Genomic DNA, 118668 nt, shown 5'->3' with positions numbered 1-118668 from the left:
TAAAGCTCAATGAGGTTAATTCAAACCTCAGTGTGAAAGATCGCTACAAAACAATAAAATGACTTGCGCTTTTAAAGTTCTTAAAGTGTTTTGAAGAAGTAGGCCAGATTTTCAATTTCTGTGCCCAATGATAGCTAGTAGGAGCTCATGTACAAAAGTAACTAGGTTTGAAATAAAATAACAAAAAATTTGCATCTCTGCTCAGATTGCTCACAATATAAACGATTCTTTCTTGAAAAAACTTGTTGATTTCTTTTTGCTGTATGTTTGAGGGGACCATCTGAGCTGAACCTCACAAAACGCTTCATTGAAAGGAAAAAACTTAAGTCAAGTCAAAACAATGGCCAAGTGCCATAGATAAGCCACTCCTAACGATTAAGCTTCTTCAATAGCCTTGAGATTCCACTTAACTAATGACGGTCTACGTCAGAATGCCGCAAAAACTACACTTCTCAAAATAAAAATTACACCAACGAAAGAAATTAAATCATAAGAAAAATAAAAACTTCTGAAATGATATGACTACAGTCACGCCTATCCAGGTTTCAAATTGTGGTATGCTGTGTCGCATTCTCGCTGAAAGGTTTCACAATCAAAGACATTAGTTAAACAAAACAGTGTCCAGTTGAAATTGTCTTTGAAATACTTTCGTGATGAAGGAAATGGTGTGATGAGAAATAAGTAGAAATCTTATAAATCTAATCCTTTAGTTTATTTTGCCAGGCTTGTTGTTTCTCCGAAACTAATAACCAATGTCAACACGCAGTTAGCAAACGTCCTGTTGTAACGATAGGGAAATTCTCCTGCCATCTCTTGTAACAAATCGCTTAAAGTTTTAATTTTGCAGAAACTATCGCAGCGCAGCAATAAGCATTTTTGTACGTGCCAAACGCATGAACGGCATTTGAAGATTTGAACGGAATGGACAACAACACGAGTTAATGGTTACGTCTATTTTTATGCATGTCTGTAACTGTCTTTCAGAACCGGTGCTTTGAGCGGGAGTTGAACTAGCGTCCTTTCGAATGCCGTCATAACCACACACGAGATATACCCCAATCAGTACAATGAAGCGATGGAAGATGGAATAACTCAGTGGAATTAATTTTCATTTGTTCTTTGATTTTTCTTACTGATTGAGTTTGAAATCGATTTTTATATACAGTATAGACACCCTTATTTGGCATTTTGGAAATCTACAGGAAAAGAAAATGCACCGAAAAATAATGTTTCTCTCATTACCGCGATATTTCGTGGACGTAAAGTGTTTCGTACAAACTACGGAAATGCGAAACAAATTGCAATACTAAAAAAAAAATTATTTAAAAACTATATTTTCAAAGTATCTGAGAAGCAACGGCCAGGCAATCTATTCGCTATTGTTGTTTCATACAACAAAACCACAAAACTAAGCATTGATCAACATCATGCTAAAAGTGTATTTACAAAATTCTATTAGAAACACACATACAGTGACATCACAATAGCGTTAGACATCAGAATATCTTCAATTCATCATTGTGCATGGTGTCGTTTCGCAGTTGTCTATATAGCCTACGTTCAGGATTTCAAACACCCCCTCATTCAAACCGTTTGGACTCCAACAAATTGCAGTAAAAAGTATATTTTTTCTGCCAGAAGAAAAAAACTACCCAGACAGCTAATCAATCGCTTTTTTACATTGATTCAATTCAATTACATTGATTCTGCAGACGTTGAATCAATGTAAAAAACGGTTGATTTACTGTTTGGGTATGTACTAGACTTGCAACCAACTCAATTTTTCGGGATGAATTCAGAGTTTTCGTACGACTGCGCACACTTTACTAAATACTTTGTGAACTAAATCATACTTCGGAGGGAGGGGGAGAGTTTGTTGCTAAAAAATTGTAAGGTGTACTGTTTTGAAAGGCGCTTGACATTGGCTACAGATAACTCAGTCAGCTCTATGACATACTTCAAAAATCTGAAGTGAATGTGTCATGGCATTTATTAATATAACACCATTATGAATATTTCGGAATGTCGGCTGCATAGCCTAGTGGTGAGAACCCTGGAACGGCAATCGAAAGGGCGTCGGTTCGACACCGCTCAAGAGCATGCGGCTGTGTCTTTGGTAGGACACTTAAACACATGCTTGTAGGTGGACATGAAGATTGGCTTCCTTGCCTTCCAGTCCGCTTAATCTAAATCTTCAACCACAGGGTGTAAACCTGGATACGACAAACAAAACATTATGAATATAGTCAAGCTTGAAAGACTTAAAAAGTAGAAGATCGTATCTTTTACAACCAATGTACATTTATCATTTTCCGTTGTTAATTATGATCGTTATGCCCACTGTCTCATTTCATGTTTAACTGCTTTGATATTGCACAAAATAAACCAATCAATCAATCTATCAATCATAAATATGCAGTAAAATGTTAAAGTAGGAAACTGTTGTTATATTTTTTACATTGAGTTAACGCAAAAACATTCAGTAACATTCGCTTTACTCAATGTACAAATTAAAAGCTCATGTTTAGACGGAACTATAAGATGTTATCCATAAGCTGCATCAAAAGCCGCTTTATATTTCATAAAGCCAGAAAAAGTGTATTTTATTAGTCAAAAATTACATTTTTCTCTGATTAGCTTCTTCATACAGACATTCCAGTACGCTAAAACAAAAATACTTTGATATAACCAAAATATACTACAACAGTATACGATGTCACTACACTCACATAAAATAATTGAAAATAAATAATTTATTTACAAAAAACATACGACAGAAAACAACAAGGCTGATATTGCTACAGACTTACACTGAACAGAGAAACAACGTTTGGCAAAAACACACAAAGGCAGAACATAATTCAAAACTCAATCAGAAACTGGTTTTAGTTGGAGCAAAAAGCATTCTTTCTCATGGCACTAGCCAAGACTAAACATTGTTATTGACTGATATTTTCGCCACATCATAAATAAATATCATTTTAACAAATAGTGACAGCCATAAATGTTTTCTTGAAAAAACAAAAAAAATAACTTGTTCACAACTTAAATCTTTATTAATATCGTGTTTCCTGCTCACATGTGGATTTATGGCTCGTTCGATAAATTGATGTGGCAAAAGTGAAGTCTTTCTGCCCACAGACACACATCTAAGAAACATATCTTGACACAAAAACAAAATTATCTTCATTGAAACAGCCAATTTTAAAGATCTGCCATTTTGCAGAAAGATGCACATACACCGTTACATTTTGACAAGTCAAAAGTCTGGTCTAACAGTTGATCATTTTGACAATGGGCAAAAGAGGTTGAGAGCAATGTCAACTGTAAGGATGTCTGTGGGTTGTGGGGTCGATAGAGCTGAACGAGAAACCGTAATAAAGCAGCACATCACGCATCAGGAACAGCTGGTGTAGGAATGGGGAGGGGGTTGTTGGTCAGACTCCATTTCTTACCGGTGTTTCTCATTTTAGGCATTTTTTGACGCATTCGATTCTTTGGTCTCATCGTGTGAAAGGTGAATCTGTCTTTCATCCGGGAACCTTCTGATTTCTCTTTACTCGGAATATCAGAATCGTCATAAAAACGAGGAGATCCCGATTCCAAATTAACGTGACCATCTTTGGGAACACCAGATGAATAATCAATCTCTTCCCACCCTTCCACTACTGGAACAATTGGATCTTCATCGTATGACGGACTCACAAAGTTTTCATCATTCTGCATCAATTGTTGCAACTTTTTATCTTTTTTACTTTTCTTTGATGATCGAAAGAGTCGAAGGGATTTCTTCTTTGACTTTGCGTCTTCATCCGTAGTAGTAAATCCATCTCCAGGAGTCTGAGCACTTCTATCTTCATTCTCCAGTTCATACTCGTCTTCAGAAGAGCGACAAAATTCTGGGCTTTGGTAGGATATTTCGTCATAGTCATTCAAGCAGTCAGCAGTCTTCTGACTAAATCTTTTAGGAAGAGATGAGCTTCCACTGGATGGCGTCGTATCATCAAATACCTCGTCGTAAATATTTTCTCCATCATCTAATTTCCTTTCCAAATCTTCAAGCTTCTTCTTTTTGCTCTTGCTCCTTTTCATACTTGGAGATGCTAGAGTCGTCTGAGCCGAGAGGATGCCTTTAGCAACAATGCAAGCTTTTCGATTCGCCGCAGAAGCATCTTTGAAGCTGGATCGAGGTGAAGAACTTACAAATCCACTGCTGGAGGAGTCACCAGATGCGGAAGAAGGAAGATCTGTTGGTGATTGTTTTAATGCTCCCGGGATAGTTCTTTTATCTTCAGGTTTAATTCTTGGTGGAGGAAGCTTATCTTTTCCTGGTGGGGAAGGAAATTGTCTTGGAGGAGCAGAAAAAGATTCTAGCTTCACGTGCTCTTTTGATGGGGAGAGCACGCATTCTGGAGGAGGAGGAAATTTCAAATCAAAGCTGCAGCTGTTTTCCGGCATTAGTTTTCTTCTTTCTCCAGGAGACACAACAACCGGAGTGAATGTTTTCATTACAGGATCCTGTAGGATTGCATCCGCGACGTTTGTTCCTCCTGCATTTCGTTGGATGCACGGAGTCACAGGTAGATAGTTTGGATTTGTCATGATCCTAGATGGGGTAGGATGAGTTTGGTTTGGCTTATTGGTGGCTTGGATGGATCCATAGTTTTCCATTCCACTTTTTGAACCTAGTTTCACTTTGGAAGCACCGTGGGTGACAAACGTTGGTTTCACAATTTGTAGCCTCTGATTTGATTTGTGACTGATTGGATGCGCAACGCCAACCACTCGATTCTTCCCATCCAATTGTGATGACTCTGCATCGCCACCTGTGGGATGATCATAAGTTCCAATCCGGGTCGCTAGGTGTAAGTCAGATGCTGATCTATCCGAATCAAAAAAGTCTTCGCTCCATGTGGATTCTTCTCCGCTATTATGGTCCTGGTTTTCGTGCAAAATGTTCTGCACCACCAAAACTTTTCCACGTTCTCCTAAATGTGAGCTCGGGTTCACATTTGTATTGTTGACGGGAATTGGGTTACCGATTTCCGGCCGATTTCGAATCAAAGGCTCTGTCGATGATTTCACCCGTGCTGTGACGCGAGAAGCATCCTCTCCATAATTGCGCACAAAGAACTGACTATGCCTGGATTGGAGTTCGTTTTGACGAGAACTTTTCCGATTTCCGCCACCCTTGAATGATAACAATAGAAAAAGAACACATTAAACAAATACAATACAATAATTTTGAAAACAATGCATTGGAATACATAGCTCGGTAACTGTTGATTTCCGTCACAATAAAATGTTTTATGGAGTAAACAATTACAGGTGAGGCTACGACTAAATTGGGCTAAAAGGCTACATTTACAGCGAGTGAATATAAGCAAAACAAAATCTTTATTTTCAACTATCAAAGTTTGCAAGCCCGACACAAACAACTCTCACAAAATGATTGTTTGTTGATCATTGCTTGATCAATTGATCAATGCAAGGATAGTTAAGCAAGCAAAAGTTGAAATTTTCAGTTGTTACACGTTGTCACAATGTAAAACGACAACTTTTGATTTTTTTGTAATTCTTTTAACTTTAGCAACTTTTTGCAACAATTTTTGCAACTTTTTTTCTCATACCTCCAAGAGCTTGGTGCCAATAGAGAAAGAACAGCAACCTCCCGGTGACGACCTTGAAACAAAGCACGATAAGCAGTTGTTGGACTACACTTTATTGTTTCAAGTAAATTTAATATGCTTCGTTAGAGAAAAAATCAGTTTGCCAATGATGGGTGTACTTTAATAGGTTTATGGAATGAAATTTTTACCAAACTTTCATATAATGGCTCGAAAGGTTAAACTTTTAAAAAGCTCCAAGTGTACGGTCGTTGTTTTACTTTAGAGGAAAAATAGTTGTTGTGCTTTCAAGCTTCTTGGTTACAGGTACATTACAATAGTCAACTTATTGATTACAACAAATGAGATATAATTATTTAAAGATAAAGGAAAAGCTTTATCATGTCCTCCACCGCCAGATAGGTCTCATTCACCTGGTTTTGCAGCAGATTATCATCAGAAACAAAAACAACACAGCTGAGAAAGTTGACATCAGACCGAGTAGAAGAGGCAAAACAATCCCGATCGGCGCGTTGGCTTCTTGGTTGACGGTGTTGACGAGCTGTGGCTCCTCTGGAGAGATCGTGAAGTTGGACTCTGAAACAACAAAGCTGTTAAAAATTTAAGGAAATCTCCGGGGTGGTGAAAAGATAAACCTTCGGCCTCGGAAAACGAAGAAAGAAGCCAGAAGTCCCAGCATCCTCCAGCATCTCAAATCAAATACTGATCAACTTCAGGTCAACTTCCCATAGAACCTCATGGCAAGATAAAGAGGAGAGTGTATGTTTTCTTGCTAAGAACACTTGCAAATTATTATTCTACAGTGTGGGCGTTGACCCCCTGTATTGGAAACTCTGAGAAAAAAGTTGATTTGTTGACGTGTGGGCATTGACGTAATGATTACGTGGTTCCCACGTAAAACTAAAACAACATTTACAACTATTTTAGTATGAAGATGCACGAAGAGAGCAATTAAAAAAGTAAATAATTAACATTTTGGTCGATTTGACTTTTACAGAACTTTCACAGAAAATTTCACAGAAAATTTTACAGAAGAAAACTTTCACAGAAAATTGACTGTAATTAGATATTTTCAGCTTGGAAAAGAATCCTGAGGTTTATTGACCTAATTTGCTTGAAAAGAGTCAAATGTGATTGCCACCTGGATCTATGACGTCGATTTTCTAAATACGAACGTGTTTAAAGAGTTACTTTCAACCTCATACTCTTCATATACTCTTCATATTCTTCTAAAATATAGTTAGTTAGAAACATTGTCTTAATTTTACGTGGTATCACGTCATCATTACGTCACGTGTCACCAATTTAAGTTTTGTTATCCAAGGTTACTAGTTAGAGTCCACCGCATGCCTTGACTTTCAAGTTTTATCGCTTCTACCATTTCCAAGCCCATGCTATATTATGGAAATAACATCCTATGCTTCAATGGTCGGAAATGAAGCATACATCTGAACTAAACCGAAGCTTCGGAATATTCATTCGTAAATGTTGGAAACAGACACCACTTTTACAAGCTGTAACTGTTCACCTTCGTATGAGCAATCAGTTGTTGACTTTTCTTTCTTGAAGAGTTCTTGTTGTATCTTTAAATGATTGCTTGAGGAAAGTGGAGCGCAGTATCCGTTGTACCATCCGCAATAAGGATTTCCAGATTGAATGCAAGAACTGATCAACAATTAATAAAGATCATGATCAACGCTTTCAATTTTCGACAGGATTCGTTTCGATGGAAAATTGGTTTGTTCCAATTCAATTTGGTTTTGTTTCAAATTGAAAGTAATTTCATGTTGTTTTCAACTCGAAACGAAAACGAAACGCACAGGAATGTCCGAAAGCAAAAGTAAGCAAAAGCGACAATTTAAAAACATCCTTAATTTTGGTAACGCCTAAAACATCACACAACTAAGGCGAAAGAGCCATGTCCATTGAGTCCTGTCTTTGTCATGAGTTACCAAGAGGGGTGGGGAAGACTTGTATACCTGGGACTGGTATATAAGTCCCCCCAGCCCCCTTGGTAACTCATGACAAAGACAGGACTCAATTCAATTTTTTCTTTCGCCTTAATTGTGTGATGTTCTAGGCGTTACCTTAATTTTCTAAGTTTTCCGTTTTAAAACTTAAACATTTATTCTCGATAACCACTTTTCGAAAGCGATCAGTTTGATACTAAAACTTCAAAACTTTTCGATACGAGACTTGACGGGATTACGTAACAAAAACGTTTTAACTACGTCATACATACAACCGATCCTTAAAAAGTTAGTGTACACACTGTACAGCTATGTCTTGGCAAGACGCTTTATAGTATAAAGTTTATACCCTGCTTGAAAGAGAGCACAGAGATTGACATTTTTTTCCAGCCAGCAAATCTGTCATGTTTATGCATTGATTCAACGTCTGTAGACGTGAAAAGAAGTAAACGAACGTATAGAAGGACTAATTTTCTGGCTGGGTTGTCTTTCCGTCCGCTCAATTACTTAATAACTTATTTCGGTTTCAAACACTTTTTATCGTTCGCGTTTTGTCGCTTCTACCTTTTTCTAGACGTTTGCTGTGATGACGAAGAAACAACTGAGTTAAACTAAATCGAAAGCCAAAGGCGTGATCCAAACAAGTCACTTACTTTTTGCATTTGTGGTGAAAGCACGCTTGCTTTGGAAGGCTGATGATGCAATGCTGAAACGTCACCAGAACGACGTCAGAATTTGGAAGAAGCGTAACATTACGTACGCGCATCTCTTCCTCTTTGACGTTTACGCCATCACTTTCGTGATTAACATCTGATGACTGTGAACGTCTTGACGTTGGGGAATCCTCCCTGGAACAAACTCCCGGGTGGAAGACGTTCCACTCTTCACTGAACGTTGCTTTTCGTTGTAATCCAGGGGGATGCTGGCTGGTTGTAACTTTCAACAACTTCCCTTTGTTTGTTCCTGAAATGATATGTTCCTTAAAAACTAAAAAAAATACGTAGGCTACTGCAGTAATATCATGTTATTGGAATCCTGTACGACAGTACAGGAGCTGCAAAGACAATTGAAACGGGCTGCATTACTAGCCGAAAACGTTAGCTTATTGTTCTTTTTGTTTTTATAATGTTAAATGTAGTGTTGTTGCTGAGTTATGTCTGTTTATAATTATAACATTAGCAGTTTGTTTACATTACTTCCGGGACATGATCCCTGTAAAAAAGAGAGGTTTTATTATAGAAAGTTAACGTTATTTTTGAAATGTGTACAACTATAATCTTTGAGAAACTAGTTGATTTTTAATTTTTCCACCGACAGTATTTTTCCTTGATCTGAGTCTTTTTTTTAAATTTTATCTTTGCCAAAACTTCATACACGTTATACGTCCTTCAACGCTCACAGTATAACCGCTTGCTTTGGTTAGGTGTCGAACCGTCATACTTGCCATCCGGCCATGCTAACTTATAGTTTTGATGACACATCTGCCGATGTAAAGGTCCTTGCTACTTTAAACTCACCAATATACATCACAGTAACTTTGTCTCCATTTGCTGCAACAATGTCTGCTTCGACATCGATTGCTGTGAATTGGATTCTGCTTCGTGTGGACACAAACAAAGGCTTCCCATCAACAGGCTGCACAGAACTTGACATCAAGGAATGTCTTTTGATGAACTGCAATCTTTCGTCATCTAAACCTATCAAGAAATGCAGAGATTGTGTCATGTAAATACTTTTATAATTTTTCAAAAATAATGGCCTCAAGTCAGAAAACCTGCCAACAGAAAAATGGCACTGAATCTAATTCTTGCTTGGCACGGAGCAATGGAATGGATTCGTGTAATAATGTACTCAGTTGCGTCTCTATACGGCTACATGGACACTGTCTGCTTTGTAAAGCGCTATGAGGAGCAACGCATTCTGCGGTGGATACAGCGCTATATAAAAACAAGCTTTTTATTAACTTGCGCAATTACACCAGATTCCAAAACGGAAGACTTGGAATCAAAAAATTGAAGATGAAGATTAAGAGTTTGAAGGATTTTGACGTCCCTTGACTAGGGTTTGATCCTTTGTATTGCAGTCAAAGTAGCTTGCTTTTAGTCATAGCCCTGTCAGTCATAGCCCTAGCCCATATCAATGCGTAGCATATGTCTATACAGCGGGCAGTAGAGTATTTTGGACTAAGAACAGCATTTTATATGAGAATAATTAGTCCTGAAGAGGCAACGTTCTCTAGTAAAGTACCCAAGCCAGCATATGAATCCTTGTTCACATTGTTTCAACGTTTGCAATGAGAGAAAAGAAGACTGATTTGTTGGCTGATATGACGTACTTTGAGAGTTAGATGTGCAGATAGTTGGTGAAGGGTTAGGATAGTTTGGTATTCTTCTCTTCCAGCACATTGACATCGGGTCTTGCTCTTTATAGTTACCCGCCATCACTCGCTCAATCTCGTACATGGTGAAAGCGCATACAGCTGAACCTATGATGCTGTTTCTGTTGTCATAAAGAAAGTAAAACTGAATATTTTCTATCGGCAATGATGTAATTAATTTGCTTTTGTTAATAAAGGGGACACCAGGATTAAATAGAACCACTATTCATATTTGTGATACAATGGTCGTATTTAGCAGCAAACTATAATAAAGAGACTCACTTTTCACCACCCCCCCCTTTCATTTACACTCCCTGGCTTGGGGTTTGACTCCCTAATAGGGGGTTGAGAGACAACCTGCTGGACATGTCGTTCTTGAATATTTCGTCTACAAAGCGCCAAATGAAATGCACGGTAACTTCTAGCAGCACTGGACGAAGCTTATCTGACTAATATGAATCACAATAATAGCATGGCCTCTCTCATACGGAAAAAAGATTTACGTTTCTAACAAAGGAGGTAGGGGACACCCTTGGATCGGCGATTTTGTGGTTATGAAAGTTAATAACTTACTCTGGTGTTGTCATGGTAACAAAAACCATTTTAGTTCCGTTTGAAATAACTGGTCCAGAGATATGCTGGATCTCATTAAAGTAGAATGGACGGTTGCCGGGAATGGAGCAATTCAGCCTGAGAAAAACATCAGAAAATATTCCGTTGACGTATTTGTACCAAGCTCGCTTAATCAGTCCACACTTAAGCATCAGTTCATTCGCTTAATCGGACCAAGTTGGAGTAGTTCTGATGTGAGTTGGCTACTCAAGGTTAAATTTTGATTTCATAGTTCGTGAAGTGTTTCTAGGATGAGTGCAATTACTTTAAAAAATATCTCATTGCGAACATTGCTTGTGTTATACAAATTTCCACATTTAAATCAAATATAGTTATTACTATCTGAAGCCTTTACAAATTTTTATAGTTTTCATTGTTTTAATTTCCACATTTATATTCTTGAGCTATTATTGATCAGCTTAGCTGCGTCTAAAAGTGAGATGAAATTCATTCGTTTCCGATGAATTATTCATAGTTCAGGTTTCAAAATAAATCAACTAATTTTAACACAATCCTCACGAGCTTGAAGCAGTCCCAGTAATATTGAGGGGCGCTACTAGTGGTCCGTGGAACATACGAGGGTTACGTACCACGTTTCGATAAAAATGACCCATTTTGTGGCAACATACAATATAAAAATAGACTTTGATAAGAATAGGTTACAAGCCTACAGCACTATTAAAAGCTGAATATACAATACATCCTATAGCCTATTTTTTGCGAGGTCCATTTTGGTAAGCTATTTTGAGTCAATTCCAAAGGTTTTGAAGACATAGATTCTCAGCATTTTTTCATCAATTTACTTTTCTGGTCTTCGCAATTACAAGGCTAACAAAATTGAAACCTTTAATGCTTCACGCAAGCTGTCTGCATTTGTTCATGACAAAAAAAAAGGTTTAGTTTTGCGATGGGCGAAACGTTCGGAAAATTTGAAATCGACCACGAGAAAAGGCCTTGCTCGTGCCCCCTCATCACAGTGTCACATAAGCTACAGGTAAAAGGCAGGTCCTAATAGCTCACAAAAGTCAACAATCAAAGCGTTTGCAGTTTCTTACTCATTTTGCTTTTCAAATACCTTCCCTGAAATTATGACATTAATATTTCATTACGATTACATTATACCTCGCTTTGAAGAAGGAAGTCCATTTCCCTTTTAACACATTAGCGCTTCCTCCTCTGTCTTGTTTGCAAACTCTTGCCACACGTGAATGCACGACCTTAAAAATAAGCTCAGAGATTAACAGAATTGGAATCAGGGCTGCTTTGAGTTCAAGTTCGCAGTATTGATTGGGATTACGCCATATACATGAATACATGTGTGTGAGTGTGTGTGTGTGTGTGTGTGTGTGTGTGTGTGTGTGTGTGTGTGTGTGTGTGTGTGTGTGTGTGAAGCTTGAAAGAAAGATAAGACTTCTTTTCTAAATTAAAATTAAAACACTAAAAACGTATTGAAATTAAAACATTTGGTATTGGAGATATTTTGACATTGTGTTAAATATTGAGATGGCATTGAACTAAGCTGCATGCAAACCACGAAATGGTAAACAATGAAATCTTTTGAGTTATTTTGTATCTTTCTGCAAGTTCGCTAAATTATTATGAAACAGACTGCTTTTATTTATAAAAGAGAAATAACCGACAGTTTTTGAACTGGAACACTGGAATTAACTGGAACAAACATTTCAGCGAGCTTATTTTCACGGTGTAATAAAAATTGTAAAGAAATGATGTTCTTACTTTTTCAGTCAAGTCCGAAGCGTCTGCTGCTTCTTCTTTGAAGAAAACATAAACCTTCTCTGGTGAATCAACCATCCCAACAAACTGAGGATCATTCATCCAGGGGGGAGATGCAGCTTCATCTGTTGTCAAAGTCTCCTCAATCTTTTCTCTGACAAAACTTTGAAGATATCCAGTGTCTTCAGCAGATGCATCACTTCTAGTGATGGCTTGGTAGGGCTTAACTGTGCCCCATGTGGAAGCAGAATACAAGTATCCGTCTGTCAAATAACCCTGATGTTAAATTAATCATAGTACAAAAAGAGTTTTAAAACTAATAATAATAACAATATACTGATTAGTTCCGTTTAATTATGTAATATTGCCACAGTAATATTGCCAACATTAACATACGGAGCAAAAAAATGGTTACTCACAAAACAACAAACAAGAAAACTAGCAGCAGCGCAAAGGAACATAGAAAGAATAATATTAAACATAAATAGAAAAGACAAGATTAGAAATGAAGTCATCAGAAACAAAACTTGTATCAAATATGTGATGGAAACAGCAACAAACTTGAAGTGGCAATGGGCGGGACATGTAGCAAAAATGAAAGACAACAGATGGGCCAAGATAACCACAGAATGGACACCAAGACATGCAAGAAGAACTAGAGGGAGTCCAAAAAGAAGATGGCGAGATGACACAGAAGAAAAGATTGGCATCACCTAGATGAGAACAGCAAAACACAGAACGGTGTGGAAGCATATGTGGAGGCCATCTGCCAGCAATGGCATGACCAACTGATGATGATGATGATGATGTATCACTGCAGGAGTTATAGTGAATATTAAATACATCAAAAAGAAGATATCAGAGCAAGGAAAAGGTAAAAGTGACAAAACACAAACTTTATGTTGTACTAAAAATGTTTATTAAGACAATACCAACAACTATGATGCTAAAGACGATGTGAGTGTTTCATTATTCTTCACAGAGCTACTGTCATGGATACTGAATAGCAAGCCGTTTAGTCATCTTCTTGATAACACTCTAATGAATTTTCACAGCATAGTTTATGTAGTTTGACTCTTGTGAGTTTACTGGACAAATATATATAAATGGCTGGCGCTTAACACTAACTTTCTTATATGACAAATATCTCTCACCTGTGTACTGGTAAGCCAATGTTGCTACGTCGTCGTGAGGTAAGTTTAATGCTCCGGTGATGTTAGAATAGCCGTCTGTTGCAGTGAATTGTGAACGCTTCCACTGAAAACAAGTAAGGTAAAAGTGAAGTAAAACACGGCAAACGAGCGATGGCGTGTGAACTGCAGTGGTTTAATTTACCCCAGTTAACTTTGGTTAATGTTAAACTCTAAATGAACTTCAACGTTGGAAAACGTTAAATTTTAGCTTTTAACTGAACAAGGTGCAACTTAAAGCACTGGGTGAGACAGAGACGCTACAAACATTTGCCATTTGCAAAGTTTCATGAGAACCGTATCTTCTTATTCCCGATGCTTGGTATCAAGTAAGGCTTTTATTTGTTGGGAAGGCCGTATCATGGTGAAGCAGTTGATGATTGACTGCGTTGCAGGCTGTCGGCTGCATAGCCGAGTGGTGAGAACCCAGGAACGGCAATCGAAAGGGCGCCGGTTCAACACTCCTCAAGAGCATGTGGCTGTGTCTCTTGCAGGATACTTAAATGCATGCCTGAAGGTGGCTGAAATCTTCAACCACCGGGTGTAAACCTGGATACGACAAACAACAGTTGATGATTCTTATATTTTACTCCTCTGCCAATTTCAAGTAGAGTTGATATTTTATGATAAACAACAAAAGAAAGGATCGATGGCATATTCAAATTGAAACCTTTCCTTCCGGTTACCTTGTACTCGCGGCAGGAAGGTGAACCTGCGTTTGTACCACACAATAATATCGTGTCCGACCTCACACGGGCGATCACGCGAACGTAATTGTGGCAGGTATGCTTTGATGAAGACTTCTTTTCGCACTGTCGGATGTCTTTTGACGGTTTCCATGACAACATCTTAAAAGTGACAATATGATGTTACAGCGTTACAGTTGATGGAAAAATGTTGCGAGAGTTCGAGAGTTATAGAGAAGGATGAATCGCAGAGAGGCCAGAGTCCAAATCGACAACGAAAAAAAAAAAAAATGTTACAATATGATGATATAGACTTAAAACTAAAAAGACTGTTAAATAATATTGACTTCGAAATCGACTACAATCTATATGAGCTCAGGCTGCAGAAGAACGATTTGATTGTTGCTATTGGATGATTCACATATTTGATGTGACACGTCAGCAGACTTTGGACAACAAATTCATAAAATTCGAAATGAAAACATTTTCAAAATGCGTGAGAGTGGATTTTATTGAGTGTGTATGAAGTTCTCATATCTCAGTAGAAATGTCTACGTAAAGTTATGACCTCATGACGTACTGCAGTTTTTAAACGACGCACCGAGGCGTCGCGGCGTCTTATTTGGAGGCCCTGAGCAAACTTATTTGAAAAAATGATTTGGTCTAAAATGGCTGCAATGATGAAGCTGAAACGATCGACTTACCTGGTCGTATTCTATGTGTCCAGTTGCTTGGGAGAATGAAGATGCTGAGATCACGTAGACTGCATTTCTGTGAGATATTAACAAAACAATAAAAATAAGGTTTTCAGTTTGAGAAGAAAAAAATTCAACACAAATGCATGTATTGTTAAACAAAGTAGAGTTTTTCACCCACGTTGTATTTTGTGGCCTCTGCAACTGTTGCAACGTGAGACTTTTTAAATGAAAAGTATTTCGAAATTTCCAATATTGTTTTGATTTTAATGTAAAATTCTTTGTAAAGAATTTATCTTCATTTTGGCCAAAAAATCAAAACAGATCTGATTGCACAGTTTGCTTGTTTCTGAGATAGCCTTTGTTCAACCCATGCCAAGTTTTGTTCCTAAAAAATCAATAATTTTAACAACAAAAAAAAACAACGAAAATAATGCAACAGACTTTTAAGTACCGTACTTCACTGAGTCAAACTTTTTTAATTTTGCTTTTAAATGAAAAAATTGTGAAGCAGTTAGAATTTCACAGTAGGTGAAATGGGTTACGCAAACATGTTTCAACAGTGGATAGCAAGGTTTGTTTTAGAGTTGCATTTTCAGGATGTGTTTGTTTCTAACTGCAGACCATCTCGTGCAACTGCCCCCGTCAGTGACGTCACTCATAGCATCGATCCGATTGAAAGTTTTAAAAGTAAATAAAATTCCGAAAATTACGTCAACCACATTTTTGTGAGTGATTGAAAAAGAATTCGTGTCATTTCATTAAAGATTGAAGGCAGAAGAAATTTGAAGCAGAGTTGGCTGACGTTTTTGCAACCATACGAGAGACACACAGATAAAAAAAAGGATTGTTGGTCTATTTTAGACAGTTATCTATATAAAACGCTTAAAAAATATTCAATTAAAACATAAAAACAAACCCTAACTTTTAAACTAAGTGATTCAAGTAGCAGAAATTTTGTATTTCAAAAGGCAAAACTGTTTTCGAAAACTGAAAACTGTTTTTCCGAAACTGTTTTCTTTCCAGTCGACATATGGTGTGTTGAGGACTTTATTTTCCACTACAAGACAACGCATGCATTTTGCATCGATTTTATCCTCGTGTAATCGGCTGCTGTCTCCATAAACAGCTTAGGTGAAATTTAAATTACGTTGTAAATAGTTGCATTAACGTCAAAAAACGCTATTAAGATGACAGATTGACTGCACAAAAGGTTATGATCGATCCCAGTTGCAAACTGGAACCCAGACAGCAAATCAACCGTCTTCTTTTCATATTGATTCTGCACACCTTGAATCAATGTTAAAAACAGTTGATTTGCTGTCTGGGATAGCACTTTCATAAAAACAAAACATTAAGAGCTTCATCCAGAAAAAAGAGTGTTCTGGATTCAGCGCGCTACGTTTTCCACAATCACAATATAAAAAAAAAACTTAGTTGTGACGTCACGGTGTTGGTTGTAAATCTATTTATGCAAAAATTTCGAAAAAGGAACATACTGAAGAATAAAAAAGTGCAACATGAAAAAATAAAAAAATGCAACATGATAAAATGTTTTCTTCTCTTGATAAAGTTTTTGTACTTACCTAGATCCTATTAGAATCGTGTTGTCAATCACTTTAAGCTCTTGAATGTCCGTTAATCTTTCTCCTCCTCCAGAAGAAGTTGCTCCATTAAAAACAGGTAACTTCATTGTAGCTGGAACAGCAGGACATGATGAAACAATACCAAATAAATATGAATCAACCATGGCATCAACATAAGAAGACAATAAAACAGTATGAAATGGTGATGAAATTACGCGAGATACCAACGAAACAAACGAAGGTGATGCTGAAACTACAGAATTAGAATGTTGAAGCAAAAACACATAATGATGGTTTAATTAAAAGATAACTTGAATAGAAATGACCCAAACAACGGGATACATAACATAAAACTAGTTTTCTAGCCTAAGTGTATGAAGAGACTTCCTTAATCAAGCATCGTTGTATTTACCTTTGTCGTCTGCACGCAAACTTGGCTGCATATCCTCTGGAAACCCACAGCATGGTTTTGAAATAATTATAATCGATAAAATGACTACTGGAAAATACTTGATGGTCATTTTCTGAAGCAAACTGGTCAATACTCCAGCCGAGTTAATAAAAACCATTTGATCAAACACTTCTGAAAACAGAAAATCTTTCATGGCATGTTTTGTTCATTATGGAAAGTAAAATTTCTTCAAGCATAAATTATAGCTGATACCTGCAATGGATTAGTAATACAAGTAATGAAGTACCCTCTTCATTTATTAAAATAAATTGCAGGCTACAGTGCTCAAAGACACGATGGAAAGTTTATAAATTGTTTCAAAGCAAAACTTAGGCGACATGTTCTAAGAACACACGAAAACAGCTTAGTGAAGTTATTTTCACACGCTCGAAAGTTAAGGTTAAGGTTAAGCATCAGAAAAGGCTTTCTCAGTTCGAGGATAAAGATTTTCAAAATTTACCAATGCATGAAGACAATTTAAGAAGCTGAATGTCTTTGATGTGGATTTTTTAAAGTAGAATTATAATATCCTGTACAATGGCCAAGTATAGGTTGTAAAATATCTTTTTCCAGGATTATTGGCATCTGTTGCTCCACATCAGAACTAGAAGTAGGCTATAGCTGATGTCAGGCCTGGGGACAACCGCTTCTCAGGAAAGCTAAATGTAAAAACTTACTACTTATGCTTTGCATCATAAAAAGTATTTGCACCTATGTTAGACTCGGTCTTTGTAATATCTGCTTTTCTGGCATGAACCTCTTACGTCACAGCTGACTTGGTTACTGATATAGTCTTTCACTGCTTCCTGTATGTTGTGATATCTAGATTGCTATGGTGATGGTGCTATTTTATTCGTATTGTTTATAGTTGTACGTGCTATTTTCACAACAGACGAAATAAAAGTTCTCTCTGTCTCTCACAGATCAATCTCAGTTATCTATTTTAAGAAACACTACGTAAGATCACAATGTCAACTACATCTTACTCCTCAGCAAAGCCATTATTTTTCAAAAAAAGTACTAGAAACCTACCAAAGATATGTTTGTGGCTTAGCTTAAGTATTGACAATGAGATGACCATGTTGTAGTTGTGGAGTCCTGCTCCATGATGACACTGGAATTTATCTTCATCAGGACACCGCAGCGATGCACTCCGTTTGTCTTGTGACTTGTAGAGCAGTTTGGAACAAAGATATTTCGAGAATATTCTATCTCGTTCAGGGGCATTTTTCTTTATTTGGTTTAATTTTGTTTTAACTTAATCTTTTTAGTCAAAAACTTTGTTTACAGTTTGTACCAAAAAATGTTTTGAACACCTCTGATGTAAATAAATCCACTAATGTAAAAAAATCTACAGATGTAAACCATTCTATTCCGTCTGATACCATCACAAGTAGACCTGTCCAGTGTCCACACCATGCAAGTCTGTTTCAATAAGGTTGAGAACGATCCTGGCTGGCAATGCTGAGTCGCGCTTTCAAAAGACGTTGTGTCTCATTAAGTATTCTCATCGCTTCTTGTCGAAAGCTGAAAGCAAGAAGCGCAGTTTATCAATGAGTCTCAGGCGAAAATCGCAACGCCAGATGTTGCTTAGCGACAAAAATCAATTATTCAACAAGATGACGCAGTGAAACTCTTGTTTCCTACACAGCAAAATCCGTCATTTTTACATTGATTCAACGTCTGTATACGGAGTATCAATATAAAAATGCCGCATTTTGCTGTCAGGGTTGCTGGCCGTATAGTTTTCAATTTGTTTTGGAGTGGGCAAATTGTTTTACGCAAAACTAACTACTCTGAGATCTTTTAGGGATTGTACTCATTTACGCGGTGAGATGGCGCAGTGGATGAGGCGTTCGCTTTCCAATCATGCATTCCTGGTTCGGCTCCCCGCTTATGCTGGTTGTTGAAAAACACCGCTCACCTCTTGCTGAAGTAAAGGCGGCCGAGAGAAAGGCACTGACCACCCTACTTTCCTTAGTGCCAAAGGCTTAGTATAATGAGAGCCTTATCTTCTCATCCCCCGATGCTTGGATCCAAGTATGGGACCCACCTTTACCTTTTTTACTCGTTTCAATGGGCATCATATTTACGATGCGATCACATCATTGTTCGACATCCTCCATGCTTTGGACTTTGTTTTGCCCAACCTGGGATCGAATCCAGAAAAGTGGAACGCAGTCTTTTCTACTAATTTGAAACTAGAAACTTTTTCATGGTGTGATCACTTCGTTGAATTCGTCACTTGAATTCTATCACTTCGTCACGTCCGCAGACGTTGAATCAATGTGAAAAACGGTTAATTTTGTGGCTGGAAATGCATTGAAGGTATTGCGTCATGTAATTTTGCATTCATCGAATGCTGGCACTTGCACAACAATATAACCTCTTCGCATAATTTATTTAGAATCAATTGCGCTGTACTAACAGCATCTTCAGCTGATGCTGACAGAATAATGGGTGTAAGTTTACAGATTTTGTTTAAAATATTACAGAGAACACAAGTTTTAAAAAGGAAATATTCTCATTTCGGTTTTAGACACAGGCCTGGATTTAAATGGGGGCAGAGGGTGTATGTGCCCCTGGCTCTCCTTTTGAAGGGCTCCCCGACGTGGAAAAAAATGTGATTTTGTGTTATTATTATTTGTTCTTTCAGCCTTTGAAGTTTCTGCAAAATTCTGTGCGGTGCTGGATTAATGCTACTGTAGACGTAGAGGTGGTTTTTGCACGGGGCCCCCGACCTAAAAGTGCCTTGGGTCCTCCATCAGCTAAATTCGGCCCTGGTTAGACAAGAATCACAGTGTAATTGCGTAACGTTACGTGATAATTGCCCAACAAGCAAACGCTGGTCTCGTACATTCTTTCAACGTTTGATTTGGTTTTGAATCATAATCCTCGGACTTACGAAAAATGATTTTTTGCCTAAGTCATGCTTTCTGTACAATTACAGGTTTTAACATGGTAATAATGTATCTCTAAAAAAATTAAATTGAAAGAATTTTCTGAAACAGTGTCGGACATCATTATTGCTCAACAAATTTCATAAACAAATATAAAGCGTTTCTGTAAGAAAATTTGGATGACGTATGGTGTTGACTTGACGCATCTTGTTCAACAGGGCCTTGAGCAACCCGAACAAACTTTGGTGGGCCAATACTTTTGATGATATTGATGTTGCAAAGAAGAAACGTTGCCTTTCGTGGGCCCTACAAACAGGGCCTCCGAGAGAAATCAGCACTGGTCGGGAAACAATACGAAAAATGGGCCCCATAATATTTTTTAGCAAATATTGCGTTGCATGTTCGTGTTAAGCTGAAATTAGCCTACTTTCCTCAGCATGAAAAGAACTTCGCTCAATGTAAAAATTATCAATAATAATAACTGAATTACACTTGCAGCAAAAATGCCATTGATTGAGGCTAAATATTTTGTCTAGAAAGCTTTGTAAATACACAATAGGCCTACAGGCAACAAAAATAGTTCAACCAAGTATTTAATTCAGGAGTGTCCAAACTTTTTCCTACGCGAGCCAGATTTGATAATAAGTGTTCGCGGGCCAACAGCCACAATAATTTTTCTGAAAACTGCAAGTTGAATTTATATGATTTTTGTGTGTCTGCAGGCCAAAAATAACACATTGTACAACAACAGGCGCGAGCCATACAAAAACGTCTCGTGGGCCGGAGTTGGCCCGCGGGCCGGACTTTGGACATCCCTGATTTAATTCAAACTTACTTTGGACATCCCTGATTTAATTCAACACTTTCTGGCTTTTTTGCAATGCAAAGTTACGGATCACAGCATCAAATGATAAAATTTTGCGACGCCTGAATTGATGCACAGCGTGTATAGTTTGGCTTTTCAATCGATTTTGAGTCATAGGCCTACTGGAGCGCAAACAATTCTTTACAAATTTCAGTAATTGCTAAAACCACGTTCTCAAAGCGCAACCGTTGGAGGTAGCTACCGGAACACAAAAAAAATCATAACAAAACTATTTGGAAAAACCTTTCGAAAGTAGCAATCAATGATTCCTTGTGTAGAGATGATGGGGTGGTTCGTTCTGGTTTGCAGCTGAAATTTGCTGTGTGGCTTTTTGTCAAAAGTACCAACTCATCCAAAATGTCTTGAAAAATGTTATTGTTGTAGCCTACAAATGGTTTAAATTTGTCCCACTTGCCCGCAACCGCACAACAGACATACGATAAAATTTTCATGGAACTTCAAACTCATCGACGATAAGGTTGAGTTTGTTGATACATTTGTCAATTCCAACAACTATTGAATCCTTTGCAATGTACGGTAGAATACATTTCCTTCAAATGATTCAGCTAGTTAAGTGGAGTTATAAAAGCGTTCTGTCCTCAGAAAAAGAAAATCATTTTCTTTTAAATTTATAATTGCCACTGCAACTTTAGCTTGCGAGTAGTAGCCTACTCTTCTCAGCTTTCTCTTACTTAGATTACATCTTCCTTTAATTTCATTAAATTCATCAGTGAATCTTGTTTAGGACCGTAATCCACATAATGAAAAGCAGTCACAAATTTAAAACTGCTAGTTGTAGGCTACTTTAGCATTGACTCAGCTTCCGATCAAGCTCTTGTTGGTTCCAACTTGATGCATTTAAGAAACGTCTTTAGAGCTTCAGTTGCAAAAGGGTAATGTAAAGCATTGGGTTTGACTGCACCACGCCTTGATTACATTCTCGAAGTCAATTTTCTTTGCAAGATGATAGGACAGCTTTCTTTAGATTTTTCAGAATTTTTCCTCTGACTGGGCTATAACTTTAAAGATGCCACTAGCTTACAGATAATCAATTACTCCAAAAATGATAAGACATTTGAACAACGCTGTCTGTAGGCAACATTATGAATTCCAACTAGATTTAAGCAACAACATCCATAAGCAAAAAACTCACTAGGCCTACCTTCCAAAATCACATCATGAGAAGCATGACCAACAAAAGGCTACTTGACCATACGAAAACAGAAGATCTTTTAACTATGACAAAATTAGGCTACATCCAATTGCAGCAATAAGTTAATAAAATCAAAAGTTTTAAAACTGTTCGGCCACACTAAAGGATCACAATTCGGAATCAGCAAAATTTGCGCAGAAGGAAAAAGAAAACGTGGCAGACAACCAAAACGATGGCAAGACAACATCCAATCATGGACCGGACTCAACTTGGCGACACTGGGCGAGCTGGCTCAAAATCGCCACTCTTAGAAGCAAATAACTCATGTTGATGCGCAATCAGCTGCAGGCAGAGATGATGACTGATGATGATCCATAAACAAAAAATCAGGGAGTCGAACCGAACCCGATTTTTGTAAACCGGTTTTGGTGCGATTTTGTCTGAACCTTAACCGGAACTGAACCGAAAATTTGAGTTAGCTTAAACCCTAACCGAACCCGAACCGGTTGAAAAAAGCGGTTCACTCCAGCATTACGTCATTGTTCGCATTGTGGTAAGTGAAGTTGTACGTAGCATGTTGTTATCTTGGAGGCCACATTGTACGGATGAATTATAGCCTATTCCGTAACACACGATCCACTATCATCGATGCTTTGGAGAGGAATTTTTTGAGGTAAACAACTTCTGTTCTGTGACATCATAGACAATAAGTTTGATTGTAACTTGTGCAACAAACAACAAAGGCAAGTTAATTGAGCAAAGCAGTGTTGAGAACAGTGTTGCCAACCTTGCGGTTTTCACGCCCAATTGGGCTAGTTAGTAGTTGGGCAATAGTAGGCCTAGGCCTAATTTTATCGGACCCGAACTGGAACTTATAAAACCGGTTTTAAGTTTCTTCGAACCTGAACCGGAACTGAACCAAATTTTGAAACAATCTTTGAACCAGAACCGGACCCGAACCGGAAAAATCAAACGGTTCGACTCCCTGCAAAAAATATAGCCTACAGGATTTACTTTCTTTAATCGTGCTTGGATTGATACCTTTAACTTTCACAGATAACTTATGTTACATACAACATCCTATGCATGGCCAAGGCAGATTTTGAAGTTAAGGTTCAATTACCAAGCAAAAATAGTTCCCGCTCAGCTAAAACAGCACCAGTTTTCAAGTTGACACTATCAATACAATCGAAACCGTTCAGTGATACAGAAATCATTTCAGCTTCAGATTTTCCGTCTTGAAGCTATTCAACATCGCCCACCTTAACACGAAAATGATTTGTTCTTGATGAGAAGCATCGAGAGTGACATTTACAATGATTGAGAAATACTTGGAACTACACACTTTTTAAGAATTTGTTGATTATTTAGTTAGTACATTTTTACTTTGGTACTAAAAATGGCCCCCCCCTCAAAAGTGCAAAAACAAAAAACTACTCGTTTTTCCTTTACAATGTTTTGCTATAGGGGGGAAACTGGCCCGACTTCCCCCCCCCTCTCGGAGCCACTGCCTACAAATAACATTATGCAAGTATTAATGTCATAGAAGTCGCCAACAGAAACAGTAAATGGATTTGAGAAATAACGCAACGATACATCAGGGCAACGTAAACGACGGTGATTTGTACTGAGCCAGCATACCCTGAGGCAAAATATATTTTGACCAGTTTTCAACTCCAAGTAAATTACACCCAGTTGTGGTTAGCAATGACAAAGTATGGTAAATAAAACCGGCAGAGCTATTCAAAACTTTATAGAAAATAAAACAAGAGCTAACAATAATGGAAGTAATTGGATTTCTTTTTCTACTTGCTTGTAGCCAACTTAATCTCATACAATTTGCAAAGGTAACTGACTAATAGTAGTTTAAGTTATTCTTGGTCGGTTTGATTATAAGTGCTCTGTAGTTTAGTTTGTTTTGAGCAGGTTGCCAGTGAGCTGCAGGAGACAGCGTTTATTGGAGATGTTTTGAATTAATTATTTTTTCGCCAATGGACCCTTAAAATTTATCACTTTGTGTAGATTTATACATAATCATTAAAGTCATATTTTTTTCTATGCATCACTAAGTCGTGAAATCAATTTTAACGCAAAAACCGCATCCCTATGAGGTATACTAAGAAAGTTATGAAGTCATATAAAGTCATATTTTCCTGGTTAGGTCATATATCAGCTTTTTAAGTTAAATAGTCATATTTTTGAGTTATAAAGTCATACCGTTGTATACTTTAAATAAAAAATACCAATTTAAGCGGTGAAGCAATTAAGCACTAAAGAAAGTAAGGCAATTGCTGATTGAACGAAGGCAAACTGTAAGATTAGCCTACATATGTAACACTTACAGTCACAGACCTACATTTTATGAGGTCACACATTGAGGTCAACTTAATACTCAAAATGGAAAGTTGTACGTACACCATCAAAGATGCCCATGCTGATCTAAATGCCCTTGATTTCGGAAAAGATCCGCTTGAGCTCAAAAATTACATTAAGAAGCGATTGGACAAAAACGATGTGAAACAAATTATGGAGCTACAAAGACAAGACATTTCCCCAGCGCTTTATGCAAAACTGCAGAAGTGTCAACCCACATCAGCGTCTGTGGAGCGCTCATTTTCCTTACTAAAGTCATTTTTAAGTCCAAATCGTAACTTTAAAGACTCTAACATTCCACACTACATGAAACTGTACTACAACAGTGGTTTAAAATAAAAATGGATGCGTATTACTGTTATGTTGCGTATGTTTTACTCTTTAGTTCCGTGAGTGACGTTGTTCGTATGTAAAAATAAACGATTTTCACATAAAGTCATGTAAAGTCATATTTTCCAAAAAATAAAGTCATATAATTGATTTTTTAAGGTCATATAAAAATGGCCCTAATAATAACACTTCAAAGGTAGCCTCTGTCGTATTCGAAAGTAAAGCTTGCACAGCAAAGAAAAATGAGTAGGTTACAGTATTTTTGATTTAATTGTTCAAAGTGCTCAACAGTGGCGCTATTCTGCTTGACACGATCAACAATGACGGTAGGCTACAAGGACGTACAGAGACGGTAGGGAAGACTTGCCTCATGGGGAAAGCGTGGCTAAAAAGAAACATTGGTTTTAGACTACGTTTGGTGCAAATCCAGCAGCCTATTTTTCATACAACAGAGTCCTAAATAGTCCAGTGTCAGAATTTAGCTTGCCAAAGGGGCAAGGTGACTTTTATCGATGCCCTCCGATAGCCACACCCACACATCACGCAATGATTGCACAAAGCATATATCACACTAGCAAGTAACACAGTAGGCCTAATAGCTAACTGTTTGCTTGGATTTAAATTATAGAAGAACCAACTAAGCTACTCAAAAAAGTTTCATAAAAAACATGCTAAAGTTCTCTTATATTTCAGGCAACTGAATCTAAAACTGAGAAGTCACCGAAATTTGGAAGCAAACAAGTTCCAGCAAGTATCCCTCCCTTCCCACCGGAGTTTTGGTCAGGTAGGAAGTTCAGAAAATCATTTAATCGTTACAAATGCTAAGCCATGGTTACGTTCAACCAAAGCCAGCTATTATTACAATCAAGCACAACTCAGGAATTATTTGGGAAAGATTGTAGTAGCCTACCACTTCAGCTTTTATAGGAACTGTTTTAATGTTTTTAAACGCCATCTTGTTGTATAATAAGATTTCGTTGCAGCATCAATTTTACTGAAAGAATCGTACATCAGTCTCCAATAGCAAAAGTAGAACTACGGTGTACTACAAATACAATATTGTCAGATAACTGATAGCAACTTGATCAGATTGAATTGCAAAATTCAAAAACAATACATAAAATAAAATATAACTACATAAATTCAAACGTTTTCGGCAAACTTTCTGCCCTCGTCAGGAAAATAACTAATTCATCTATACAAAAACAACAGATATTCGTAAAATGTTAATAATAAATGACTGAAATTCCAATCTGCACTGCTATGTATAAACACAACTAAGGAACAAACACAAAAGGTGTTGACGATCTGTTACAAACTATATGGGAGTGTGGACACAAGACAAGATAGCGAGGGGTACAAGCGGCGTTGCTTTGAATTATGCAATTCAATCCCATCAAGTTGCTATCAATTATTATCTGACTATGATATTTAAAAATTATCCTCTACCAAATGCAACATTGAATTCAAAAGCACTAACAAGGAAGACAGTTTAGTTTTCGAAACGTGAGTTTACTTCCTACCTTATGAACTCTTATTTTTGATCAAATTGATACTGCAGCCCCTGTCAAACTGTAACCAGACCTTCAAATGATGTGGTGGTGTGATGATCAAATGGTGCGATCCGATTAGGCATCGAACCCAGATATATCGATAGTAATGGCAGAAACATTACAGACCGCAGATGTGGCTTGACACAACATTCAAACAATTAAATTCGTTTTAATGAAACGTCTTTTTCCCCCCATTGTTTAGCCAACCCAGGAGAGTGTGCCAACAATCCATCTTACGATGAAGACTGCGTGGTCTGGGCAGAAAAAGGATATTGCTTCGATAAAACAAAAGGAAATCATTACCCGAAATGGATGGCGCGAAACTGCATGAGAAGTTGTAAAATATGCGAACCTGCATTCCAGTGGTGGCAAGTTGGGTTCAAAGCTGGGACAGCTATTTTAGGCGTTGGCTGGGTTTTTGGGTTGCTTCCGTTTTCTCGCGGACAGTCACGGTCAAAAAGATTGATGGCTTTTCGTCTCATAGCTTTCACGATAATTTTTGGATTAATATATTATCACGTATAACCGGTTTTAAGAAACAGTTTCCTTCCAATAGTAGGCCATCTGGCTGCAAAATCGACAAAGTAGGCTACCTATCGGAAAAGGCGACTCGAAGGGCGCATTTTCGAACTAATTATCAAATTTCCTGTTTGAACTCATTAGCTCAATCATTGCCGTTAATACTAGTGGAGTAGTGGTCATGTTCAGACTCAATACCTGGTGGCAAAGATAGTCCAAATAATAATTGGTGTATTGTAAAAAGTGGTCAAAGTTTCTGCCAAGTGTCGAAGCAGACTGTCTTTATTAGAATTGAGGCCATTTTTGTTGTTTTGAGAGTGATTGGTTTATTTTGTTGTGCAATATTATAACAGCAAAATCATTAAATGATGCAGCACGCTTAACGAACACAATTGAAACAAAGAAAAATAACAAATGTACACTGCATCGTTGATAAGTAAATCACAACGGGGGGCTTCGACTCCCCAACACTTTCTCAGAAATCCAATTCGAGTCACATTTTACCTAAAAAAGTGGTTTGGTAGAGATAATTTAACTTTTGTGGTTGCGTGGGAAATAACTTCTTTACCGGACCGCTAAAATATTCAACTTGTCAAACTGGACCTTTGTTAACGTTAGTTGAGTAACCCTGCTCTACAAGTATGCGAAACTACTAGGAATATTGGAATAACCTATCAAGGCTTTGTCTGTCCGAGGACAAAGATTTAAAACCAACCAACCAACAGCAGTTTTCAATCTGCTTGGAAAAAATAAACAACGTTGACCCATAGTGACCTTTGCTTAAAAAGTCATGTCGGTTACGTCATAATGCTTTCGCTCTGTACGTTTGCAATCTATACAGCTCAGTCACTGTTTGACTTTAGTGACGTTCTTATTCTAAAATTAATCTTTTCTTCACGACACCTTTATCTCACTGTAAGGCAGACTCCACCTTTTAAGTCGAAAAGCAGTGTCTTGAAATAATTCGACCACGACAGATTCCATATTTATTGAAAACATCGACATTATGAAATAGCATTGATGGAAAGCACCTGTAATAGGCACACACAGAGAAGGATTGTTGGAAGAATGATTATGACACGATTCATATATAAACCCAAATGAACACCCAGAAACAATAAAAACACAATTTGAACTTTCACGCAACATAAAATAAAAGGTCACATAAGAAAATTAATCAACTCGTTTTAAAAGAGCAATGTTTTGAATTTTGACGCGCTGATGTAAACATGAAAAGGTCTACATTGCTCTGAAGGCAACTTGAATTGTTTGTTCGTATCTGCCCACCGTAATGTGCTCAGGGTAGTACAAAGCAAAGGCCGGCCCAGATAGCAATGTAAAAATGACAAATTTTGCTGTCTGGGATGCAAAATAAAGTGAAAAAATATCCTTAATGCATTCTGTCGATTTCAAACTAACATTGTATAGAGTTGCTGCTAATTGCGAATATAACTAGATTGTCACAATGATCGTAACATTGCTCCGTGAATGACTAAGCAAGTTTGGCACAAAAGGTAACTTGTTCACAAACCACTACTTTACGCCCACCACCCCATGCCACGAAATTAGCCACTTACTTAGTGTGCAGATAGCTTTTAAATCGTTAAAAAAAAACGGAGCAAGAATTCAAGCTGTTTAATTTGAATAAGATGTCTTGAGATGAGATTGTTCCATACAATCATCCACTTATGTGAAAGAAAAGTCAATTTTTTCTAGCAAATATACTGAAACGACATATACAACCAAGACTAAAAACTTCTTCAAGCGAGGGACTTCTTCAAACCGCTCTCTATCGCCTCCAAGAAATCGGTGGTGATGACGTAATGTTCGTTCAGTTTCACGCTGAAATACAACAAACACACGCAAGATGAAAGTGAACGTTTGATTCAAATTGAATGATTTTGCGCAGAACGCTCGATTTTTAGATGATTCCCAGCGTCATTTCTTTATGCAAACGTTTAATTTTCTGTGATATCAGTAAAGTGCTGGACAATAAATAAAATATTTTTATTATTGTCCCAAAATGTTCGAATATCAGACTTTCCGGGATTACCTGGCAACCCTGTTGCTGATAATCCCACAAAAAAATTTAAAGACTTACTTTTTCAAGCCATGAATACAACCAGCCAGATCCTTGGTCATGACTCCATTGTCTACAGTGTCCACGCAAACCTTCTCCAAGGTGTGGCAGAACTTAATGAGGTCCTGGTTACCGTCCAGTTTGCCGCGGTGCTCCAGACCCCGTGTCCACGCGAAGATGGAAGCAATTGGGTTGGTGCTGGTTGGGTTGCCCTGGAATATCACAATTCTGCAAGATGAGAATTACAAACCTCGAATCCCGATGCTGAGGCAGAAAGGGGAATACGTGGTCTTGCAAGGTCAGCGTTTTTTTTGGAGATATTCAACACATGAAGTGACATGCTAGCAATGTGTGTGGTGGCGCAGGAATGTGGAAATGACAGCAGAATGTTTTTAGAAAAGTATAAGGTTTGAAGGTGGATCGAACTTGGACGTCGGAAAAAAAACATGACAAGAACAGGCAAAGAATAAAGTAGACCAGTTGGAGTGGAGAAGGAAGATGCGATGCACAGAATGAAATAGATGAAAGGGGTGAACGCATTCGCTGCAACGAAAAAATCAGTCACTTCCACTAGTAGCGACCAAACCGAAGTGTTAAAAACAAGGCAGTGGCTATTTGACCGGCGCCGGTCTTTGAATCTGAAACACTATTTGACCGTCATTACGTCATTGTCCAGTCACTTTTTTTCTTTTTCTCTTTCAAAGCAAAAGATGAGAAGCGCGCATATAAGTTCTGAATCCAACCATTTTATTCAACTCGTTATGTGGCGCGTGTGGTACGTCGTCGCTTCCTATTCTAGAGGGACTGAGTTCGATACTACCCAGAAGCGTTCTTTTTTTTTAACTAAATTTTGACCCAAAGTGCATTTTGTTGAGAGCAAAAATGTATTGCTTCGTTCGGCAAACACGGTCACATCAATCTACAAAAATCGATACATATAGACCTCCCAGCACGTTAATGAACGGGAAGACGTGGCAAAACCTTGAAAAGTTTAAAACGTGCCTGAATTGAAAAATTATGTAGGCTATATACCGTATCAGTAGTTAGCACGGCCACAATCGGAAAATTACCCAGAGAAATTCTCAAATTCCAGCAAATTAAAAAAACTCTAACTTTATTACTCACATTTGAAAAGACATAAAAAATAATTAAAAACTGACTACAAAAATGCACTTCGTGTCAAAATTTAGTTAAAAAAAAATAAATAAAAAAAAAGAACGCTTCGGGGTAGTATCGAACTCAGTCCCTCTAGAGTCGGAGGCGGCGACGTATCGCATGCGCCACGTTACGAGTTGAGTGAAATGGCTGGATTTAGAACTTATATGAGCTTCTCGTCTTTTGCTTTGAAAGAGAAAAAGAAAAAAGTGACTGTATAGTGACGTCATGACCGGTCAAATAGTGTTTCAGATTCAAAGACCGGCGCCGGTCAAATAGCCACTGCCTAAAAACAATTGAACATGCAATGCATTGGTTGCTGAATGGCCAAGATTCTTAATCGGCTACCCTCTCTGACCTTTGACCTTGTTAATATAAATTGTTGCTCTTCACATGGACAAGCGACTTATTTACAATCTAAGGCAAGGATACCTTTTGGTGCTCCCTGTAATGTCTGGTCACCGTTCCATGGGCAGCCTCCGACTCCACGGTCTTACCATCCGGACACATCAGAACGCTGGTCATGAGACCAAGCGAACCATAACCTGGAGATGGAAGATTGTTGAGGAGACAAGTTTAGGGCAAATTTTGTTTTGATTAATTGTTTGAATCGTCATTGCCGAACCGAGAAAGCTTCTTTGAGAGCTTAATTTTGGTAGTTTCGCATACTTGCAAAGGCTTTGAACCACCAGCGGAAGTTTGGTCACCGAGTTTGACAGATTGAAGTTTCCTATTGTTGAAGTATTGTAAACGCTTCTGCTGTTTTGTAAATTTGACAGCAATGAGCATGTGTTTCATGCATCAAACTGGCATCATCAATTAATGATATTACTTCGTGTATAAAGGGCTAAAGTTCTCCCATTAAATAGAGTTTTAAAGCGTTCCAAAACCTTAAAATAACCATCCAACCTAATCGAACAAAACCGTACTAGAGTGAACATAGCCCTGACAGTGATCTTATATTCGTTGGCGCAAAAGGAATTACATCAATGACAAGCTAGATGGCTTAGTTGGTCCTGTTACCAGCACCATTCTCTCTATCTTATCATAAAAGGTGTGTTGTATTTGTAGTCAATGGGGTGTGGCATTGAAAACTAAAAGTATTTTAATTTGTACGTTATTCGCTGTTACGAACGTATTTATTACTTTATTCGCCCTGAGGATACGCATTGTCATAGTACGCGAAACGTCAGTGAAGCAATAAAATAACTTGCATATTTCTGCTTTTATTTTTAAATTCATCAGATGAACGTTGCAACTATTGCTAGAAAACATGAATTTGAAAGGCCACTAACCTTGAGCAAGGATATCAGATTGTACATCGCCGTCGTAGTTCTTACAAGCCCACACGAATGCGCCAGAGGACTTGAGCACCTGAGCGACCATGTCATCGATGAGTCTATGTTCATACCACATCCCGTTTGCATCGAAGTCTTTCTTGTAATGTCTGTAGTGGAAAATATAAACTATTGCTATCGGTCCCAGATCGCTTATTGAAAGACCCAGTAATGAGCGGACTAAACTTCTGTCTGAACTGCAACCAACAGGTCAATGGAAGCGCTCAATTTTGTGCAACAATCTTCTGTTAATGGCAATAAAAACAAAACAAGATTTTAAAAATATTGATCAAAAAACTTGCCGCTGGAAACTTCGGAGGGGAAATTAGATATTCTGTTGCAATAGTTCAGTTCATATGAGCACATCTTGCAGCCAATGAATAATTTAATGCTACACGATGAACGGTAATAATAATAATGCAAGCACAGCTTCTGTCATACACTTTTCGATTATATAGTTTCGAGAGAGAGTTTACTTTTTTGTACCAAAGACAGGCAAGACACAACAATACCACAGGGTTGAGCATTACAACACTACATTCTACATTAATATACCAATATTAATATACTGTTGTAATGCTCAACCCTGTGTTGTGTCTTGCCTGTCTTTGGTACTTTTCGATTAGTATTAAGTCACTAATTGACAACTATAGCAAGTAAACAGAGTCATAGGGTAAAGTGGTGGTGATATTATCAAAGTGCACCAAACTCGGGCGATCAAACTTCTTACAGAAAGTTATCAGCAGAACAGTAAGACGTTGACACACACACGATGGACTACAGAAGTCGTTTATTGCACATCGCCACAAAACTGGGCTTAAGTTAAGACGATATCTTCTGACTGTTCAAGATAAGACCTTAAACATTCAATTTTCGAACTCGAATGAATAACAACTTGCTTAAACAACTTACTTTTGGAATATTTCCTCAAAAATGTCCTTGAATCTTCCATCGTACTTCTTCATAATCGTGTTCTTGGTGCTCATGTAAAGTGGCCACTTCTTTTGTAATGCAACTTGCATACAACTGTGCGCAAAATCGGAGATGGACTGAAATAAAACGTGATAATGATGTTGTCAGATGTAACGCCATGAGCGAGATCCTACAGTGATAAAAGAAGTACGTAGATTCTACGAAGCTGAAATTAAAAAACGAAAAGTTTTAGCAACATATTCTTCCATATACAATAACACGATTGGGCTTCATAAGTATATTCCTGCTGATCCCTCAGTGTGGCATAAATATTTTGTTGGAAACCTCTATAAACCACAACTCAATGACACGTTGTTATATCCCCTTCCGCATAATGCCAAGAAATGACGTTTGCAAGTGGAATACTGTGATTTGGAGGTCGGAACATAAGAAACAAAGTCCAATGACTTGTTTGGTTTGTAAGATATTTTAAAGCCAACAGCTCAGGCCTGTTCCTCTGCATTTCCGGGTTGGTGCGACAAACTTCCTGCTCTGTTGGAGACAAACAATCTGCTTACAGTCACTGACAGAGCAACAAATAGCTTCCAGATTTTAACCCTGATACGAATACCTACACGAACCGTACAGCATCACTTGTAGTTCAGTGTCATTTTTGCAGGCTTTGATACGTCGAACAGAAGAGGAAATCTACGACTTCGCAACAATGAAGTTATTTTGTATTTCACAACTTTTCAAGCAACGCAATTCTGCAGGCGGATGTATTTCCGCAAAGTGGTATGACAGCGTAAAGCGGAATAATCTATATGAATGTACAGTAGTAAAGAGTGAAAATATAGTTAAAATGCAGTGCACAACATATGTACTGAAGGATTGGGAAAATATTTTTTGGTTTAACATAGTATGAAACCTATTCTTCTTAAACTTTATTGAATGAAGTTATCTGCAACTCTGGTAAGTAAAATACAGTACAAAGCACGTTTGCTGGCCATAGCTGACCAGCACCGAACATAAAAATTCAACCAAAATTACAAACACAGAAATATCGCTATCCAGTGCAGTGTGCATTTCCTGCTTTTCAATATTTGTAAAGTGAAGGCTGCATCCAGATCAACTGCAGTGAGTGACACCAGCTACAGATAAAATATTCGCTAAACTCATAAATAGATAAAACCAAGCAACCACACGGCATTTAACATGATACAATTAGAGTGAACATAAAACTATAAAATACGAACGTTTTCGGCCATACTCAAGTTAGCCCTTCTCAAGTAACGAAAATAACTGATTTTACAATAACATCTACATTGAAAATAACTGATCTACAAAATAAATTAAAAACGAAATGCACAAGAATGAAACTGCAAAGCAGAGGAGAAAGGCACATCACATGGCGGTTAATTACGCGAGGCAAAAAAGTGCATCACACAACAAACTATGAAAAAACGTTTAGGAGATAAGATAGGACGTGCGGCAAACAACTGCGTATTGAAACTCATAAATAACACGAATGGAAATGTGGGTCAGCTGCTTTAAAAACTACTTAAACTTCAAGCGTTGTCTTATCTAGTAAAATCCGTTCTTTTTACATTTATTCAACGTTTACGGTCATTGAATCAATGTAAAAAGAACGAATTTGGCTTTCTGAGGTTAGTGGATCACCTGGTCAGTGTTGTACATGGCCATTCCAACGCCACCGCCATCTTTGAAATCATAGACTTCCATATGAATCGGATCGCCATTGCTTGGAGTGTACACCAACTCTAACTTACCATTCCCTGGCGCCACAAAGTCAGTTGCTTTGTACTGCAACATAATATTCAGTAATGAGAAGGGGATATTGGATAAACGATCGACAGGCAATCCAAGACAGCAAATCAGTCGCTTTTACATTGATTCAACGTCTGCAGACGTTGAATCAATGTAAAAAGCGACTGATTTGCTGTCTGGGATGTGATGACAATGAATAAAAACAAACGAGATAAAATTGCTCTTGCAAGAAACGAGTTTAGTGCAAGAATAAAAACACATTCATACTCATCAAATTGATTTTAATAAGTTTCAACAAAACTGTTCAAAAGCACATTTTAGCATAGCACAGGTAAAATCCGCATGTTTGTTGCAAATTTCCACGAATGAAGAACCAGGTTTAAAAAAAGGGGTCTGCTACTATTCGGTGAGAGCCTTTTTCGGTGAAAGCCCTATTCGGTGATTTTTTGAAATTTTTTTTGAAAATCATTGGGTACCGTAGCCTAATTATCATTGCCGCTTTTACATCGTTTTAACGTCGCTAAACTTTGAAATAAGACCCTAACCAGTAAACCCTATACTCAACCCTACCCCTTACCCCCTAACCCTATAACGGCAATGATAATTAGGCTAGGGTACCCAACAATTTAAAAAAAAATCACCGAATAGGGCTCTCACCGAAAAAGGCTCACATCGAATAGGGAACTCACCAAATCGGACTCACCGAAACGAGCCATTCCGTAAAAATAGAGGCACAAAATTTCGAGATAGCTTGGCCACACAGCATATTTTAACATCATAAAAGTATATGAAGAGCTTGTTTCCAAAACCGCTTACATCCACTTTCGTGATTTCGAGAAAACCACGAAACACGTGATGGCGCGTAAGTGGTTTTGGTAGAAAATGCAATTCTTACAACAACGATTTTATAACATTACTGACAATGTGAAACCTGAGACATTTCCGCACTCAGCTTCATCAAAGGTCACATTTGGCAAAAATCCATAGGCAATTATTGGAATTTTTAACTGACAAATTTGTAAGCATCACTGCAGTATATCAGCATTTAGTTTACTTCAATACTTGGCCTGAAATTGAACGTATGCAGGTCACCTGATCACCATGGGCATGGCGGCCGATCACGATTGGGTCAGTCCACCCTGGCACCAGCCTAGGCACTACTTTGCACAGGATAGGTTCCCGGAACACTGTGCCACCAAGAATGTTACGAATAGTTCCATTTGGACTTTTCCACATTTGTTTGAGATTAAATTCTGAGGCAGAATGAAATAAGTCAAGGAATTAACTGGTTTGAAGAAAACACATCTATAATCCCAAAAATACTCCTTGTAAAAAAAGTGGATCAAAACATTGATTTTATAATTCATTCTTATATGAATATAACTTTGAAAAACGTAAGTATATGTCAAGCATGTGATTACAGCATTTATTCTTGCAGGAAGCAGCCACATGATATGATTTGGCAAGACAACAAGCTCAACTATCAGAACAATAATTTGTTACTAACATTCTCTTATTTCTAAGCACCACCTTTCAATCAAACAACTGTAAGAAGGTTATATATAATAAATATTAACATTAATCAAAATACCTACCTACTACTCTGTCCTCATCAGGAGTGATTGTTGCGCATTTCACAGCAACATTATACTTTAAAGTGGCAAGTGCCGAGTCAATGGTAACTTGATCATCTGTTTTATCGCGATATTCCATGCCAAGATCATAATACTTCAGATCAACGTTGAGGTAAGGTAAAATTAACTGTAAATAGTGCAAAATGTTGTCAAAAAGATAACAACAAAACATAAATATTTATTCATATAAAATATTGATCCTCCTGTTGAAGCTCAAAACTGGCAGTGACATATCGTGCATTATACTGTGCAAAGTGCATTATACGTCAAGTAATAAGCTTTGAATGGTGACTTCTGCATGGTGAACTATAAATAATGACTTTACCTTGAAGATATGGGGTGAGGCTATCCTAGAAAGATGATATAATAGAGCACTAGACATGAAAGCAATGTAGAAAAGCAAATTGATGGTTGGGACTGAGGTTGTCAAAAAGCTGCCTTGTAACTACAACTACAAAAATTGTTAACAGAGAGAAGAAACAACAGTGGCTTAATGATACCATATAAAATATAGGCAATTGTAACTTCATTTGATATAAAGTGACCGAAGCGCAGCTAACAAGAACAAAAGTTTTTTCAAACAATACAAAAAAGCTCCAAATTAAGTTAGAACAAGAAAAGTTAAACTTTGCATAACATGCCTTTTGCTTAATCATATCCCAAATAATTCTTGTCATTTCATCTCCATCCATTTCAACAACGGGATTTGCAACTTGAATACGCCGATCGCTTGAATCTGAAAAAGTTATGGTACACCATACTGTGGTTACATCAGCAGAAACGAAACTCAAACAAAATTAGCAGTGCAACATTGCTTTGTGAAAGACCAAAGAAACATCGAAAGTATGTTGAAGAATAACAGTTTACTGATCTTGCCTTATTGTATGTGTGAGCGACTGAGACCGAGTTGAAACAGTGCAAAAACAAAAGTATGGCATTGCTTTATAAACAGTTCAGTTTGTTTGTATGTATGTCAAGTTTAACATGCATTGCAAGTTTGCAACCAACGTTATTCTTTAAATATTGATTGTACTGGATTCCAAATGCAAAAGTCCTCAAGGTAAAAAAATTAAATTTATATATAGACAAACGCAATAGTATATCCATTTAAAAGGTTTAGATAAACAATTTGTTTGTATAGATTAGATTATAATGTCTGCATGAAAGGATTAAGCATATCCTGGAAATTTCCGAAGCTTAAATAAAGTCATTTGAAACAAACATTGATGATCAAGCTCAGTGGAGAACAGATAACACATGACGATACACTAAACACTCCTACTGTAAATTCAGTAGCCTATATCGTCTCTAATAAGCTGAACTATCGTAAGTCCAAATTTTTCAAAATTGCGTTTTTGATTGATTTGGTATCTTTATAGACTACAGTATAGTTTGTTAAAGCATCGTAACTCTATCTACTTTAGTTTTGATGATACAGAACGATGAACTATTGTAAATGAATGTACAGCAAACACAGCGTGAACTTTAAAATTCAATTTTCTCAACACTGCATTTTTGGAGTTACGATAGTCGATAGTTCAGCTTATTAGAGACGATATATATAATTTAACTTACAATTTAGTCTGAAATTTACATTAGTCTGAAATTTACATAAATTACATAGTCTGAAATTTACAATTACGCTGGAATCCATTGGTTCCACAAATAGCGGCAACATTAACCGACTTCCTTAACGATTGCAAAAGATTTGGGCTTTTTGAAAGTGCCATCACAGGTTGGTATTAATTAAAACAAGAAAAACACTAAAAAGTATTCTATAAATTAGCTGCAAATAAATAATTTATTAAAAATGGTTTTACAGCTGACAATAATCTAATGCAGAGAGACATACAGCATAACGGTACCTTTAACATGCAAGCAACAATCTATAAAAACATTTCAGTATAACTTTATAGGTACATCATATATGGTCGATGTGATTGCTGATTGCTGAAAGTAACATATGATTTATGAAAGACAGCAAAATTAAAGGCCATTTATGGCTATTATTCCAATGTCTTTATAGCTAAGGCTATAACATTAGCTATGGTATAAACTACCTCCATTTATTGCATAAAATACTTAGTCACTTCTAGATATTTTTGTATTACTCAAATTGTGCACACTTATGAAATGGAAATTATCAGAGTTACATACTGTTTGAGGTGGACGGCAGTGGCGTACCGTGACCACTTTGACAGGGTGTTCAGTGACGGCAAAGCAACAGCGGGGGGTCTGGGGGACCTCCCCCAGAAAATTTTTAAAATAGCATTGAATTTGGTGCGTTCAGAGAGCATTTTTAGCACAAATTCTGAACATGAACAGAACTGACAAAAATAATGTTGTCGGAATGGAGAAGATTACAAAATAGATATTTAGTTGACAGCGCATTGAATGAAAGACGTAATAATGTCAAACATTAAGTTGCATTTCTAAAGTCACATACTTCAGTTCACTTTTTATTTCCGACCATCAAAACGAACAATATTACTTGCCATAACACAGCAGGAGTCTGAAAAAACGCGAAAGTTAAAGCGTGCTCGAGATGGAAATGATTTACTTCATGCAAGGATTAGGCACGGTCGCAACACCTTGAGAAATGTAGGCTACAAGCGAATTAAAAACAAACAGGTGAAAGTTAAAACAAAAAACAATAGCAAAGCAACTCGATAATAAACAAAAAAAGAAAGTCGATTGCTATGTTGGTCGGCTGTACTTTTATCCGCCGTACTAGCCTACTTAGTAAAAACGAAAATGTTTAACACCTCGACTACAGAAGGAAAATTCATCTATAGCATAATTCGATTCTTCTTGTTTGTGCAATAAATTTTTGAATTACATCGTCGTAGAAAGCTTGCTGTTGCTTCAGTTCTAGCAAAAGTTGTTTCCAACGCTGATCACCTCAAACTCTAATCCAACAAGCTAAAACTTGCTATTGCCTGGGATTCCCCCAATGACGCGCCAAGGTGTGCAGATCAGCGAGTGCACAGCCTGGCTGACCTAAAACCATTGCTGTTTTTGCTGCCTTGTGACGTCATTTTTCTTAATTGTTTATTTTAAATAGCACTCGCCAAGTTGTCAGTGCACACCCAGCTTAAAGGTAAAGACCGAAAAAAATTAAAGGCAATGACCTCAAACGTTGGAGTATTAAAATTAGAAGGGGACGAGTTTTGCAATTGAAAAGAAAGTAATCAGCATGCAGCAAGATGTTAGAATATCATGAAAGTAAAGAACATCGACAACCGATGGAAATTTTCTTTTTTTCTGGATTTCTTGGGGTGTGCAGTGCACACCTTGAACACCCTGAATATACGCCACTGGTGGACGGTTTGATAACTTTGACTGATCACATTTAGACTACTGCGATGCTAATCGCTAGGTTGTAATCTGACTTTCCACTCTACCTTATCATTTTCCATCAATGCCCAGGACTAAAACGATAGTATTAGCCACAAGAAGTTACATACAGTACCAGGCCAAGTAAAGTGATAAACAGAAAAACAGTGTCCGCCTCAATAGCTTGGCGCGTGACTTCATGAAGAAGCTCCAAGATCAAGCGGTGTTGATTCGACTTTCAGGGTGTGCGCTTGAGCAACCTATTCTAAGGACTGCTCTTCATTCAGCACCATCTAATGGATGGGATAATTCCCTGGCAACAACAGTTCAACAATCAGAAACTTCACTTTATCAATCTTGCGTCAAAAGCCTCTACAAGAATGCGAAACTACCAAGAATAACCTATCAAGGTTTTTTCAGTCCGAGGATAAAGATTCAAAACCAAACTATACCATGGAAAGGTTTCTAAACATACCTGAGGGAGGTTTGTTCTACGCTAGCTAACAGAATCATAAATGTTTGTTTTTATCTTTATCCTGCATTGCGGGAAAGCGGACTTGAGCGCTATGCATCGGTGTACGCCTTCCGACATACACCTGACCCACGCTGCAGCCAACGGCAATGTCTGCTTCTGGTTGTCTACTCTAGTTATGACTTAAATTTGGTACTACCCATTACTCGAAATCGATCACTGGGTAGAGGCAATTATCGTAAAGTTTCTTGCCTAGAGAAACAACAGCAAGTGCGGGTAGCTGGAGTCGAACATGCAGGCTTTCGACTGTGAGCCCAACGTGCTAACCACTCGGCCAATCCATTCCACAATCTGTTGACAATTCTTAAATCATATCTAATTTCAAATAAAACCTTAAATTGTTGAAAGAACCAACACATCAAAGACACACTTACCCACAAGACAAAGTCACTGAGTGACATTGAATTAAAAGGCATACCGGCGTATGACATTGCTTAGCTGTCAAGGTTTTTGCCTTCGTTCCAGTTCAGTTGATTTGTATCACACAACCGCACATTCCACACCAGTGCTTCCATCTGTGAATGTGATTTATTTTCAACAGTTGCAGACATGAATCTCTAATTTTCTAACCAATTCAATTCAATTCAATTTATTTTTCTTTGTCAGAACGCAAAAAGAAATGATATTGTAAAAAAGAAATACAGTAACAAAACCAACAAAAGGAAAAGGTGGCAAAACCTTAATGGTTTAAGACGTGCATAAAAAGATCTAATATTGCGGTATTTGCATCGATAAGTATAGTTAAGCACGGCCACCAAACCTGATACTGTAAAACAAGTAGCCTAGATGAATTAGTTAAGAATTAGTTAACCCTAACTAATTATCCAAAGTAATTGCGTAGCCAAACGAAAAATGTTCCGAAGAAAAAGCATTTCAGACAAGCAAAACAAACTAACCTTAGCGGGTTTAACATAATGTATTGAGGTGGCTGCTGACTAGATGACCGCTTGAACTTTTCGCAGTCTCCTCGTCATATGACAGTGACACACAACAGATTATTGCACATTTTGTATTCTTTTTATGTTAATATGAAACCAAGGAACTTTCAGAAATAATTAATTAAACTACCATTCAACGTTTTATAGGCAGAGAAAATTTTTTCTCGAAATTTTCTACGGTTCGAGAAAAAGTTTTCTTTGCCTATAAAACGTTGAATGGTAGTTTAATTAATTATTTCTTTTTATGTTTGTAACAAATATATAAACTGATTGATTGATTATTACATACAAAACAAAATATCTAACATAATGACTCAAACGTTTTCGACACCTAGGGGAGACTGGGGTTAGTCGGAAAGTTTTTTTTATTCAAAGTGGAATTTAAAACAATCGTTGCGTAACCTGACAGCTTAAAGCGGCTTAAATTATCACTTGTGGTGCAATCTACTATATAAGCAAAAATAAGCATTCAGTCAATTTAACTTTTAATGCAAATTTAAAATAAACAAACCTACAATTGATTTTCCAACTAACTCCATGAAAACATAAAACTTCCCCATTATTACAATATTGTTTGCGACCAATTAAGTGGGTTGCACCACTAAGTTTGATGAAAAGGTTCTGATAAATTCAGTTTTTAACACCGGCAAAGAGCAAGCCATTACATACGCAATTTTTATTGAAACTCGGCAACATTGTTGCTTAAGCGGCGCGTTGAATCATAGATGCCGATGGTTGAACTGTGAGTAGGAGTAGGCCTATATAATTGGCAGTGGCTATTTGACCGGCGCCGGTCTTTGAATCTGAAACACTATTTAACCGGTCATGACGCCACTATTTAGGCACTTTTTTTCTTTTTCTCTTTCAAAGCAAAAGACGAGAAGCGCCTATATAGGTTCTAAATTCGACAGCTTTATTCAACTCGATCCGTGGCGCGTATGATATTTCTCCGGTTTCTATTCCAGAGGGAATGAGTTCGATACTACCTGGAAGCGTTTCTTTTGTTTTGGTTTTTAACTAAATTTTGACCTGAAGTGACTCAATCGTTAGGCTGCTGCATTTTTGTGGTCAATTTTAAATTTCAGAAGCCTACAGCCCAATTTCTTATGTCTTCAACTATGAGTAATAAAGTTAGAGTTTTTTAATTTTCTTGAATTTGAGAATTTCTCTGGATAATTTTCCGTTTGTCGTAAGAGGATGTGACCGTGTTTGCCGAACGACGCAAAAATGTAATGAGTCATTCGGCAAACACGGTCACATCAATCAATCATTTTATTTTTTGTCATTAACGCGTTTGGAACGAAAAAGATACTAGACTACAAAAATCGATATAATCCTACCAGCACGTTATCGAACGGGAAAAGGTGGCAAAACCTTGAAAGGTTTAAAACGTTTAACAAAACATCCTCTTATGACGAACGGAAAATTACCCAGAGAAATTCTCAAACTCCAGAAAATTAAAAACTCTAACTTTATTGAAACTCATAGTTGAAAAGACATAAAAAATTGGGCTGTAGGCTACTCAAATTAAAAATTGACCACAAAAATGCAGCAACGTAACGATTGAGTCATTCGGGTCAAAATTTAGTTAAATATTAAAAAAAAACACTTCCGCGTAGTACCGGTATCGAACTCATCCCCTCTGGAAGACCAGTCCGAGACGTATCCTACACGCCACCGAATCAGTTGAACATAATTGTCGAATTTAGAACTTATATATGCACTCTTCTCGTCTTTTGCTTTGAAAGAGAAAAAGAAAGAAGTGCCTATATAGTGATGTCATGACCGGTCAAATAGTGTTTCAGATTCAAAGACCGGCGCCGGTCAAATAGCCACTGCCTATATAATTAGTAAAGTAGAGACTAGAGAAATCCTTGGCAATGGTCAATAAATCTGTGTAAAAGAGTGGTAGATTTTTATAGCTTGTGATATAACTTTGCTTTTCTGGTTAGGGCTGCATTTTCTATGGAAGTGTTTAGTTAGCATCGTGTTGTCATAAGCGGAAATTTTTTGCCTTAATTGAAAATAAAACATTCTGAAAAGTTTAGCCACATATTGCATATTACTGTATTCCTAATTGTGATCATGGATAAATCTGATTGCAACATGAAGTTTTGTGATAGGCCTGATGTTATAAAGATAAAAGACTTTTTGAAGTATTGTTTTGAATTTTTCGATCAGTATCAATTTCTCACAGAGACGTATATCATTGTAAGTATTTTAAATATGTTTTTTTGTGTTATATGCCAGCTGATGCCCTGTAGTTGAATATTTTAATTAGGTGGATAAGAAGGCAAGGAAGCCAATATTCATGCGATCATCAGGCATGTCTTCAAGTGTCTCTTCAAAAACACAATCACATGGTTTTCAGTATAGTGCTAATCCACCATCTTTTTATCCGCCAAACAAGGGCTCTTACTTATGCAGCGGACTTGTAATGTTACTGTACTTGTTGCAATTAAATATGTAGTCTAAAAAACTGCTACTTTTGTTCATTGCTTTATTTTTTGTAATGTTGCTTTAGTCAGCATAAGTTCAGTTCTGTTTATTCTTTTGCTGGTGATAACAAACAAAAGTACATACAAATTGAGTGTCTATCAGCACAACAGGATGGCAATGAAAGACCTGTACGGTCATCTGTGTCAGCTGCCACCAATGTTTCAGTTAGTTTAGCTTATAAGAATGTTAGAATACAGTTGACTGGTATAAGTTGTGGTTCACAACTTTATTGCAGTATGGGTATTGAGTATGATATTTACTAATAAAGCCTCATAAAAATGAATTTTTTTGTTGTTCTTGCCACAGGACACAGATATCAAAATTATAAAAATACATGACACCAGAAGAAAGTCAAATTATTCTATTGTTTGTAATGATATTTGTATTTTTTATTATTTTGATATTTTTCACTGATTAACATTACATTTACAACTATATCTAGAGCAGGGGTTCTTAACCTTTTTTCCCTTATTACCCATTTCTGTCCAGATCAAAGTCCCATTACCCAAAATCTAATTTTATCTATTTTGCCGTATTAAAGATATAGAACAGCGTTATTCAACAAAAATAACATTTAATGCAAAGAACAACATCAATAGTGTCAGTGAGACATTTGTTCTTGTTTTTTGTGTACAATCGATGCAATATTGGGTGCGATTTTGGATACTGCACAACTCAAATCTGACTCCAGATCTAACAGCTTGTTTCGGGATTTTGATTTCAAAGCAACAACACTTGAAATTGCTGATTCACAGAGATAAGTAGAATATATATAGGTTACATAGTCAATAATGTTAGTGATTTTTGCGCAACTTTTGGATATGCTTTCCCCAGAATTTTCCCAAGCTTTCATCTTCAAAAGAATAGGCCTATAGCTCGCTCGTCTCAACACTAACTCTAAATGTAGCCTACACTTGGCTATACTACTTCAAACAGCAACGCAGCCATCAAGCTTGCTCATAAAACAACTGTAAATGAACTGATTAGACAAGAAAAATCTTATCATTATGTCACAAAAATAAAATACATAAAACTGGCGACAAAAATGATGAGAAAATAAATTACTATGACGAAACAATTTTAAAAATGATAAAATATCACTGTGCTTGTTTGGTTGTTTTGAAGGGACTCAAAACATCCAAAAAAGAGTAAGTAATAAAGCAACTTTACCACTTACAGCTGTGACATTGTTTGTTACATCTATAATTCTACATATTCTGGTTCAGCTGATTACCCACCTGCTATCTTCAAATTACCCACATGTGGGTAATTACCCATAGGTTAAGAACCACTGATCTAGAGTTAACCTACAGTAAATTGTAGCCAAATATTAGTTGCCACGTACATAGAAACATTTGTATTGATTATCGTATTGTACATATTTTTAGGAATTTTTCACAAACAACCATTGGGAGAAGTTGCCAAAGTCTTGGCAGGTATTGCTGGAAGATTTTGAACCATCAGATGTTGCTGAAAGTTTCTTAAATTTCAACACGCAGAAGTGTCGGTAGGTGGAACAAGTTTGGTTTGTGTTCATTAATCTTTGAAAAACATCTGATTATTTCTTTATATATATATTTCTTATTTTATTTTAAGTAGAAATTTATCAAAATGTGAATGTCTATATGCGTTTTGCAGATACAGGACAGTGTGGCCATTATCTTTACTAGCTTTCAAGAAAACAGCCCAAACATTATCTCTACCAAGATCAAGTATGCGTGAACTGTTTTGAGTTGAGTTTCCTACTTGTTCCATGTCTTATATCACTCGTATGATCAGTCAGTTAAAAGCAATCAGCAGAATTTGTACTGCAATACTGATGTATATTCGTATATATATACTGTATATTATTCATACTGAAGCACTGTATTTGTAATTATTTTTATTTTTAGTAGTTTCCTCATAAATAGTTGATATAAGACAGGTTTTGAAAGGTAGAGTAATTGACATGCCCATGTCACCTGTAGTGTTTCATGAAATGTTTCATGAAAACTTTTGATTTAATAATACTTTCGTGATATATATATGCACCAAATCAACTACCGTACTGATTTATCCTACTGTTACCGTAACCTATTTATAGCTATGTTGTTTTGGTATCAGATTACAAAGAACCAGAAGAAGAAAGATCATTGCTCCTTCAAGTGATCTGTGAAAGGAATGTCAAAGCGAAGAAGCAACATGAAATTCAAAGTCTATCAAAAGTATGTATCACAAGATACTTTGTTTAATGTTTATTCTGTGGAGCTTGTCACTCATAATTTTACCTTTCACAAACGTTTATTTTTCAGATCATTGTAAAAACGTTTTTCGAAGCCAGCTGCACAAAAATTATAGTAAGTGCTGTATTTGTGCTTAATACCAGGGTGTTACGTATTTTTTGTCATTGTAGTTATGGTAGTGCCAAACATGTGATGCACGGAATTTTCAGGTGACTTAAGTATGGGGTAACCAATAACCATTTTAAGCAATGCACGTGGCCTATTGATTGGCTGTGGCTGATCTTGTGGGTCTGCTACTATTCGGTGAGTTCCCTATTCGGAGAGTTCCCTATTCGGTGATTTTTTGAAAATTATCGGGTACCGTAGCCTAATTATCATTGCCGCTTTTACATCGTTTTAACGTCGCTAAACGTTGAAATAAGACTCTAACCCCTAACCCTAAAACGGAAATGATTAGGCTACGGTACCCGATAATTTACCAAATCGGACTCACCGAAACGGGCTCTCACCGAATAGGGAACTCACCAAATCGGACTCACCGAAACGGGCCATTCCGTGATTTTGTACAGGCAAAATGTCTTCCCCAAAAGTGCGCTGAAATTGCAGTGAAAAGAAACTTCCTCTGACTTGATTTGTTTTCCATATTTTTAGAGAGGGACTGCTTCATCTAACTATTTCGGAAAACGTTCAGTCTTAATCTATTTCATATCTTTGTTTTCACAGGATGTCGGCTCAGGGCAAGGCCACTTGTCTCGCGCCATAAGCATCGGTTACGACCTCCCCGTTGTTGCAATAGAGCATGAATCTACGTTTTTGAATATGGCAACCCTCTTTGATGACAAGGCATTACAACGTGTAAAAGAAAGTGTCGACAAAGTGAGTTTGTATAGGGGTTTTGGCGTTAGTGGTCATGAAGAAAGTTTAAGGTATCATAATAACTAAGATGCTTTTAAAGCATTGTGTAGCCTATTTGGTTTAAACCAAGTTATCGCATTCATTTGCTTATAAAGATTCTTGCACATGATACGGAATTTTGATAAGTTGTCAGCAGATGGTCGAAAACCAGATCAGGATTGCTTTGTACATTGCACTGAGTGGAAGTCGAATATTTTAAATTTACTAAGTACTGAAACTTTGGCTTACTACATTGCTTTTAAAGCTATCATTAAGTTTTAGTGGAACATTTCGTTTATGATTTTACAGGACTTTCACCACCAGCTGCCACGTCACGTTCGATACACGGTGTTCCCAGATGTAAACAACCAGGATTTTGTTTCTCACATAAACAACAACAGTGAGTATCTGACAAGTGATTCAACTTCATTATTTTGCCCTCATGTTTGTACTTTCACCCCTAAAAAGATCAGAGATCGTTTACGGGCTAGTTTTAGCCTGTGTGTGTGCTTACATTTTCTACCTTGTTCCACTTTCTAAGAAGTGGATTTATTGAGTTAAAAGTTTGATCGTAAGCATTTGAGCTTTTTTCTCGACTGTATACGAAAAATTAAACTTTTTTGTATGCTAAAGTTCGTAATGCTGGTGAGCGCACGTTATTTTAAGATTTCGTAAATAGCCACAGAGACTCCATTCATGCGTTGCTGTTAGCATTTATCATAGAAGAAAATGCACCAATGTTGGCCAGTCAACAATCTTCGCTCGATTCCATCAATACCAAAAGGGGTTTTAAACTTTTAATGTATCGAGTCTTGATTGCCGAAGGAGGACGTTTGAAAGACACATTCACCGTAAACTGTTGTCTGAGATCCCACGTGAAATGTAACCGCGTTTTCAATTTGAGACCTTTCGATTGAGGATTCCTGTTTGTTATTTTTACGAAAGTCAATTTGTTAATGCTAAATTTTTGGGACAAAACTTCGTTTATCTGAAGGTGCCGCTTACCAACAACAGCGCTACCTACTGACGGGATTACATGCTTGCGGTGACCTGAGTGCCACCATGATAAGAATATTCAAGGAAAATCCAAACATAGAAGCAATTGTGTCAGTGGCGTGTTGCTACATGAAGCTCACCACCGACCAACAAGAAGATGAAAAGGTTTTCTCAAAGGCGCCGTCTAGCGAAGGACACTATTGTTACCCGATGAGCGATTACGTGAAAGGACTTGCTCGTCACGAACTGCCCTACAGGTCACGCAAGGTAGCTTGTGATGCCGTGGAAGGTCACATGAAAAGGTTGCAAAAAGGTAAGTTGTCATCGCAAGACGCAACTTGTGATACTAGAACATCATACAAGATGACGCCGCCCCTCTAACGCAAAATGGTGTTGAGTAGCGCCTCTTGTAATGGGCATTTAGAATATTTGGCAACTGAAAGTCGTCATGTATATTTCATCCACGTGCAATCGCACATACCCCTGGGGATAACCTAGTGGTAGCTATTTGCTTGTTTTACATCACATCAAACCCAATGTGTTTTAAAAACGGTTAAAGCCACCAAAGTTGCCTAACACAATCGTGGTCAAGTTCAAGTGCTATATCGAGCAAAAAGTGTCCATAGCCGATGAATACTGCAACCAGACCAGCAAACTGAACCTTTTTGATTCTTTGAAACGAATCTTTTCTGCAGATGGTGGTTTAGAGATGAAAGTGCACTGTCACCGTGCTGTGTTGGAATATCTGTTGCGCATATTGCATCCTGAGATGATACGACCTGGTGTGCAGACTATTAAGAAAGCTCATTTACTTCCCTTTTCTGAGTAAGTGACTTGTTTCTTTCCGCATGTATTGTCTTCAGTGGTCAAGAGTTGACTTTCCAGTCAGCAAATGTCCTTTTTTTACATTGGTTCAAAGTTGGCAGATGGTGGCGCTGATTGCACAATCCCATGTAGCCTACTGTTTAAAACAACGTATTTATTTTTACCGTAGGACTACAATCAGGAAATACTTTTCAGATTACTGGATTTTCGTTTTCACTGAAGGATTTTAAAATATAATGATTTTTATCCTGTTAGTTTACGCCCCTATTCTCTGCAGGAAGTAACTCTTAACTTTTCATGTTGTTAAGGTATGTGAAGCTGGCCTTTCAGAAGCTAAACTTGCCACCTCCCAATGAAAAGGAGTTGAATGATTTCAAGATAGCCTCAATGTTGAAGCAATGGCGCAAAGTAGTCACGTTTTTCACCTTATCATTGATGGTTGGGCCAGTGATTGAGTCCATCATCCTATTGGATCGTTGGATGCATCTGTTTGAAAATGGTCAGTATTGGAATCGATGGTAATGCCTTATCTCAGGTCAAGGTTGTAAGCTACAGCATTTACTGACGTGACAAATGTAGACCATGAGACGCACCTTTATTTAACTAATGATATCAGTAGGTGGAATAGCTATGGGTTTTATGGCTTATCAACAATGTGCCGGTTTGGTACTCTTAATTGAATCAATGCAAAAAGTAATTCATTTTCTTTCTGGGTTAACAGCCCTAACAGGATTACACAACCAACTTTCACCTTACGTTTCTTTCACTTTTTTTTATTAAAGAAATATATGAGACTTTATGTTGCATATTGAAAACACTATCATCATCATCATAATCCATCGTCGGTTTGTTCCCCACTAGTGGGGGTGGCCGATTCATCACAAAATTCAAGTAGCATTCTTCCTTCCATGTTTCTCTCCCCAAAACCATACCCTCCATGAATGCCCTCGAACCCATTTGCTTGTTTTCCAACATGTCCATTAAAATCTTCTAATCCAAACACCAACTCTTTTGAACTCCGTAAATCCCATTCCTCTGCCAAAACATCATAAAAACTTTCCTTTTCTAAGTAATCCCTACCACTTTGAGGTGCATATGCACAGATTAGCCTCACTACCTCCTCTTCAAAAGCAAGTACCATTGTCATCACTCTGTCACTCCTTCTTCTAACTTCTATTACTTTCTCACATAATTCCTCTTTTACCAAGAAACCAACACCACCGATTCCTGTGTTATTTCCTGACCACCATAACTATATCTCCTCCCATTGGCACCTAAAAACCGCGCTGACTGTCCCCTCCATCTTACTTCCTCTAGGCAAGATATATCCACCCTTCTTTTTCTTAGTTCTTTACATATTTCAGTTCCTTTACCACACAAACTTCCCACATTCCAGCATCCGATTCTAACACCATAATCTTTTTTCAATGTTTTTTGTTTTCTTGGAACCCAGAGATTCTTCGCACCCCTTGCCCATCTAAGGGCTGCTGGGGACTAGGGGCCATTTTTAGCTTTTGCTGCATTTAAATAATATTTTGGAGCATAGATTTTCCAGCCGGATGCCCTTCCTGACGCTAACCACAGTAATTGGCAGTGGGCCTAGCCTTTACTTAAAAAGTATTTCCTGCAAGGCAGCAGGATTTCTAACAAGTTTTAGCCAACCAGTCGAGGTTGTTGCCCATGAGGTGGGACGTGGACCCACTTGTTAGTTTGGTGTGTGATCAAGACCAGTGTTCCCCGAGACCCATAGTGTAACAATCCATGGCGACTGCCCAGGGTTCAAAGGTGCTACTTGTACCCCCACACTACCTCCACTATATGTATCGGTAAATGAAACCCTATTGTGTTCTTACGTTTGCCTGTCTGGCGTTACAATTCAATAATCTATTTTGTGTTAGTGTGATCACTAATAATTTCTAATGCAACTTCAAATTCCGTTTAGGTCTCAGCAGCGAGATCATTCCTGTGTTCGACCCAATTCTGTCGCCGCGATGTTTTGCTATTGTCTCTAGGAAATGATCTGGAATGCCAAGACAGGCCACTCATGATTTTCCTTGGGGAGCCACGTTTAAGCAGATTCAGGGTTCCAGCCTCATGTTTAGTTGGAAATATTTGGGAAGGAAGAGAAACAGAATAAGAATGCCACTTTTGCGTCCACCTTCACAGCTTCGTGCAGTCAACTTCCCATACAGAAAAATTCGTCACTTTTACATTGATTCAACGTCTGTAGGCCGTAGGGTCGCCGGACCACTTGGCATGCGACATTCCAGCTACTGCCAAGTTAGCAAATGAGATTGATGTGCTCACGTTGGACTTGCTTGGTCATCGCTTGCTAAACTGAATTTGTACGTCGCACTGAGGCCAACTGAATTTGTACGTCGCAACTGGTTAACTTTTTATTGTAGTGATGTAGACCTGTTTTGCCAACAACTGAAACTGCTCATCGCGACAAAGAATCACACAGTATGAAATTTATTGCGTTATTTCTGCACAGTGAAACTTTCGATGCTAAACAATGAGCAGCCGAGTGCATGCTCATTCCAGTGTTGCAACTGTGATTTGCAGTGTACACTATTTTCAAAGGGCGTAAAATATAATAATGATGAGGTATGTGTTGTCAGCGGCGTTGACATTTCGTCGAGCTGTGGCTCCACGACAAGTTGTACTACCGATGTTTCTTGGCAATTATAGCAAAGCACCTAGGGGAGAAGGTGGGCTTGAAGATGGACATCAATTGGCATGGTATGTCTGCGATGAAAAAGTATTAACCTGTTATCAATTGCAAGTATAGTTGATATAAGCTTAATGCGAAGGCATGCCCAGGGGGGTCTGCTACTATTCGGCGAGTCCGATTCGGTGAGGTCCTAACCTCTAACCCTAAAACGGCAATGATAATTAGGCTACGGTACCTGATAATTAAAAAAAAAAAATTGAAAAAATCACCAAATAGGGATCGGACTCACCGAAACGGGCCATTCCGTGCCCAGGGTGAGGTTAGAGATACCGTCCTGGTAAATATAAAGTGTCGCATCATACCGTGTTCACATAAATACATGATCCTGTCCAGCAGTATAGCGCTCTCCACGGCAGGGGCTACCATCAGAGCTAGTGAGAAGTAGACGACTACTTTCGACCATTCCTTCAGCATCGTGTCGATTTTATCGTCGGCTATGATCGGTGTTGGCAGTTTGAGTTTACGAAACGCTCTATCGGCGTATCTGAAAGCAAGTTTGATTATTATAAATAAATTTTAGTGTCAAAAAAGTGACATTCGGTTATTTTCTTAAATGTGGCATAGCCTGCCAGATTATTATCGAGACGCGTTTGTGAATGCCAGGAATGTGATTTTAGTGTTTAAAGAATGACTTTTGTTTCAACTTTATATTATATCTGAAAGATCCATATTAAAGGCAAAGATAGATTATGAAAAGAAAACGCCCTTTCTTCAGTTGCAATTTGCCATCTTGTTCTTCAGCTGGTGCCACACTTGTGGATGTTTGAATCAACATTGAAACATAAACTGAATCGAATACTGTATATGCTGCAAACCAAAGTGAGCAATGACTACTGCGGGTTCGTTTATTAATCTTTTGCCATCCATCGTCTTGGTTCTTCCTGATATAACCGCTAACCAGGCTTGTTACTGGACGTCTATTGAATGTAGGAGAATCTTGGCATGTACGCATAACGCATGCCACAACTCCAACTTAGACGTTCAGTTCGAAAGCAGAAATTTTTTAAAACTCACTTCAAAACATACTTTAATTTTTAGGTGATTCTATGGCCAACGTATCAATTGACCAGCAACACAGCTTACTCGGCAAATGGCAAGAGATAAGCTTTCTTAATAGTTTGCACACCAGGTCGCTTCATCTTAGGGTGAGTCCTGCGCAACACACGTTCCAACAACGCCCTGTAACAATGCATCCTCAAGTGTGGACCGTTTTCTGTAAAAAAAAAAAAGCAAATACTGTACGTATTTTGTTATCACCCACATAACAAAACCTTGTGGTTAGGTTTAACGAACTAAGAATCTGAAAAAAAAAACAAACATAGCAAATCAATATGTAGTTAATACAACTCTAACATCAGCCACTTTGTTTCTCGGCAGCCGATTTGTAGCAAGAATTGACAGCGACAGACACGTGTTTCGCCCATGAGGCTGGGCTCGTCAGTATCGCACCGTATTCTGCCACAAATTTATTCGACCACCGCTTTACCAGTCAGTTTAACTCTTATCTTTGTGGAAACAAAGAAAGAGCCAACAAAACCAGCAGGCGCCAGGGCAGAGGACATTGTGAAGAAAGGGGCGTTCTTCCCGGCTATCAGCACAAGGCTGAGCACTCACTAGTACAGCGAGCAGCTGCGATTCGCCAACCATAACGGTGATAAGAGTTAAACTGACTGGTAAAGCGGTGGTCGAATAAATTTGTGGCAGAATACGGTGCGATACTGACGAGCCCAGCCTCATGGGCGAAACACGTGTCTGTCGCTGTCAATTCTTGCTACAAATCGGCTGCCGAGAAACATATTGTTGATTGGATGGTCTGAATGGCTTAGCGTGGAAGCTACACCGTTATGGTTGGCGAATCGCAGCTGCTCGCTGTACTAGTGAGTGCTCAGCCTTGTGCTGATAGCCGGGAAGAACGCCCCTTTCTTCACAATGTCCTCTGCCCTGGCGCCTGCTGGTTTTGTTGGCTCTTTCTTTGTTTCCACAAAGATAAGAGTTAAACTGACTGGTAAAGCGGTGGTCGAATAAATTTGTGGCAGAATACGGTGCGATACTGACGAGCCCAGCCTCATGGGCGAAACACGTGTCTGTCGCTGTCAATTCTTGCTACAAATCGGCTGCCGAGAAACATATTGTTGATTGGATGGTCTGAATGGCTTAGCGTGGAAGCTACACCGTTATGGTTGGCGAATCGCAGCTGCTCGCTGTACTAGTGAGTGCTCAGCCTTGTGCTGATAGCCGGGAAGAACGCCCCTTTCTTCACAATGTCCTCTGCCCTGGCGCCTGCTGGTTTTGTTGGCTCTTTCTTTGTTTCCACAAAGATAAGAGTTAAACTGACTGGTAAAGCGGTGGTCGAATAAATTTGTGGCAGAATACGGTGCGATACTGACGAGCCCAGCCTCATGGGCGAAACACGTGTCTGTCGCTGTCAATTCTTGCTACAAATCGGCTGCCGAGAAACATATTGTTGATTGGATGGTCTGAATGGCTTAGCGTGGAAGCTACACCGTTATGGTTGGCGAATCGCAGCTGCTCGCTGTACTAGTGAGTGCTCAGCCTTGTGCTGATAGCCGGGAAGAACGCCCCTTTCTTCACAATGTTCTCTGCCCTGGCGCCTGCTGGTTTTGTTGGCTCTTTCTTTGTTTCCACAAAGATAAGAGTTAAACTGACTGGTAAAGCGGTGGTCGAATAAATTTGTGGCAGAATACGGTGCGATACTGACGAGCCCAGCCTCATGGGCGAAACACGTGTCTGTCGCTGTCAATTCTTGCTACAAATCGGCTGCCGAGAAACATATTGTTGATTGGATGGTCTGAATGGCTTAGCGTGGAAGCTACACCGTTATGGTTGGCGAATCGCAGCTGCTCGCTGTACTAGTGAGTGCTCAGCCTTGTGCTGATAGCCGGGAAGAACGCCCCTTTCTTCACAATCAGCCACTTTCTTCAACTATGCAGTGTAAAATAACTTAAGACACAAATAAGCGTTTGCATTGCGCCAAGACCAGAGAGGACGCGTTAGAGTTGGATGTGAAGGCGATTACGGCACTTGGAGGTGAATCCGGTCACCAGGGCCTGATTAAGGCTCACGGGGGCCCGAGGCACAGCTAAGTTTAGGGGCCCCTGTTGGCAATCGCTTTCAATGCAATACCATGTAGTCTCTGCGAATGATGAAATATGGGCTAACAAATAGTTCAAGCAAAACTATAACTTCATAAGTATTAATTTAGCCAATTTACCTACAACTTTCTAACAGTATGCTTGAGCAGCAGTGGCCGAGTGGTTAGCGCGTTGGGCTCGCAGTCGAGAGCCTGCATGTTCGACTCCAGCCACCCGCACTTGCTATTGTTTCTCTGGGCAAGAAACTTTATGATAATTGTCTCTACCCAGTCATCGATTTCGAGTAATGGGTAGTACCAAATTTAAGACATAAGTAGCCTAGAGTAGACAACCGGAAACAGACATTGTAGTCGGCTGCAGCGTGGGTCAGGTGTATGTCGGAAGGCGTACACCGATGCATAGCGCTCAAGTCCGCTTTCCCGCAATGCAGGATAAAGATAATAAAACAAAACAAAAGTATGAACACTCTTATACTTGTTACAAAAATTATTGGATGAAAAATCTCTCTAACAGATTGGAAATTGAGCTCATTTCAATTTCATACTGGAAACACTAGCAAAATATATGCTACATTTGAACTTGAACTAGCAGAGTTTATTAATTGATCCTTGAACCAGTGCTGTGTTAAACCCTTTGTGGGCCCCGGGGCCAGAATAATTTTGGGCCCTCTATCGTCAAGCAGACCTATAATATTGTGTATACTTTCACTGCACCGACATGGAAATGTGGTTCATTTCAATAGACTTTTTTACCAGTTTAGAAAACAACACAAGTGTAAGTAACCGCAAACACTGGTCTATCATTTCTTAGCTACACCTTTGCTCGGAATGAAAGCCAAAAGTGTTAACAATTTCTAATAAAAAAAATACTGGCAATGGAACATATCAATCATATCGGTCACGACGCGGTAATACTATCGTACAAAATTTTGACTGTTTGAACTTTGCCGCCCGGTACCGCGCAGATAAAACCAAAACTGTAGAAATTATTAATTTCCATTCAGTTTTGGTCATCTGGTAACATTATTGTTTTTCCCAATTTTTATTTTTTATCTGGCAACATTACTTGTTCTGTCAACCAAGGTAAAAACATTGTAATTGTAAACAAAAGCAGTGTAAAGCGTTTTGAGGATCAGGTGTTCAATTATTTTTATTCAACATTATTTCATTCCAAGGCAAAGCTTTCATAATTTTATGCAGGCATTCAAGTCTAATTAAAGTTTTTAGGGTATGGTAGCCTAGGTTAGTGGCAAGAATAAACAAGTCCTTGTGTTAAGAATGATTTTTGTTTTGTACCGTACAACATGTGATATGCCAGGCTTATAAGGTATTTGAAGATAAGAGCAATTTCATGTGCATATATTCAGAAAAAGTAAATACAGAAGAACGTTTCTGCTAAAAGTACAGGACAGGTTTTTCCTGCTCGCAACATCACTAGTCAAGGATATTTATAATTATGGTATTGTAAATGTTAAAAATGAAATGATAATTAAACGATCTGAAATGCTATTTTGCTTACACCTAACAATTTTTTAAAACAAAACACTTTTATTGGTGAAAATAAATTGAATCTGTGAATTCACAAAAGGCCTAACCCCATTTTTTTTATTTTACTTTTTGTGCTTTCCGATTTCTTTCAATGAAAAGAAATTGAATACGTGAATTCAAAAAGGGCCCTCCAGTTTTTTTTTTTTTATTTCACTATTTGTGCCTTCCGATTTCTTTCAATGTCTTCTAAACTAAATGATACTTAAAAAAACAGCCAAACTTTCAAACGTATCGGTAAACACATAAACAATACCCTATCATTTTTACATTGATTTTGAAATGGGCCCAGCTACAGCAATTGCACTTCAACTTCTTTATAGTTTCTCCACAGAATCCTCACTGAGTGAACTTTTTAGGTATGATGCTTCTTACCAGTATGTTTAAGCATATAATCATTATCGAAGTTTCACCACAAATGTAAATGACCAAAATAATCAAAACAGTTGTGCCAAAAACACTTTGTGGCAATTGGGCCCTTTTTGAATTCATATATTCAATTGCATCAAACCTGTTATATGTTAAATACATTTCTGCAGATCATGTTACTAACGTTATCGCATTTTAACTTTGTTTTTAGAGATGTTTCATTGTAGTTAGGGCCCAAATTTGTATAATAGGGCCCAAATTTGAGATGTTTTAGTATAATAAGGGCCTAAATCATCTTCTTAATGGACAAGTACGTGCAGTGAACTTTAGCAACTCAAAAAACACTTTACTGAAACGCAAAAATATATTATTTGTGGGCCCCTGAGATGGTGGGCCCGAGGTCCGGGCCCCCTTTACACGGCACTGCTTGAAACCTATAAAAGTATTGACGCCTACGGTACTAAGGTAAAAAAAATTGGGGGCCCCCAAAGCCAGGGGGCCTGAGGCCTGTGCCTCGTGTGCCTCATGGTTAATCGGGCCCTGCCGGTCACCCTCGGTAACGGAGACATCACCGGATTAAAACTGGACTACTACTACATTGCGCCGCTGCCTGAGGTATCAGGCCGGTGGGACGGGTGTCGGCATTGGGGATGAACGAATGGAGTCTGGTGGTGCTTGACTTCCGTCGAGAGTTCCATGTATGGTCCACCCAATTAGCCGCAAAGAAGTTTTGTCTATCAGCTTCGTTGATCAGAAGTTTAGCGCCTGGAACGAATGGGTGTCTTGATTTCAGTCGATGGGGGTGCTCTCTTGGGGGAGCAGAGCTTAGAATGAAGATGGTTGGGCTCCAATGCTCGACCGAGAGACAGAGTGGCTTCTTCACGACAAAGCTCAGCAGGTTGGATGCCAGCAAGAATGGGAAGATTGTCCAATGATGTGGGACGCAGGCACCCGGTCACTGTGCGCAGACAGCTGACGGCAGTGTCGATGTTGTGGCAGAGAGCACTGCAGCACCAAACAGGTGCACAGTACTCTGCTGAGTATAGACAAGGGCGAGGGCTGCCATATGCAAGGTGCCAGCCCTAGCTGGAGCCTGCCAAGCGCTTGAGCAGCGCGAGATGAGAGTTTCTTGCGCAGTGACACCAAATGGTGGCGGCACGTGAGCTATCTGTCTAATGTCACCTCGGGGATAGTTTGGTTCGGGGCAGAGGAACAGTGATTTTCCGTTGTTCAGGACATTCAGCTCACAATCAACTTGCAGGTTACGTAGATGGAAAGCTGCTGCCACAATTTTGGTTTCGCTAAGTTTCAGTCGCCATTTCTGGAGATTTAGAAGCTAAGAGAGTTTTTATGTCGTGGCTCAGGGTGTCTTCAAGGTTTTCCCACTACTTTGTGGAGTAGAGAATTGCGAGGTCGTCCGCGTATGCATATTTTGCGGAGACCGTGCTTGGCATGGGTGTAGATGTTACAGAAAAGTAGAGCCAGAACCTGATCCCTGTGGGACGCCATTTTTCAGGCGTGCGGTGAAGTTGCCTGCGGTGAAGGTAAAGCTTCGATTTCTGAAAGGTTCCATTAGGGACAGTGGAATACCTCCATGATCAATGTCAGTCTGGAAGCAGCTTGTACCACTGCGGTGCCACACGCGTGGCAGCTGTAAGATATAAAAAGACAGCGCTTGCCTTCTTTTTTGCCTCAAAACAATCCTCGATGTCTTCGGTCAAAAGTATGACCTGATCTGCAATGAATTTTCCATGCCGGAACCCAGCTTGCTTTTTTGGGAGGAGCGGAGCGATGATTGGATCGACGCAGGCATGGATCAGCCTTTCCAGGATTTTCAAAGGAACACAGAGGAGAGAGACATCCGACGAAGGTTCCGTGGGTTGGTGGCTAGTGAGGCTTAGGATTGCGTCTACTAAAGCTCTTCTCCAGATTTTTGGGATTGTGAGGTGGTCCAAGCAGGAAGAAAGGAATGTTACGTGCGATCAGCATAGACTCACGTTGGGTTCAAATGCTGAATTGATATAAAATGTTTGTGACACTCAGACCTTTTGGGTAAACATTTGAATTAAATGGACGGAAAGACAAGAAAGTCAATCTTTTCTCCAAGGACATCATTAGTTGTTCGGCACTGTTGCATTAGTTGTTGTTCTACTAATACGTAGCAGTATGCTGTTGAAGCGGAGTCGAACTGGTGTCCTTTTGAGTGTAACACCGGCGCTCTCACCACTTCGCCAAGTAGCCGATAATTTTCGACGAATCTTTTTTTATTCAATTAGAACTAAATTTCGATCGCAAGAACAAAGAATGTAATCAGCGGAACAAAGCGAGTAGATCTACATAACTTCAATTGGTTTGGTTGGTTGATTTTGAATCTTTATCCATGGACTGACAAAGCCTTATTTGGTTATTCCTGGTAGTTTCGCATACTTGTAGAGGCTCTTGACACAGGGCCGGTTACCGAGATTGGCAGAGTGAAGTTTTCCGATTGATGAAGTGTTGTTGTCGGGGAATTATTCCATTCACCAGGTGCCGCTGAATGGAGAGCAGTCCTGAAATGCGTTGCTCAAGCGCACACCACGAGAGTCGGACTTGCGTTGCGTGATTTTGAACCGGGCGCGTAACCACTGAACTCCTCCCCGGGCGGACTTGAGCAGCGAATAGCCACAAAACGTTTCTTGCAGTTGTTGAAAGGGTTTTACACCACAATTACTACTTTAAACTTGGCGATTTGATCCAGAGCTTTTCTCAAGTAATTACCTTGCAGTCTCTGAATGTAATCCTCAATAGCGTGGCAGGCTAGTTCTCTTGATTTGTAAGGTAGCTCACGATGCTCAAGTCCTTTCACGTAATCGCTCATCGGGTAACAATAGTGTCCTTCGCTAGACGGCGCCTTTGAGAAAACCTTTTCATCTTCTTGTTGGTCGGTGGTGAGCTTCATATAGCAACACGCCACTGACACAATTGCTTCTATGTTTGAATTTTCCTTGAAGATTCTTATCATGGTGGCACTCAGGTCACCACAAGCATGTAATCCCGTTAGTAGGTAGCGCTGTTCGAGGTCTTCGTAAAAAAATACGGTAATTATATTCTTACGTGAAGACGCTGTAAATCGATAAAATAGTCTGCTGCTGTATATTCCGCTTCAATGTTATATCACAGAAAGAAACTCGTGCGGGGATATGTAACCACGCCTATGGTAAAAGTTTTTAATTGCTGTGTCCTTACGATAGAGAGAGATGGAGGAGTCGCTGCAGACAATCGGTCGACCTTGAAGTTTCGGGATGAAGACCAGGATTCTTTGAAGCAAAATGAATGATGGTGTCCTTGCAACAGATTTCTGAAGCACTATGTAAACATTTTCACCCAGTTATATAAACCCAAAACGCTAAGAAATTCACTTCGGACCATATAAAGCCAAGAATAAAAACAGTTCATACTTGGAGAGTCTTCATCTCGGACAATGCTAGATATGTCTTGATGGTTGATGTCAGGAGAGATGTTGCATTGGACATGGTGGGGAGGGCGAGGTGGGATCCAAGTGTCTTCTTGGCTGGATCTTTGATTCTTCAATGAATCATTTTTCTGCAAACAGTCAGGTCTTTCATTCAATTGCAGTCAGTTGCAAAATATAATGCGATTTTAGGTCTATAGAACGCGATTTTTCTGAACTCTGATTTATATTTGTCCAAATTTTAAAAGAACAAATATGCCAGATATTATGGACTAGGAGGAATTACGTTGATACTATAAGTATTTTATAACGTTTCGTGCAGCCAATTTACTAGTCTTCTTCTTTCATTGTCGTGCTTGATTCCAAGCATTGGCTGCCTCGTGTATTGTGCACTAGTACAATGTAGTCTACTAGTACACATTCAAAAAACAAAGTTACAATTGAACTCCCCAGGATCTTAAAATAAACACACAACTTTATGACCACAACGGTAAGTTTTAAGGAATGAATCCTTTTCTCGGTTCAAAGTATCGGCTTCTATCAACTGAAATAATTGTTTTCATTGCATCACTAAGTGTACCTGGTTCGTTTTTCTTTCCTTCTGTTTGTGGAGCATAGCATCGCGGTCAAACTTCTTCGCCATTGTCAACAACTTAGCTTCACGTTCGACAGCGGTAACAGGAAGATTGTAGCCCATGCTTAGTAGCCGAGACAAATGTCCCTGACCGGCTCCAACATCCTTGGCACAAGTCAAAACACAATTCAAAGCGCAAATTCTACACTACTTCCTCCAATTCAAGCGTTACAGAACAGATTTGTTCGATCGTGTCTATTTTTGCCAAGATCAGCAAGCACAACTATTCTTTGTCATAAATTTAATGTGCTCAGAATTAAAGATATTATTAAATTAGAGACTGCAAAGTTAATATACAAATATTAATATATAATACAGTCAACCCCGCTTAATCGGCCCACGTTTAATAGGACCACCCGCTTATTCGGACCATTTTGCACTGGTCCCGAATCCAAATCCATTTTTCTGTACAATTTTCCCCGCTTAAACGGACCACCACCCCGCTTAAACTGACCACCCTCCTCCCTAAAATAGGCCTTTATGGTTAACGTTTTTTACTTTTTGTACATTTTTCTGCGAGGTGACGCGTCAAGAGTTGTTGATGGGCAACGTGCTACGTTTTCGCTAAGCCATTTTAAAGTGAAGTAGGCTACAGATAAACAAACGCTTGTTGTCACGTCATAAGGTCAATTGTCATCTTGGCAAGAATATCGTGGCAAGGCATCGCGAAATTGATGATGAAGAAGAAGGCAACGACCAAGAAGACGAAGATGATGAGGCCGAACCTTTGCCTAAGGTTACCCATCGTGAAGCCAAGCATTGCGTTGCAATAACCCAAAAATATTTTGTCGAACAAGGAGCCGAGCAAGACCTCCACAAGCATTTGGATGCTTGTGTGACACAGACAGTCCGAAAAATTGCTGATAAAGCCAAAAGACAGACGACCCTTGATGCATTTTTCCAGTGACTACTGTACAGTACTGTATTTTGTTTTGATTGTTGATGGTGTTTTGGTTGTGTTTATAGCCGCAATTGTAGAATGCTTAAACTATTTTCAAAAACGATGAAAAAAATAACGAAATTCGTTCTCCCCGTTTAATGGGACCACCCGCTTAATCGGACCAATTTGGCTTGGTCCCGATGTGGTCCGATTAAGCGGGGTTGACTGTATACACAAAATGCTGCCACAAGCCTTTGCTGGCTGCTTTGCTTATGTAAATGAAATTTACCAGTACAGCGTCCGCAAAACAAAAATAATGATTTTTAAATGCTATCTATGAAATCAACCTTTTGTTAGAAGATGCTATGTTTCAATAAAGTGTTCTTATGAAATATGATATCAAATACCAAAAGAACTATAAGAAACATCCTTACAATACGTTTAGATTTAAATACTGTATAAATGTTTCTTTAAAAAAATTGTAGAGTAATCACTACTAAAACATATCATCCGCTTATCTCCGTGCACATAGTCTTTATGTTACTTTGTTTTTATTATTTCACTGTATTATGTTAAATACCGGTATTATGTTCTTTAATTTTTGTGTTATACTTATACAGTATGCTCGGGTGGCAGCTGACTTTGGTGACCATTTGGTCTTTCGCTGCCATCCTTGCTGTGCGATTTATTTTTGTTTATTGTGTTGTGTATATTTTTCTTTATTCGCCAGCAGAAAAATTTAATTGAACTTAGCTCACTGTTCATAATCATGAGAGAAAGCAAGAGCTATATTCAAAGGGGCAGCAGTCCGCAATTGACGACATGCTTTCAGGTGTCTTGCTAAAGACACGCAGCCACTGCCACATGCTCTTAAGCGGTGTCGAACCAGTGCCCTATCAATTGTCGAACTATGTCTCTCACCACTTTTCTGTGCAGTAGCTAGCTATATAGCTTCAATAAAATCGATAACCAAAATGCACAATATGCAATCACACCACTTAAAAGATATTATCTGAGCAAGTTCGGAACATAGCTGCAATTTCAAAGCATCTCTAATTTATAAACACTCACAATCACTGATGAACATTCCGTTTCTTCAAAGATTCTCTTAATAACCTGCAATAAGAAAAGGGCTGGTTTATTTCAATATATTTGAACTTTTTGAGAAAATACAAACTACTTATACACTCGGCAGAAGGAATAATGTGCGCGACAAGATTGGCAGCTCAAGACAAAAATGGTCAACAAAGTTATCTGCCACTGAAACACCTAAATAATTGAACATTGAAAACACTGAAACACGCTACCACTGAACATTGGAATGTTCAAACAGAAAGAGAACAAAATATATCAGGCACATTAAATGCGGGAGCAAGTCTTTTAGGCGCAGACAGTTAGGCGCCGGTCAAATAGGCGAGCACAGTGTGGCGTCAGGATATTTAGGTGCGGAGCACTGTGGCGCCCCTTTATTTAGGTGCTATTCCAAGCAAAGTCTGCAGATTGTATCAGCTTGGCAGGTAGGGCAATTCTTGCGAGTACGTGTGAGACAACGCTCTACCACATGAATACATTTCTATATAGCGCATATGAACTCTGGCTACAAGTTGCAAGCATAATGGTGCGACTTTGCTGCTCGTTATTAAACCTAGTCGGGGTTTTGACGGAAAACTAAGTTACTTTTCACTCAAGCCTACCACCTGCTTGAATATAGGCTACAGTATATTTTTTTTACTGATATTTGTTATCTAACTTTTTACTGTGTAGTTGTTATTTAACTAAAAGTGAACTCAGTCATGTTCGGAAACTTGAATAATTTGTTGATAAAGCTTTCGCCGACGCAAACCTTGACTAACAACAAATAAATGCCGAACACGCGCATTAAAAAACAATATATTTTTCTGTTCAATATAGGCTAACGTTTTGTGTGAAAAGCAACTTCACGCACGCAAGCCATGACATATTTTTCTGTTCAATATAGCATTTTGTATGAATAGCATTGCCGGTTTAAGCAGCTTCACTCACCGAAGCTATGAAATATTTTTCTGTTCACTATAACATTTTGTGTGAAAAGCATTGCCAGATAAAGCAGCTTCACTCACTGAAGCCATGACTAACAACAAATAAATGCACGTGCATTAACAAAACAACATATTTTTTTGTTCAATATGACAGTTTGTGTGAAAAGCATTGTCCTACCCTTCCAAGCTGATACAATCTGCAGACTTTACTAGGAATAGCACCTAAATGAACGGGCGCCACAGTGCTCCGCACCTAAATATCCTAACGCCACAGTGTGCGCGCCTATTTGACCGGCGCCACACCCTTAAATGCAAGGTATCAAACAAATAAAATTAAAAAAAGACAAATGCAGAAATAGACCTAGAAAAAATATTTGAATGATATAACAATAAATAACTATGCAACCCAGTTTTATGCAAGAAAGAGATACGCAAAAGTGAATGGGGGAAATTAAAAAAATTTTTGCACAAAACTACATTAAACAATTTATGATAGAACATCACATCATTAATATAGCCTAAGGCCTAAGCTTTTAATGTTTCTCATGAAGTTTTTCTGATGATGACAATGTGTTTGAGATTGCTGCCACAGCAGTGAGTATCAACAATCGTCAATGGCTGTTTACTCAAATTTTTATTGTACTGCAAAGCTTTGCTTGTCACTACTCACTACAGCCACTACTTGCTCTACGACAATCGAATTCAAGTCACTGAACAAGTAAAACTTGATTTTTCCAAACCTTTGATAAAACACATATTTCATATTGCTTTTTGGGGTTCACATGTTTTCTGAAGATATGATCAAGAGACTTGTCTTGGCCGGACCATTCTGGCGTTGCTTGACCTGAATGTTGCACAAATGGTTTTTCCTTCTAATAAATATGTAGATATCTCACAAACATCTGAAAATATTTTATATCTTTGCTCACTTACTTGATCTAGGAACAGTTAATATGTGGGAAACCCTCTTGAAAGCAAGCAATGACAAAGGCCAAACAGTTTGGGGTCTGAAATGTTGGGTTACATGTCATAAATCCATTGAATGACAGTTACGTATTTATTCTTATGTTACCATAAATCTTAGAAACTCACACATTTAATGTTAAGCGCCTTAACTAATATCACTATGAAAACAAGTAAGCATCACATTATCCCTCAAGTCAGACTCTCAAAACCGATGCTACATGACCTTTTCTCTATACACACAGTACACACATTACACAATCTTGGGTTTGTTTGCAATTGTATGTGCCAGTGTGCCAAATACATATTTAATGCACCTCAAAAGTATGATACAAACACTGAGCAGTAGTTACTTTGCAGCTGTAGGTCTTAAAAGTTTATCTGCCAGATCTTGAGGTTTAAAGCTTTGCAATAACTCTTGCCATGAACGCGGTAGCTTCTGCCAATGATTTTCTGTGAAGTATTCCTGTTTTAAAAATCAAATAAAAGAACAAAGATTAATTTAGTTTAAATATTATATATACCATCTAAAAATACAGTATTAATATATACCAATATGCATATTTCAATATCCAATTTTTACTACCATTTTTGGTGATATACTCTCACACAAACTTATTTATATATATATTTTATCAATAATAATATATTGAGTTTCGCTTTTAGCAGCATGATGGTTGCTTACTTCACAATGTAGATATTAACGACCTGTTTTAGCCTGGTGCTGTGAGTTTGCTGTGGTAAAAGCGAATTGCACTAGCTTTTGGAACACAGCTTCCTAGTCATGTGCTGTGATGAATGGTGTTGAAGCAATACGACTCTTTTGTTTAGCTTGAGGCTGCTGTCTGTTGAGTTTTTGTGTTGTTAGGCGTTATTGCTGTGAAATTTTATTGAATCAGTTGATTAATAGATTTGGTGACGTAGTTCTTCTCTTTTAGCACGGTTGTTGATCTTTGAACTCCAAAAATTGCTTCTTTCAATCTTTGAAGCGCAATTGCACCGCATCATTTTCTCTGGCAATGATTGTATAGTTAAAGTTGGCGAGGCACTGTTGTTGATGATCAAAGACCGAACTTTTATCTGAGCTAAGGTGCTCTTTCAGACGAGAGTGGAGTTGGCGGATCATGCTGCCAATGTAGCTTTCCCTGCATTTCTTGTATATGATCTTGTCAACACAATTCTTGGTGGTACACATGTCGTCGTTCCCTAGTGGGAGGTCTTGTAATCAGACAAGGTTCGAATTTTTGGCATTTTTGGTTTATATATATATTATTTCTGTTGTTTTTGATTGTTATTTTATTTTTGATTTTGATTTTTGATCATTATTTTTGTCGTTTTTGATTATTTATTCATTACTGCACATGATTAGGAAACCGTATTTCAAACGCTAGTGTAATTCACTATTACCACAGTGAACTCAAACGGTAGCATCAGGCTAAAACAGGTTGTTAATAAATATCTACACAAATATATTAGATGTTGTAAGCACCGAGGTGCTTTTTCATCTTTCTGATGTACAATTTATTATATTTATTGTAGTGTATTTAATTGTACATAGTAAATTATTGCATTTTTATTGCAATTACAGTAAACTAATGCAAGCATATGAAAATATTTCAAGTATGGTAGCCTATGCATTAAAAATGTTTTTGCACTCTGTAATGTTATACTATTAGTTAAAAGTTGTTTTAATACACAGCCTGTAAATATCAAAGTTGCTTGGTTATGTAGTGTACCTACAATAAATTTTGAAAAAACAAACCAAAAATGATTGAAAATGAAAAAAGAAAATGTGCTATTTTATACAAAAAATAACAAGTTGCACATTAAAAGTCATAAAACCAGTCTAATACAACAACATACTTACTATTATGTAAGCTTCTGTTAAGTACTTATACTCATTTAGAAACGAGAAGTAAAGTTTCAATATCTTCTTGAGTTCTGAGCAGCTGCACACCATGTTATTTATGACACAATTTGCCATTCTGCAATGCCAGCAATGAATACCTTTGATCAATTAGTTTACCTATATTGAAACAATCAATTAATAGGAAGTGGCTATTTTTCCACACTTAATGCCATGGTTACAATCATGTGTTGCCAGAGTTAGGATTAAAGTTAGGAAGGGCTAAGGAAAGGGTTAAAGTTAGGAATAAGATTAGGGTTTTGATTTTTGCACAGGACTAAAAAAAATTTCCAAAATACAAGTTTTTGTTTTCAACAGCTTTAAAGTTAGTGCAGAATTCCTTATCTGGAAACACTATTGAGGCTACCGTATTTTACGGACCATAAGGCGCACCGGACTATAAGGCGCACTGTCAATAAATTGCTTTGATTAGTTTTTTGTTCATACATAAGGCGCACCGGACTATAAGGCGCACCGGACCATAAGGCGCACCGGACCATATATAATAGCATATCGGTACTGGTTTTGAGTGTAGGCAATAAAGCACTACCGCACGGGTGCAACCTAGTTCGTACCTTGAACAGTTTGGACCCTCAGTTCGTACCCTGAAAAGATCGAGAGAAAAAATTAAAAAAAGCCGAAGTCGCTGATCGCAGTTTAATAGCACAAAGCCGAAGTCGCTGACCGGAGTTTCCCCAAACAAACTCGAGGGTTAGGGTTAGCGGAAACTGCGGAAAAATATTTGCGGAAACTGCGATCAGCGCAGGTTAGGGTTAGAGAGCATAGATTACTCGATGGTTAGAGTTAGGGTAAGCCGGAACTGCGATTAGCAAAAACTGCGGAAAAATGTTTGCGTAAACTGCAATCAGCGAGGGTTAGAGTAAGAGCATAGATTGTTCTATAGTTAGGGTTAGGATAAAGCTTAGCGGAAACTGCGGAAAAATGTTTTAAAAGGAAACTGCGATCAGCGAGGGTTAGAGCATCGATTACTCTATGGTTAGGGTAAAGGTAGGTAAAGGTTAGCGGAAACTGCGGAAAAATGTTTAAGGAAACTGCGATCAGCGAGGGTTAGGGTTAGAGCATAGATTAGTCTATGGTTAGAGACTAGAGTTAGGGTAAAGGTTAGCGGAAACTGCGGAAAAATGTTTGCAGAATCTGCGATCAGCGAAGGTTAGGGTTAGAGCATAGATTAGTCTATGGTTAGAGTTAGGGTTAACAGAAACTGCGATCCGCAACTTCGGCTTTGTGCTATCTTTCTCTCGATCTTTTCAGGGGGAAAATTTTAATATGTTTGCGGAAACTGCGATCAGCGACTTCCGCTTTTTTTAATTTTTTTTCTCGATCTTTTCAGGGTACGAACTGAGGGTCCGAACTGTTCAGGGTACGAACTAGGTTGCATCCCTACCGCACTTGATCCATACATAAGGCGCATCGGACCATAAGGCGCACGATCAATTTATGAGGAAAAAAAGAATTTAAAGTGCGCCTTATGGTCCGTAAAATACGGTATTATTACACTATATAGACAGTGTAAATATAGCCACAGCCCAATTAATAACTGATTAACAACGTTAAAACCAGGAAAAAAGATCAGGCATAAACAGTTTGGTGTTAGAATTTCATAGTCGAGGCCTAGTAATAAAAAAAGGAAAGGAGAAACATGCACATGTCTAACGTACTCATGAGATTAATTAAAAGGAAGTGGCTGCGTTTACGGCGCCGTAAATACAGACGTTCCATGCCTTTTTTCTAGTCTTTACGTCGCTTTTAGTGCGCATGCGCGCTGTTGCTGAAAAAAGCTGGATATGTAACTAAATTCAACTGTTTTCACCAAGTGATGCAGTGGCGCATGCGGTTTGCGTCTGATTCTTACTCACAAGGATATGAGTTCGATACCTCCAAGAGGTGTGCTTTTTTTTAAGCTAAATTCTCACCTGAAGTGACTCAATCGTTAGGCTGCGCATTTTTGTGGCCGTTTAGTTTGTTTTTAATTCTGAACATAACAACGAAAAAACAGTATATGACAAACATAGCAGCGATCTAGAAAAAGGTAGAAGAGACAAAACGCGGACGTTATACCGTGCATGATACCAGATAGGGATAGCCGAGAACGTCTGCGCGGCGTTCGAAAGAACGCGGCTGTGTCTCGGTAACGACACTTAATGGCAAGCCAAAATAAGGGGAACAGCTGACTCGAAGACTAAATGTCACTTCGCTGCTTCCTGTTGTATTGCATCTGTGATCGCAGTGTAGGCTACTGTATGTTATCACAATGGGCGCAAATAAAAACACGATTATTATTATAAAGCAGGACAATCAGTTTAAAATATGACGTCGTCGTCGTGTGAGCCTCTGGGGCCGAGTGTCTATCCTTTTACCACCCCAGATTCACGATGTTCTTCAGGTGAGAATTTAGCTTAAAAAAAAGCACACCTCTTGGAAGTATCGAACTCATATCCTTGGGAGTACGAATCTGACGCAGACCGCATGCGCCACTGAATCACTTGGTGAAAACAGTTGAATTTAGTTATATATCCAGCTTTTTTCAGCAACAGCGCGCATGCGCACTAAAAGCGACGTAAAGACTAGAAAAAAGGCATGGAACGTCTGTATTTACGGCGCCGTAAACGCAGCCACTTCCTAATTAAAAATTAAAAAAAACACGTGTTGAATTGGACAGCTCACCTTCTTAGAAACTCACATCCAGTTGACACTAGATTGTGTTCCCAACGTGAACCAATCACCACACTCGATAATAGTTTTGGCCAGTTAATAGAAACTGTGAATTTGTTATGTAGTGTTAGCAATGTGTTCCGTTTCTGTTACCTTTTTGGTTTTTAAGTTTTTGTTTGTGCTAAATCTTTCAAAGTTTTCTCAAGAATGGGAAGTGGACAAGTGGGATAGTAGATACTTTGTATTTTCTACTGCTGTAAGAGTACGGTATACAAAGCTAAGTATTACTAGAGTAGACTTGATTGATAGTTCCACCACTGCTATCATTCCGAGCAAATTACAAAATTTCGGTTTTTCTCAAATTTCAGCTCACACTATTTCCAAATAATAATAAAAAAAACTTCTATTGTGGGTATTCCCCTAAGATAAACTTTATTAGAATTTTGGCAAGACAATTAATATTGCGGGGAAAGGAGCTGACAAAAAACGATATTATTTTCATTAGATTTGTGTTTTTGAATAAATTGTTAAATTTTTCGGTTGTCTATAAGTCAAAGTATTATTAAATACAGAATGAAACTGTTGATCAAGCATTTAATTATGAAATATTTTCTTGCATTCTTCTGTTGGGGTTTGCCTGTTTTGTGCATTTTGTTATTCATTTTGTTTGTTTGTTTTTCATATCTTTACCCTGCATTGCAGGAAAGCGGACTAGAGCGCTATGCATCGGTATACACCTTCCGACGTAGGGGAGACTGGGGTTTGTTGGAACATTTTCTAGAAAAGTCCACGTAACAAAAGAACCCTTTGCAATTCAAAGGAAAATTTTCTCAATAACCTTGATTAACCTGTTGTCTAACACTGTAATAAAGAAAAATTCACCACACATTAAAACATTTCTCATAAATTTAATTTTACCAACAGCAGTCAAATGTTCCAACAAACCCCGGTGCTGGGGTTTGTTGGAACATCACACAGGGTTTGTTGGAACATTGCTTTTTCTTTACAAATATTTCACAAAAAGCAGTATATTATTGTATTTTGAATAAAAAACGTGGAAAGGTTTATTATGTTTTCACTTAAGGTAGAATAGTGGATTACCATGTAAAATGATGGATTACCATGGCTTTTGCAAACAAACAATTTTTTTTAGTCCAAACTGTTTGAAATAAAAAAAAAAATATTGCTTGTTTATGATGATGGTCTAAGAAAATGATATCACAAGCATTAGTACACAACCACAAACAACACTGAATTTAACAAATTTATTGGAGATTATATCTAGCTAATTCCACAGAAAACACAAATTTTTCTTGGCGACGCTTAGTGCCTTTTAGATTGGAAGGTTTCGGTAACTTAAAGACAATGTCACAAAGGTGATGAGTGAAATCAGAATTGTCACTATTTTTGGAACAAATGCAGGACATTCATCAAGCATTTTGGATTGCCCACAGCATCGTAAGAATCGAATAGTCACATCACTATCATCAAAAACATCAATAATTTTCCCAACAAAGTGCTGTAAACGCTTCGAAGTGTTGATTTTGACAAGAACAAATTCTCCTTCTTGAATGTCAGATAGTTTACTCTTGGAAAGATAAACATAGGTGGAATTGAATTTCCAATTGCACTTATTGCACAACACAATGTGACAAGCTTTCCTCATTCTGCAGAAACAATAGCGCCTACTTGTTTTACACCAGATGGAGCCACAACCTTACAGGGCTTTTGCACAGTAGTGCAACCTGTTTCATCCAGGTTCCATATTTTGTAAGGTGTGAAAGAATCCCTGTCTATTACAGAGGAGAGGTTATTAAAAAATGTTGTCACATTTTGTACATTAAAGCTGGTTGCACGGCTTAAATGATGTACTTTCTGGTGTTTGCAACAATAGATTTGGATGCCTCTTCATAAATCCTTGCAACCAGTCACATCCAGCTGACTTGCCTTGCTCCCAAGAGCCTGGAAACTTCAGGCCAAGCTCCTTGGCATAATCATATGCCAGCTTTTTAACTTCTTTAGTTCACAAGCCATAATATAAAGCTGATGCTTTCAAAATATAATTCATTAACTCAGCTTCTTGAACAGCAGTAAAAACATTTCTGTTATTGAAACATCCATAATGAGGTAAATTTACTTCATCCGGATTACTATTTGCAGATGGTAATTTCAGTCGATGCTTTAAGCAATACCTCCTTAATGTCACACGAGGAATATCATATACTGTTTTGCAACAGTTCGACATAGTCTTTTTTGGATTAATGCTTCCATCATCGCCCTTTCCATAACATCTCTTGGCATTGTAGCACATTGTGTTTTTCGCTTATAAGTACGCATACTGATTATCAATTTAAGAAAGAAATTTTCTATAATTGTTGACAACTAAAAAGTATAATATTGTAATAAATAAGTTGTTAGATATGTATTATTAAAATCATTGGTCATTGAAAAAGACAAGTTATGCACAAACACAAATTTCACTTAATTGAGGTTATTAGAACATGTTCTAACTAACCCCATGAGAGATGTTCTAACAAACCCCATAAGCTAAACTGAAATAAATAAGATAAATTTGCAAATCTGGTCACAATTAAGCAAACTTTTTTTGTACTTTGCAACAGCTCTACCTTTGTAGGTAACACAAACAAAAACTTTTTTTTATTATCTTCCTTTTTCCTTCAGGTAGGCAAACTTTTTAGGCGGTACCCAAATTTACTTTTAGACATCAAAAACAAACAAACACTTTTCCAGTGAGAACTCCTGGAAGGTTTGGCCAAAGAAAATCACAGCAGCAGCATTTCAGTGTTTCCAGTCGTAAAATAAAAAAAAATTCCTGTAAAATATTTTCGGGGTGCAAAAAAAAGCAATGTTCTAACAAACCCCATGTTCCAACAAACCCCAGTCTCCCCTACACCTGACCCACGCTGCAGCCGACGGCAATGTCTGTTTCCAGTTGTCTACTCTACTTATGACTTAAATTTGGTACTACCCATTACTCGAAATCGATCACCAGGCAATTATCGGAACGTTTCTTGCCCAGAGAAACAACAGCAAGTGCGGGTGGCTGGAGTCGAACATGAAGGCTCTCGACTGCGAGCCCAACGCGCTAACCACTCGGCCACTGCTGCCGACTGTGTAAGCACCAAACATCACATTTTGTTTACAGACCTAGGCTATATGTTTAATGATTTTTCGTAGCCTACGTTATAAATATAACATGGCAGTCATATCATACTGGACAAACAAACAAGTAAACAAAAAACGGCGAGATAAATAAATGAGATAAAATAATAGTCTAAACAGATAAAAGAAACTCCATCATTGTATATTCAAGGCACACTTTTAACAATTGGTTAGCCACTTAGCCTACTGGCCAAATGATGAGGCCCTTGTCCGCTCCAATAGCTCAGCTGCTTGAGCGCTCGACGTTTTGCGTCAAAACACCGCAAGTTCAAGCAGCGTTTGTTCTTTCGCAGTGAGCGCTTGCGTAATGTTACGCATTTTCGGGACTGCTCTCCATTTAGCGGCACCTTGTGAATGGAATAATTTACGGACACATTACACTTCAAAATTCGGAAACTTTACTCTGTCAACCTCCAGGGCCGAATTTAGCCTAAGTGCTGCCCTAGGCAGATGAGAAAAGTGCCGCCCCCGAAAAAATTTTCGATGGTGATTTTCGATACTAGGGGAGAGTGGGGTTGGTTGAATCAGGGTTGGTTGAATCACGGTCGACTGCGCTGAGACTAAAATCATTGAACCAAATCAGATAACTTTTTTCGCAAGGCATGGCCATCATTTCAGCAGGCTGCAACGCACGAGTTTCGAAATTGGTGTTTAGTTGGCGTTTTTGAGTACCCCCATATTTTATAGCTGTTTGTAATATTTCAGTGTTGTTTGTATTTTTCGTTTAGCGTTAGTTATATAGATAGTGTGCAGATGAGAAAGTGAAAGTTATTTTTGTAGCCAGTTAGCTAAGTGTTAAGAAATCAGTAATGAAGGCCAAGTTCAAACTCAGTGTAAAATAGTTTTTACTCTTATTTTCTGTGATATCTTGGTGGGGTTGGTTGAATCGCGTGATTCAACCAACCCCGTTATATTTTCACCTGATGAAATCATTAATCAGAGATGAGTCAAATAATCTGCCAAATAAAACCACTAACCAATGTGATCATGTTCAAACGTCTGTGATGTCACAGAGCATTGGCGTTGCTAATGAGCCACCAGCCTCGAACGAAAGCTCAATTTCTGAGGTGCAAGGTCTGTTGGCCGCCACAAGCGATGAGGAACCGGTCAATACACCTTCAACCTCTCGTTCATGTAGGAAAAGACTCGCATTGAAAAGTCCCGGAGTTAATTCACTGCCATTCAGCCCTGAAATGGTGCGTAAGTTCCCCAAGGCTCCTATCAAAACCGGTAAAAGAAATGGAGGAAGAAAATGCCTCAAGTGTGCGATACTGACGAACACGCCAGAAAAAAAAAGAAATTGAGCATAGGACTGCTAAGAAGCCTCAAAAGAAGAGCAAGATTCAATCACAAAAAAAAGGAAAAAGAGGTTCAGCAGCTACTGCAGATGGAAGAGCATGGCTATTGGCTATGCAACCAATGTGGAGAAAATTACAATAACAGTGTTGACAGAGAAGCTTGGGTGAAATGTATCGTAATGGGCTCATGAGCTTTGTGCAGATGGGCTGTTTATGTGCACAAAGTGTGTTAAACTGTTTTGCTTGTTTTTGTGGAATGCTATAAATATTTTGCCATTAAGTTAGTTTGCAGTTATTCCAAATAATGTGTTATGTTATACAGCACAACAAGGAATTCTTTAAAATGATTTTATAAATGATTCAACTAACCCCACCATGTGATTCAACCAACCCCGTTGTCTCAAAAAAAAATTACCTTTTTTGAAATTTGCATCAATTTCAACTGCTTTGTAGTATCTATATGAAACCATTTTCATCTAGTAGAGTGTATGTCCAAGTATCAGCAGACCAATTTTCACCATGATCTGTAGTCTGTGGCGCCCACAAGCGGAATAAAACCTTAAAATGATTCAACCAACCCCACTCTCCCCTATACAGGCACTGGTTCTCATTTGTCCTCAATGCCGCCATTTTTATAAAACTTCATGAAACTAAAATTCTTTCGTATACTAGTCTTACTTTTTGGCTTGTTTACATAGGCTACTTTAAGCATCAAGGCAAGTAGCCTACACAAAATAGCCTGCAACTTTTCCATCAACCTAACATTGACTAAAAACATTTTTTCTAGGCTCCTTCAAATTTACTAGCAGTGAAACAAACCGAAAAAAGATTAATAAAAATTGCACGGACAAAGCCTAGTCTTCCATACTAAGCGAGACCGATAACTAAAAGAAGCGGTAAGCAGCAAATATTGCTGAAAACCAATCAAGCGTGAAGTACTCCAAGGGCGATGACTTGCCATACCGGTACATGACTTGCCGCACTGTTTATAAATGTGTGTGATGAGATAACTTATTTATTAATTGCTAAATATCTGAATATATCTGTTGTGAATTATTATATTCACGTAGCCTACAGTATTATCAATGTTATATATTCGTATATTTTGCCGCCCCAAATAATTTGCCGCCCTAGGCAACTGCCTACTCTGCCTACTGGTAAATCCGGCCCTGTCAACCTCGGTGACCGGGCTTGCGTCAGTGGTTCAAAGCTTTTTTAAGTATGCGAAACTACTAGGAATAACCTTTGAAGACGCTTTCTCAGTCAGTGAATAAAGATTCAAAATCAACCAAACCGATCAAATCTTGCACGACGCTCCAAAGGAAAATTGATTCAACTTTCAATGCCTTTCGAGCGGTTGCGTCTTGGCAAAATAGGTTCATTTCTATCATGTGTTTTTAATATTCCAGGCAAACATTTATAGTAAGTTTACGTCGATGAAACATTTAATGCTCGCAAGTAAATTCTGCAGTTTTTATGTAGATCCTGCATAGATCTGTTGTATTTCCAGACGTTTAATATAAAATAAGCAATAATAATAGTAATAGCCAACCAAGTGAGAAAACCATTTACCTCTTGTTACTTACTGATTCAGTGTATAAAAGCAACGCAATATAGGCTATAGTAAGAAACAAACGCAAAACAATCAACTAAGGAACGTGGTAGCCTACAGAACGCTTAACTGATTACACGCGCAGTGTGGTGGTAATCAATTCCAGCGTCTGTACCAGAAAACGCTGAATGTTATTATGTAGTGAGGCAGGTCACAAGTTACATAAAATCAACGTAAATAAAATGACGACTATAACACCTCCCTCGATAATTTTTATACACAAAGAAAAATATGAACAAGACACCGAATTAAACAATAAAACTCAAAGTCGGAAACGAGCCGGAGGTCTGCGGCGACGGCTCGACCTTCGTGGGTTGTGTGGCCCGAATTCCGGTACAGTCGGTGTGTCGTCCGAATCCGTTCGAGCTGAGGTGGAGACAGGGCCGTTGACAGGATTTCTCGGGCCCGGTACCAATTTATTTTCGGGCCCCCTTCGGCCTTCATCGACTATGTTATGAAAATAAAGGTTGTGTACAAACTTTTATTGATGTCGTTTAAGCATGGTCATTTAACAAATCTTGCGCAATCTTAAAATTTCTTGAACCGCAAAACTTACTATCTCTATCTAGCGGTTGCTTTTTTGAACTTTTATTTATCACATGGCGCTAGAGTATTCTAGGCTCACCAGAAGAGAATTTACAGCAAAGGTAGTGCAGACAGTCAGAAAGTTTTCAGTTTGATTTGGGAAAGGTGTTTGGGCCTCGATCAAACATTTGCTGATTGCTGCAATCTGAAAAGCGGTTTTGTGCAGTTTTTAGTGCAGTGCAATGCAATTTTTAGTGCAGAAACAGGGATAGCAATCTTCTTACCTGTGCCATTTCAGTTTGACTTTAAACAAATATTAACCTGTTTATGTTGAAATTTGTGTTTCGGGTAATATTCATGGTTAGGGAAATCACTATACTAGACTAAACTAAATTCTTATTTTACTGTTTGGTGGCTGAAGTGGCTATTTGACCACCAGAAAGCTGAAGTGCAGTGCTGTGTTAAGCTCTTTGTGGGCCCCCGGGGCCAAAATAATTTTGAGCCCCTTATTGGCAAGCAGACTTATGATAATATAGTGTGTATATTAACTGCACTGATATGGAAAGGTGGTTCACTTCACTAGACTTTCTCACCAGTTGAGAAAACAATACAAATGTAAATAAGAGCAAACACAGGTCTATCAAGTCATAGCTACACCTTTGCTTGCAATGAAAGCCAAAAGTGTTAACGATTTATAAACATACTGGCAACGGTCATGAAGCGTATGGGTCATTCAACCCAGACCTTATATCACACAGTAGAAGCTGGTATAAAAATATGACATGCTTATCACATTGAGTTCATACAATTTTTTATATCGAACAAAAATTGACCAAATTATGAGAATTTTAAATTGGTTACCTACATTTGGAAGCAATTTTTTCCAAGAATTACAATTGGCATTTGAAATTTCATTAACCTATTATTTTTAAATGTATAGCCATAACATAGCAAAACAGTTTAGAAGTGCAAAAAAAAGTGAATTCACAAATGCTTTAACAAACAACATTTTAACACTTTCACCAAGTGGTAATTATATTTTGCCTTATAGGATCGCCGAGGTGGAGGCTGACTTGGTGACCTCATAAGGTCTTTCGCTTCTTTCCTATCTCACTTTTATGTAATGTACCAGTGCATTTGGTGTGATATTTTGTGAAAAAAAATAAACCAGTGATTGATTGATTAAACCACTCACCTATACATTACAATACTTTCAAAAAGCTAACAAGTACCCAATCAAAATGCTAACATGAAAACTCAAGTGTACTCAAATGTGCATAATCAGGAACTTAAGTACGATGAAAACAATAGTTACTAATCTAGTGATATACTTTCAATTCGCAACAGAACAGTGTTAATCCATAACAGCACAGAATGGCGTACATGGTTTATTAACTAGGCCTACTCACACAAGATACACTATTATTAGAAACCTGTTGTTAATCATGCTATATTTCACTAAAACATTTTTTTTATTAATTGCCTTATTTTTGAAACATCGTGGTTGCTGAATTTAAGAAGCACAATTATTATGAGCAGCAGTTGCTGTAATCTAACTGTTGAATTAACTTTTCTAAATGTAATTATTTTTTCATATGCAAACACCATTGGTCATGCTAAAAACAGTTGTTATTGAAATGGTGCATGAGTGCTGACTTATGTAGATGAAGTTTAATAACTTCATCACATGTTGCAACTACTTCACAGGAATCACAGCATACATAAGAAAATTACTATGATCTTTAACAAAACGGAGCAATATTTACAGTGTAACACTAGTTGATAGGTTTCTAGGTAAGGTCTAACAGCTTCATCACTCACTGACAACTTTGCAGTACTCAGAAAGCCTTCATAGGTTACTGGTGCTTAATGAAATGTTATAATGCTTACTGCACAGTGCACAATACCGGCTAACTACTACCTAGTTAAACTTTTATAACTTCATAAACAATCATCAACCCAGCAGTGTACAGAACACAGCAGAAATATAACTAATAGTAAACACAGGTCTATCAAGTTATAGCTTCATCTTTGCTTGGAATGAAAGAAATGAAACATAAAGCAGCAACGGTTTGAAATCACAAACAAAATACTAGCAACTGTCATAAAATACTTATTATACTGGTATCTAAATGTAATATGCTGGTTACACTTGCTGATAGCTACCTCTGTAAAGTCAGGGATATTTAGAATTGCGGGATTGTAAATGCTAAAAATGAAATGCTAATTAATCTATGAGAAATGCTATTTTGTTTATATACTGTTCACAATTTGTTAGCAATAAACAAAATATGACTGCACAAATGGAACAGGCTACAAATAAGACAAACATTTTTATGGCCTACAGTTAAAGGCAGGTTAATTGATTATATACCTATTACACTACTCAATGTTCGCTTATTACTTGCTGACCTTTGACTTTGAGGTCAGTTTTTGAATTGTTTGTCTTACTTTTGGTGGTCGTTCTTAAGCTTGTGGCCTGCTGATCACTTTATCTGGTTCTTACCACAGCAATTAAAGACATGGGTAAAGATCGCATTAAATGCTTCATGGTTTCTGGTACATTCAAGGTTTAACATTTGACTCAACATAACTTTTGAAAAAAAAAAAACTATGCAAAGAGCTTGGAGAAAAACATTCCCTTGTTTGGAACATCTGCAAATCTTTTGCAGCACGTCTGCACCATTGCTAATCATAGTAAACGAATGTATTCCAATTGCAATTTAATGGCAAAGCAAAGTTTGCTAGGTTCTGACAAACCTCTATGTTCAGCCATTTCAAAGAATTCCTCTTTGAGAGTTTTGTTTATCTGAAATGTTCAAAGCAAGAATGTCGGTAGTTCAAACAAGACATCTTCTTTATGAAATGCTGAATGAAATCTTGGTACATACCTAGCAAGGTTACACCATTCTAGAACTAGATTACCGGTTGTAAACCAGTAACATTCACTTTGAAGTAAAGCTTAAGAAAACAAAACACCCTGTAAAACCAAAACGTTAAGCTAAAAGTGCAACAGCCTAATGCAGCTTCTGACACTTCAAAAAATACTTTTACCTTGCAAGTTATACCGGTAGATGTAGAAAAAATATTTTATTGTTAAATGGGATATCAATAGACCAACCATACTTTAAGCTAGTCCAGTATTACAAAAAGTATTTCATGTGTCTTGTTTACTTATTGGCAGACTTCAAAATCAATCGTACCTGACTCTTAAAATTTATGCTAACGAGAAGCTAACCTACATACAAAGCATGAACGCTTTCACCTTATGCTAAAGAAAGGTTTCAATCTATGCTTTTGCAAAATTTAGACAAGGCATTGCAATTAAGTTATGTACCAATACCAATACGCACCAATACCAACCGTACCAATTTATTACAACTGCTGAGATCTGACATCAGAAAAGCTGGCCTGGGATCCTTGCTCAGCACACCACATCTTCATCGATTGCAAAACATCGCAAAGGACAAAACAGAATGGAGATCCTATCAACCTTGTTGAAAGACTGATCGAAGCCAACGGATGCCAAACGATTTGGCTACACTGGTGGCGGAGACAGTTACAATAATAAATGTCTTATATAATTTGCCCATTTATGACAATCATTTTAAAATGAGCTGTCTACTTCGTGGTTTAACCTATAACAGTAGCACACAAAGTATGGTGACCCTACCACTACCAGTGCATAAAGCGGTTTCAGTTCAACAGTTGCCAATTCCAAAGTTTTACCACAAAATACGAAAAAATAAACAACCAAAATAAATAAAACACATTTATCTTAAACACACCTTTGTAGGAATTGGGCCTGTCTTGATTTCAAGTATTAAATTGCAACCAACCTGTTTTATTTCAAATACAGGTAATTTTACTAATGTTGTCACATTTTAACTTTTCAAGATAATGTGGTTTTTAGAGATGTTTTGGTATAAGGGCCCAGCATCTCATTGGCACCGGGCCTAAATTATCTTGTCAATGAACAAGTAGGCTACACGCAGTAAACTTTAATAACTAAAAAACAGATTGTTACTGAAACGCAAAAGTCAATTACCTGTGGGCCCCCTGAAATTCTATCACAAAATAACGACCAAGATAATGTGGTGATTTTAGAGATATTTTGATATAAGGGCCCAGGCCCAGCATCTTATTGGTACCGGACCTAAATTATCTTCTCAATGGAAGTACACACAGTAAACTTTAGCAGCTAAAAACATGTTGTCACTGACACGCAAAAGTCTATTACTAGTAGGCCCCCTGAGATGGTGGGCCCAGTACCCAGAAGGGGGCCCGGTACTTTACCATCTGACGGCTGAAATAGCAGTTTTAACCTCTGATGGCAATTCCTTCAGATCTAATTATATTAAGATCTTGATTATGTTTGAAGTCGCGGGGAATTTTTAAAATCCGGGCCCCTTAAATATTCCGGGCCCGGGTCCAAAAGTACCACCTAGACCCCCCTGTCAACGCCCCTGGGTGGAGACAGCGGAGGAGTCGACTGTTGGTGCAGGAGTTTCTCCCGGCTCCTGGTCCTCCGATGATGCATAGCGAGGTTGCAGTTGGTCCATATGGCGCCTCCACGTCGGACCATGTGGCAGCAGACGTACCAGGAAGATTCGGCTACCCTGTCCCTTGATCACCTCGGCTGGAACCCAACGAGGATCCTGGCTCCGTCGTGGAGTGAATGATAGCGCGTAACAGGGATCTCCCGGTTTGAAATGTCGTTTTGTACCTTCGGAGGCGTCCGTGTTGTGAGGGTTTTGTCGGGGTACCACTTGAGACGGTGTGGGGAGAAGCGTGTCGATCTTGGTTCGAATCTGACGATTGTTGAGTAATTGGCTTGGAGAGTAGCCACTCGGAGTGGGCGTGCGTCGATACTGCTGTAGGAACTCCAAGACGGCCTGCTTCGGGGGTAGGAAAGATTTGCGAAGTGCTTGCTTGAACGTACGTGCGAGGCGCTCCGCCGCTCCATTGGTTTCCGGATGGAAAGAGGCACCCGTGATGTGTACCATACCCCTCTCCTTACAGAAAGTTTGAAATTCTGTGGACTTAAAAGTAGTAGCATTATCGGTAACTATAGTATGGGGATAGCCGAAATGAGCAAAATCTTCTTCTAGTAGGTTGATAGTAGTTGTTGACGATACGGAAGTAGTAGCATGAATACATGGGTATTTAGAAAAAGCATCAATGCTGAGTAACCAATGGTAACCCATGAATTCTACAGCATGATCTATGTGTAAGTGACTCCACGGTGCTTCTGGAACCGTCCATGATTGGACCTGGGTTTTAGATTGCGGTTGGTATTCGCCACAGGTACTACACTTGTGACAAAGGTCCGTTATGTCTCGATCGATGTTTGGCCAGTAGACGGACGTTCTTGCCAACTGCTTCATTCTCTCAATACCGAAATGTCCCTCATGAAGCAATTGAAGGACGGAGTTTGGACGGGATGACCACTCTGGAACCGTAAAGTAGACATCCGTAACAAGTAGAAAGAGAGTCTGCGTACTTACGAAACGGTTCGACCGGGTTTGTGGGGAAGACTTGGCCGGCCATCCTTCATGAATGAAACGCATCACCGTGGAAATGGTAGGATCTTTAGAAGATTCTTTACGTAGTGAGGCAGCATTTGGGGTCTGGACCTGCAAACCCAAAGCATCGATAGCGCAAACGATATCAATGTCATCCGCACTTTCCTCTTCATCGAAGACTTTATCCCCTCCTGCTGGTAAGCGACTCAAAGCATCAGCGTTTTGATGATCCTGCGTCTTCCTGTACTCAATAGTGTATGTAAATTGCGACAAAAAGAGTGCCCAACGAGCCAAACGATTTTCTGCCAAAGAAGGTGTCGATTTGGTCGGGCCAAAAAGACTAAGCAATGGTTTATGATCTGTGACCAAAATGAATGATCTACCAAAAAGATATTGATAGAATTTCTTTAGCGCAAAAATTATCGACAAAGCCTCTTTCTGAATTTGACTATAGTTTCTCTGCGAAGTTGTTAATATCTTTGAAACGTTTGCTATAAGCCGTTCTGTGCCATCTGGGTAACAGTGAAACAAAGCAGCACCAATGCCCACACTAGAAGCATCACATGCGATACCTACCGGAAGTGACGCATTGAAATGTGTAAGAACCTCTTCAGTAGAAAGATAATGCTTCAGCTGAACAAAAGAGTTTTCCTCTTGTTTTCCCCATCTCCAAGGAATGTCCTTTTTCGTGAGATGGTATAATGGTTCTGCTACAGTGGAAGCGTTCAACGGTAGAAACTTCGAGTAAAATTGTAAGGAACCTAAAAACGAACGAAGAGAAGATACGTCAGTGGGGGCAGATATCTCCAGTATGGCGTTTACCTTAGGACCTTTGGAGATGCCCTGCCTGGACAAAATGTGTCCGAGATACTCTACCTGAGGTTGTGCAAACTTACACTTGTCCTTTCTACACCTCAGGCCTTTTGAGTGAAGTCGATCGAGGAGCGTCTAAGATTCTGGAGATGCTCCTCAGCAGTAGTGCCACTGAAAAGAATGTCGTCTAGGTAGACTGCGACCCCTGGAAGGTCGGCTGTAAGGTCGTCCATGATCTTCTGAAAATAACCTGGAGCAGAAGATATGCCAAAAAGTAAAACATTTTGTAAAAGTACGCCACGGTAAGTGCTTAATGCGAGTCGTTTTCGACTGTCAGGACCAAGTCGAATCTGATTGTAGGCATCAGCCAAGTCTATCTTGCTGAAACCATACCCACCACCCAACTTTTGCATTAAGTCTTCTGTTAAGGGTAATGGGTGACGATGAGTCTCCAGGGAAGGGTTCACTGTGACTGAATAATCGCCACATATGCGTAACTTGGCCTTCGCTTCTGAAGAATTTGAAGGCTTAAGGACTGGAACAACCGGTGTGCCCCAATCGCAAAACTGAACTGGTGTCCATACACCACGTGCAATACCCGAATCATAGGCTTGTGCTAAGTCCTCCTTTAGCGCGAAAGGTACAAGCCTAGGTTTGAGAAAAACAGGTTTAGCATCAGACTTAAAATCTATGTCTAGTTCATAATCTCGTAAGAACCCAAGTTCAGGCTTAAAAACATCTTTGAACTCGTCACATAAGAGGGAGCATGCTTTCTCCAGACTCTTATCAGGCTTGTCGTATGACTGGATACTCTGTAAAGTAGAATAGTTAGACAGAAGGAATTTATCGATAGAAATTCCTAAAGACGAAATTGCATCATGACCTAGCAAGTTTAGTCCTTTGACTGTCGTGACTACAAAAGGAATATTATCTGACCTTCCCGTGGAAGGACAAGTTACCTGGGCCGTGAAAGAACCCGTGATTGGTACTAGATGCTTGGTAGCAGATTGGAACTGCGACACTGGTGCTTGCAATTGAGGTGCGCCTACCCGAGTCCAGACGTCGTTGGAAAGGAAATTTCCATTCGTAGCAGTGTCCAGTTCTAAGTGTGTGGTTACCGAATTAATGGAGATCGGTACTTCCAACTTTGAATTTCGAGGTTTTCTGCAAGAACTAGAAAGCATGTTAATTACCTCGATACAATTTACCTTAGAAGGTTTGAACTGTCTAGCTTTCTTTCGACAAACACTCTGTAAGTGTCCCGTAATATTGCAGAAATGGCAGGTGGCTTTCTTAAACCTACAGTCATTGGCGTTGTGGTTGGAATTACCACAGCGATAGCATTCTTTATTTTTAGAAGAAAAGAAAGTACCTGTAAGTTGCCTAGTTTTTGGAGGTTTGCTGATGGTCCTTACTTTCGCAACTGGTGCTGGTGGAGTGCCGTTGTAGCAGTCCAAGAGTTACTGCATGCCAAAAGTTACAAGAGTTGCCAAATATTTCATTTAAATTTCATTTAATTTTGTTTTAAAAAATAATTAAATTTTTAACTTCTCAAAAGGTCAGATTAATAATTATAAGTATTTTGTAATGTTAACTGAAAAGCTTGCATTAGTTTGAGAGAAATGAATTTATTACACTTAGTTAAAACAATTTTCGCTTTTCTATCGATTGTGAAAACGCCTGGCACCGCTGGTTACTTTTAGACTGACAGTAACTTCCAGACTGCAACGCCGCAGAAGCAGTCCAAAAGTTACTGCTATTGTAAGTGGGTGTGGTAATTTTTTGAAATTCTTTTGGGAAAACTTGTAAATGGACTGAAACTTCACTTGGTCAGTACATTAAACCCTCTGCAAGTGTGCGAAAGATGAATCCCAAGGATAAATATTCTCACCACGAAACCATAATTCTAGACTTTTAAGTTTCGTGCCACGTGTTTTCGATGGGAGTCCAACGGAAATTCATTGGAATCTCAAAGTGTTCAACACTTTCGTAAAAGCTAAAACCTTCCCCGCGTGTGAGACTGTGATAGCCTACTCACTGAAGGTTGATGGCGTTTTGAGTACCGGTTGGCCTACATGTAGCCTAAGTTACTTTATATTTCTACAAAACGGTAGTTATGAAAAACCAGACCAAAAATAGGCTCAGTGCTTCATTCACTAAAAAACTTTGGTTTTAACTTTCATGAAATAGGCCTACATAAAATATAGTCCAAGACTATGTTCGTCAACTACAACTCAAGACCAGCGGCTAACAAGTCAGCCTTCAAATGCAAACTTTGCACAATATATTAAGGCCTGTATAGTATAGCTTATTAAATGCCACCGATTCACGTACAGCCCGATTTAAACTTTGAAATGTTTGGAGCGATGATCAATTAAATTATTTGTTTCAACAGAGCCATATAGCCTACAATGAGTCAATAAAACACTCATAATACTACATTGTGAATCGTAGGTTGCATTATAGCACAATCAGGATGACAGCAGAAGACTATAAGCTAAGTGGTCATCCAGTCAATAACCTCCCCATGCAAATTTATTTGCCAACGCACGTAGCCTAAGGCACGGACACAACTTCAAATGGTATAATACAAACAAATCAGGTTAAAATGATAACCTACGTAAATTGTTAGGTTACAAATTCAAATTTCATTCCAAAACAGCAACAATTTCTGGTACAAAATTCATCTTTTAACTTTCATCTTATTTTCGCTTCATTCACAATTACGTTTCTGCTGTAAATCATGTTGTTAAGATGCAGTAGTGCAGTGGTTCCCAACTCGTTTTTAAGGCGACCCATTTTTACAAAAAATTCAGTGCGGTAAAATCTTGCGACCCAAGCAAATTGTCTTTGTATTAAGCCATACAGGATTGCGTTGCAAACAAACAGCACTACAAAAGCAGTAACTTTTTCCAAAAATGATATGTTTATGAAATCACCAATGAGATAGCTGTGCTGGCTTGCTGTCAGTGAGTTTTTGAAATCGAGGAGCTATTTTGCTAAGGCATAGCCGCATGTCGGTTTTAACTTCCAGCCGGTTTCGTTGTTTAGTAGTTTTCAATGCACACATGGCGCTAAATCCAGTCTTACAAAGCCAAGTTGTTGCAAATGGAATCTGTTTTTGAATCCCTAATTGTGAAACTGTGGGATACACTTTGTACATGGAAGCCCAAAAGTGGATGTTTGCGGAATCTTTGGAGTGTTTGTCTTTGAAGGACGCAAAAGAAATACGGTTTGCTACTTCTGTCGTTATGTCCAATTGTCCATAAACTGTTCTGCAACATGGATTGGAAGTCGAGGCAGATCTTTTCCAACAAATGGATCAATTATCCAATCATTTTGGTTATTAAGTGTTAAGGATTCTCCATAGTAGGGCACAAAATTTTTGGCAAATTGTTTCAGGTGTCTAATTATCGTTTGCTTAATATCAACTTCCTTGACACAAATATATTGCGTTAGCTGAGGAAATACATCGCACTCATCTCTGGTGGCATAACTTTTCCAGAATATGAGTTTTTTGTAGTAAGCAGAAACTTTTGCGGCGCGATCAATCACCGTAAAACCGTTGCCTTGCGTAGATAAATTTAGTGAATTCAGAGAGTCAAATATATCGGCAAGGTAAGCAACTTTTGCGTTGAAATCTTCTTGCAAAAACTTCTAAGCTAATCTCACAAGTTCTGTTGCCTCAGGAAGATTGCAATCTCCTCCAGCATATTACAAACTCGCTTCAGGACACGACCTCGTGACAGCCATCGCACTTCTGTGTGCAGCAGCAATGCTTGATAATAATCAGAATCCATGTCAGTGCACAAACACGAAAACAAACGCCAATTTAGTGGACTTGCTTTGATGAAGTTTGCACACTTCACAACATCATTCAACACTTCGTGCCGCTCTTGAGACAGCTTTTTTGCAGCAAAGGCCTCTCTGTGAAGAAAGCAATGAGTGCATACAGCACTTGGGCCTTTATCTTTGATGCGTTTTACCACATCAGACTATGTGTGGCCCAACGTGTGGCAAAATTTGTCATGGTTTGTCCTACATAGTGTTCATGACATATAGTGCATGTTACACTATATGTCATGTATATCTCGTAATTTTGGCAGGTTAGTTTATGTTTGAGACTGAAAGTTTTGTTGAGTTTCCATTTAATAATAATATTAACAATAATAGAAACGAAAACTGTTAAAACTTCTTGCACTACGATCATGCTACAAAGCTTTCCGATGTCTCCACATGAAACGCTTCATGACTTGTGTTTATATTTTCCAGTTTTGTGGTCGATCTCTTCACGTTTTAAAATTTTTTTATTGTTATTTTTCGCCCAAGATACAATATGCCCGAAAAACAAGCGACCCAAAAAAATAATCAGGCGACCCAACTTTGGGTCGCGACCCATGTGTTGGGAACCACTGCAGTAGTGGATAAGTCTTCAAGTTCAACATGTTTCCAATGTTAAAATCATTTATACAAATCTGCTGCAAGCGTCAAATCTGAAAACCCTGTTTTAGTAACTTCTGGACTGGCAGTAACTTTCAGACCGCGTATACGCGGTCCAGAAGTTACGGTAACTTTCAGACCGCAGTAACTGGTAGCCACTTTAACAAGTCGAAATTCTGCCACTGAAATTGACTAGAATGCAACCGCCAACCAATCATAAGCTACGGTTTAAGTGACTTAAAAAATGGCGAAAAGAAGATCATAGAAAGCAAATTAAGTGATGGATTTTTTGTCAGCTGGTTGGCTTAGGGGTTAGGGTTAGGGCTAGAAAGTAGTCATTTCATTGACGCGTGTTCGATTCTCACCACTGCTATTGCTCTTTTTCTTCTGTAATTACCAAATAAAGTTCAAAACAAGCATTAACTCTCTGGATGAGTGCTAGAAGGGTCACAATTGGACGGTAGCCTCTTATAACACGTTCTGACTGGTTGGCGGTTGCATTGTAGTCAATTTCAGTGGCAGAATTTCGACTTGTTAAAGTGGCTACCGCAGTAACTCCTGGACCGTTACACCGTAAACAGTTTCATGGCCACCTTTGCTGCCTCTTCGGTTTCTGATGCAACCTCCACCGCACGTTTGAAAGTAAGTTCATCAGCTCTGATTTTGAATAACGCCGAGTTAAGTGAGACTACCCGTGATATCACCGAGAATCGAACCCAGGTCGGGGAGTGAGGTGCCACTCCACTAACCGCTACGCCACTCCTTGCTCATTGCGATTGCAGCCTTGAGTTAAGTGAGACTACCCGTGATATCACCGAGAATCGAACCCAGGTCGGTTGAGTGAGGTGCCACTCCACTAACCGCTACCCCAGCTAGAAAGCTACGTATATTACACGTTGATTTTTGGTTGATTTTAGGTAGTATGGTATCTTAGGTAGAATTCAGGTGTTATTAAGGAGTTTGTGTACACCAACACAAATTCACTTGTTTAAAAAACATTTTTTTAGAGACATATTTTAGCTATCATTTAGTATGACTAGTTTGTAAATATGATTCTAGAAGTTTTATCAGGGATTATTTTTTGAATATAACGCTTGCAAAAATAACACGTGTTTTCCACGTATATTACACGTGTTCAAAATCCTATGATTATTTGACTAATTTTTAAGGTATATAAGGTAAAATCACACCCAGAAGAGGGCATACAAAAGAGAAGAAATGTTTACCCGAGCAGAAGGATGTTTTACCGGGATTTTTTGTATTTTGATTATATGTTGTTTCCACGTGTATTGCACGTTTCCATTTGTTGAAAAGTAACACGTATTTTCCACGTATATTAAACGTGTTGAAGTTCTTTCGTTCATTTGGGCAATTTTTAATCTGTGTTAGGTAAAACTACCTCCCAAGGACGGTATAAACAGAAAGAATTCTCCACTCAAGTGGATTGGTGTCAACCACGCTCCTCCGCATTTTTTAGGATATAAGTTAGATTATGTGTTTTTGTAGGTGTCTTTACACGTTTTTATTACGTTATGTAAAAAGGAAACTTCATGACATTTTTTAGTCGCAAATTAATGTGATCTTAACGATAGTTCTTAGTGTAAATTTAAGTGGTCTCGCTTACTGATATTAAACAATTACTTACTAAGGTTTGGTACGGTAGCCACTTTAACAAGTCGAAATTCTGCCACTAAAAATGACTAGAATGAAACCGCCAACCAATCATAAGCCCGGTTTAAGTGACGTAAAAATGACGAAAAGAAGATGATAGAAAGCAAATTAAGTGATGGATTTTTTGTCAGCTGGTTGGTTTAGGGGTTTTGTCAGCTGGTTGGCTTTCATTGACGCGGGTTCGATTCCCACCACTGCTATTGCTCTTTTTCTTCTCTAATTCCAAATAAAGTTCAAAACAAGCGTTAACTCTCCGAATGAGTGCTAGAAGGGTCACAATTGGACAGTAGCCTCTTATAACAATATGTGTTATACAAATGTGTTAAATAAATACAAATGTGTTAAATTGTTGATTTCAGATACGGTACGCGGAAATTAGGTAGAATGTGGGTGTAAAAACACGTAAAATCCACCACCAAATATACGTGTAATACACGTGAAATAGTGTCGACACTTATACGTGTATTATACGTGAAAATTAACGTATAATACACGACCCAAGGAACTTAGAATCTACGTGTCAGATACGAGGAAATTAGGTGTAATGCGGGTGTAAAACACGTAAAATCCACCACCAGATATACGTGTAATACACGTGAAATAGTGTCTACACATATGCGTGTAGTATACGTGAAAATTAACGTATAATACACGACCCAAGATACATAGAATCTACGTGTCAGATACGAGGAAATTAGGTGTAATGCGGGTGTACAACACGTAAAATCCACCACCAAATATACGTGGAAAACACGTGTATTAGTGTTGTCAGATACGAGGAAATTAGGTGTAATGCGGGCGTAAAACACGTAAAATCCACCACCAAATATACGTGTAATGCACGTGAAATAGTGTCTACACATATGCGTGTATTATACGTGAAAATTAACGTATAATACACGACCCAAGGTACGTAGAATCTACGTGTCAGATACGAGGAAATTAGGTGTAATGCGGGTGTAAAACACGTAAAATCCACCACCAAATATACGTGGAAAACACGTGTATTAGTGTTGTCAGATACGAGGAAATTAGGTGTAATGCGGGCGTAAAACACGTAAAATCCACCACCAAATACACGTGTAATGCACGTGAAATAGTGTCTACACATATGCGTGTATTATACGTGAAAATTAACGTATAATACACGACCCAAGGTACGTAGAATCTACGTGTAATACACGTGAAATTTCTAGCTGGGATGCCACTCCTTGCCCATTGCGATTGCAGCCTTTTAAGAGTTAAGTGAGACTACCCGTGACAACACCGAGAATCGAACCCAGGTCGGTGGAGTGAGGTGCCACTCCACTAACCGTTACGCCACTCCTTGCCCATTGCAATTGCAGCCCTTTAAGAGTTAAGTGAGACTACCCGTGATATCGCCGAGAATCGAACCCAGGTCGGTGGAGTGAGATGCCACTCCACTAACTGCTACGCCACTCCTTGCCCATTGCGATTGCAGCCTTTTAAGAGTTAAGTGAGACTACCCGTGACAACACCGAGAATCGAACCCAGGTCGGTGGAGTGAGGTGCCACTCCACTCCTTGCCCATTGCGATTGCAGCCTTTTAAGAGTTAAGTGAGACTACCCGTGATATCACCGAGAATCGAACCCAGGTCGGTGGAGTGAGATGCCACTCCACTAACCGCTACGCCACTCCTTGCCCATTGCGATTGCAGCCTTTTAAGAGTTAAGTGAGACTACCCGTGATATCACCGAGAATCGAACCCAGGTCGGTGGAGTGAGGTGGCACTCCACTAACCGCTACGCCACTCCTTGCCCATTGCGATTGCAGCCTTTTAAGAGTTAAGTGAGACTACCCGTGATATCACCGAGAATCGAACCCAGGTCGGTGGAGTGAGGTGGCACTCAGGTGGAGTGAGTGAGGTGGTACTCCTCTAACCGGTACGCCACTCCTTGCCCATTGCGATTGCAGCCTTTTATGAGTTAAGTGAGACTACCCGTGACAACACCGAGAATCGAACCCAGGTCGGTGGAGTGAGGTGCCACTCCACTCCTTGCCCATTGCGATTGCAGCCTTTTAAGAGTTAAGTGAGACTACCCGTGATATCACCGAGAATCGAACCCAGGTCGGTGGAGTGAGATGCCACTCCACTAACCGCTACGCCACTCCTTGCCCATTGCGATTGCAGCCTTTTAAGAGTTAAGTGAGACTACCCGTGATATCACCGAGAATCGAACCCAGGTCGGTGGAGTGAGGTGCCACTCCACTAACCGCTACGCCACTCCTTGCCCATTGCGATTGCAGCCTTTTAAGAGTTAAGTGAGACTACCCGTGATATCACCGAGAATCGAACCCAGGTCGGTGGAGTGAGGTGGCACTCAGGTGGAGTGAGTGAGGTGGTACTCCACTAACCGCTACGCCACTCCTTGCCCATTGCGATTGCAGCCTTTTATGAGTTAAGTGAGACTACCCGTGACAACACCGAGAATCGAACCCAGGTCGGTGGAGTGAGGTGGCACTCCACTAACCGCTACGCCACTCCTTGCCCATTGCGATTGCAGCCTTTTAAGAGTTAAGTGAGACTACCCGTGACAACACCGAAAATCGAACCCAGGTCGGTGGAGTGAGGTGCCACTCCACTAACCTCTACGCCACTCCTTGCCCATTGCGATTGCAGCGTTTTAAGAGTTAAGTGAGACTACCCGTGACAACACCGAGAATCGAACCCAGGTCGGTAGAGTGACCCAGCTAGAAGTTTCACGTGTATTACACGTAGATTCTACGTACCTTGGGTCGTGTATTATACGTTAATTTTCACGTATAATACACGCATATGTGTAGACACTATTTCACGTGCATTACACGTATATCTGGTGGTGGATTTTACGTGTTTTACGCCCGCATTACACCTAATTTCCTCGTATCTGACAACACTAATACACGTGTTTTCCACGTATATTTGGTAGTGGATTTTACGTGTTTTACACCCGCATTACACCTAATTTCCTCGTATCTGACACGTAGATTCTACGTACCTTGGGTCGTGTATTATACGTTAATTTTCACGTATAATACACGCATATGTGTAGACACTATTTCACGTGCATTACACATATATTTGGTGGTGGATTTTACGTGTTTTACGCCCGCATTACACCTAATTTCCTCGTATCTGACACGTAGATTCTACGTTCCTTGGGTCGTGTATTATACGTTAATTTTCACGTATAATACACGCATATGTGTAGACACTATTTCACGTGCATTACACGTATATTTGGTGGTGGATTTTACGTGTTTTACACCCGCATTACACCTAATTTCCTCGTATCTGACACGTAGATTCTACGTTCCTTGGGTCGTGTATTATACGTTAATTTTCACGTATAATACACGCATATGTGTAGACACTATTTCACGTGCATTACACGTATATTTGGTAGTGGATTTTACGTGTTTTACACCCGCATTACACCTAATTTCCTCGTATCTGACACGTAGATTCTACCTTCCTTGGGTCGTGTATTATACGTTAATTTTCACGTATAATACACGTATAAGTGTCGACACTATTTCACGTGTATTACACGTATATTTGGTGGTGGATTTTACGTGTTTTTACACCCACATTCTACCTAATTTCCGCGTACCGTATCTGAAATCAACACTTTAACACATTTGTATTTATTTAACACATATTGTTATAAGAGGCTACTGTCCAATTGTGACCCTTCTAGCACTCATTCGGAGAGTTAACGCTTGTTTTGAACTTTATTTGGAATTAGAGAAGAAAAAGAGCAATAGCAGTGGTGGGAATCGAACCCGCGTCAATGAAAGCCAACCAGCTGACAAAACCCCTAAGCCAACCAGCTGACAAAAAATCCATCACTTAATTTGCTTTGTATCATCTTCTTTTCGCCATTTTTACGTCACTTAAACCAGAGCTTATGATTGGTTGGCGGTTTCATTCTGGTCATTTTTAGTGGTAGAATTTCGACTTGTTAAAGTGGCTACCGTACCAAACCTTAGTAAGTAATTGTTTAATATCAGTAAGCGAGACCACTTAAATTTACACTAAGAACTATCGTTAAAAGATCACATTAATTTGCGACTAAAAAATGTCATGAAGTTTCCTTTTTACATAACGTAATAAAAACGTGTAAAAATACCTACAAAAACACATAATCTAACTTATATCCTAAAAAATGCGGAGGAGCGTGGTTGACACCAATCCACTTGAGTGGAGAATTCTTTTTGTTTATACCGTCCTTGGGAGGTAGTTTTACCTAACACAGATTAAAAATTGCCCAAATGAACGAAAGAACTTCAACACGTTTAATATACGTGGAAAACACGTGTTACTTTTCAACAGATGGAAACGTGCAATACACGTGGAAACAACATATAATCAACATACAAAAAATTCCGGTAAAACATCCTTCTGCTCGGGTAAACATTTCTTCTCTTTTGTATGCCCTCTTCTGGGTGTAATTTTACCTTATATACCTTAAAAATTAGTCAAATAATCATAGGAATTTGAACACGTGTAATATACGTGGAAAACACGTGTTATTTTTGCAAGAGTTATATTCAAAAAAGAATCCCTGATAAAACTTCTAGAATCATATTTACACACTAGTCATACTAAATGATAGCTAAAATATGTCTCTAAAAAAATGTTTTTTAAACAAGTGAATTTGTGTTGGTGTACACAAACTCCTTAATAACACCTGAATTCTACCTAAGATACCATACTACCTAAAATCAACCAAAAATCAACGTGTAATATACGTAGCTTTCTAGCTGGGGAGGTGGCACTCCACTAACCGCTACGCCACTCCTTGCCCATTGCGATTGCAGCCTTTTAAGAGTTAAGTGAGACTACCCGTGATATCACCGAGAATCGAACCCAGGTCGGTGGAGTGAGGTGCCACTCCACTAACCGCTACGCCACTCCTTGCCCATTGCGATTGCAGCCTTTTAAGAGTTAAGTGAGACTACCCGTGATATCACCGAGAATCGAACCCAGGTCGGTGGAGTGAGGTGGCACTCAGGTGGAGTGAGTGAGGTGGTACTCCACTAACCGTTACGCCACTCCTTGCTCATTGCGATTGCAGCCTTTTAAGAGTTAAGTGAGACTACCCGTAATATCACCGAGAATCGAACCCAGGTCGGTGGAGTGAGGTGCCACTCCACTAACCGCTACGCCACTCCTTGCCCATTGCGATTGCAGCCTTTTAAGAGTTAAGTGAGACGACCCGTGATATCACCGAGAATCGAACCCAGGTCGGTGGAGTGAGGTGCCACTCCACTAACCGCTACGCCACTCCTTGCCCATTGCGATTGCAGCCTTTTATGAGTTAAGTGAGACTACCCGTGACAACACCGAGAATCGAACCCAGGTCGGTGGAGTGAGGTGCCACTCCACTAACCGCTACGCCACTCCTTGCCCATTGCGATTGCAGCCTTTTAAGAGTTAAGTGAGACTACCCGTGACAACACCGAAAATCGAACCCAGGTCGGTGGAGTGAGGTGCCACTCCACTAACCTCTACGCCACTCCTTGCCCATTGCGATTGCAGCGTTTTAAGAGTTAAGTGAGACTACCCGTGACAACACCGAGAATCGAACCCAGGTCGGTAGAGTGACCCAGCTAGAAGTTTCATGTGTATTACACGTAGATTCTACGTACCTTGGGTCGTGTATTATACGTTAATTTTCACGTATAATACACGCATATGTGTAGACACTATTTCACGTGCATTACACGTATATCTGGTGGTGGATTTTACGTGTTTTACGCCCGCATTACACCTAATTTCCTCGTATCTGACAACACTAATACACGTGTTTTCCACGTATATTTGGTAGTGGATTTTACGTGTTTTACACCCGCATTACACCTAATTTCCTCGTATCTGACACGTAGATTCTACGTACCTTGGGTCGTGTATTATACGTTAATTTTCACGTATAATACACGCATATGTGTAGACACTATTTCACGTGCATTACACGTATATTTGGTGGTGGATTTTACGTGTTTTACGCCCGCATTACACCTAATTTCCTCGTATCTGACACGTAGATTCTACGTTCCTTGGGTCGTGTATTATACGTTAATTTTCACGTATAATACACGCATATGTGTAGACACTATTTCACGTGCATTACACGTATATTTGGTGGTGGATTTTACGTGTTTTACACCCGCATTACACCTAATTTCCTCGTATCTGACACGTAAATTCTACGTTCCTTGGGTCGTGTATTATACGTTAATTTTCACGTATAATACACGCATATGTGTAGACACTATTTCACGTGCATTACACGTATATTTGGTAGTGGATTTTACGTGTTTTACACCCGCATTACACCTAATTTCCTCGTATCTGACACGTAGATTCTACCTTCCTTGGGTCGTGTATTATACGTTAATTTTCACGTATAATACACGTATAAGTGTCGACACTATTTCACGTGTATTACACGTATATTTGGTGGTGGATTTTACGTGTTTTTACACCCACATTCTACCTAATTTCCGCGTACCGTATCTGAAATCAACACTTTAACACATTTGTATTTATTTAACACATATTGTTATAAGAGGCTACTGTCCAATTGTGACCCTTCTAGCACTCATTCGGAGAGTTAACGCTTGTTTTGAACTTTATTTGGAATTAGAGAAGAAAAAGAGCAATAGCAGTGGTGGGAATCGAACCCGCGTCAATGAAAGCCAACCAGCTGACAAAACCCCTAAACCAACCAGCTGACAAAAAATCCATCACTTAATTTGCTTTGTATCATCTTCTTTTCGCCATTTTTACGTCACTTAAACCAGAGCTTATGATTGGTTGGCGGTTTCATTCTGGTCATTTTTAGTGGTAGAATTTCGACTTGTTAAAGTGGCTACCGTACCAAACCTTAGTAAGTAATTGTTTAATATCAGTAAGCGAGACCACTTAAATTTACACTAAGAACTATCGTTAAAAGATCACATTAATTTGCGACTAAAAAATGTCATGAAGTTTCCTTTTTACATAACGTAATAAAAACGTGTAAAAATACCTACAAAAACACATAATCTAACTTATATCCTAAAAAATGCGGAGGAGCGTGGTTGACACCAATCCACTTGAGTGGAGAATTCTTTTTGTTTATACCGTCCTTGGGAGGTAGTTTTACCTAACACAGATTAAAAATTGCCCAAATGAACGAAAGAACTTCAACACGTTTAATATACGTGGAAAACACGTGTTACTTTTCAACAGATGGAAACGTGCAATACACGTGGAAACAACATATAATCAACATACAAAAAATTCCGGTAAAACATCCTTCTGCTCGGGTAAACATTTCTTCTCTTTTGTATGCCCTCTTCTGGGTGTAATTTTACCTTATATACCTTAAAAATTAGTCAAATAATCATAGGAATTTGAACACGTGTAATATACGTGGAAAACACGTGTTATTTTTGCAAGAGTTATATTCAAAAAAGAATCCCTGATAAAACTTCTAGAATCATATTTACACACTAGTCATACTAAATGATAGCTAAAATATGTCTCTAAAAAAATGTTTTTTAAACAAGTGAATTTGTGTTGGTGTACACAAACTCCTTAATAACACCTGAATTCTACCTAAGATACCATACTACCTAAAATCAACCAAAAATCAACGTGTAATATACGTAGCTTTCTAGCTGGGGAGGTGGCACTCCACTAACCGCTACGCCACTCCTTGCCCATTGCGATTGCAGCCTTTTAAGAGTTAAGTGAGACTACCCGTGATATCACCGAGAATCGAACCCAGGTCGGTGGAGTGAGGTGCCACTCCACTAACCGCTACGCCACTCCTTGCCCATTGCGATTGCAGCCTTTTAAGAGTTAAGTGAGACTACCCGTGATATCACCGAGAATCGAACCCAGGTCGGTGGAGTGAGGTGGCACTCAGGTGGAGTGAGTGAGGTGGTACTCCACTAACCGTTACGCCACTCCTTGCTCATTGCGATTGCAGCCTTTTAAGAGTTAAGTGAGACTACCCGTAATATCACCGAGAATCGAACCCAGGTCGGTGGAGTGAGGTGCCACTCCACTAACCGCTACGCCACTCCTTGCCCATTGCGATTGCAGCCTTTTAAGAGTTAAGTGAGACGACCCGTGATATCACCGAGAATCGAACCCAGGTCGGTGGAGTGAGGTGCCACTCCACTAACCGCTACGCCACTCCTTGCCCATTGCGATTGCAGCCTTTTATGAGTTAAGTGAGACTACCCGTGACAACACCGAGAATCGAACCCAGGTCGGTGGAGTGAGGTGCCACTCCACTAACCGCTACGCCACTCCTTGCCCATTGCGATTGCAGCCTTTTAAGAGTTAAGTGAGACTACCCGTGACAACACCGAGAATCGAACCCAGGTCGGTGGAGTGAGGTGCCACTCCACTAACCTCTACGCCACTCCTTGCCCATTGCGATTGCAGCGTTTTAAGAGTTAAGTGAGACTACCCGTGATATCACCGAGAATCGAACCCAGGTCGGTGGAGTGAGGTGCCACTCCACTAACCGCTACGCCATTCCTTGCTCATTGCGATTGCAGCCTTTTAAGCACCGCCTCGTTACCTATTGAACAAATAAAACGAATACGTAAAGCTTCGTCCAATGGATTTGAAATGGACGAGAAGTCACAGGTGGCAGCTGCTTGGCGTATGTGGACGGCTAGTTCTTAAGCTGTTTCACCGGGCTTGCGCTTCATCTCGCTCCAGAAACGGAATCGCTCTCTCACGATGAAGCGTTTTGGGTCGAATTGTTGAGCCATGTAAGCTGTGACTTCCGCCATGGTGAGATCGTTGACTTCCTTGGGGTTTGTTTTCTGCGCAGCCAAATTTGTTAACATTTGTAGATCGTAGGTGATTGATTGGTGAGAAAAACCTGCGGCATTTTGTCTTGTGCGACTGAATGTGCCGCTACAAAGGTGTTAAACCTCTTCCAATAGTCTGCCCACAGTTCAGCGATGGCATCGAACGTTGCGAACTTAGGTAAAGATACCTGCTGCTGTACCCTGCAGACGACGTCAGTTAAATGTCTGTTGTTGGTTGTGGTCTTGAAGTTTGGGCTCGTATTTCTCGTAGTTGTTCAAGATGGCGCTTTTCTTGGTTGGCAATTTGATCTTGATGACGTTGTTCTTGTTCTCGTTGACGTTCTTCTTGTCTGGCAATTTGTTCCTTCGTCTGGAGTTCTTGGTTGGCAATTTGTTGTTGCAGGACTTCGATCAGCTTCCCCATGTTTCTAAAATCCTGTAGAAATTCTGTAAAGATCCTGTCGGCGACGCCAGTTAAATGTCTGTTGTATTTCCAGACGTTTAATATAAAATAAGCAATAATAATAGTAATAGCCAACCAAGTGAGAAAACCATTTACCTCTTGTTACTTACTGATTCAGTTAGTAAATAAGAGGTAAATGGTTTTCTTACTATGGCGGCAGATTTCCACCTACACAGTCGGGAAGCTGATCGTGAGCTACATGTCCACAACAACGGAAAACCTCTGTCCTTCTGCCCCGAGCCAACGTATCTTGGGGTGACACTAGACAGATCGCTCACATACCGCCACCATTTGGTGTCACTGCGCAAGAAACTGACATATTGCGCTGCACTAATGAAGCGCCTGGCAGGCTCTAGCTGTGCACCTGTCTGGTGCCGCAGTGCTCACTGCCACAACATCGACACTGCCATAAACAGCGCCCTGCGCACAGTGACCGGATGCCTGCGTCCCACATCATTGGACAATCTCCCCATTCTCGCTGGCATCCAACCTGCTGAGCTTCGTCGCGAAGAAGCCACTCTGTCCCTCGGTCGACGGGCACTGGAGCCTAACCATCTTCTCCACCACAAGATCTCTGCCTTCCCAAACGGGCACCCCCGCCGACTGAAATCAAGACACCCATTCTTGCCAGCCGCTCGGCTTCTGATCAACGAAGCTGATGAACAAGACATCTCTGCGGCTACTTGGGCGGACCATAAATGGAATTCTGAATGGAGGTCAAGCACCACCAGACTCCATTCATTCATCCCCGACGCCGACACACGCCCCATCGGCCTGACACTACAGAGACAGGCATGGGTGTCTCCGTCAACCGTCTCCGTACGGGCGTCGTGTCAACCGTCTCCGTACGGGCGTCGGGCTTTTCCGCTCAACCATGTACCAATGGGGAATGGCTTCTTTCTCCTCCTGTGAATGTGGTGCCGAGGAACAGACCGCAGACCACATCATCAATGACTGTACCATCTTCAAGCCACCTAACCGAGTGGAAGGTCTGCGCGTCATGGATGATGAAACTAAAGACTGGCTGCTCTCTAGCAGCCTTCCAGTGTAGTCCGGGAACATCGTGAATCTGGGTGGTAAAAGGATAGACCCTCGGCCCCAGAAGCTCAGACGACGACGACGACGACTGATTCAGTGTGTATAAAAGCAACGCAATATATAGTAAGAAAGAAACGCAAAACAATCAACTGAGGAACGTGGTACAGAACGCTTAATTGATTACACCCTCAGTGCGGTGGTAATCAATTCCAGCGTCTGTACCAGAAAACGCTGAATGTAGTTATGTAGTGAGGCAGGTCACAAGTTACATAAAATCAACGTAAATAAAATGACGACTATAATAAGATCCTTATATGTAGATTCTTCTCTCCTGTAAGAGTTGAATTTTTAAAAACATAAAGCTATTTTTCCTTTTTTTTCGGAACAGATGAAGCTTCTTCAAAAACAATTCTTATTAAAAACCACTCAGCATGTCATTGCTGTAGTGAAACATTTAAAAAAATTCTTCTTTTTGTTTAAAGGCGTTTCTTGATTTGACTTCCTGTTTTTGATATTTGAAGTCCTTCTTAGTGTGGTCAACCATCAAGAATCCGAACTTACGCACAGATGAAAGGATAATTAGGATGTTAAACATGTTAATTCTTCAACATTCCAGTCTCGCCCTTCATAATCTACAATTAAGTTGTCGTTTGTTTCGGTTTGTTATTGCGACACAAACTTGTTTGTTAACTCAAATATCGAAACAGTTCTTCCTGCATTAACAGTACTGACTACCGACACATTCTTTTCACATATTCAGACTACCACATGCGACCCACTTGACTTGATTAACTCTCGTTCTCTACGAAAACAAATTGTTTTGACTGTCGTATGTATGGCCTATCGGTGCAGCAAAACAACTCGTTTAATATCGTATTTCAACTATAATAGTTGTGATGGACTGATGGTTATAGGTAAATTATTCGTAAACAGTTGTTCGTAAAACAATTGTTCGTAAACAGTTGTTCGTAAAATTAATTCTTCGTAAAACAATTCTTCGTAAATCATTTCTTCGTAGCCTATACATCAATTCTTCGTATAGGTCAGCTGTTCTCGACCAGTGGGCCATGGCTCACTGGTGGGCCATAGAAGCATTTGAGGTGGGCCACAGACATATTTAAAAAATTGAAAGATTTATTGAAACATTTTGTTTCATTTTTGTCACTATAGTCAATTTTACACTTGTGTGTGTTTGTTTAGTTACAATGAATGATGCTGCTGTTTTTAGCTACAAAGTGGCAATCATCATTCTAATTGATATTGCAACATACAGTTTTACATCAATTCAGTTTTTACAACACTTTATGATGTAATAGACTAGTTTGTGATTAAGCCATCTTCATAAGCGGTAGCTTTGTTGAACTTCTGCAGATCCGCCTTTTAGTACGTGCAGCATTTTATTTTGTGGATTATGTTGGGGAGGAATTGACAATCAGAGGTGGGCAGTAGCGCGCTACTTTTTTGGTAAAAGTAGCGGCACTACTTTTCAGCTGGAGTAGCGGCTGCAGTAGCGGCGCTATTTTTTTTCAAAGTAGCAGTAGTGGGAGAGGCGCTACTTTTTTTCAGTCGCACTCCCGCTACCCGCTACTTTTTAATTTAAATTGAAAAAAATGCTTGTTTTTTTTGCAATACTGGCGTGGTCAAGCAGTTAAGGCGTGGTCAAGGACCAAGCCTATAATCGGCTTAGTTGCAAAGTTTCGGTCTTTTCTAGCTGACGTCAACTTCTTCGGCGAATATCTCCGTGTGATGAAGCCTATCTGCCAGGCTTTAGACATTCTTCAGGGCGAGTCCAAGGCATATTACGAAGTCTTGCTTCCAACCATTACAATTTTCGGGAAGAAGTTGACCGAGATCAGTGATCTTGTGACCTGTGAGGAGTTGAAAGTGAAAGTCCTTGAAGGGGTGAAGAAACGATTCAACAAGTGCTTCAACAACATGAAATGCGTTATGGCATCATGTCTTCATCCCTCCTTCAAGACGTCGTGGCTACAATTTCTGTACTACGTTTCCACGGATGATGCTGACGCACTGTGAGAAAAAGTCAAGACAGATGTAATTCGACTGTTGCGGGAGACATCAAGCCAGGTTGATACCGAGAAGAGTGATACCAACACCAGTCATGACTCCGAGGATGTATTTTTTGGTGTGTTGGCGCCATCCCGTGAAACGTCGGTGCAGAAGGAAGCAGCAATTGTGGACGCCTTATTTTCGGACAAGAGCAAGTCCTTGAGCTTTTCGAATACCGAGTTAAACATATCTGTTCATTAAATACAACACCCCCATTCCTTCCAGTTCTGCGGTAGAGAGACTTTTCTCTTTTGGAAAAGATGTGCTTAAGCGAAAGCGGGCAGGACTTAGTGACTCTCATTTTGAAATGCTCGTGTTTTTGAAAGATGCGTAACAACAAATTTCCCTTAGAATGTGTTTTCTATAACGACGTTAAAATGACAGCGTAAACGAATGATAACATTCGTTTTCAAGGTCATTTTTGCGTCACTAGGGACTTGAGTGTTTCCTAGTGTCATTTTAGACAAAAGTAGCGGAAGAAGTAGCGGTAGCACGCGCTACTTTGGCCCGAGTAGCGGTAGCGGGTAGCGCGCTACTTTTGTAAATTAGTAGCGGGTAGCGGTAGCGCGCGCTACTTTGGTCCAAGTAGCGGTAGCGGGTAGCGCGCTACTTTAAAAGTAGCGGGTGCCCAGTGCCCACCTCTGTTGACAATACATGAAGCTTTAAGTTTGATGAAAATTACATTCAGTGTGTAGGCTACATCGATTTTTGATAACAGAGAAGAAAAAGGACAATGTGTATTATGTTGTAAAGTTCTTAGTCATCATTCATTGAGGCCATCAAAACTGAAACTTCACCTGGAAAAGGTTGATCCAAATTACAAGGATGAAGATGTAAACTTTTTTAACGAAAAGAAGATAGTGTGAAGCGTCAGCGCCTGGATTCAACAAGGGGATTCCAGCAACATTCTAAAGGCAATGTTCTGCTGCTTTTTGTTTATAAACCTTTTCGTAACTTTTTTCTTACATAAAAACTGAATGGGCCACAGAACTTTTATGCAAACAAAAATGGGCCACGAAAGAAAAAAGGTTGAGAACCACTGGTATAGGTGAATTGTTCGTAAACAGGTGATAGGTCAATTTTTCAGTTGTTACTCAGGGGCGCCGGAAGCGGGGGGGGGGGGAGGCAGGGGGGCAATGGTGTCCTTTTAAGGTTATGTAAGCTACTGCACATTTTGCAATATAACAATTTCTGCTATTCGCTTTTAGCCTAATTATAATTTCATTTTTGCCTCAAAATAATATTCACGACACTAGATTACATCATTATAAAATAGCATGATTGATGTCCTTCATTGTATACCGGACACTTGTATCATTACTCGATAGTGAGCTGATAGATGAGCATTATCGCTATATCTTATCTTAAAACTTTTTAAAAAATTGACATTTCAGCAACAAAAGTGCTCTTTTTCATAATTCTGCCCCCCAGTCAAAAATCGTTTCGGCGCCCTTGTTATTACTTGTGCAGGACATTTCTTTTGAACATCTTCAAATTTCCAATAAGTAGTTTTTTGCCCTTGTGCGTTAAGTGCACTATATAACCTTTGAAATAAAGCTGGCCAAATACAAAGTTTTGGCTTTCCTTTTTCGCTGCGCACAAAGTGCAATGCCATTCTGAATCAGGGAGTCTACAGTCTACACTCTGACTGCTCGTCTACAGCACGTCACATCTCTAGCATAGGCTATACGCTACCCTAATTAATTACTGTAACTGTTTATTGTAACTACTTATTGTAGGCTAACTGTTTTACGAACAATTAGTTTTACAGTCAATTGCATCCACGAAGAAATGCTTTACGAAGAATTGTGTTACGAAGAATTAATTTTACGAACAATTGTTTACGAAGAATTGTTTTACGAACAACTGTTTACGAAAAAAACGTCGGACACCAGTTGTGATATATTAATAACAACTAAACAACAAAGCTATACAATTACAGTAATGTTTATCAACACGAAGATATAACAAAGTAATAATTTTTTTTTAATTTGTCACTTTAAGAATTACGATTTTTAGAGTTTTAGGTTGCTACAGTCCTACAGTTCATTGGAATTTTGGAAATCGTTTTTCAAACAAACACAACTTGCCACACAATTGTGAAGATTAAGGTAGGTTATTGCTTAATTACTCTTTTAGCGCCAATCCATGGCAACGTTTTTTCTTTGAAGTTTACTCGAAAATTAACGGTCTTAAACATAATGTAATGGAATGTAGGCCTGCATTCAATAATTTCGTAGCGTTGACGTCAGTGGCATAAAGTGACATCAATGACCAACGCAGCTTTCTTATTATGACATGACAAAGGTTTAAAAACAATGTAATTTTCGTAATTAATTGGTTTTTGAGAATATCCATAGCGCATATATATTATGGCATGCTAATTTATCAGGCATACAGAAAAGTACAACCAGGTAGAAGACACAACTTTAATTCTACCATATGGCTTTTAAAAATCAGTGTAGGCCTATGGCCGAAAGGAATGCAACAATAAGACAACGTTAAAATTTATTAATCAATTGCCATTTGCTAATAGTTTTAACGTGAAAAGTGTAAGGAATGAAAAAGTGCAAAAACAGAAATCTTTTTATTTGGATGGATTCAAAAACGATTGTAATCATTAAACTGATTTCTACAAAAGAAAAGATTTTTTTGAGATGGAGACTTTCTTATTTATTTATATGATGTCTTTTTGACTTTGTAAAAGTAGGCTAGATTTAAAAAAAAGTTAACTGACATTTTTGAAGATGAAGTCAACTACTTGTTTCGTAAAAGTTTAGCCTCACTTAGGGATTGGGCCAAAAATTAAATAGGCTACTGGCTATATAGCTTACCTTAACATTTTAAGAAAAAACAACATTATTATAACTTTTACTGCGTTTCTAATCCTAAATCTTTGTACTGTATAAGTTTTAATATCAAATGATAAATTTAACTTCAAATGTTTAAAGAGTTTTCTATGACATCATGCGTAAAGAACACCACTATTATTAAATAATGTAACAGCTGGTTGATAAATTATTATTATTGCATCAGAACTCATCATAACATAGTATTATTGCATCAGAACTCATCATAACATAGTATTATTGAATAATAACAGTATCCATTTCCAACGTGTGCCAAATTGTTTAAAATTATTGCATCGGCGATATATTTTTTAATTAAATCAAATATAATTATGTTACTAAGGGCTCAGTTGATAAGTGTAACTTCTTCGTGAGCAAAACAGCTTCAAGATCAAGCGGCGTTGATTCGACTCTCGGGGTGTGCTCTTGAGCAACGCGTTCTAAGGACTGCTCTCCATTCAGCGCCAACTAATGGATGGAATAATTCCCCGGTAACAACACTTGAACAATCGGAAAACTTCACTCTGTCAATCTCGGTAACCGGGCTACAAAGCCTTTGCAAGTATGCGATACAGAAAGGAATAATCTATCAAGGTTTTGTCACTCCGAAGATGAAGATTCAATTCAATTCATTACTTTGAGACCTAATTAATTCAGTTCAGTTGCTTTTATTTCTGCTGTGATGGTCAGGAATAAAAACAACTGCACTGAATTAATTGGGTCTCAAAGTCTGCTTTAAGTTTTCTAATATTTTTTAGTCGTTTTAGATCAGTAAAAAGCTTGAAGTAGTAGCTGTTCAGTGAGCACCTGTTTGCAGTTTGCACCTTGCTAAACAAAAGTAAGCACCCAGCGAAGTATAGTCACAATACGCCACTGTTAACAATACTCAACTAATAAATTTCGGAAAGCTAAAAAAAACAACTTCTTGACATTGATCCAAATACTATGACAAAGTTTAAGTTTTCAAGCACCCTATTGATATAAAACTTGATGGCGTTAAAACTAAAAGGGTTTTTATGAAGACAAAACTGGCTACTATACATTTTCAACGTATTGTTATCATAATCACTCGTAGAAAAACTATTTAGTGTTATGACAGAGATAATATCCTCGAAACAAGTCCTAAGTCAATATTATCATGATGTCGCGATTTGATTCTGCGTCAAGATTTGCAAAAAATTGTAAAAAAAAACTGTTTGTAATGAAAACAGCCACTTGTAGCTTTATGCTAAGCCAAAAACTTTCAAATTAATTATCTGCTTTTCAAAATAATAATACAAAAGTTATGTATGGCCAGAGTTATCTGCTACAATATTTCAAAATATTCTCCAAATGCCAAGAAAACGTCGGCCAAGGCTTCAAAAAAGGAAATTCTATGATAGTTTATCTAGGCTATGACATATTCAGTAAGCTATTATACTTTTTCTGGTTAAAGTTTAGCTGTGATGTTTCTCAATAATTTATTACACTTTTCTTGCATAGCCAAGTAACAAAACTGACGCTAGTTAACGACATGTATTTGATCTTACAGTTCTGTAATGCTAAACATTTAATCTTACTGGAGTGTTAAACCAAATAAAAAAAATCTAAAGCTTACATATATATTTTTTGCCATCAGGAGAGGCTCCCTCAAAATTATTTTTGAAGATCGGCAATTAATTTCTTAATTTTCTCTATATAACGAGGATCGATCAAGCGGCCTTGGTTCGACTCTCGAAGTGTGCGCTTGAGCAACGCATTTCAAGACTTTTCTCCGTTTAGCGGCATCAAGTGGATGGAATAGTTCAAAAACAACAACACTTAAACAATCAGAAACTTTACTCTGTCAAACTCGATGACCATGCCTGCTCCCAATGGCGGCTAATAGGCTGTAAGGTTGCAGCCTACCCTCGTGAAATTGGTGAATGTCGTTATATAACATAACAACATATATATATATATATATATGTTATATAACATGAGTGTTATAGGCTATAACATGAGTGCGCAATCCAGTTAACAATGATGCTAATCCTTTATAGTAAGTTTTTAAGCTGTTTCAGCAAAACATTTTTGTAGCCTATCCATTGAAAATAGCCACGAGTCGCCGTTGCCTGCGCCAGTGGTTCAAAGCATACATATTACACAAGCATGCAAAACTGCCAGGATTAAGCTCTCAAAGAAGCTTTCTCAGTCCGATTATAACGACTCCCACAATCAATCAACCTGAATTAATACAAAATTACCAAGCAAGCTACTCTCGCGCCAAACTATCATGTTTTTAGGAGTAGGCTTTGTATTGCTAAATAAGTCGAAGTCTTAGTGCAACGTTTATAAAACGAGTAATTTCTCGTCAAGTTGCAATTTCTACAGCGAAAAGTAGTTTAAGTTTATCAACGTCATTGCATTGACAAGTAGCTTGTGTTCCACCTAGGCTTATAGCTTACCTGGTTGATAAGTTAAATGAGAAAATACTTTAAATTAATTCTACAGTTTTTACAAATTTTGGGCTAGAATTGATGTGTTAATATTGGGTTACTTTTAAGCTACGAAATTAAAAACATCGTATTTTTTGAAAATTTGCCGATTTTCTGGCAACACTTTTACATAACTCACTTTGCTTTCAGAACCAAGATTGTATAAGCTGCGCTATCCGAAACACTTTTGATTTCCCTGCTTTATAATCAAGAAAATTTTATTTTTGTATCGACCAAACCTGACTTAAGCTTTTAAATTCGTTCAAGACTTACAAACTAAAAATTTTTGAGGTGTGGAAATTATAGGTAAAAGCCTTTATTGCAAGCCTGTCAAACTTCTTGCTACTTAACTATACCACTGCGTCTAACCAATGGGTTCTACTGTTATTCATATCTTTCTTTACCTACACCTTTTTATAAAAAAACGTGCTACTACAGCAGAAGCTAAACTGTTTAAACGTCTTAGTAACCTTGAATTGACCGCATTGCCGAATAACAAAATGCGTCTTTATAATATTTCAGCAAAATACTATCTAAAATAACAAGTGTTTATCATATTTGCCTGAGTTGTGCCTGTAGTCACGCCCCTTAAATAGTAATTTAATCTAAAAAGTTCAAGAATGCGAAATATTCAATAAACTTTCAGTCGCGCCAAACCTCTACCGGTTTTTCACCTCTCAAAATGGTCTACAACAAGTTTTCCTCACAATGTCATGTTAAATGACCAAACTATTATTAAAGTAAAAAAAAGTAATGATGGATATAAAAAGAGGTAACATCATTGAACGAGCAGATAAATAAGAAAAAATGTAAACGAATGCAAAAACAGGATAACACAATAAAAGCTACTTTTCTTTGAACGATTTATGTTTTTAAATTGCTAAGTTTTAAAGTAGCTACCGGTTAGTGGCGGCTGGTGAGTTGTATAAATAGGAGTGCTGCCTGTTCGCCAAAGGAGAATGCAACAGCGGGAGTGTGGGGGGCCTTCTCCAGAAAAATTCGAAAAAATTACATTTGGTTTGGTGCATTCTGAGCGTATTTTCAGCTCTAAATTGTGATAAAAGTTTAAGATAAAACTGGCTGATTTAAGAGTTTCGCAAATGTGTAATATTTTAAAGGGGACGATCAACAAACAAATGTGAATAACACGTTCTAAATGGTAAAGAAAAAAAACGTGGTTGCCAAAATGACTAACATACATTGCCATGTAAATAAAAAGTTGTAAAGATAGCCTACTTGATCATTAATTCCAGAATAATAATAATCGTGTTTTTATTTGCGACAGCATTTCTAGAAAAAATAAATTTTATTTTGGCATGCGATTCTTCAAAGCCATGCAGTTTGTATATAAATTGGATTGCTTGAGAAAATTGTCTCAGACTTAAAACTAGACAGTTACTTTGAATGAATTGCAATGAAACACTAAGTAGAATACAAATACATCGGCTTTGATGATGTTGCAGCCTACAAACAGGGTACGGTTGTGATTTGGAATTAAAGACATAATAAAAAATTAATGCATTTAAAAAAAAAGAGAACTATTTAAATATGGATGCTTCCACTAGTAATTTGCGCGGCAATAGTACGGTACTGTATAAAAAAGTTACACCATATGATAGAATTTATCCACTTAACTTCAGTTTGTGGTGTAGTCAGACAAGCAACTTTAAAATAGAAGAAACAATTTTTAACGGAGAGAATATTTGATTAGTCCAAAAAAGTAGCAAAATAATTATCTAAACAATTTTATGGGGCAAAAATATGTTTACAAGCCAAGAAAAGTACTCTAAGACGCTCTATTTGTATAATAAATACTGTTTTTTTTTTGTATGGCAGCAAAATAAATTCTGGAAAATCAATTGACCCTCTACAATGGCCTTTGTAACTACGCTGTACCTTAATTGCTACCAAATGCTTTTTGTTTTGCTAATGGAGAACGCAAGTGCACTTTACAGTATCTAGTCTACTAAGTTTAAAGGGTCTTGCTGAAGCACAGAGCTAAGAAAAACGCCAAAACTTACGATTCCGAGCCGCTGTTCTTGCACTGTAAAATGTAAAACACTCTATGGCCTACTCCACATATTGCACGGTATTTGAGATAGATGAAACTGAAAACCAAGAAAAATGATCACTGCAGGGCAGTAGCGTTGAAAGGGGGGGTCCATGGAGTACTTTTGGACCCGGCCCGGAATGATTTTAGAGGCTTGTAAACTTTCTAAGGGGCCAGAGAACTTTAAGAAACCGCCTTGTATTCTCTGAATATAGAACTTATTTTTAAAAGTGTCTTTTCAGAAGTATTTGCAAGCTGAGGATCTCATTGGTACAGGGCCCAAACTATCTTTTTAACCACCATGCTGCAGGAGGTGCTAAACATTTTGTTGTGGCGCAATATTAATAAAAAGCATCGGTTGAGGATGAAATTAGTGATGCTTTCATTGTGCGGACAGCTACAATATTACAGCAGATAAACTACATGTTGTTAAGTTTGTCTGAATGTTTACATTTGTTTTAGGTAAATCTATATTTTACGTCTTGCTTTAATTTAACGTTAACATTTTTTTAAAAATTATGTCGAACCATATTTTAATATATTTCTTTACCCTTTCCATTTTGACCAAGTTCGGAGTTGCTAGTTTGCATCGCCCGGTTGACTTTGGGGTGCCTACTCGAGTGCACGGATCGCCTAGTGACGGCCACAACATCGACTTAGAATGTAAGATTATGAGCTAACAGTAGTAATAACAATGATAATATTATTATTACTTAATATCGACAACAGGTTTTCAATCCAACTTGTAAGACTTATAAGATAAGTTAGAAAGCGTGGGCTATAGCCTACGTAGGGCCGGATTTAGCTGATGGGGGACCCGGGGCACTTTTAGATCGGGAGGGTCCCCGCCTACGGCGCGAAAAACTATCTCTACGTCTACAGTAGCATCAGTTCAGTACTGCACAGCATTTTGCAGAAACTTTAAAGGCCAAAAGGAAAAAAATAACACAAAATCACATTTTTTCCACATAGGGGGGCTCTTCGAAAGTCGGGGGGCCCGGGGCAACTGCCCCCTCTGCCCCTCCCTAAATCTGGGCCTGAGTCTACGTAATGTATAAGCTAAAATACGTTTAATTCTTTTAAAGTTGAGAAGTTTGCAAACATTTTGTGATTTTTTACCTAAATTAAAATGCATCAAGTTTTAACCAATCAAAATTTTGACTTTCAGACTTATGCTAATGTTGCAGGCCTATAGGCTTGATTGAAAAATCATTAAGTCTTATACAGTAGATATGGAATTACTTTATTTCAATATTTATTATGATTATTTAGCGTATCATAATTTTTTTTTTTTTTTTGAATGACCAAGTAGGTAAAGCACTTGACTTTCAGTCATACGGGACTGGTTCCACACCCGGAGTCGCCTTTATATATTTTCCTCTTTCAGCGATTCTATCACTGTTTAATATTGGGCGACCCCTAACTCCATGGGAACAGGCATGCCAGGCTGCCCATAACAACTTAAGATACGCTCACGGCGTGGGACACTTGAAGTGGAATGATCACTTACTATCCTTAGCTAACGTCCGCTTAATACAAATTCTGGAAAGTGAAGCTCTATCGGAACACAACGAGAGTACTTTGTCAGGATACGTTTCAAATCAGTTTTTTGGAACCGGTAAGATGCTATTTGTTTCTAAACATGTTTTTGTACCTGATATATAAGAAACACAACCATTAAAAATAACAGTTAGCGCAGTAGCGGATCTAAGAAACAATTTTTGAGGAAGCAGCAAAGATTCAGTTTTCGTATGTCGTAGCTTACATTTTTCTTAAATATAGAATTACCACGCAGTGCATCTTATGGACTTGCAATCGGGCTTCTCTCTAGCACCAGCTTGCAGGGCGTGCAGTTGTTCTCTTGCGTCATATTGCCTACTTCGTTATTTTCGCATAAAAGTTTACGCTTGAAAAATGAAATAGCTTGGGAGGTTATGCTTTCCAGAAATTTAACCTAGTTTTGGTCGCTGTTTGTGCATTTTTAGACCTAACATTTTTTTTATCAAGGAGTACATTTTATGTAGTTAAAACGTATTTGAATTTATCAAATTAAAACTGGATTTTTGTAGAAATGCGGGGCTAATTACCAAGCTACCTAAATATTGTAAGCTACGTCTGGCAACACTGCTTACAGCATGTCCGGATTGTAGTGAATTATATTATTCTTAAATAAACAAAGATACAAGCATCTGTAAACACTAATGATTAAATGGAAATTGTCAAACCATGCTTTGCATTTATTTGAAAGCGGTGAGAACATCTGCACGACCAAAGGATTTGAAAATTCCTAATTTTGTAGAAGGAAACAACAAAATAAGTTTCAGTGAAAATTGACTTCAGTTCTTTTGCCGTACCTTTACGTTGATTGGGTGTAAAATTATTGCCATTTACGAAGTCAGTTTGTGCAATCAACTGTATATGTCTTTGGTGGTTGTTTTTAGTGAACAATCAAGACAGTTGTTCCACGTTTTGGTGCAGAAACTTGGAAAACACATTTTTTCAAACACCAGTCACATATTTGGTGAAAAAGAGGTTTTTATCTTAGCCCAAAAGATTACACAATGCACAATTTTAACATTAAATGATCTCAATCTAACGAAAATGTTTTATTAAATCTTTAGACTTATACCGTACTGTTTTTGTATTTCCATGACAAACAGGCTGACCTGAAATAAGATTTAGCCTATAGGAAGCCACAGAGAATAAACTTTATTTGGTTTTTACTTAATATAACAACAATAAGAATCTTTAAACAGTTTATTTTGCACCTGTTGTTGCCACAAATATCTTATTTACAAGTGAGACAAAAATAATTTATTTACGAAAACACAGCGATGGCTTAACAAAATCTGCAGTGGTGCCTTTTCCAACACAGATATCATTTCGACTTTAAACCTCATAATTAAAACATAATAAAGACGTGCATACTACTTGATATACTAAAACAATCAGAGAAAATACTTCATTATCGTCAGTGATGTACGCGCATGCAAAAAATATTGACGCCGTCAGAGTAAACGCAAACGTTCGAAATACCATACGCCGTATGCGTCAACGTAACTTGTAAAAAAAGTTGGCGGCGTCAGCGTCAGCGCATACACTAGCGTAAACTCATTTTGTTTGCTCGGTACCAAACATTCACACGGTATAAACCACTCGAAACAAACAAGTTTTATTTTGAATTTCCATGAAGAAACACAAGCATCTGAAAGTGTTCATCTGACATTTTGCTGCATTTTGGTTTCGATATGTCTTTGCCCATTGAAAACATTCTTTCAACTGCAGCGCTGGAAGGTATAGGCGTGTTGTAGCGAAAAAAATACATTAAAAAGTATGCGTTGACGCTATACGCTAAAAAACCGCGAAAACTTTACGGCGTAGTCTCAAGCGACAACTATCCAAAAAAATGTGGCCGTAAACGTTAGCGTAAACAAAAAGTCTACGCCGCAAGTCTACGACGTAGAATTTGCGACGTATACGTACATCTCTGATTATTTTACATTAATAATAATATGAAAAGTACAACAGCCGTTACATCAGGGACGAAGCCACGCAGTCCTTGTGGGAAGCAATCTTTTCAAATTTCATCTTGTCTCCCCAAATATGTTTTAATATTATTACAAACTTGTAATAACATTGCAATTCATGGCGTTGTTAGCGTATGTTGGTTTTGTCCAAGTGCAACAATCTGGCAATGTATGTTCTTGGCACTTTATGAAAATTGAAGGCAACACGCTAGAGGCCTACATATGCCACTTCAAACACATTTAATAAGTTTTCTCCTTTTTTGTTGTCAACTCAATAACATTGCTTCACTTGTAATACAGGAAGCCAGATAACAGTTCAGAATTAGTTCATCCTGTTACTTTTATGAATGACAATTATTGCAACAATGATCTAACTTAATTATGCTGTCAGCATTGAGCCAAAACAACAAGCGCATTATAAGTTGATGTGTTGCCAGATTCTCATTGAGATTATATTAATGCACTACGTGAGCTTGTCATATTTCGACAAAATTTATTAAAAAGTGTTAATTTAAACTTTAATTAGATGAAAATGCGTTGTCGGATTTCAATTTCGAAATTTTTTACAGTAAACTTTTTTGATTGGTGGAGTTTAAAAACTTTGCATATTTTTCGTGTCTTTAAGATTATTACAAAATAATACAAAACTATTTCTGTTGTAACTCATGTTTTAACCTTTTTGTTATGTTTTGATTTAAGAATAAAAATATAATAGTTCCACTTGGTGTTATATCTAGGCCACGTTTCTTTGTGTAATTTTTTTGAATTTGTTCCACAAATCATGCCCATTTGGTCATGTGCCTTCCTCATAAAAGGAAAAGAAAATGCATTGTTTCTCATTCGTTGCAAAATTTTGTCGCTTGTTCAATCCCATTACGTCAAGTTAATCAACAGCGTAAATACGCATGTATTTCAAGTCAGTAATAAATCTAGCAGGATTGAAAAAAGTTTGACCGCACAGACCCTTCGAAAGCTGAACGATAAGTGTTAACTCTTTTTCTTTCCGAATTGCCACCACTTTCCCAGAACAAATAACAGTTGCTCAAAACTTTTCTAAAAATACAATATCAAAACAATAAATTGAATTTTTCATTGAAAATTATGGTTAAATAAGCCACAAAGTGTCCGTTAGTATTGTATGGAAAGGTGATGTATGGGGCTGGTGAATGAAATCGTTGCTTTCCCAATTTATTTTAAGAGATTTTAAACAAATTCTTGCTGCTTTAAGGAGACATTGTATATCGAGGCACTGTAGTAAATGCAACACTTGGCGGTGAATCTTTAATTGAGTCACAAAATCATTCCAATCTTTTGTCTGCCAAAGTGGAAGATGCAGTGAAAACTTGGTACTTAAAAGGAATTTTTGGGTTATCTGAAAATACAGGTCAGTAGCCTACAAATAATTTTCTTGATAGTATTGTGTAACTTTCGTTTACTAACTAATTTATGACCAAACTTCATTTCTGCATTATAACTTATAACTTACTTTTTTACTTCTTACGTTTTTGTTTAAACCACGGAGATCGCTTGTGAGACATTTTCGAGTTGAGGTAAGTGGTTTTTACACGTTTGATGCAAATACAGTAGCTAATCTTAAAACTCATAATATTATAAAAAAAATCCAGTTTTTGTGTTTTTTGAGGGCAGAAGTGTTTTTTCTTATAAGCTCTATTGATCACAACCCTGAACTCTGACCAACGGGTTCATACACTGTCACTGATTTCACCAGATATAAGTTGAAAGAAGTTTAAATCATTTATCAAACAAACTGAATGTAGAAACCTCCGTTTGCATTTTTTTAATAAACGGAACAAGCAGCTTATGATGACAACAACTAAATAAAAACGTTGCTAACATAACCAAGATTTAAAGCGTTATTTTCACTGTTGTTGGTGTGTACCTAAGTTTGCGCCAACTTGGTAAAGGTTGATAAAAATAATCACAATCGACTGTACACATTCTGTCAGAAATATTTTTTTGCAAACACGTGGCAGCAAAGTTATTAAATACTTTGATTTGGTACACCCGATTTACTTTATTGTAGGAAATTTTGACGTTTCGTTGATACCGGAGGAAGACATTCCAATAAAACTTTGTTGGAACTTCCCGATATGATGAAAATGTTTTTCGCACAGCGGGTTTATTAGCTTGACTTTAATTTGTATTTGTGACAATTTAAATAGTTCGCACGAAGCTGCAATAAAAATCACATGAGCCAAACGCAGATTTAATTACAGATTACACATCTCTCTTTCTTTGCATTAGTTTTTCAGAAAATTTTTTGTCGAGGAATTTAACACAACTTGAAATGTTGTTTCGTTTCACCAAATGTTCTGCTTTTAGTGTGAACATTATTTGCCAGCAAAGAAATGATGTAAAAAATTATTTGTGGAATGAAGTGATAAAGATCTTGGAAACCATTAGTTTGACATTGGCAGGACACCAGAGGCGTACAGAATCAGTATACGAACGGATCCGAATCTCATTGTTTTTCAACGAATCTGAATTGGGATCTCGTATTTTTAAAATTTTTTTTTATAAAAATCGAATCCGTATATTATTCGGTTTCCTAAATTTAAATGACTTTTTAAAATTTTAAACACAAAAAAGTGAATTTTAAATAATTTCCTGGCAAGACTTCTAATCCGGAGAATGTTTTGAACCATGACGTTAGTAGCTTGTGTACGTTACTGTGTAGCCTACGCTGCAAACTGCGTGCATGTCAAGCCTTTGTCCAGAAAATGTCATGCCTTAAAAATGCTTATATGTTTTACAAATATTTATTGGAAAAAATATGAACACATTAACTTATGATGCAATGAGAAATTGTTTATAAATTTTCTGAAGTAAAATTAATTCTCATTTGTTCCGGGCCTGGATCTGAGATATCTAGAAATTGAAAGATCCAGAACAATTTATCAATATTTAATGTATACAGATAACTTTGAAAGAATTATCGATCCAAGCTTCGACTACATGGGTTGCTCCTTAAGAACCACACAGACTGAAGGAAGCAACCAAATATCCATACACTTGATGGTGGCTTACCACAAGTTACAACAAAACAACAGTGATCGCCAGAATCAAAGTAGAGCTCATTTAATGCCAAAATCTGGTGAGTTATGCGCACAAACAAATCAAGATTTCTACCTCATTGACAACTCAACTTTTGGTTTGATTTTTAACCTTTATTCTCGGATAGGTAAAGTCTCTGATGTGAAGTCAGTCAGGTGTTTGACCAATTGAACTACCGGGTAGACTAACATTAACTGATAATGACATTTCTCTTTCTTTGCATTAGTTTTTCAGAAAATTTTTTATCGAGGAATTTAACACAACTTGAAATGTTGTTTCGTTTCGCCAAATGTTCTGCTTTTAGTGTGAACATACATTCCTAATGTATGTTCACGAACATACAAAAAAAACATACATTCAAAGTAAAGCTTTTGAAAATATACTCATTTTGAAATAATTTCTATAGATTTCGAAAAAATTATCGCTTGTTTTTATGTGAAAGTTTTTGATATATTTTGTTTTACACTTGTAGGTTTAACCTGCAATACAGGATGCAGTGGAAATGAAATGTGCTACTCTCATGCAAAGACTGGCATTGCATTGAGAGCACCACCTACTCCAACTACCGGTGAAAATTGTATCTGTGTGGAGACGGCAAGTGGCGCGCAATATCCTATCTGTTTAGGTCTTTGCTTTGTTCACTGCCCGTCAGCGGAAGTTGAAGAACAGAAATACTGCCACGGAAACTTGTGGTGTCGCTGTAGTCTTGAAACACGTCAAGCACTTTGTTTATAACAAGATTCATAAAAACATTTTTTTCAAATGACAGAATAATTGAGCAATGTGTGCATGATGTTACTGACTATAAAAAAAGACAATGACCACTCACTTAAACAACAAACTAAAACCTAATTTCATCAGGAATAAGAGTGCTTTGGAAAAGAAAAATCCAAACATTGTGACGTCACACGCGTGCCAAAGGGGGGGGGGTTGTAACCTCAAACCCCCCCTCTTGGCTACGCCATTGGTAGTCATGTAGTGGTGTCGTCAGGAAGATCGCTCCTTCTCAACTGTGCATATCCTTGGCGACAGTTAGTTTAGTTGTTTTCTTTCCATAAAGGTCAGGATTCAATTGACTGACAAAAGCACTGGCTGAGAACCATGTGGCATGAATTAATGGTGCGATACTAATGAGCCCACACTCATGGGTGAAACACGTGTCTATCGCTGAATTCATGCCACACTCGACTGCCGAGAAATCACATAGGCTAGCTACTATTTAGTTTCGATGCAACACAGTATTGTTTTTCTTTACATTTTTTGAAATAAATTTCTTCATGAAACATTTAGTTTCATTTTGAACAAACTTTTTATTTTTGAAATTACCGCCATGTTTGAACTCAACGAAATTCGTTTGAACATCCCTCCTCGTTGGCTTTGTAAATGCTTTGTAAAGATTGTTGAATATGCATCCAGCCATGCTATAACCTATTCTTACTACAGCTATTTGTTTGGGGAGACGTATCAAGGATACGAAAGTAGTTTTAAAGATGCTTGATCTAAAAGAAGCAAATTTCTCTTTTTTTTCTAACGTGCAATTCTTATCTTGGTTATATTGTTCAAGTTGTATGAAACTCACGTAAATTATATTCTGTGCATTAAATTAAAGTCGGAACTCGTATGGTTTGTAGCTTGTGGCCATACTGAGCAAAAGCATGCGCTCACGATTGTGTATATGGTGAGGTAGACAGCGCGGCCCAGTTGGCAAAAAGTTTACAGGAACTTTGTGTGATCTGTACATCATTGATTGATTGAATCTTTATCTTCGGGCTGTGAAAGCTTCTTGCAGAGCTTAAGCCTGGTAGTTTCGCATACTCGTAGAGGCTTGGAATCACTGACGCAGGCCCGGTCACCGAGATTGACAGAGTAGAGTTTCCAATTGTTGAAGTCTTGTTGCGGCGGGTGATACGGCAGTTGCATACTAGAACTTAACAATGATTGAGACTTAAGAGGTATTTATCCAAAACTTTGAGAAAGAACATGCCCTCTTGCTCTTCCTTAAAATATATTCCTGAGGACTACACCAGTAGGTCTTCAAGTTCTTTTCCAAAGAAGAACGGTTAGGCTAAAGAAATTGCTAGCTTATTCACGAATGAAAACAGCCAACTTTACGCCTGTTGGTTTATTTTTGACTGAGCTTAGTCTAATACAACTTTTTTAAACCTTGACAAAATTTATCTGTATCACTGAGCAACAATTTTTAGTACTGTAGCCTACATCCAAGCAATGCATTGGCTATATGATTATATCAACAATAACCTACACTTTATGAAAGGTACTTTCTCTTTGAGCTTGCAAAGACTCAATTTTTCTGTAGAAGCACAAGAATTGAATTGATTTTATTTCATTCAACTACCTTGTGACCCATGATTCAGTAAATCGAATCATCTCCTCTCTTTTCCTATACTCTCTGGTTCGATTCCAAGTCGGGTCGTTTTAAAAGCAATACAGATGGTTTTGTTTCGTGTAGGTCTACAAAGCAGAATAGCGCGAATAAGTCGTAATTACAATTTATAAGCATTTTGAATTTTAATATAACATAACAGTCATAATGCACAATTTCTATAAAACGTCAGCTGTTACTACTGTAAGCGCGAAAACTGAAACTATACGCCTAACCTAAATTAAAAAGTCTTCCTGGGAGTAGCAACAGCAGTTTACAACCATGAATCCCTGGTTTACAACCAGCAAAACATAATTTTATCTGTTATGTTAAGAAAACGTAGTGATGTCCAAACTGAACCCACATTTTGCAGAATGGAAATACGTTCTCTTAGGTGTAGGCTAGACTCAGCTATAGAGTTGGAAAAATAAATACAACAGATTTGCATGATATGAAAAATATCGAACGTCAGTAGGCCAAAGTCGCCGATAACAGTATAGTACCAAAATAAACTGTAATCTAAATTCAACAAAACTACAGAAATTATTTCTACTAAAAAGCGTTCTTGTAAACAAGCTGATCTTTGCTGATTCATATCACATCATGTTGATGTTATTTCTTGTCATTAACATGCCCTGACCTAAAAATAATTCAACGCTATTGTGACAAGATCGATATGAAACCCATACCACATGTTTCAAACGCTTCAAAACAGGAATATTTACAGCAACATGATGATTATGTGCCTGATCTGATACAGACGTTGGCGATCATGGTCTTCCAAACTTCTCTGTCATTTGCCATTCGTATAAAATCGTTCGTTTTAACTGTTGTGTTTGTGGCCCATTGATTCAAGCTGTTTAAATAAGTTAATCTTTGTCAACAACATACAAGGTCTATAGGTCCACTAACCGACGTCTAATGAATCACTGAAGCTTGTGGGGTAAGCTCAGTCATATATAAAATGACCTCTAGGCAGCCGGTGTTGATATAAATGGCTCAACAATCGAAAATAAACAGCTCTACCTAGCGCATGATATCATAGTAGTGTATTGCAGCGAGCTTCTCATAAAAAGCAATATTACTCACATCTGTTTATTTTTCGAGTCTATAAAAAAATTGTTTTGCTTCATTAAGATAAAACCGGGTGCAGACATACAGCACAAATTTCGCCGCAAGCAATTTCGTAAAAAAATTTGTTTTTATTGTTAAATTTGAAACAACGATGATTTCAATTTATTAATTACGCTTCAGCGTGACTAACAACTAATGGCGGTGGCCTAGTAGCCAGCAGATTATAATTGCAATAAAATGTTTGAGTGTTTGTCTGTTTAGAGATACCACATCATTAATATAGCGAGGAAAAGGTTCGTTATATTGAAGTTCTGTAGGCTACCACAAATCAACTCTTCACATAATCAATAGGCTTGTGTTTTTTGGTTTATCTTATAGCTCCAATTAATTCGTGATAAGTCGACCATCCTTCCACTGCTCGACCAAACAATGAAAAGTGCCTTTGGAACTCGCGAATGGATGTCAGTCGACACCTATCATCAACAACAACATTCGTATTTCATTTTACTTCCGTTGCGACAACAGATGCAACACAATAGACAACAGAAAGCAGCAAAGAGACACATACCCATTGGCTGTATCCAAGGGGAGGGGAGGGGTGAGGGGGGTGATCACCCCCACTTATTGGAGTGGTTTGGAATAACTTAGACGATTTTAGCCCATTGTCTAAAAATCACCCCCCCTCCCGAATTCTAAAAGTGGATGGAGCCCCTGCATATACCTGTAGACTTCCGAGTCAGCTGTTCCCCTTATTTTAGCTTGTCATAATCCTATAGTGTCTTCCCAAGACAAAGTTGCTTGCTTTAGAGCGGTGTCGAATCGACGATATACGACCGCTACGATTTGGAAAGACACCAAGGATTAAGATTTTGGATTGTTTCCTTTGCCTCGCGTTTAATTAAATATTTTTAACAACTAGGCATAAGTCTAAATACAACAAAAATTTTGCAACCAATGATGTCTTGACAAACAAAGCGCACACCCCAAGAGTCCAACTTGCGCCGCGTGATCTTGAGCCCAGCGCGTAGGCCTAACCACTGAGCTAACGGTGCTAACATTAGATAGGCAGACCTCTTCTTTCAGGCAGTAGCGTAGCCAGGAATTTTGAAAGGGGGGGGGGGGGGGGTTTGACGACCCAGCGGCGGGGGGTCTGGGGGCCTCTCCCATAAAATTTTGAAAAATTACTTTGACTTTGGTGCATTCTGAGAGCATTTTCAACAAAAATGTGGGTATGAATATTCCTGTAAAATGGTGCTGTCCGGTGGCATAGCTAAAAGATAAGATCATGTTTACTTCGGCATTTTTTGGAAATAAAGCTAAGTCTCTATGTTTTCTTGTTGCTAATTCCTGGCTGAGATGTTTGAATGTTTGGTAGCCTATTGGCAAAACTCGCTCTTTTAATGTAGTTTTGTTTAAAATTAGGCAATTTTTTTTTAGACTGAAAGCATCATTCTCAAGCATAAAGAGACTGAAAGCATCATTCTCAATATCGTGACGTCACACGCGTGCCAAAGGGGGGGGTTGTAACCCCCAACCCCCCCCCCCCCCCCCCCCCCCCCCCCCCCCCTTGGCTACGCCACTGCTTCAGAGGGTCGTGTGAGGAGTAATAAGCATGCCAGTAAATAAACACATTAATACATGAAAGATTTATTTGAGTTAGGCTTGTACGATCCCTCATTCCATAATAAGCTAAAGTTAAAATTGGTCTTCCTTTAATCGCCACATTTTCTCGTCTACT

At 38.5% G+C, this 118668-nt stretch overlaps 5 protein-coding genes across 10 annotated transcripts; 2 read left to right on the top strand and 3 right to left on the bottom strand.

The window, feature by feature from the left end:
* Positions 1–3390: 3390 nt before the first annotated feature.
* On the bottom strand, positions 3391–16920 carry LOC145776245 (uncharacterized). Its single transcript, XM_082587646.1, has 15 exons — positions 16890–16920; positions 16478–16589; positions 14901–14967; positions 14197–14358; positions 13475–13577; positions 12324–12583; positions 11709–11803; positions 10548–10664; positions 9933–10096; positions 9115–9294; positions 8251–8560; positions 7156–7292; positions 6041–6203; positions 5631–5682; positions 3391–5190 (listed from the first exon to the last, which is right to left on the bottom strand). The coding sequence occupies exons 1-15, from the start codon at positions 16918–16920 to the stop codon at positions 3391–3393; spliced, it is 3753 nt and encodes a 1250-aa protein (XP_082443772.1).
* A 6664-nt stretch (positions 16921–23584) lies between these two features.
* LOC145776244 (uncharacterized) lies at positions 23585–26627 on the top strand. The gene is made up of 3 exons (XM_082587645.1): positions 23585–23693; positions 25243–25333; positions 26305–26627. Exons 1-3 carry the CDS (start codon positions 23628–23630, stop codon positions 26625–26627), a joined length of 480 nt encoding a protein of 159 aa, XP_082443771.1. The 5' UTR covers positions 23585–23627.
* Positions 26628–27583: 956 nt separating this feature from the next.
* Positions 27584–39897, bottom strand: LOC145776338 (isocitrate dehydrogenase [NADP], mitochondrial-like). Of its 3 annotated transcripts, none has more exons than XM_082587738.1 (10): positions 39770–39897; positions 36169–36263; positions 35489–35654; positions 34986–35146; positions 33786–33929; positions 32106–32242; positions 31152–31303; positions 30289–30401; positions 28723–28913; positions 27584–28463 (listed from the first exon to the last, which is right to left on the bottom strand). In XM_082587738.1, the coding sequence occupies exons 2-10, from the start codon at positions 36217–36219 to the stop codon at positions 28382–28384; spliced, it is 1197 nt and encodes a 398-aa protein (XP_082443864.1). In that variant the 5' UTR covers positions 36220–36263; positions 39770–39897; the 3' UTR covers positions 27584–28381. The 3 variants fall into 3 exon arrangements, with proteins under 3 accessions (XP_082443864.1, XP_082443862.1, XP_082443863.1); XM_082587736.1 differs by lacking the exon at positions 39770–39897 and adding an exon at positions 37164–37309; XM_082587737.1 differs by lacking the exon at positions 39770–39897 and adding an exon at positions 37139–37193.
* Positions 39898–42009: 2112 nt separating this feature from the next.
* On the top strand, positions 42010–50379 carry LOC145775560 (methyltransferase-like protein 25B). The gene is made up of 11 exons (XM_082586862.1): positions 42010–42544; positions 44221–44339; positions 44471–44544; positions 44936–45036; positions 45124–45168; positions 45778–45930; positions 46258–46348; positions 46943–47257; positions 47640–47769; positions 48078–48268; positions 49712–50379. The coding sequence occupies exons 1-11, from the start codon at positions 42419–42421 to the stop codon at positions 49786–49788; spliced, it is 1422 nt and encodes a 473-aa protein (XP_082442988.1). The 5' UTR covers positions 42010–42418; the 3' UTR covers positions 49789–50379.
* On the bottom strand, positions 50247–68509 carry LOC145775559 (methyltransferase-like protein 25B). 4 transcript variants are annotated; one of them, XM_082586858.1, is made up of 13 exons: positions 68067–68509; positions 65343–65501; positions 63829–63941; positions 63446–63519; positions 63253–63356; positions 61566–61610; positions 59561–59719; positions 58967–59111; positions 58755–58874; positions 58287–58589; positions 51587–51716; positions 50733–50987; positions 50349–50517 (listed from the first exon to the last, which is right to left on the bottom strand). In XM_082586858.1, the coding sequence occupies exons 2-13, from the start codon at positions 65457–65459 to the stop codon at positions 50469–50471; spliced, it is 1614 nt and encodes a 537-aa protein (XP_082442984.1). In that variant the 5' UTR covers positions 65460–65501; positions 68067–68509; the 3' UTR covers positions 50349–50468. The 4 variants fall into 4 exon arrangements, with proteins under 4 accessions (XP_082442987.1, XP_082442984.1, XP_082442986.1 ...); XM_082586860.1 differs by having other exon boundaries at positions 50806–50987; XM_082586859.1 differs by having other exon boundaries at positions 65343–65460.
* Between the last annotated feature and the right edge of the window lie 50159 nt (positions 68510–118668).

Source organism: Aplidium turbinatum, chromosome 8, assembly GCF_918807975.1.
Source record: "Aplidium turbinatum chromosome 8, kaAplTurb1.1, whole genome shotgun sequence".
NCBI lineage: Eukaryota > Metazoa > Chordata > Ascidiacea > Aplousobranchia > Polyclinidae > Aplidium > Aplidium turbinatum.
Note: the sequence above shows the minus strand (reverse complement) of the source record. Positions and strands in the feature narration are given on the sequence as shown.

Bases quoted from the DNA above. Each gene is read 5' to 3' on its own strand.
- LOC145776245 (XM_082587646.1), bottom strand. From the start codon at position 16,920: ATGCAGCCAAGTTTGCGTGCAGACGACAAAG. The intron at 10,665-11,708 runs GTATAATGTAAT...TGTTTTTCTCAG, and splicing joins ACTTCCTTCTTCAAAGCGAG to GCTGAATTGCTCCATTCCCG. The intron at 7,293-8,250 runs GTAAGTGACTTG...ATTGTTGATCAG, and splicing joins TTTCACCACAAATGCAAAAA to TTCTTGCATTCAATCTGGAA.
- LOC145776244 (XM_082587645.1), top strand. From the start codon at position 23,628: ATGGAAGTAATTGGATTTCTTTTTCTACTTGCTTGTAGCCAACTTAAT. The intron at 23,694-25,242 runs GTAACTGACTAA...CTTATATTTCAG, and splicing joins ATCTCATACAATTTGCAAAG to GCAACTGAATCTAAAACTGA. The intron at 25,334-26,304 runs GTAGGAAGTTCA...CCCATTGTTTAG, and splicing joins CCCACCGGAGTTTTGGTCAG to CCAACCCAGGAGAGTGTGCC.
- LOC145776338 (XM_082587736.1), bottom strand. From the start codon at position 37,257: ATGGCACTTTCAAAAAGCCCAAATCTTTTGCAATCGTTAAGGAAGTCG. The intron at 33,930-34,985 runs GTGACCTGCATA...ATTATGTTGCAG, and splicing joins GCCATGCCCATGGTGATCAG to TACAAAGCAACTGACTTTGT. The intron at 32,243-33,785 runs GTGATCCACTAA...GTTTTATTTCAG, and splicing joins CCATGTACAACACTGACCAG to TCCATCTCCGATTTTGCGCA.
- LOC145775560 (XM_082586862.1), top strand. From the start codon at position 42,419: ATGGATAAATCTGATTGCAACATGAAGTTTTGTGATAGGCCTGATGTT. The intron at 46,349-46,942 runs GTGAGTATCTGA...GTTTATCTGAAG, and splicing joins TTCTCACATAAACAACAACA to GTGCCGCTTACCAACAACAG. The intron at 48,269-49,711 runs GTCAGTATTGGA...AATTCCGTTTAG, and splicing joins GATGCATCTGTTTGAAAATG to GTCTCAGCAGCGAGATCATT.
- LOC145775559 (XM_082586858.1), bottom strand. From the start codon at position 65,459: ATGGCAAATTGTGTCATAAATAACATGGTGTGCAGCTGCTCAGAACTC. The intron at 63,357-63,445 runs GTAAGTGAGCAA...TGCAACATTCAG, and splicing joins ATTAACTGTTCCTAGATCAA to GTCAAGCAACGCCAGAATGG. The intron at 51,717-58,286 runs GTAATTACTTGA...TTTTTTTTACAG, and splicing joins TTACATTCAGAGACTGCAAG to AAAACGGTCCACACTTGAGG.